The sequence below is a fragment of the Panthera onca genome, chromosome A1 (assembly GCF_046562875.1).
Source record: "Panthera onca isolate mPanOnc1 chromosome A1, mPanOnc1 haplotype 2, whole genome shotgun sequence".
Lineage (NCBI taxonomy): Eukaryota > Metazoa > Chordata > Mammalia > Carnivora > Felidae > Panthera > Panthera onca.
The window spans coordinates 230,514,983-230,658,386 of record NC_138339.1 but is presented as its reverse complement, the minus strand read 5'-3'; the positions used below and the strand labels follow the sequence as shown (position 1 = coordinate 230,658,386).

Sequence of the window (143,404 nt, the reverse complement as noted above, 5' to 3'; positions counted from 1 at the left end):
ACTTTCCTGTGGAGGGGGTGGGGTGGGGTGTGGGGGGGTGTTGAGAGGAAATCGGCACAGAAGGGAGGTTGTGCCCCATTAAAATGGAAGTTAAACCAGAAGCTAATGGGTTAGTAATTGAATAGGTCAGCCTTTCCAGTAATATTTTTCGTTTTTAAAAGAGGCAAGTTATTCCAAAGAAATTAGATTCTGCTGGCTGCAATGTAAGAATCCAGGCAGGCGGTAAGTGACTCCTCCTCCAATCTTACCTGCTGGTTCCCGTCCTACCTCCGTCACCAGTATTTGTTGGGAAACAGCCTAGGTGATCACGATTTTAAAGACTGCTAGAATCACTTTCCTAGCCAAGGTCTAAAAGATTTGGGTTCAGGCTCCATTTGAAGACACCCGGGTTGTACGTCCCCCCAGCATTTAGGGTGTGATGGTTTCTGCTTATCTAAAGTGCTCACATGGCAAATATGAGCAGCGGAGCTGGGGATTTAAATTCCGTCTTGATGGGAATTTGAACTGAAATGCTCTGCCCACTGCCACTTTATAAGCCGGGAATCAGCAAGCTAGCTACAAATACCTCGAGGGGTCCTTGCAGTTTGCTCAACATAAATCAGCAAAATGACAGGCAATTGACTTTGAAGACAGCTCTCACATGGCTGGAGCCACTGGAAGCAGATGAAGGCATTTTCCTGTAAACATGATTGTGATTAGCACCAGAGTAAACAGCCGATCGGGCTCTATCTGTCAGACTCCAGCCTGCTCTGGATTTTTCATGAGGCGGAAATCAACAGGCGACTCCGTCGCGACGGAGAAGTGAGTTTGAGAAGTGACTTTGTATTTCTACACCTGGGAAGCGCTTCTGATCTCCTCAGAAGGTTGGGCGGGAAGACAGCTTGATCCGGCTCTGTTTTCGTGGAGACGGTGGGCGTCGGGCCCTCCCAGCACAGAAGCGGGTCAGCTTGCCGTGTGTGCTCCAGTGCTGTCTAACAAAGTTTGGCACGGCCCAGATTTTGGCTACGTGGCCAGGTGCACATTGGCAAGGCCGACCTTACCCGTGTCATCTGAGGTCGTCACCCCCGCATGCTAACGAGGCCAGGAAGGTAACACCAGTAGCTAAGCTGGCCGGGGCGTGCGGGCCCTGTCCAAGGAGACAAGCTGGCCTTGCTCCACCAGGGGCTGATGCCAACTGGGACAGAGAGCCCAGGGTTGTCATACCAACTGATCTTTCTGGAGAAGCCAGAGATTGGGATTTTCATGAAACACTACGCGTGCCAAATCAAATACGTGTGTGGGCCAAAAGCAACGGCGGGGACACAGCAGCAGCGTGACCCTTGTTTTGGATTCTTCCAAACTCATTCCACCTATCCTTGGTCTCCGAGCCACTGGCAGGGATTTCCCGAAACAGTGAGGGAGAGCTTTCGTGGACACCCTCAGCAAGGGAGTGCAGAGTCTACTGGCTCTCCAGATCTGGAAGGGACTTTTCAATACCTAGCTTAGATCTTTCATGCGGCAGCTTGGACCACTTCTTTTTATTCGCAGTCAGCGGGGACTCAGAGGGACTGTTCGTCATCGCCGGAATAATCTTCCCACAAGAATTATAAACTCGGGTAGCATTTGGCGGAAGAAAGCGTCGCCGAAGGCTCTGGAATCCCATTCCCTCAAAGGCTCGAGGGGTGTCGCTCTGGTGAGCCCGGGCCTGGTCTCCGAATGGCTTTGAACCTCAGTTTTCTCCCTTACGGAATGGCTTCTTTTTTCCTCACGGGTCCTCGACTGTGCACGGCAGCCTGTGGCTGAGTCGGGGAGGCGTGTGCCTCTCTTCCGGGTTCAGCTCATCTGAGTGTGGTTCTCAAGGCCACCACTCACCGCTTGTGGGATTTGGGGCCCGTTGGGTAGTCTTTCGGACCCTTGCCGCTCTCATCGTTAAGATAGGGGTTAAACGAGTGTTTCCTCTAGAGTGTGGTGGGGATGTTCTGTGTGCCCAGCTCAGGGCCTGGCATGTGGTAGTTTGGAAGGTGCAATTCGGGGGCCGGGCCGGGCACAGTGATGATGATGGGAAGGAGGGTCCGGAGTGACTCCAGGTGTCTGGGTGACTGGGTGCACGGGGGCCCAGTTCAAGACAGGTGATCCCAGGCAAAGAACAGGGTACTCGTAAAGACAGGTGCTCTGTTTCATTCGCTACATACCGAATTTCAGTCGCCTTAAAACTTTGAGGTCCGGAGGTCCAGCCGGAAGTCGCTGTGGGTATTTGGATTCCTGGCCAGAGAGTCTCTGCCCGGAAGCGGTAACTGAACGTGGGTGAGGTTGCCCAGAGGGAGGGTAGTGTCAGGGGAGAAGGGACCACAAGAGGGCTGCGACCCGAACCCGGAGGTTCAGCGGTGAGATGGGCCAGGGAGAAAAGTGAGGTGACGCATCAAGAGAGGCGGAGGGAGGAACCCGCAGAACGGGGAGGGTGCCGTTAGGCTAGGCGCTGCTCGAGGCTGTGGACAAGAACACCGTACGAAGTCACATCGGGGAAATCCTTAGGGAGCAGGGAACAGTGACAGCGGAGGACTGGCGAATCCACACGGCGCATGCCCCCGGGAGCTGGTGGGGCTCTGTGGAGTCGGGGGCTTGCCTTTTGTCTCTGGCTAGCGCACTCCAGGCTGGCGTCTGCCCGCTCGCTGCTGAGGTTCTGGTGCCTTCGACGGGGAGGAAAGCGCCAGGCTGCTGTCTCCCAGGGGGGCAGTGGCTCGTCTCTGCCTGTTTCGTGCCAACAGCACAGGCTACAGAGAGTGGGGAAGAGGGAGTGGGGGAAGCCCCCAGTACCGGGAGGAGAGCCACAGTCTTGGCATCACGGCATGGTGCTCCTTGAAAGTGAGGGGACCAGAGAAGGGGCCCAGGAGGCAGAAGCATGGTGGGTGACCCTGGCAGATGGATGGAGGGAAATGAGACAGGAAATCCTGGAAAATGAAGACAGAGATGTATCAGAGGGGAAACATCACTGTGTCCTAGGGGCCTGAAAGGGAAGGGCACCCCCAGGTAGCGCTGGGGGGCGCAGGTGGTCACCGAAGGCTGGCGAGCACGTGCCTGGAGCCCTGAGCCTGCTCTCGGCCATGCCCTTCCTCCCTGGGGAAGCAGTCAGCAGGCATCCCACTGTCCCCCAAACCCTGGTGCCTGTTTGTGGGCCCTGAGCACAGGGATGGGGACATGGGGCACGGCCACGTGGTAGGACCCATCGGCGCCAGGGACAGCCAGGCCCACGGAGGCCTCCGCCAGACAGCCCTGTCCTTCCCAGGCCGCAGGGAGGCCCCAGCCAGGGATGCATCTGCTTCTCACTCCCCGCGGCTCCCTTTGAACTGCAACCCTGCAAAGCACAGGCAGCAATAAAACAGCAAAGGAAGCAGGGGCCGTGGCCAAGGGCAGGGGACAGGCCTGTGGCTCTTCTTCCCAGGCTGGCCTGGGACCTCGGGAGCTGCCGCCTGTGTTTTACGCCTTCGGTCTCCCTTTTCCCACATAAAACTGCTCAAGACCCACGTCAGTTCCAAGTTCCAGCACGGAAAATATAGCAGCACACAATATGTTGTTTTGGCAGAAAGCTATGAATTTTAGTATGGAATGTCTGTCACGGGGGCCCATCCAATTAACTCACTTGTCGAGAAATCAGAATAAATAGTTGAGAGGAGACGTCTGCGGCTTCTGCTCAGACCTTTATTTCTTATTTGTTTTCCTGCCTAAGCAGGTCTGCAGTCACCAGCATGTAGATTTAGGGTTGAGGAGGAAGGAAGACACAGCTTCCAGGGAAGAAAGGGGGTCGTTTCCCTGCATTTTGGACTCGAATTCTGGTCGCAGGAAAGTGTTGTGGAGGCAAACCTGGCATGTTCCCTTCGAGTCTCAGACTCGGTGCTTTTGTTCAGTCTGAGACAAGGCTCAGCCCCAGAAGCTTCTCTCCATCCTTAGGCTTTTCCACTGCGCTGGCGGGCGTGGCTGCGTCCATCCATCCAGTGGACAGCCCAGCCTGACATGGCTGTCCCCAGAGCCAGCCTCGATGCCTCAGGCAAGCCCTGTGACAAGGGAGGGCCACGGCATGAGTGGCAACCCCCCCCCCCAAGTTGGGGCGCTGACATGGGCCCTGGAACAAGAGGACCCTGCGGCATCAGTGAGGCCCTTAAGAAAGACGCATCCCCGGGGACACCTGGGTGGCTCAGTCGGTTGAGCATCCGACTTCGGCTCAGGTCATGATCTCGCGATTTGTGGGTTCGAGCCCCACGTCGGGCTCTGTGGTGACAGCTCAGAGCCTGGAGCCTGCTTCCGACTCTCTGTCTCCCCCTCTCTCTGCCCCTCCCCCACTCATGCTCTGTCTCTCTCTCTCTCTCTCTCTCTCTCAAAAATAAATAAACGTTAAAAAAAATTAACAAAGAAAGAAAGACGCACCCTGAATGTGTGGCAAGGGAGTTTCCTCAGGAAGATCCTGGTCATGCCCACGTTTCTCCTGCCCAGATTCCCCGGGGGAGGCACAGGCCGCTGCTCTGGGCAGGGCACTTTCCCAGGACCCCTGATTCCCCGGGCTGCTCTCAGGGGTGCTCAGCAGATAAAACTCTGGGCAGAGGACGAGTCCCTATTTTGAGTTTTTTTCTGTGGCTCTCTGCCTTTACATCCTTGGTCAGGTGGCAGGGGTGGGGCCCCAGGCCGGCTTCCCTGGGGCCTGCATTCATGAGTTCTGCAGGAGCCCAGTGTGAGAGCTCACACAGCCGGAGGGACTGTTGGGGGGGTGGGGGGTGGCGGGCAGTAAGCTCCAGACGCCCAGGAAAACACCTGGCCCATAGCACCTGCCTACCCGCACACGTTCCCCAGCCCTGTGCTTCTGGAAGCCTCCTTCCCCAGCCTCTGAGACCCAGCCCTCCCCACTCCCAGCCCCCCCCCCCGCCCCCCCCCCCCCCCCCCCCGGCAACCTGGACAACCTCTCCTTTCCAGCCTTTGCACTCCCAGGGGGGGTTGACATCAAAATCTCAACAGCAGTGGTGGGAGAGCCCGCTCCAAAGCCAAAGTGTTTTCCGACCTTTGCTCTCTGGAGCAAGTGTCCCTAATAACAAGGACCTGGAAGGAGGAAAGGCCATTCTGGGGGCCCTGCCACAGCCCAGATTCCACATCCCGGGGCCTTCAGTCAGGAGTCAAAGGCTCATTCTTCAAGGGCTGCAGTCTAACTTTGTCTTTGTGCTGGGGTGCTGCTTCCATTTCAAAGGCTTCGCCAGCGAATCGCGTGAGTCATTCCTGGAACCTTCAGGAGTCTCCATGGTGACGGGCTTGAGTGGGCCGGAGGGAAGCCAGCATTCACTCCAGTTTGCAACAAGTTCCTCTCTTCTGATTTTTTTTTTTTCCCCTTTTCAATAGAGACTAGGGCTGAGGCTTTAGCTTTTTTGTTTTTTAAGCAAATCACAAAATGGAAACTCCCTAAGCTCCTTTTCTATTTTATCAAAACAACATTCTGTATAAATATATCGTCTAGCCTTTACCTGTCTCTGTTGAGACCATGAAAACAAAGCAAGACGAAAACTATGCATTTGGGGTTTTTGTTTTTTGGGTTTTTTTGTTTTTTTGTTTTTTGTTTTTTGGTTTTTTTTTTGGCAAGTGTTTGGAGAAGAGATCCTATTTTCTTGTTTACCTCGGTGAAAAGGCTCCGGGTTGTCATCTGGAACAGAGATGCTCACGGCATCAGCCCAGGAGGGTAGAAGGCCTCACTAGCCTACCATCACACGCAGCAGAAGTCTACCAGGAGTCTGAAAATATCGTGCGGTCATGATCCATGGAGACGCGAGTGTTCTTATCACCCCCAGGGCGCTCCCCATGCACAGAGAGGTTCTTCACTGTGTAATGATCAGGGAACTGCACAGTCCTCTGGGCACGTCACGCAATGAGCGTTACCACGTCCCTTTTGGTCACGAGAATCCGCGTAGGAATCTAGCAGGAGGTTTTCAAGTGGGACTAAATCTTAAAATCTGTCACCAGCGTGATGAGCATCGACGGACATAAGTACATTTGTATGTGATCTTTTGAGGGTACCGATCCTGTGTCATAGTCATGTGGCACCCAAACGTTCCCATGTCTGGGGGAGGAAATGAGTTTAGAAAACATTATGACCTGAGTTCTGCTGGACTCTGCGATCCCCTCGGGCTGCAGCAGGATGTTTAGCCTCCTGAACCTTTACCTGCAGATTTCTGGGTGTCTGCAGGGGCATGTCGTGAGTGCTCTGCTCTGCAGGGGTCAGCCATTCTCCACTGGTGGCTATGAACCCGCTCAGTGTTCCAACCCTTTGCGGGGTGCTGGGCGGAGGGATGGGGAATGCCTTTCTCTGCTGCGTTAGTCCCTCCTGGGACCCCCAAAGCAAGGCTATATGGTGTACCAGCCTTTCGATTGCTGCTCACGTCTTCTGTCATTGTCTCAGACCTAGCCTTGGCCACCACCACCCCTCCCCCCAGGTAAAAGCCACACCTTTGTACCCGGAAAGGTTATTCTTCTCTGACAACGGAGGCTTTTCCAGTGGGTCCTGCTCTTCCTCTGGGTTCTTAGGACACAAGTTCTAACTTCGGGGGGCGGGGGGGGGGCAGTCACAGAGCCTTTGGAAAAGGTGATAAAAGCCTGGAAACCTCTCACGGCAAACTACATGCACACACGCCAGCATTTCAGAGACAAACTCAGAAGCTTATGGACCTTGGAAGCCGATGCCTGGGCCTCTGGGTAAGAATCCTGCTGGACATGGACTTTCTTGCAAGAATTTTCCTAGTACTGCTTTCTCAACACTTTGATCCGGTCCAACTCGCCAATGTGTCAGACATTCCCGGTCAAGGCTGAAGCCCCTCAGGGGGTACAGCCCATGCCCACCCCAGCATGCACATTACTCATCAAATCCTTCAACCCACTAATACAGATGGTGTGTGTATTAGTTTCCTGTGGCTGCTGTAACAGGTTGCCACAAACTCGGTCGCTTAAAACAACAGAAATTTCTTCTCCCACAGTTGTGGAGGCCAGAGATCCAAAATGAAGGTGTTGGCAGGGTCCTGTCTCCCTCTGAAGGCTTCAGGGGAGAAGCCTTCCTTGCTTCTTCCAGCATCTGGTGGTTTCAGATAATCCTCGACCTGTGGTTGGACCACCTCCGTCTCTGCCTCTACCTTTCCGTCTTCCTCTTCTCCCTGTGCGTCTCTTATAAAGACACTTGTCATTGAATTTAGGGACCACACAGCTAATCCAGGATGAACTCATCTAAAAGATCCTTCATTTTATTACATCTGGCAAGACGCTTTTTCCCAATAAAATCATAATCGCAGTTTCCAGGGATTAGGCTGTGGACGTATCTTTCGGGGGACTATCACCTCAGCCCACTACAGTATTTCTCATTTACGTCTCAGGAGCTAATAGTACCTACCACACAGTCAGAGTTCAGCAGACATTCGTGTATTTTTGTTTGAGGGTTTGGAACAGAGGCTTGCACCCAGGCGCTCTGTCCACTCGATTCTGAATAAAGGCGGTATGTGTTTGCAATAAACTCAATGTCTTCAGCATTCCTCCGCTATGAAAGTAGCTCCCCCGCTAATTAGAGTCAATAGTTTCTTGCTTTCCCTCAGGAATTTGTTACGGTAGTTTATGCCGTTTTTCAACTTATCACATTTTAAGTATGCAAGAGTTCTCCAAGAGTGAAGCAAGTATGTTTGAAGGCTTCTTCTTTCAACCCCACAGTGAGGTCTTTTCAGACCGTCAGCATCTGCAAATGACTTGGATTTTATTTGTGAGATAACCTTTTAGGTAGATGTGTCATAATATTTATCAGGATAAAAAGATGTGCATTTATGAGTACAACCGTATATTTTTATGTAGGCGATCTTATTTCTGTCGTATGGCATTTCACTGACACCTGATACTCACTTTCAAATGTTCATTTATACTATACGTGTACAAAGGAAATGCCATGCTTTTTCTCTCTTTAAAAATATAGCTGGATGTGACGCCCCTAATAGAAAGTAAATGAATATAATCAGATTTTCCCCCACTCTGGAGTGCAGATTTTGAGCTTTCATATTAAAACGTACCATGAAGTCTCTCCAACCTCCCTATCTGGAATGATTTTATTTGACAAGGTTAAAAGTGGCAATGAGAAGTCTGGCTTTGCCAGCAGGAACTTTTTAAAACAACCTCTCCCTGTGTATATAATTCACACGGTACATACCTTGCAATTTCATGCAGCTAGTCATATTTTATTTATGAAATGTTTGGAAGCTGGAATCCAAAATTAGGGAAGGTCCAAACTCCTTATTCCCTATTCATAGTGTAAATTAGTTCAAGTTGCTTTATTTTCATTGTTTTCTTTCCATATTCTTAAAAAAAATTTTTTTTCATGTTTATTCATTTTTTGCGAGAGAGAAACAGAGCGTGAGTGGGAGAGGGGCAGAGAAAGCGGGAGACACAGAATCAGAAGCAGGCTCCAGGCTCCAGGCTCCAGGCTCCGGGCTACAGGTTCCAGTCTCCAGGCTCTGAGCTGTCATCACAGAGCCCGACACGGGGCTCAAACTCATGAACCAGGAGATCATGACCTGGCCAAGTTCGGACGCTTAATCGACTGAGCCACTCCGACGCCCCATCTTTCCATATTCTTTTACATGTAAGGTTTCGGCAGGGGAGGGTAGGACACTTTATTAATAATATTTATCATTATTTGTCCATTTTCCAACGAACAAAACCCACCGAACGATCCCAAGAGAGCCAGAGAAAAAGCGGGCTCGCCCTGTCAATGCTCAGCACATACCTGGCACGTTGGGGAAAGGCGGAAACACACAAGCTGAACATGTAGCCAAATTCGCTGACCAAACCCAGGCAAGTTTAAATGGGAGCGCGCAGAGCCAGACTTGAAGTCAGAGATGCGTTAACATCAGGCCTTTCAACTTCACCCAGTAATAAAAGCCAGCAACAACACAGCATCAATCAAGTAAATAAGACTTCCCTAAAAGAGTCTGCACTCGCCCCTGGGGGAGCCCTGCAGACAGATTCCACTTCCAAGTTGAAAGGAGGGCTAGAAGGGCTGTATCCCCCACCCTACCTCCCTGCACTCAGAGCTCTCTGTTCTGCAAACACTTTGCAATTTACTCTCTTTCCTGAAAGTATGTTAGCCCATGGATACAAATAGGCTGATTCCTCCCCAGAAACTCGCTGGCTGGTCTACCGGGGAGCTAGTCAGTCTCATTTCAAAGTCCGATGTGTTTGATTTTCAAACTCCCTGACAACTCGATCTGGTTTTAATTAAGTGCTTTGAATTCAGTTATTTTAAACTCAAAAGTGTGCCTGGATAAAGATTAGGATGATCAGTTTGTGTCGGAGTGTGTTTTCAACCTGTGGTAAGCTTTCTCCTTGCTAGAAATGGCTGTGGATAGAGGGTTTTTATTTGTTTGTTTTGTTTTGTGTTTAATCAAAGGGGCTGGCTTTTCCTGCATATCTTTGTGATAGACACCGGCTGGGGTTATTCTGTGAAAAATTGGGCCCGGACCAAGTGGGGGGGGGGGGGTGGCGGGGAGGAACAAGTGATTCTGGCTTTCAAAACTCACTGTGCTTGCAAATTGTTTGCAAGCACAAATGTCCGTGATCCCACCTTCCGCATAAGCCTTAGCTAGCATTGAGATGCAGGCTTTTAAAGACGTAACTTCTTAAGCATTTTCAATACACCTAAGTGCTGGGCCCTCCCTGTTGGTTCTTTCAATTGGCCAGGTATAGGGTAGCTGCATCATTTACTGTCCATGCAAGGACCCTCTTGAGGGTGGACAGAGGTACTAAGTGGATGGGATGCTAGGACAGCAGGTATAAACCAGGACGTCCTGCCGAACAGGCACCTAGGTTCCCCCAGACAGATGGAGTTCTTCTGCCCTCTGGGCCAATTACCAAGGGTTTTTCAGTGACCCTGAGTATGCTGGAAATGTCGCCAGCTTCACCTGCCGATGGTTCTCATAAATCCTGGCATCTTTTCTTTTGGAATCATCCCTTCTTTGTCCTTGGGACACCAATCCCAGTAACTCACTATTTCTGGACCCTAGAGCACTTTTGTCACAAAGTTGTTGTTTTTTTTTTTTTCTGCCTGCGATGCTCCTGTCTTTCCCACGTCCGTCCATGGAGATCCTAGTGATTATACAAGACCCAGTTCAATGGTGCCTCTTCTGTGAAGAAGGAGCGGGGGGGGGGGGGGGGGAGCCTTTTTGTCACCTAAGCTCGCACAGGGCTGTGTTTGTGTCCTTCTTGGGGCACTTGCTTCTTTGTATTTTGTGACACTTTTATGTGCAGCATCATGTTCATTGCTGAACTGAGAGGAGGGACCAGGCCCAAAGCCTGGACTCCACAGCACTCCTTGGTCTTGAGCCCTTGGTTTAAGTACTTCTCACGTCTTATTTGAATTTTGGTGTTTTGGGTGGGTTCTCTTCTAAAGTGTGATGAGAAACAAAGATTGAAAGCTTTGCTGCATCTGGCATTTGCAGGGAACAGGCTCACACTATTGTTGGATTTGAATGCTGGCCTCTCCACTTAAAAGCTGTGCAATCTCGGGTGCCTGCGTGGCTCAGTCGCTTAAGCATCTGACTTCGGCTCAGGTCGTGATCTCATGGTTCATGAGTTTGAGCCCCGTGTCGGGCTCTGTGCTGACAGCTCAGAGCCTGGAGCCTGCTTCGGATTCTGTGTCTCCCTCTCTCTCTGCCCCTCCCCTGCTTGCGATCCGTCTCTCAAAAATAAATAAAACATTAAAAAAAAAAAAAAGAGCTGTGCACTCTTGCGCAAGTCGCTTAACTTCTCTGTGCCTAGAAAATGGGGATAATAATAGTCCCTATTTCCTAGGGTTGTTATGAAGACCGGGTCCTCACTGAACACAGCACAGTAATAGTACATACTCAGTATCTTAGCCTTTGTCATTCTTCGGGCTGCCCTCCCTGTTTCTGGAGCCTTTATTTGCATTTTTGAACTGCGCTGTAACCAAAAGAAAACCAAGAGCTATCGGTGCGTGTAACGTGGTGAGGCCTAATGTCCACCTACGCGTCAGGCGGTGCCAGCGATGTCTCCTGGAAGGCCACTGCCTCGATGAACCCCAAGGACACTTGACAGACAGAAGGATGAAAATGAGCATTGGTCACTGCAACGCAGTGAAAATCCCTCTTGAACATGAAGAACAGATGGGCTGCCCCTGCCCCCTCAACATGAGAGATCAGGGTCTCCACACATCTGCGTCCTCATCTGTGAAACAGGAATCCTAATGGCACCCACCTCGTGTGGCCGAAGCAAAGATCAAATGAGCTCATACATGGAGAGCATTTCGCCAATTCCTGGGTATAGATTTCCTGTTCTCCCGGAGCACGAGTTGAGTGTTGTTGAGGGAGGCGTGTTGGGAGTCCTGGGGATGGTCCCCTCGTATTTCCTTCAGCTGCGGGAAATCTTGTGGTTAGCTCCACCAGCGGAAATTCAACAACAACCTGAGAACACAGGGGCCCCTCTTTTTACTAGAAACCCTGGTGGGGAGACCCCGCTCCCCCCTGTCTGTGAGCTTCTGGTGCAGGAAGGCCAACACCAACAGCTGGAAGAACAATTAGGCTGATACAGACACCAGAGTGACCATTAGCAACAGAAATGGTGGCAAATTAAGGCCATTAAGTCACAAGCTGGAAAGAGACCAGAAATCTTTATTAATCGCCAAGAAGAGGACATGACTTCCCAGAGACCCTGACAGGAGAAAGGAGGTCAGAACACCCACGGTCTTTCTGGGTGGAGGCCAGTGGGTTTGCATGAGTGCATGAGCATGATGATTGCATCCTGCATTCTAGAATGACTCACCCTGGCCAGGGGGGGCGGCATGAGAACTAAGGCTTACACACAGCAGACTTCACAGCCCCGGGGAAAGAAGTTCGTTCATTTCCAGGAGCATTTGCACCTAGCTCGCACATCTGGTTTGTTCGGGGACTCCACAAGGAAAGTCATTCCACAAAATTTTCTTGCCATTTTGCACCAATAATTAGCATTTTTTTAATGTTTATTTATTTGGCGGGGAGGGGAGAAGAGAGAGAGGGAGAGGGAGAATCCCTAGCAGGCTCTGCCTGACGTGGGGCTCCATCCCATGAAACGTAAGATCGTGACCTGAGCAGAAATCAAGAGTCGGTCGGGACGCTCAGCCGACTGAGCCACTCAGGTGCCCCAGCATTTTTTCTTTAGCTTTATCCTTATTCATGCCTACTCTTTCCTCGGCGCCGCTCATGGAAGGGGCGCGAAGGTGGTTTGCATTCTGATACAGCGCACACATTCTCAGAGTCCGCATGGCAGAGCTATCCTCAGTTAATTTTCACTCAGATCTTAACCTTCTCAGCTTGCTTCACTCGGACTCTGGATTTTAAGCAGAAATAATGGTTTGTGACTTTAAGCAAGGCACCGGCTGCTTCCCCACCCTTTCCCCTGTGGTTTCGTGAACCACACAGTCCCATTCTGCAATATCCTTATTTCTGAATTTCCAACTTCGTTCCCATCAGGGAGATGACTAATGCTAAAAGCCATGTATTACAGCGAGGTTTACTAGGAACGCCAAATGCTCATTTGAGACATCCTTTCAAATGGTAACAGCTGTCCTTGCAGCCAAGGTGACATTTATTAAAAAAAAAAAAAAAAAAAAGAAGTCCCAGCTTGGCCCCCACCTCTCTTCAGTTCTGTCCCCTATACCTCCCTGAGGTTGTAATGAGAAAGATTTCAGAAACGAGCACAGTGGTGCAGAACCACCCAGTGGTGCTCCGGGGGAGGCATGCCCTTGGGGTGGGCTTACGATAAACCCCTCTGTGGCAGGAACTGTCCCCATCACCATTTTTCAGGCTGGGAAAAGTTGATTCCAAAAGGCAGCGTAGGGAGGGGCTGCCGTGGCGGTGGGGAGGGGGTGAGGAGCAATTTCTTTAGCATTCTCCAGATCTTTCCAACCAGGCTTTCCTTGGTGCCGCCACTTCCTCTGGACATCCTGGCGGGAGCTCAGGCTTTGGGTGGCTCGGAGGAGGCCAAGGAACGGAAGCTCTGAAGGCTGGTTAAAGAGTGTACCCAGTGTTCCCAGCCCCCACCCAGCCACCCACTTGTGCAGGAACAGTGTTCCCAGCCCCCATCCACCCACTCGGCCCACCAGACACTCCCGTGAGAGCCAAGCCCAGTCACTGCCCGTGCCCTCCTCCAAAGAGTGAGAAACCTAGTGGGGTAGACACTTGGTCCAGCTACAGGAATAAACACTGGAGGGAGAGGAGAGGAAAGAGGCAAGGGGGCTGGGTGTTTGGACGAGCTTCGGGTACAGTCGTGGGGTGAGAAGCTGTGGGGTGGGCGGAAATACATCAGGATACTTCCCTGAGGTATGCTGTGGATGATGCCCATGGGTCCCCTTTGGTTTTTAGGAAAATGAGTACAAGATCGGAGTCATTTTGAAATTGCTTTGGGTTGCGGGTCCAGGCTGGGTGAAGATCGCACGTGGGGGCAGATGGCAGAACTGCTCGTCTCAGTAGGACAAGCCTGGGGAAGATTTTCTATTTCCTGGGCACTGGAGTATGAGAATACCCACGGAAGAAGAGCCGAAGGCTGAGGGTGACCCCCCAGGTTCGGGGTGAACAGCGATGGAGCTAGTGAGGGGCGGCATTGGTTTATGTGCAGACATATTTGCCGTGAACTTCCCATTCTTCTGCAAGGGGAGCTGGGGGCCTGGTCACCTGGCCAGCGGGCTGTGGGGTGGGTCCTTTCAGTGCCCTGTGTCCTCTGGTTGTGTCTGCTGCTGGCATTTGGAGGTGATAGAGGACAATGAAGAGAAGGCTAAGGTTGCATGTCCTTTTTATAACCAACGTTTGTTGCTGGCACCTTCCTTTTGGAAAAAAGACACTGATTCATGACTGAACAATCCCTCTGCGCAGAGAAAAAAAAAAACACCCTTGGAGTCTCTTAGTGGATTTCTGTTTAAAGTAATGGATGGCTTCCATAGGCTATTCAGAAAATGGCTGAGAGAAATCAGAGCAACAGAGTTGATGTTTTTATTTCTGTCTCTTTCTCCCCGCAGATGAGTTTGAAATTCTTGCTCTGGGCCATATGGAGTGGATATTCCAGAAGGAAATTATATACTGCTCTCTGTTTCTACTCAACTGCTTTCCACTTTGTCAAGTGGACCCTTTGAAGCAGCCCTCTCCTTACCTCACATTCTGACATGAATAATTGTTTAATTGCCTCTCAGTCTACACAAGATAAGGAACCGTGTCTCGAAATTGTGTAATTCTCTTAACTAAACAATAGCGGAACCACCCAGAGCAGTTTTCAAAGACAGAAAAGAATTTCTTACATATGTTAAGCATTTTATTATTTTCGAAGTGCGTTGCTCTGCAGTATTTTTTAAATTGGATAATGCAGACGAAGCCCTGTGTAAATTGTATCATATAACAAACGAGTAAGATTTACAACAATTATTGATTTGATTTTCCATGCACGAAACTGAGGCTCAGGGCGGGGAGGGGTAGCCCCGAATCATGACAGTTGCTCGGGGCCCAGACAGCTGTCTGTCTCCTTATTCCCCTGTGCTCTCTCTTCTGTGTCAGGTGGCCTTACCCAGAGAAGGCCAAGGATGACCTTGGACCCAAACCAGAGGCTTCCCAGAGGGGGTGGGGCCTAGAGTGGAGCCCGCGGGTGTGTTTCCTGACCTGGGTTACCTCACGCTGTCCCCCCTGTCTCCCTCACAGGCTTCGGGCACACACTTGCCTTGTTCTCTTGTTCAGCTGCTGCCAATCACTCTTCAGCAGAGCCTTTCCCTCAGGCTGGGACCCAGGAGTTGTTACATTCCCTTGGGTTTTCAAAAATACGGGTTGCTTTTTCTTTAAAAAAAAAAAAGTGTCCCTAAAATAAGCTCACAACCCATTTCCATGTTTTAAAAAAGCTGTTAGCAATTCCTGATGGTAGGCTCTTATCTTGATCTTTAAGTGTGTGGGCAGCTGGCCTGGGGCAGCCCTGCTGGGGGGCTGAAATCACAGCCAGTAGAGCTGAAGCACCCATCGTTCTCCCACCCACCACCAAGATGGAGCCCAGGAAGCCCCAACACCAGCTAACCGGGTGGGGGGTGCGGGGTAGCCTGGGCGAAGGGGCTCCGTGCAGGTGGTGGGGGCGACCAGAGAGGGTTTCCTGTGCATCGGAGGACGCAATCCAAAGAGTGCCAAGGTAACCGTTGGACTCTGAGACGATATCTGCAAAGAATATGGCTACGAAGGGATTTATAACCAGGATATGTGAAGAACTTTTACAACTCAACAGCAACAAAAGAAAACCTCCATAAAAAATGGGCAAAGGACTTGAACAGACATTTCTCCAGAAAAGACATACATACAGGTGGCCAACATGCATGTAAAAAGGGACTCAACCTCACTAATCAGGGAAACGCAAATCAAAACCACAGTGAGATCGCACTCCACACCCGTTCATGTGGCTATCATAAAAAAACACCCCACCCCTCCCAATAAGCCAGAGCATAACAAGTGTTGGGGAGGATAAGGAGAAACTGGAGTCTTTGTGCGCTGCTGGTGGGACTGGAAAATGGTCCAGCTGCTATGGAAAACAAGATGGCGGTTCCTCAAACAATTAAACAGTTACCACATGATCCAGCAACTCTATTTCTGAGTATATACGCAAAAGGATTGAAAGCAGGAACTCGAACCAATATTTGGATACCGACGTTCTCAGTAGCATGATTCACAGTAGCTAAAAGGTGGAGACAACCCAAATGCCCATTGATGATGAATGGGTAAATAAAATGTGGTACATCCCTCCAATGGAATAATACCTAGCTTTGAAAAGGAAGGAACTTCTGTCCTGTGCTACAACATAGATTAACCTTATAAACATCTAGCAAGTGAAATCAGCCAGACGCAAAAAGGCAAATGCTGTGTGGTTTCACTCATATGAGGTATCTCAAGGAGTCAAATTAATAGAGACAGAAAGTAATCCCTGTTGCCAGGGATTTGGCAGGGGGGGGGGGTGGGGGGGGTGGGAGGGTGGGGAGGGATGGGGAGTTGTGTTTAATGGGAACAGAGTTTCAGTTCGGGATGGTGGAAAAGTTCTGGAGATGGATGGTGGTGATGGCGACACACGAGCACGAATGTACCGAAGGCCACTGAATCGCACACTTAAAAATGGTTACGTGGTCAATTTTATGTTATGGTTGTTTTCCCCAAATTAAAAACTCACAAAGACTGGTAATGGCTAAAATGGAAGTTGTATGTTCTGTATATTTCACTGCAGCTTTGTAAAAGTTGTTAAAAAGTTAACAGAGAGAGAGAACGAGACAGAGAAAGAGGATTTCCGGGTAAAGGTTGAGTCGAGAACTGGTGGGGAGAGAGGGAGGCAATGAGGTGTTGTCCATCGAGGAGAGTTCACCTCTGCAGTGTGTGAGGACGCCTTGAGGACCCTTCCCAGCAGATGCTTGGTCTGAAGAGGTCAAAGGAGCAGGTGTCTGGCCCCTTCCCCGTGACCATCTGTCCGATGGATGATCTCTTCTGCCTCATCATGGATGGCAGAGAGGACAGACAGTGCCTATTAGGGGATGGTCAGGGCCACTCCCTAGACTGACTTTGCTCAGCAGAGGGTAAGTGAAGACACACGCTGTGGACAGAGAGTTGGCCGCGGGGACATTGGCCAGAGGTAACATAGAGCAGAAGCTTGCCCCCCATCCCTTTTTCTTTTTAACAACTCCTGGTTGATTTTTCTTCTGGTTGGACCACATCTTCGGGTAATTCTTTCAGGTAAGTCTGTGGGTAGGACACTTTCTCAGCTCTCATACGTCCCCAAATTTCTTAGTTTCGCCCTCACACTGGAAAGATAGCTTGATAGGTTGGTTGCATAGAGAATTCTAGAACAAGGTCACTTTTCCTCAGCATTTCATGAAGTTACTACCCCATTGTATTCTTGTTCTGGGTGCTGCTGATGAAGTGTGATGTCAGACTGTTTCACATTCTGAAGCACATGATCTGCTTTTTCTCTGGAAGATTCTAGCAGTTTTTCTTTATGCTTAATATTCTGACGTTTTACTCCAATGTCAAAAGGGGTGGATTTGTTTCATTTTGTTTTTAAGTCTATCCTGTTTTCGGGTACCTGGGTGGTGGCTCAGTCAGTTGAGCATCCGACTCCTGATTTCAGCTCAGGTCATGATCCCAGGGTCGTGGGATCAAACCCCAAGTCTGGCTCCGCACTGAATGTGGAGTCTGCTTAAGATTCTCTCTCTCTCCCCTTCTGCCCCTCTCCTCACTCATGCTCTATAAATAAATAATTTAAATTTATTATTTAAATATATGAATGAATAAATAAATAAATAAATAAGCCCTGTTATGTCCTTCCAGATACATTCATTTTGAGGACTTAAGTTTTAGGAAATTCTTTTCTCTCATTTCTTTAATCTAACCATTTAAAAATGTTTTTAATGTTTATTTACTTTTGAGAGAGGGACAGAGAGTGAGCAGGTAAGGGCAGAGAGAGAGAGAGGGAGACACAGAGTCTGAAGAAGGCTCCAGGCTTTGAGCTGTCAGCACAGAGCCTGACACGGGGCTCGAACTCAGGAACTGTGAGATCATGACCTGAGTTAAAGTCAGACGCTTGACCAACTGAGCTACCCAGGCGCCCCTCCCTCATTTCTTTAAATGTCACTTCTGCTCCCTTCTCTCAGTTTTTTTCCTCCTGGAACTGTTAAAGATCCCCAGGGTTTATAACGTGTATTTCTCACTTGTCCTTTCTTACGTTCCGTTTCTTGATCCCTATGTGCTGCTCTCTGGAGGACTTTCCTCCTTCACTCACCTGCATCTGTTTGGGTATTTGGTTCACCCACTGGGTTTTATTTATTAACAGGATGTACCCGATCACTGCCCAGACTGCTGACAGGAAGAGGCCGCTCTACTCTGCTCACAGAGACGGTGGGGAGAAATGGGTCCAGCCGGGCTCTGGTCTTCCTTCCCCATAAGCACCACACCCTTGTGTCTAAACCATCCCGGCTCCTTGCTTCCACCCACCAGGTGAGACACATACTCACTGCTGTACCTCTGTTGCAGGCTCCTCTTGTCCTGCAACACATCTTAGGCTGTTCCTTTTCCCTTGCATGTGGTCTTTTCCATCTTTGAGGGATTTTCAGTTTCTGGGTCACTAAACCCCCCCCTTCTGAGTTTTCTGAGTGTTGTTACATCACATCCATTTTCTATCATCTCTGAAAACCTGATCCTAGAGGGGAGGCAGTTGTACGTGTTTTGGCCACCATCTTGAAAAAGCAAGGCTTCGAGTCAAATCTTGACGAAGTTCGAGATGTAAAAGATAAAATGAAGCCCTGTGATTGAAGAAAGGGCGGGGACTCCGGAATCTGCTTCCCTTCTCCCTCACGCCTGGGAGGAGGCTGCAGGGAACACTCTGTGGAGTGTGGTGTGAAAACCACTCACCAACATTTATGTCATGGCTATGGCAGTTGCCTTGACGGTTGGTACCACAATCCCAATAGCCTGTTCCCTCAAATAGTGACAGATCACTTTTCTCCCACTGAGAAACCTGGAACCCCCTTGGGACCTCCCTTGGAATGTCTGCGTTTGGTCTTAAGAGAAAGGATCTTGGCTCGTTGGCGAAGAACTGACATTTTCTGAGCTCGGCAAGGCATTGATGCCATTAGTGGGTCTGTTTAGCAAGCCCACCTGCTTCCCTGAGTTCTCTCTGATGACTTAGTCAGGTGGGTGTCACATCTCAAGCATGTAGCGAATATAATGGCTGTAAGTTCCACGATGAAGAGATGTTTCGTAACCACTTGATGTGGATCTCTCCTGCCGCTGGATGTGACCCAGATGCAAGAGGCATATGGGGTGAGGAACCCCATTTGTCTCCTGCCCATTTGGCGGGGAATGGTCGACTACGAAGAATTGTTCGTTTGGATGTGTTGCTGTGTGTAGGGCCTCCCTTAGGGCCTCTGCGATACCTTCAGCGAAGATTCCTATCACTTCACAGGTTTTACAGGTTTAGACTTCCTTTTCTTTTGTGTATACGTATAAGGCTGACCTAGGGGTTGGCAAAACCGTATCCAGATAAATCATTCGGAGGTGAAATGTATTTTATCTCTTTAAGGAAATGAGCAATCTGACTGTATTAAACTGACTAACTGACTTTATATCTCACTAACTAGTGATTTGAATAAGAGATTTAAACAGGAAAATCTTTTTAAAAAGATCCTCGAAAGTTATCTATTACCAGACGTACAGGCCCTTATTTTTTTCTAATAATTTTAATAAATGTCAAAAAGTCCCTTAAACTATACGGCCACTATTAAGAGTAAAATAGTGGGTTATGTAAATGATTCTCTTTATTATCTTACTTTTCAGAGCATATATATGTCAATAACATTTATGCACATTATAGTACATCTCTTCATGTCTCCAATTTTTCCAAAGATTGAGGTTTTTTTCAGTTTACCTGGGACCATAAAATGGATTTCCAGCATTATAACTGGCTCTTTTTTCAAATGCAGCTAATTGGTCAGTTCGTTGGTCACATATTTATTGTCTATTCTCTTCGACCCTCACTCTCTTACCAGCAGCCAACCAGTTTCCCCTGGGGGGGGTCCATGAGGTTCCAGGACCTGGTTTCACCCCCATCTCCAGGGATAGGGCGTATAGTGTAAGCTAAGCCAATAAGTGCCTTCCATTTTTCTGGATGTAGACATTGGTTGCAGAGTGGACATGTGACCTAAGGGGGCCCAATCAGAATGAATCTTCAGGTTTTTCTTGGAAGGCCTGGGCAGGGGTGCTCTCTTCCCTTCTGGACGAGAATGAGGAAATACCAGCTCTGAGAGCTACTGGATGCCATAGGGGGCCTTAGGGAGTAAGCCTGAGAATTTGACACCAAAAAGGGCAAAGTGAAGAACTGGAAAGATTCTTGGTTGACATTGTTGTGGTACTGGATCAAGCCTTACCTGAAGCCATTTTTGGTCACTTGAGCTACTCAATTCACTTAATGGTTTAAACCATTTTGAGGGAGGCTTTCTGTTACTTGCATTCTACCTGATATAGTTTATAGATGATGTATTAGTATACAACTTAATAGTTTACAAATCACATTATGTTACTTCATTTTCACAACATCCCCACAGGGATATTCAGGAAGGCTGTTGTTCCTCTCATTTTACATGAAGAAAGGGACTGTGAAGGCATCGCCCTAGGTTACACAGATGGTTAAGTAGAAAAGTTACATAAGGATAGGAATTACATACATATTTTAAAGTTGTATTCTCAGTGCCTTTGATGTGCTTGTCAAGTGGGTATAATGTTTGTTGAATAAATAATAAATTGAAGAACAGAGCTGAATAGTAAAAAAGTAATAAGCTTTGTTTTAATTATTTTAATTATGGCTTTAATTATTCACTTTTCCAGCAAATATCTACCAAATGTTTACCACATAGACATGAAACTAAGTGTTCAAATTAAACATTCTTTGTATTTAGGGGTGTCTGCGTGGCTTTGTTGGTTAAGCGTCCAACTCTTGATTTCAGCTCAGGTCACGCTCTCGCGGTTTGTGGGTTCAAGCCCTGTGTCGGGCCCTGCGTCAGGCTCTGTGCTGACAGCTCAGAGCCGGCTTGAGAGTCTCTCCTTTCTCTGCCCCTCCACCGCTCATGCTGTCTCTCTAAAAATAAACTTTAAAAATAAATAAATGAATAAATAAATACTCTTTGTATTTGTGTTTGTGCCAGCACCTCTAGTGCAAAAGAAAAAAAGAAAAGAAAAATTGTTGCTGTTTTTAATATAACATTGTTTATATATATATATATTTATTATTATATATTTTATATTTATTTATGTTATATATTATATATTATATTTTTATATATTTATTTATATACTTTATTTATTTATATATTATATTTATATATAACATTTAATATAACATTTAATAGAAGATTGTTACACTCTTTTAAAAGTTTCAAACAGTTAAAAGATTATGTATATTTAAAGTCCTGCAATGATTTGCTAGGGAGGATCCCTGTGTTTTAAAATCTCTTTTCTGGGGTTGCCTGGGTGGCTCAGTCAGTTGAGCGATGGACTTCAGCTCGGGTCACGATCTCGCCTTTGTGAGTTGGAGCCCCGTGTCGGGCTCTCTGCTATCAGCCCGGAGCCTTGTTGGGATCCTCTGTCCATCCCCCCACCTGCCGCCCCCCGCCACCCCTCCCCTGCTTGCGTGTGTGTGATCTCTCTCTCAAAAATAAAATTTTAAAAGGTTAGAAAAATAAATAAAACCTCTTTTCTGTTGCACGTATGCATGGTTTCTGCCTGGTTTACCTTGAGAATGGACTTCTCAGGTGGAAAGCCATGTCAACAGTTGTTAAGTGCTTGATGCAGTCTGAATACTTCACAGATACTGAATTATATACTCTTCTTAATGTTAAGTCTCTCTCTGGCAGTATGTGAAGGTGTCCACTCATTCGAATCTCTGGGGGACCATTAAGGATGAATTTTACTATTTTAGTTTGTATCATAGTAGATCAAAAATCCATACTTCACGGGCAAAGGCAACATACAGATTTGAGACTCTGTGTCAGAGTTTAGAGTGACAAGAAAGTAGAAGGAAGATCACCCTGTGGGGATGAGGCACTAGTCAGGTAGTTAGGAAAATAGCCTGAATTGTAATTCCCCAGGGACGGAATGCAGAATGGAAGGAAGTCACGACCAAGCATGGCAACTCCTGAGATCTCATAGAAACCTCAAAGAATTAAATGCACAGAATCAATGGCTGAAAATGTTTTCGAGATTTAAAAACTCAGCAAGGGTCTGTTTCCTTTCTTCGTGTCCCGAATAAGAGGAGAGAAAAAGAGGGAAAGGTCTGTTGGCTGCATTTTGAAGGTCAAGTTTGGGAAAATCAGCCCTGGGTAGTGGAGAAAGGAAAAGCTCTGGACTGAGACTGAGCGGGACTCAAATCTCACCTCTGACCCTTCAGGCAGGTTATTTAGTTCTTCTGAGGTTCCTTTCCTCACCTGGAAAGATGGACCTTATCAGACTGTTACAGCAATTGGATACATGTGTCAAGGGCCTGGCATATACCAGCCACAAATGGCGGCTGTTACTTTGTACTTTTTATATAAGTAGGACAAACTTGGACTCGTTAAAAAAGTGTTGTCACGCTTATTTCTTGCTTTTCTTGAAAGAACGAAAGAAAAAAAAAAAAAAAAAAGACGTATCTTCAGAAGTGTCCAATAGCACAGAAAGGAAAAAGCACGAAAGGAAAGAACACATGGTACTTTCCGGAGAATCAACATTTCTTCCTCAAATTCAATCACGGCTGCATAATGAGGGTGGAACAGTGCCCTCTTGTATCTCTTATGGCTAAATTTACTCACGTTCATCTGAAAGAATGAGGGAGGCTTTAGTTCGCATCCTTGAATACCATTCGCAATGTCTCATGTTTCTGATAATGTCCTGCAGGGCCTTGAGCAAACTAACAATAAAAGAAATGAATGAATGTGGATTATTCAGCAGGTTCCCGGCATCCTTTCAGAGACTTTTAAAAGCGGTGCCTGAACTGTTCGCTCATAAACTTGCTGCTGTTTCCCCTTAAGGAATGTCTCTCATCTTTGAAATTGAGTCCATGACAGCTGTCACTGGCACGATTTATCCCTGGTAAAGGACCAAAGGAGGAAGCAAAATGGTGGGTGGTTGTTGGTTCTTGCCGTTTGCCCCCTGGGGTGATGGATTCCGAGCACAGAGAAAGTGTGCAAGGCTAGGGTGTGGGTGGAGGCAGCTCTGAGCAGAGCCCACAACCTCAAGGGCAGTGAAGCAGCTTGGCTGACCTATTCCTAGCTGCATTATTCTGCTTAGAGAAAATAACAAGGTGAAAGTTTGCTAATATCCTGCAAAGACGTGTCAGTCTTGCACGATACCAGTATATTTGGGGCTAGGTTTATGGAGGATCAAAGCAATTTAGGAAATACAAGTCTTTTTCCGCTGAAACGTGTGATAATTATCCACTTCTAATTTTTAAGTTATACAATTTTGTGCTTTATTTTTGATCGTATATGAAGTCAATTCTGTGATATTCTATAGGTATGAAGTGTCATCGACATGTTTACACAATCCCAAATGCCTCCCCGGACCCAGCTTAGGAAACCTGAGTGAGCTTAGGAGTCATTCAGAATCAGGGAAACAGATAGCTGAAATTCTCACTTCTCGTCAAGGTCTTAGAAGAAATTCTCAAACCTTGCACATCTATGTCTCACTCCTTTCACATCCTAAAGTTGAATTTGGCAATAATTATATACACTGCTATATCACTTAATACTTTTCAAACACATGTTTGTTTACAACATAACAAGCAGAAGAGGTTTCCTATTTTTCACTTTTTGGAGGAAAATATTGATGTTCAAAGAAATTAACCAATTTGGATGATGATCAGCTTATAGAATCATTGAGTCTGGAGGTGAAACCACACATATTAGATACAAATTGAAAAATAAGTTTGATATAAACCCAATTTTTAAATGTCAAAATGAAATTATAAATATTTTTGAAGAAAATGAAAAGAATATTGTTATTATTTGAGGGGTGGTGGTAGAGAAGGACTTTGTGACCCCCCAGGATGAAAGTTATGATGGAAAAGTGTTGCTAGGCTTGAGTACTTAAAAACACACATGTGTGAAATTTCTGAATGGTGAAAAATATACCCTGATATGCATTGTAATTTAACAAACTTAAGGAAATAATGAAATAGAAAAAGTAAAGAACATCTTTAATATATAAAGAGCTCTTACAAACCAATAAAGAAAACATGAATCCATATGCTAACAATGGGACACAAACAGCAAATTCCCTGTGGAAAAAAATTTAAATGGCCAATAAACCTAAACAAAAATTTTTAACTTTCCTCATAACAAAATAAATAAAAACAAAAACAATAAAAGTCTCTAATGATGGGGAGAAAAGAGGAATAAAATAAAGAATATCCATTGTTGGCAGGGATTTGGGGAAATAGACACCTTCATGCCGTGCTGTTGGGAACTTAAAGTGGTACACCTCGCGGCACCCGGGTGGCTCAGGCGGCTGAGCATCCGACTTCGGCCCAGATCACGATCTTGCGGTTCGTGAGTTCGAGCCCTACATCTGGATCGCTGCTGTCAGCCTGTCAGCTTGTCAGCACAGGGATCCTGCTTCAGATCCTCTGTTCCCCTCTCTCTGCCCCTTCCCTGCTTGTGCTCTCCCCCAAATAAATAAATATTTTAAAAATAACTTAAAAATTTTAATAGTGAAAAATAAGAAACATCTTAAAATACTTACAATATAGAGTCATACATATTATAATTAACCCATTAAAAGAAAGGTTACCAAATACCATGAATAGCTTGATGTAATTTTATTTTTAAAAATGTGTGTATTAATAAATACATGTACAGCACAGAACACACACACACACACACACACACAGAACAATGCTAGCCACTCTTCTCAGTACTTTACTTATAATTCACTTAATCCTCATTACAACCTTGGGGAGTGGGTGCCATAAAGAACCCAATTTCACAAATGACGACAATGAGGCAGAAAGAGGGAAGCGCTTACCCAAAAAGTCACACAGCTGGCAAGGCAGAGCTGGGATTCAAAGCCAGGTCCCGAGGCTCCAGATCGCAGAGCCTTAACGACTAACCCGGCTACACTAGGTGCAAAAGTGTGCTTTGTGTGCTCACTTTACGTGGTAAAGGAAAGACTTGGGGGGTGCACATTGACCAGCCCTCAGTGCTTACCTCTGGATGGGAGGATGCTGGGGACAAGCTTCTGTTTATTAATTAAAAAAAGTAAACCCAATATATTCTGATTTTTCTACCCTTAACACCTATCACTGGGTGGTAAGGAAATGCAAGCTTTTCAAAGTTGCAAAATTGTCATAAGTGGTGAGCAGGTACTCATTCGTCCCCTTGTTCCGCTGCTTTAGTAATTTACCGACCAAAACAGGATTAAGGAGGACCAGCTCAGCTTTCCTAACCCTGGGCTCTGCTAAGCCCTTCACTGTAAGGCCTCACAAAGGCAAAAATGTGTTTTTGTGTGTCTTTTTTTTTTTTTTTTTTAATTTTATTTCTTTCTGAACATTCTGTGCCTGTCGTTTTTTTCTTCTGAAAGGATTACTGAGCTGGGCCCAGCATTCCAAAGTCCTGACGTTCAGACCAGGATTTCGGCCCCTCTTCCTGCTGCTGTCAGCCCAGCATTGCCAAGATCCTGGTTATTTCTGCTCTGTGTTTTCTCACAATCCCAGAGGATCTTGGTGACAGGAAAAGTCTCTCTCTCTTTTTTTTTTTTCTGATTCAAATCATTTTGGCTCTTGAGATCGTGACAAATATCAAGAGGCCTAGAGATAATACAGTGGTTCCCGGTATGAAATCTGTAAAAAAAAAGAGAGAACACGTCAGAGGTGGCTTTTTCTAAATCTGTGTCAGCTTTACCAACTCGGAGGTAGGCCTGATGAGATTCTTCAAAAACATGGGTAATGATGGTGACTCTGAGGGTGGATACAGTTCTCTGGGGCTGGGTCGATGCCCCTCCCTGTGCCAAGTGCTTTGCCCACCACCCCTAACAGAAATGGGAGGGAGGTGAAAATATCCGCCCTTCTTGCAGGGTTTGGGGCCTTCGTCCCTTGTGTGCAGTCAGAGCTCAGAAGTGGGATTGGGGCGCCTGGGTGGCGCAGTCGGTTAAGCGTCCGACTTCAGCCAGGTCACGATCTCACGGTCCGTGAGTTCGAGCCCCGCGTCGGGCTCTGGGCTGATGGCTCGGAGCCTGGAGCCTGTTTCCGATTCTGTGTCTCCCTCTCTCTCTGTCCCTCCCCCGTTCATGCTCTGTCTCTCTCTGTCCCAAAAATAAAAAAATAAAAAAAAACGTTGAAAAAAAAAAAAAATTAAAAAAAAAAAAAAAAAAGAAGTGGGAGAACCAGGATCTTAACACTGGCCTGTCCAAGTTCAAAGTCGGTGCCTGACCGTCAAGGTCAGGGTCTAAGACTAGAGGAAACTGTTGACTATGTGAGATTGTGGGTCCACTTCCCATTCCTTCACCCACCCTAGAAAGCACCAAGGCCACAGGGCTCAGCCAACGTGGAATGAATGGATGATTGGGAGAATGAACGCATGAACTGAGCCACCGCCATCTTGCCAGAGAATGTGAACAATGGCCATTAAGTCTAGTACCTTGTTTTAATTGTTATTATTTGAGAGGGCCTAGGGGGATTGAGGGTCTGGGTTTGGGGATGGCTTTTGTTCTCTTGTGATCCAGAGTCTCTTACATGGGGGCGGAGGGTACTCTAAGCTCTGGAGAGGTCTAGGTGCCAGACTGGACCACAGAGCAGGGACGGACACTTTTTCTCAGTAAAGGGCCAGACGGTAAATATTTTAGGTTTGAGGGCCAGACAGTCTCGGTTGCAACTGTCCAATTCTGCCACCGTAGCACACATGAAGCGATATGTCAACAAATGAGTGTGGCTGTGTTCAATAAACCTTCATTTACAGACACTGAACTTTGAACCTCATGTAATTTGTACGTGTCACGAAGCATTTCTTTTCTTATGGTTTTTGCCAACTATTAAAAAAATATTCTTACTCACAACTGTACAGAAACAGGTGGCAGGCAGGACTTGGCCTGTGGATGGGAGTTTGCCCACCCTGCTCTGGAGTCAAGGCCAATGGGAGGAGTGACCCTTTCCATCCAGGATGTGAGCTCGGCCACCTGGGGTAGAACGGGGCTTATGAAAAGTGCTTCTCTGTTGGACCACCTGTATACCTTTGGGCGTATTGCTGGAGTTCTTTATGTGCCTCTGTTTCTCCTTCCATAAAGTATGAATATGGAATATGAGTATGAATAGTCCCTAGCTGGGAGGATTAAATGAGATAATCCTCTGAAGGCGCTTAGAGCAGAGAAGTCCTCGCTGACTGTCAGCCATCGTCACGATGGTTACTGTCATGGCTGATGCTGTTACAGACGCAGGAGGAGGCAAAATCCCAACAACGGTCTGGCACATTTGCTTCCTCCAGGGAGCAGTGATCTGGAGGGTATTATGGATGGAGTTCCCTGGGTCCATCTCCTGGCCCTCCCCGTCTGCTCACCTTAGAGTAGAAGCCTTTAGAGTGGGGTGGGCTATCTCAGGCCTTCTAATGCAACCTCCCGTCCAAGGTGGGAATCGTCTCCACCACCATTACAGAGTCAGTCCCCTCAAATGAGATTAAAATTGCATGGAACCCCCTTTCAAAGTTCTGGAGATGCCCTTGGTTGCCTCCTGTGACTAGCCAACCCTTCTGTTCCTGGGCTGCAAGACTCTCCCTCCTGACACTGCCTCCCATATCTGGCTGCCCTCATGTCCCCCTTCTTCCTTCTCTGTGTCTTCTTCCTTCTCCAACAGTTACTGAACACTTGTAGCCGGCTTGATTTGAGGTCCTTGGAGACAAGGAACAGGTTTTCAGCATCTTCTCACCCCAGGCACCCGGGCCACCCAAGCACCCGACCAGACGTAGAATGGCATTGCTCCTTTGTTCTCCTATGGGGTTCTCCAGTCATTTGGACTAAACTCTCCATGTGCTAGAGGTTTCCAGCTGCTACAACATCCTAACCCACATTCTCCTCCGTGCCCTGCCAGCAAAGAGGTTTAACCAAAGTGCCAAAGAACGTAGCAGGACTGGCCTGGGCAGGCTTCCACATGAACTCTGCTACCAAGAGGGAGTGTTTATTTGGGCAGACAGGAAGCAGTGAACTCAGAGAATAACACGGCCAGGGCCCAATGAGGTAAGCACAGAGGGAAAGAAGTAAAATTTTCCATTCTAGTTTAGCCATGACTAAAGTTGTCAGGAATCGGTACAATAACGACGAATTTGAACTGATTTGCATGGGTAAATCTCTCTGCAAATCTGGGCTTTTATTTTCCCATATGTTCCTACTTTAGCTTTCGTAAGACTTCAACAGATATCATCGCAAAAAAAAAACTGATCTGAAGCATGTTCAGTGTATTTTTGTTCATTTATTTAACAAACACTCAATAGTACGTATTATGTGTCAGGTACCATTCTAAGAACTTTATATATAACCACAACACGATGCTGCCTTTCATTCATTTATTCATTCTTCAATAAAAATAAATTGGATATATTCTGCGGGACCACATTGCACTAGGAATAAAAAGACACAAGACACAGTGTGGTTTTTTTTCCCCCCTCTTGGTTTTAGTGGGAGAGACAAACAAGTAAATCAGTAGCACAGGGCCCATGATAAGGGCATGCACAGTATATATCATTTGTCCTGGGGACTGGGAGCAAGGGCGTGTCACTTAGCTCCGAGTGGATGATGTCCAAACTGTGTCTTCAAGAGCGACCGAGGGCCTGCGAAACGAGGAGGGGGCTGTGAAGTGGAAACAGCCTGTGCACAGCCTTGAGGGAAGTCAGTCTGCATCTTTAGGGAGCCATGGGCCGTATTCCATAAGCTTGGAGCAAAGTATCTGAGGACAAGGGGTATCTGGGGGGTCTCGGTCTGCTCAGGCTGCCATAACAAAACACCACAGACTGGAGGCTTGAATAGAAATGTATTTTCTCACAGCCCCGGAGGCTGGAAGCCCAAGAGCAAGGCGTCAGCAGTTTAAGTTTCTCCTGAGGCTTATAGATGGCTGTCTTCTAGCCACGTGCCCACATGGTCGTCCTTTTGTGTAAGCGTGTCTGGTGTCTCCCCTTCTACTTATAGGGACACCGGTCGTATTGGATAAGGGCCCACGCCGATGGCCTCCATTTTAACTTACTCACCTCTTTAAAGGTCCTGTCTCCAAACACAGTCACCTTCTGTGGTGCTTGGAGGGCAGGGGAGGCAGAATTCATCCACCGGCCATGAGGAGGAGGGACTGCGGGGGCCGAGGCTGGGACGGCGGCTGCTGAAATGGTCTGGGGGTAAAGCGAGGGAGGGCGAAGTGGACAACGGCCGTGAGGATGGGAAGAGAACGACAGGTTCGTGAGGAAGGTTCCCCTGTACCTGGATGTGCCAGCTGGCTGGGGCGGAGGGCAGTGGAGGAGGGCCCGGGTGGAGGCAGGAAGCGAGGGGATGAGTCTAGGACGACGTCACAACTCTGAACAGAAGGACGGCGATGCCTCCCTGGAATGAGGAACGTGGGAAGGGGGGCACATCTGGAGGCCAGAGCAAGATCGTGAGTTAAAGGTGCCAGTGGAAAATCACAGGGAGAGGTCAGCAGGCTGTCGGGCATGTTGGTGTAAGAATCTGAAAAGAGGCCCGGCCTGGAGCTAGAGATCTGAGGTCATGGGAGCCAAGGATTTAAACGAAGCCACCCAGGGAAAGGGAAAGTAGTTAAGGACATAGCTCTGGGACTCGGGTGGGGGGGGGGCGGCGGGGGAGACCAGGAGAAGATAGGGAGCTGGCACTGATTTAATAAGGGCCCATGGACCAGGGGTCATTCTACTCTTGCAGAAGTCCCCTGATGTAGGCATAAAGCAGAAACTGAAATAGCGCTTACGATGTGCCAGGCACTGCTCGGAGTATTCTGTAATAGTTCATTCAATCCTCGCAAAGCCCTGCTGTTTATACACAGGAAGACTGGAGCACGGAGGAGTGATGTGCTCGAGATCCCAGAGCAGACTGGCCCTTGGACCCGGGTGATAAGGGACCCAAGTCTGAGCGCCCAACCGAGGAGCTATTCTGCCTCACTCGGTCCCGAACTGATTTCAGAGATGAGAAAGCAAAGGGTCGGAGAGGTTCAGAAATTTGCTCAAGATGACATCGCGAGAAAGCGTCCGAGTTTTAAACTAAAGCTTTTGCACTTTCTGCTACACCGTGCGCCTTGCTCACAAACTAAGGGAATAGGGAATTGCAGGGACAAGTGTTATCTAGTGAGAATGGAACAGAAGGTGTCTTACATTTGGCCACGAGGAGGCACTGGGGACTTAGTAAGGTCAGTGTCGTGATGGGGCAGAAGTCGGGTTTGTAAAGTCTTGAAGAGCGAATGACAGGCAAGGAATTTAGATGATTCTTTCAGGGACGATAGAGATAAGAAGGGAGATGGGAAGGCAGCTAAAAAGAAAAATGGGATGTAAAAATGTTAAAAATTTGTGTTTTTTTAATCAAGAGGGAGAAACCTGCAGATGTTTGTATGCTGACAGGAAATTCAAGAACAGGGGCAGGGGTGGTGGGGCTTTGGTTTTCAGTCTGCTGTGAGTTTGGTTAATTTGAATCAAGGTCTCTAACTTTGAACTTCCACTGAGGAACTGAGCCTACAAGCTGGTGACATTGCCAAAGAGCAGTCACCCCAGTGGGGGCACACGGGGATGGCCCCCAACTTTATTTTGCCTAGTTCTAACTGTGGACATAGCCACAGACTCATCAATGGGTAATTGTTCCAATATAAACAGTGTCCCAAGCTGAAGAGTAACATCACAGCTAAACTGTTAGTTTCACTGGTAATCTAAGACACACGACTGTCAATAGCCAGGGGGTACCATACACCCACTACCAAAAAATTTAGCCATGAGAATTCCCTGCTCCTGAAAAGACAAATTGGTGTTCTTTTGGTAAACAATGGTGTGTGTTTCAACAACATTTCGCATGGTGGTATCATTTATCTCAATAATTCCGTGTCTGCGGGTTTGGATACAGAAAGGAGCCGAAGTACAAAGATGTCCATTGCAGCATTGTTTACAATAAGGAAAAACCGGCAACAATTTGAGTCCTCCTGAGTAAAGGCATGTCTACACCAGCAGTGGAGAATCCTCTTGATGGGAAATAATGCAGTGGCTTCAGATACTACTTACAGAGATAATTTTTGATACTTGTCATGCATACAATGTTAAGTGAGAAAAGCAGAAAAACAATTCCACAGTATGAACACAACGGTGTAAACAAGCCAACAGTATAAAACAGACCGGAAATATCTTCTCTTGAGGTGATTATGTTTGCTTGGTTGGTTCTTTGGCAATGAAAAAGATACTAACCAGGAGAAGATCTCTCTAGGTCTCCACTGATTAGCAGTGGCTGGCATTACAGCAAACGCAATTGTTTTTGTTTTTTTTTTCAGTTCACTTTTTCATACCGTTCTCTGGCATTTTGGTAGTGCATAAATTATCCATAAAAAATGCAGGTGTGTTACTGAAAATGCATCAAATGAAACCTCTAGATAACACACCAGGAAAGCATCTTTTTAGCATGTTTTTTATTGTGCTTAGCACCATTTTTCTGCGCAAAACAGTATACACCCATTTGGAAAATGTAGAAAAATTGTAAATCAGAGAACTATGGAGAAGCAAAGAAAAATTTCCTTTAATCCTATTCAGACAACAAATGTTGATATTTTACTGCAAAGGAAACAGATTTTGGTGGGAGAGATTGCTATACCCATCTTAACCAATTGCATATAACTTAAATCTTTTATGCTACACTGTATCCCTCAACGAAGTCAAATCACCCATAGTGTAGGTTTAAGGGTGATCAACAATGTTGAGCTCAGTCTAGCGGGGCTGGGTGGGCCTCTGCAGTGGGCCTGCCCCTGTTGATCTTCCTAACTGGGAAAGCAACATTTGTAGCTGTTGCTGTTGCCGTTGCTGAGGAGATCAGAGGCCTGCTATAAGCAAATATAGCTAGACTTCATCAATAAGTCTGGACGCGATGCCAGAAGACTGGCTGTGCTGATCCCTGCCTTCTTCCCTGTTTCTTGACGACAGGACCAGCCTCTTGTAAACCTTAACAATTAAGCCTCCAAGGTTATCAAGCAGCAAATGAGTTTATTCTGGAATAGCAGAGGAATTGCAACTAGGGAAATGCAAACGGTGGCAAACCGCGGGCTAGCACAGACAGCAAAGGAGAGAGACTTGTGTCTATAGAGGAAAGGAGGAAGTTGGGAGGGGTGGTTTTGAATGAAAGTTCATTGGAGGAGCGTAAGAGTTTGGGGTTGTGGTGGCTTCTCATTGGTTGAGTTGTGGCAGTTTCTCATTGGCTGAGTTTGGAAGCTTCTCATTGGCTGGGTTTGTTGCTGGGCGAGAAGAAAATCTTCCTTCCTCCTGCCAGAGTATGGAAAGTAAGCATGTTCCTGATAGGGAATGTAAAGTAATGAGTGGGATGAGGGGTGCCTGTGTGACAGCACCCCCACCCTTCCAGCCTTTCTGACCCCGTTTTGAATGCGGTTTTCCTTTACTCCTTTTCATGGTCTATTCACCTCTTAATCTTCAGCGAACCAGTGGTCCTAGAATATAGCAGTGCTCAATAAACATGATGGAAGCAAACTACAGGCTTAGGCTCAAATTCCCACCCGACCGCTGATCAGCTAGATGCTCCCATCCATTTCTTTGGTTTTTACCACTGTCTTTGAGCTAGCCACTTTCAAATTTCAATGATTAATCCTGTCTTTTCTCCAAAACTCCAGACCCACCTAATTAGCCGCCTCCTGCACTTTTCCACTTGGCTGTTCCTTAAGTGGCTCAAAATCTACACCATCTGTGTAGGTACCCCAGTGAGAGTCTAAATGTCTTTCTCTACTCCTTTGTCTTTCTCTTCCCGCTTCCATTTATTTGCTCATAAAATCCTGCTGAATCCTGGTTCAAAAATGCCCCAAATTCATCCTGTCATCTCCATTCCCACAGCTGCTGTGTGAACTAGCAGAAGACTCTCATTATATCTTACCTGGATTGTTACATCGGTCTCCTTTCTAGTCTCTTTGCCTTCAGTCTCCCAGTTTTAAAACATCTTCTACATGACCATAACCAAAGGTGTCTATCCAAGCTCAGACATAATTATATCACTTCCTTCCTTCAAAACATTCAAAGGCATCCCATTGCCTCAAGAATCTAAATTCTCAGACGATTCAGAGAGCTTATCATAATTTGGCTCCAACTTCTCTTTCTGGCCTCATCTCTTATAAAACTCACCCCTCTCACCCTAAACAGACCTTGTCTGTTTTAGCCATACAGAATTCCCATTCTTCCCCCAATAGAGCATACTTTCTCTCTTTGCATGAGTTATTCCAGCATCTTCTCTCCCAACTTCTCATCCATGGTGCTTCTGCACCTGGGAGCTCCTATCTTGTATTCAAAGTCCAGCCCACTCATCACCTCTTCTGAGAACTCTTCCTGGGGCCTCCCAGGTAGAACCAACCACCCCTTTGACCCTGATCTCAGAGTACTGAGTCAATACATCTATTATAGCACTCATCGTGATCTCTTTTGGGGCAAGAATGAATGTCCCAGTAGGGTGCGATGGGTATATACCTGGTGCCACATCCCTCCCTGTGAACACAAGCCCAGCCTCTGGGTATTGCCTACAACCAGCCCACTCCACACCTATTCTCTGTGCAATGTTCCTCAGGCTTCACTTTGTGAAAGAATCCCCCTGGCTGCTTGTTTCACAGGCGGATTCCCCCTTCCTCCCCACGAAAGCTTGATTCAGTCAGTAGTGGCCAATGGATCGGGTGAATTAGATTTGTTCAGAGAGACTCAGCAATGGGGATTGATCCTGGGGCAAAAGGACCCATGTGTGGAGAAAGGAGTGAATGGCGTTCATTTATATTCTGGGATTGCAATGAGATGTGAGCGAAAGGCCCTTCATTCGACTTGATTTAAACCTATGCAGGGGTCCATGCTGGGTTGCACACAAAGACAAACTAAAAATATTCTCTAAGTTCTAGTCAGCTTTTAAAAAGATCCAGTTTAGTGTTCTAAATTATCTACTTCAGGAAGCCTCCCCAGCTCCTCAAAACGGGGCTGAATTGTTCCCCCCCCCATAATTCCAGGTTTACCCTCAGCCGCGCGTTTTATTCAGTGCAACGCAGCTGTTGAAATGCTTGCCTACCCTCTGTAACCACACGGACAGCTAGGCAAGCGCAGGGCTGGTGCTAACACATCCTCTTCTGCTCAGAATTGACCTATTGTCGGGCTCCTAGTGGGTATTTCGGAAACAGTTGTTTAATTAAAGTGAATGAGATAGTCCTTTCATACTTCAGGTCAAGCACATTCATTATGGCTACAGAATGAGCACATAGCTGGCACTCCACTATCTATAGACTGACTCAACATATAAATAGGTTCCGGGACTCAGAGAGCTTAGCCTACTACGGACGGACACGGACGCTGGGGAGGAGGCAGGACTGCTAGGTCCTGTCCATCCCCACTACCCCGCGCGCCGAGAGGCCTGTGGGCCGCGTGCATGAGAAGCAAGCCGAAGCAAAGCGATGAACTAACTCCAAGGCGGACTCAAGAAGGCTTTGTGGAAAAGTGATCATCACATGATGATCAGTGGAGTTTCCACGTGGTGGGGGCCCAGGGGGAGGAATCAGGGAGAGGAGCGGAGATGCCGGGTATGATGTGCTGGGGAAAAGGGCAGCAAACAGGCTGGGAGACAGTGATTGGTAACTGACTCCAACTCGGGGCCCGACCTGGGAGCGGAGGGCGGAGGGCGGGCGGATCCCCGGACCCCAGGCGGGGAGAGCCGGGGAGAGCCAGGAGAGCGCCACGCCTCCCTCCCACCCGTCCGCAGGGGCGCGGGGTCCCGCGGGCGGATGGATGCTCCCCTCTCCCCCGAGGCCCGAGGCCCGACCCGCACCGCGGGCCGCCTGTCGCCACCCCCCCGCCCCCGGCCGTGTCGGCCAGGCGGGGGCGGGCCCGGCCGCGGGTGTGGAGCGGCGGACCCGAGGGGGATGAGTAACCCCCGGCGGCGAGCAGGCGCGGCCGGGAGCGTGTGCCAAGTTCCAACACGACGCGCGCTCGGCCCGGAGCGTCCGGGGTCGTGCCCGGGGCCCGGGAGGGGCGGGCGGCCGCGCCCGGGGCGGATAAAAGGGCGGCGCGGCGCGGGGCCCGCTTTCTCCGCGCCGGGCCCGCAGAGCGCCGCTCGCCGGCCGGCACCCGACGCCGGAGCCGGGCGCGGGAGGCACCGCCGGGCAGCGGCATGGCGGGGGTGGCGTGCGCGCCGGCCAGGCCGAGCCTGACCTCCATCTCGTCGGGGGAGCTGCGCAGCCTGTGGACGTGCGACTGCGAGCTGGCCCTGCTGCCGCTGGCACAGCTGCTGCGCCTGCAGCCCGGCGCCTTCCAGCTGCGCGGCGACCAGCTCGTGGTGCCCGGCCCCGGGGGGCCCGCGGCGGCGGCGGCGGCGGCGGGGGCGGCGCGCGGGGGCTTCAACGTCTTCGGCGACGGCCGCGTGCGCCTCGACGGGCAGCCCTACCGCCTCAGCAGCTACATCAAGAGGTGGGTGGCCCCGCCGGGTCCCCGCAGAGGCCTCCACCCCGCTGCGGTGCCGGGAGCCCCGGCCGGCCCGGCTTGCCGCCAACCCCGTCCCCACCAGGACTCCCCCCTCTTTCGTGCCACTTGTGCGATCGCCTCACTACTAACGTCACCTGGAGGTGCACCTTACCCCCCCGCCCCACCCCGCCTTTTCCGCCCCTAGTGATGACATTTTTCAGCTGCCACTTGAAGCCGCCCACGAGGGCATCAGGGCAGGCGCGTGGCGTAGGGCTGGGTGGAGAGCGCATAACTGGAGGGTGATTTTTCTTTCTGGCTCCTTAACTGGGTCATATGAGCTCAAATGGAGGCACGCCCTTCAGGGATGTTTGCGGAGGACAGACTCAGGCCCTGGCTTTGCATTTGTGGGGAGGGGAGAGGATGCTCCATTCTGTGTATTTACTGGCTTTAGCCGGTGAGGAGACCCAGTGGAAAAGGTGCAGAAGTTCAGAGTTTCCCATCTTTGGCCTGCCTCGGTTTTCAAAAAATACAGAAGCGCGGCCGAGAAAGGAACAAAGCCCTGTGAAGTGCAAACGAGGGCCCAGTGGGCTGTGGTGTGCGCAGGTAGGTTCTGGGAAAATCGATGCAATGCCTAGAGCTTCCAGGATCCCGGGGCAGAGCTGGGCCCAAACCTAACTTGGTGGAGGGGGCCCGGGATGCCTCACTGTGGTGGCGAAAGTGTCTGAAGCGCTTCTTAGCAAACTTGCAGCCAGAAGGCTGTAGTCTGTCCGAAGCGGGCTTTGATCATCATGGGGTAAAGGAGGAGGGAGCGTCATGCTTGATTCTACATGGCTTCATGCCTTCCAGAGGTCACCCTGTGCTTGTGTGTGTGGGGGGGTGTCTTATATTTGGGGTGTGGAACTGAGTGTCGGGAAGCAGGCAGTGCAGTCTAGAGTTTGAATCAGAGATGAGTAAGCTGGCCACCTATTAAGATTCAAAGCGTTTGCTATTGGGAAAGACAGGAGCACCATGGTACCTTGTAAGTGGGATCCAGCCAAGAAGGGCAAGCAAACAAAATGAGATGTTTAAAATACTGGCTTCAAAGCTGCTGGGGAAAATGTTGCTTTTCCACACAAAGAGAGTGGGGGCTTTGAATGCCTGAAAAGCCATTCTGCAGCAAGAATTTCACCCTTTCTTTTTGCACCAAAAAAAAAAAAAAAAAAACAAAAACAAAAAAAACCTCTCTTTCTGATAAATGGAGAATTCCCACCCATACGCAGGGGTCTATGGAGGAACTGAGTTAGAAATTATATTTACAAAGATTATTTTAAAAAGGTAACCATTGTATCTGAGAATAGAGTATGAAAAATTAAAATGTGCAGAATTAATTGAAGCTAGACATTAGCATTTTGACATAGCCAGCTTCCTCAGTCTTAGCAAACAGTACGGCAAAATTTAAAACGACGTCAAAGTGTGCACTCTTGCTTTGAGCACCTCCCACACAAAAGACTCTTAAAGGGCAGTGCTCCCCTGGAGTATAGAGTCCAAAGTAAACAATGGCCAGGTGACACAGACCAGAGTGCCGTCAGGATGCAACTACAGGGTTCTCATTGTCAAAGCATTTGAGTGAGGGCCTTTGAACCCTGGGAAATAGTAAGGAGCATCTGAGAATAATCTGGGTGATAGAATGAACAATCTATCTTCCTCTCAGGGGACATATCTATGGCAGGGGAGATAGGCTTTTATAGGCGGGTGTGCGGTCCTGAAGGATGAACCTGATCTGGATGGAGATCCAGATCCTTCTAGAAAGGGAGGGAAGACTGAGTTGTGGGCAGCAGTGAGAAGTTTTGTCTTCATGGACTACAAAGTGGGCAGATAGTCCGAATGGAGACATCCGAAGTTGTCTCCTCAGATCTGCCAAATTCACCCAGTTGTCTTTGGTTTTGGGGATCACATAGAGCTTCCTCTCTCAGAATATTTATCACTCCAAAGCAGTGATTCATTTCCTCCATCCGTCTCTCCCTTCTCTTCTTCCTTCCTCCCTTCCTTCCTCCCTTCCTTCCTTCCTTCCGTAAGCTTTGGCCCATTGTACTAAAGACAAACAGCATGATTTACTTTTAAACAGCCCATTACAGCACAATTCTAAAGATCACAGACTCATCTGGATCAATGATAGCTAGCGTGCATTATTTATTATCTGCATGGCATACCCAAGTCAACATTATTGCCACTGTCGTGTTGGACAGCGGCCTTGGCCAGCGTGGTACAGTGCTCTACATCAGACTTCCTCGAGTTGCTGGCGAGGATGTCCAGTCTGACTTTGCTTTGTCAGCCATCTTCACAGTAGGCTTGTACCCCAGCACATACTTCCTCCTTTTCATGACCAGTTAAGACCTAGAGTTGATGGAATCCAACAACTTTTTCATCTTTCCTGCGGCCACCATATTCCTCCCTCAGATGCAGGATGGCCCCCAACCAAGAGGAGCCCCCAAAATGGCCAGGGAACGAAAAAGCCAAGCGACGGTTATGAATCATTTCAGACTATTGGGTTTTCGAGAATTTGTGTAGACCATCTCCCCAGATGTGTATATATACACTAACATTGCTGACCGTCCAGGTAATTTATGAGCTACTTGGATCCAAGTTAAGAATCCTTGCTCTATCAATGAATTCAGTTATTTTTGTCATTCAACAACTATTTTTGGTGTGGGTCGGCTTACCGCGTAAGCAGGATTTCCTTGTTGAGGCCTCGGAAACGTGTGCTGTGTCTTTTACGAAAACACTTAGGGCTACTGACCCTGACATTCATATGAGTCACTCATTCAGACAAGAGGATGATTTGGTGGCCCAACTTACTGGGGTGTGTTTTTTGATACTTGAACGTTTTTCCAAATCTATGCCTACTAAATAAGCCGAAGGGAACTCGGGGTGGAGGGGAGGTTGAGGGATGGCCACCAGGGCAGCAGAAGTCCTGAGAGCCTTCTTTAAAAATTTGTCCTAATTTGGGAGATTCATGGCAAGCTCTTTCCTGTTATTTTTTTCTTTCAAGCTCAGAATTTCCAGCCGTAGTATACACACAACCTGCTCAGGATTCCAGGTGAAAGTAACCATTAACTTTCACGCACACTCGCACACACGCACGTGTGCACGCACACATGCACACACGTTTTTCCTGTAATTAGATGCAGCCCCTTAGTGAGATGTAGTGGCATGCAAATAGGAGCTCCAGCCTCCTTTTCGTAGGTTCCCTAGCATCAAAGAGGCTATTCGGGTAATAAAAATAAGTATGACAATAATTACGGGTGGCTGCTAATGTTTACTTGAGTACCAGGAGTGGTGCAAAGTATTTTACAGCCGTTACTTCGCAAGAGACTTCAAAGTCGGCTCTGTTGGTATTTCCCTTTTTTTACAGATGAGGAAATTAGGACGCAGAGATTAAATAACCTGCCTAAGTAAGGTGCTGGTGAGTCGTGGCACGAGGGCTTCTGTGTAGCATTGTCTGTCAGCCTCCGCTCTCAGCCAGCTGCCTGGAAGCCAGAAGAATTCTGGCTTGCTGTAGACGGCAGCAGCTTTCCCAGAGGTCTCCCGAATCCACAAGGAAGTAACTGGACTTCTATCAGACAGGACGCACTGTAGATAATCAGCCTAGAAGAGCAGGTAAATCCAGCGGCCTTGAGGAAGCCACTAAAAGCAGAGATGCAAGCTGCTCCCGCCCATATGGGACCAGCTGTTAGATGGTGACAGTCACACCCACCTCGAGGTCAGCGACCTGGGGGCAGAGGGTGCAGGGGGCAGCCGGGAGACAGGTGGGTGAGGTGAGGGTGGAGTCAGGGCTGGAGCCTAGGTACATTTTCAGGGGCAAGTCTCACCTCCACCTGCCGTGGGAAGCGTTGGGCTCTGTCTGCTGGCCCCGGGCCCACCTCCCTGGAGGAACCCCAATGGGAGGCAGAGGCGTAGACGCGATTGCAGCATTGCGGCCCCCGTCAGTCAGTGTGGGTCCTCAGCTTTGGTCCCCGTGTCTGAGTCTCGGATATGGTGACATCGGATATGGTGACATATTGACCACTTGACAAATGCTCGCAGCCCCGTAAGCCAAGTGCCTCACACGCAATATTTAATCTGTTAGCCGCCTCATGGGGGTCCTTTTGGTTAGCCAGGGTTTACAGGTGAGGAAATTAATCTCATCGAAGCTAAAATAACCTTGCTGAGGTCGCCGAGACAGAAATCAACCCCAGATCTGATGATTCAAAAGCTTCGTGCCATTGCTGCCTTCTTTCCTCAGGAGCCTTGCTGTGGGCTTCCGGCCACACTCCGGGCTGCTTCCTGCTCTCAGCTCACCTGGTCCTTGCCAGACGCCCGCCTGCAGGCCTGAGCACAGCCACCCCACAGTCCCCAAGGCTTGGCTAACCTGCGATTCCTGCTGGGGACACCTCCCTGCCACTCTGGCCCACCCAGTGGTGGCGCGTCTCGTCCCTCTTGTCTGTCTCAGCTCAGTCCACGGTTCTAACTCCAGACCCCTCCTGCTTTGCTCTTTCTTATTTAAATACCTAGAGCGTAAGCCAGTGGAGGTTGGACACACGAAGGCAGAGAGCTATGCATTTCTCTGGCATTTGCGTGTTTGAGTCATCACATTCGTTTGTGAGCCTCTCGATGGCAGGGACCATGTCTTCGGTCCGGTGCTTCTCAAACTGTAATAAACCTGCAGGCCTCCTGGGGGTCTTATTAAAACACAGTTGTTTAGGTTGAACAAAACTGGGGAGGAGCCCAGGACTCTGCAGTTTTACGAGCTCGTAGGTGATGCCGGTGCTGATGGTCCAGCGGCCATGCGTTAAGCAACACGGCTTTACCTGTCTATCGTTTGACATCGAAGTGGTGCATTTTCTTATGCCTTCCTAGCAGACTAGATGCTTCTTGCGAGCCAGACTATTTCCTTTTGCTTCTTTGTGCCCCTGCCGCGCAGCGCATGTGCTCAGTACGTATTTGTTGCACGAATAAATGGATGTACGAATGCGTCCTTCTCTGTGCCATGACAGCACTTCGCGTGAACTGAGCATCAGGAATGAATGAATGAATGAGTAGACGAACATGTGCATTCTTGATTCGAATCAGCAGACAGCGGAGTGATAAATCTGAAGCCATTGCTTAATTTCCCTAGAGTTGGGGCAGAAGGAGGGGAGGAAGTGAAAGAGAAGAAGCTGTCTGACAGCTTAGGCTGAGGCCTCACATAAAGCTGTCAAGTTAACACTGGAAACACGGCAGGGCCATCCTGCTTGCTCCCAAGGGCAGAACGCTTGAGCTTAGTGTGGTAGCAAAGGATTATGAAAGCTATAAGCAACTTCTGGGACTTCTACACAAGGCCTGTTTTCCATATGTGTTCCTCTTTTTCTGCGCTCCACTCTCCATATTTTTTTAAATGAGCACATGCAGGGACACACACGCACACCCCCCCACCCCTCCTCAGATGGAAAAGCCATAGGGTTGAGTTCTTATTCGCCTTTGAGCACTCAATTCCTGGAGCCAAGGGAAATTTGGGGCAGCTTTTCAGATTGTGCTAGAAATGATGTAACGCCTGAAGGAATCCCCAGAGAAAGGTAGGCAGCTCAGAGGGGAGTGATCTTTCGGCCACTCCTGATTTGCTAGGAGCAAAAATACAGTGTTCTTTCTTGGTCTCATCTTTCTGGCATTGCCTTCATTAAGCTTTAGCTTTAGCTTCCAGACTGAAAAACCGAGGAAAGAAATTGGAGCAAAGAAGGAGAAACTCTTGCTCACTTGTTTCTCAGATGCTTGCGTTGTCCTTTTTCCCGGTCACTCAGATGAACACAGCCTTGATTGTGTGGCACAAGTTTATAGAACTTCACCCTTTGGCCAGCAGAGTTGGCTCAGGTTAAAGATACTGACAGTGTTTGTTGAGCATCTATTATGGGCCCAAGTGCATACACCTATGTTACTTGCACTGCATTGAATCCTCGCCCAGAAAGAAATACTGTTCTATCCCTTTTATAGATGAGGGCACAGGTTCAGATGGGTTAAGTAACTCACCCAAGGTCACAGTGAGATGTGGCTCTGCAGCTGAGTTCACACTGCCTGTCAATTAGGGCATGACTTCGATCTTCTCATTTCGAATCACTGTGCATTCGAAAGGCCGTCACATTGGTCTGCCTTTCAATCTTTGGATTGAAGCCAGGCATAGAAAGTTTCAGCCTAGAAGCATTTTGGGGCCAGGGTAAAAGCCAGGAAGAAATAAAGAGTTTAAAGAGAGCTATCTTAAACCATTTGCTTTTCATCCTTAATAATTTCAGCAAATACAACAAGCATCCAGTACCCAAGAAACAACGTTTGCATCAGTAATTCAGAAATATGCACGATTAAAGATGAAATCACTATTCCCTAATGTAGTCTGGTAAGGCTCATCTTAAAATAAAGCCAGTGATTGAATGCCAGATACTTAAATACCTGTGAGACTTCACAGCCAGGTCCTCAATCTTTTCGTATTTTAGTGGCTTACATATCCAAATTTTGTAACAGTGGATTCCAAAGGAGTGCTCACATTTATTAATTTCTCTGGAATTTCAAGGTGTTTAACAATTGTACCGTACCTGGGAGGCTGGGAATGATGAATTAAGGAGGTATTTCTTATTTGTGACCTGGTTTAAATAGAGAGTTCATTAAGCAGGGATCTTGCTACAATCTCTTGTCTGTAAATTCTGTTACAGAGCTCTCATATAAATAGCAGCATTTTCACACATCTGTGGCATAGTGATAACTGACATGCTCTGTGGTGATGTTTACAGCCCCGTTAAGATCCTAAAAGTGCCTCTAAATCATCAAAGGAAAATTAAATTATGTTGAGCATAGTTTTATTATTCAGGGCATCTTATGAAATTCAGACTCCAGAAAGGGTGACACATGTATAGGTTATGCGTTAAACTCAGTGAGCGTGCGACTATCCGGAAGCCCCCACCACTCCCTGCCCGGTCCCCCTTCTCTGATCATGACAGACAACAGCTCTTTGAGCCCCCTCGCATTCCAAAAAAACCTTCCAGAGAACTGGGGGGAAAACTGATTATGTTCCCAACCAGTGATCATTTCTAAGTTGAGATTTTCATCTTTTTCCTATACGCCGCGGATTCATCGGAATAAAATCGAGGGTCCCTTCGACTGGATGTTGATGGGTCTCGCGCAGAGGCGAGCGTTGCACTGTTAACGTGCAACATCAGAATAGTAATCGGGACGGCAGATTTTCCAGACGCGTTGTACACAAATGCTGTGCTCACGCCCTAGAGAACGACACTCAGACCACGGGTATTGAGAGAGCAGAGGAGTCACCTTGAGAAAAATATGAAATGCTTAAGTGACTGTAAATTAGCTCCATGGCAAACAAGGCAGGAGAATATGAAAATCTGCCTTGGATGGGTCACAAGTGACATCCGACTCTGCCCCAGCTTCACGCATCCGCCTTGTTGATGTTTACTCCAATTGGACTTGTCCTTTCCTTTCCATGACGACAGATAAGAGTTTTCTTCCTTTCTTCTTCCTCTGCGCCTCTCCCCACGCCCCCTACGACTACAGACCTTACACAGCCTCTCCCAGGCCACTCTTGTCTGGTCGTCCCGGGTCCTGGACAGTTAAGAGATGATGGCAGAGGGGCTGGGAGGGCACCCGCGTACTGCCACCCTCTATCCCAGCTCCACCTCGCAGGCCCTGAGCCCCTCAGGTGTGATAAGGCACGTGCGATGCCTGCCTGGTGCCCAGCACCCAGTCGGCGCCCAGTGAATGCTGTTGAATGAATGAATGAGAGCAAATGAACTCAGCAAATTGCGGTTCCCTTTCTCCCTTCTCTTCTGCTTCCTTTCTTCAGTGCCTTTTGGCAGTTGGCCAATTGGGACAAAAAGGAACAGGAACGTTCTCTCCTTGCTGATTATGGGACACAAGGGCCACTCCCCCTCAGTCCCCCGCCTCCCCTTTCCCCATTCTCACTGGGCACTGTGCTGCTCAGGTGAGGATAAGGGCAGGAGAGGGATGACAGAAGAACCATACAAAATCCCTGGGCTGCATTATCTTCCGCAGTCTGTTCCCTTGTTATTCCCCCTGGCCCCCCACCCCTTCTCCCCTACTCCTACCCTCCCCACCCCACCCCTGAATGTCAACACCTGTCCCCGCTTCCCTTCCCCGGAATACACCAGCCCTGTTGCCCCTTCCCCACCCCTGGACAAGCCCCCTGACCACCCAGTGTCCCTGGAGTGGGAAGCAGAGACTACATTAAAAGCCTGATGAAATACAAGGCAGGAAGCATTTTAGAGACTCCATCAGGGGTCAGGTTTTAAAAGCTCTCGAAATCAGGTCTGACAATCCCCAGAAAAGAGAGAATGATACAGATTTCTAAGAAACCAAGCTGGGAGACAGACAAGCCAAAGCTGTGTTTTTCTGCCTTGGGGGTAGATATTCTCCCACGTGTTCCCAACCCACGCCCAGGTCTGGGTCTCGTGCGCTGGCCCCCCCTAAGTGGGTTATGGGAAGTGGGGTGGGGCGGGAGGCTAATAGGGCTGGGTGGTCACAGCTCCCTGCAGTGGGGCTCTCTCCAAGGCTGTGATTTTCACATCAGGCACTGGACGGACAACAAGCCAGAAAGAACACTCGAGCTGTCTCTGCCAGCGACTAGATGTAGGAAGCAAACACATCACAGCATAGCACAATCGGCCTGTGCTGTCAGCCAGGGCGGCCATTCATTCCATGCACATGCACACAGCTGGGCCAGTCAATGGGGAACCAGTTCTGTGTTGAAGAGGGACGGTGGCAGACACATCCTCCAGCCTGTTGGATGCCATTCAGCCTGCCTGTGCCCATGTGGCATCTGAGTTGAGGTATGGATAGAAAATTAGCCATCGTCTTGAGGGAAGCCAATTTGCACTTCGATCTGTCTTTCGATCAACAATACAGGTAGAGACATAGAAACTACCTGGAAAATCTGTAGTATAGGGGGAGAAAGCTGACATCTTGGATGACAGAGTCAACGTGTGAAGAACTTCCCAGGCTGGGGTAATGAATGAAAATCAAAGAGGCTAGTCTGAATAGGGTCACGGGCAAAAGTCCAACATTAGTGGTATTTTTTTTTTTTTCTTCATTGCACAAAGCTCAGGATCGGGGACACATGAATTAGTTCATATGACTCTTGGTTGATTGCATAATCTATAGGGGGGCTGGGATCTAGGGATCAGAGAAGGCAAGACAGGAGGAGAAGAGGGAAATTTCAGACCCACTCTAGCTTATCCCACTAATTGGGTGTAATTCATTCTCAGTCCGGAGAGACAGAGCACTTCTAGCTTCCAGTGAACTCTTAAGAGCCCAAAAGTTAGATGGTGTTGGCCATCACATAGCGAAGGCTGCCTCTGAGAGCCCAGGATTGGTGCCAGGCCACGCCAAAGACCAGGGCCACCTTCAGGTTGTGCCCTGATGTCTCAGCTGACTAGGGAGGGGATTTATTTATATCGTACAAAAGATGACTGCCTCCAGAGGACACACGTTAGGCTATTTCCCTCACAAGTTCTGTGGATGTGGCAGGCGCCCGTCCAGAACATCCCCTTCCTGACCTAGATGGAAGGGTATATTACGTTCGCAATTATCTCTGCTTTTTTCGTAGGTATGTGGAACTGACCAACTACTGCGATTATAAAGACTACAGGGAAACTATATTGAGCAAGCCAATGCTGTTCTTTGTTAATGTACAGACCAAAAAAGACACCTCAAAAGGTAGGTATATAAATATTTTGGGTTTGATGCTGCTTCCTGGGGCTGTGGACTGTGGCATGCTAATGAGGTACAAGTTGTTCACGGAGTAGGCAGGGTAGATGTCAGCTTGTGACAACGCTGGGGGGCAAGGAGCCTGGTGCGTTAGACCCTCTGAAGCACAGCACCAGCCTGCAGAACCTCTACATGATCCTAGGGCAGAAGCCATCTGTCTCTGGGCTTTTGTCTTGTACTTCCTGTCTAGGCAGGAAGTGCTATCAGGTTCTGAGTCTACGAGGGTTGCAAAAATGACTGGAACGCTGCTGATGATATATAATACTGTCTGCCACATTCCAGACACTCACGTGTGTGAGGCATAGGCTCATGTCCTTGATGGACGCAACAGCCCCATACGACTTTCATGCAAACGGGAACGTTTTCGAGCATGAAAGTAGGTCCTGTTAATAATTATGCTGGGACCAAGGTCTAACCCAGGGGGACTAGGATGTATAGTCATCCTACCTATGAGGTGCTTATACCCACTTAACAGATAAGAAAACTAAGGTAAAGAAAGAGCTGTTGTAGAGGCTTTTATGTTTCATGCTGTCGCCTTCAAATCTCGACTGGAGGGATATCTCTTTACCGTTTCTTCCAAGAAATCAGATTTACTGATAACAACTCCATTAACTTCCTGTTCCAATAGGAAAATATCTCCATCTTCCCTGCTTCCTGCACAGTGTTATGTGGGGAAAGCCATGGGCATAATGCTCGGTGATAGAGGCAGAATTTCTTAATCCTACTTCTCAATAGCGTTCTTAAAATGCGCCCAAAGTAGTAAGAAGTGATCTGCAAATTCCAAATAGACTCTCTCAAACATTCATTCTCATTCAGATTCGTGGAGCTGCTGCTCTGTTCATTTCCTTCAGAATCATTCAGATTCTCCGCTGGCTTGACAATTCAGCCACAATGCTCTCTCGGCAGGAGGGGCCAGGAACGGAACACGAGGTAGCAAGTAGCACTTGTTAGAGCATCTGAGCCCCTGATGTTATTTGGCTTGATGATGACCAGAAAGCTGGAGAGTTCTCCGGGAATGTAATTCACAGGCGTATCAAGTACACCTCCTGCGTCGATCTCTCAGGAGGAATCTTAAGAAAGAATAAGAGACCTCTCCATTTTTACATTTTAATGAAAGTAGCAGGGAGTGGTGCAGGAAATGTTTGTGGATTTGCGGGTGGCCTGTAAAAGCTATACGGTTGTGTGACAACTGTCCTGGAAGGAGGTACAGAAACCCAGTGCTGTGCGATTGTAAGGAAAGCCATGAAAAAAAGGGCTTCTGTGATACAGAAGCTTGAGATGGTCAAGTTTAAATTATGAAAGTTATAAGTAAGGTAACACGTCTAACCTTGGTGCTAAGCTGCACTTTTGTGCAAACTAGAAAAAGCCACCAGTAACTCAACATCATTTACTAATCCTTTCCAGAAGTTTGTCATAATAACTGTACAAATAGACAATGTCTATGAATGTGAATGGCACCCTCTAGAGTGGTGCAGTGCACAACCTGCCCAGCCAGCATGACAGTGGAGTGCGGTAGCCCTTAGTGTCTAAGGAACCTAAAGATCTTAGTTTGGTTTGTGTGAAAGTTAGTTCAAGGTCTCAAATAGCTTGCTTGCTTTCTTTATCTCTTGTCTCAAAGAGGATATAAGGTCATTTATATTTAATGTGCCCCCCAGGATGGCAATTTGGGAGAAAGGAAACAGGGGTAAAAAAAAAAATAAGATGAACAAAGTTAGTGCAAAAGTTAGCTCAAATGATATTCCTGAGGGATGTAAGACTAATTATTGAGGGACTGTAGGTTTGACTCCCAAAGCCAATGCAAAATACTCAGTTCTCAAACTCACATAATGACTGGTCCGTGGCCTTTAACAGAGAGTGGGAATCCATGTAACGTGTCTGTCTAGAAAACAACACTTGACTGTTAAGGCCAAGGAGCTTGATTCTGGGGACTGGAAAAGTTACGAGATCATTGGTTCATAATATTTCAAATTTCCTAATGAAGAAACAACTTTCTCTTTGCTTAGATTGTGTAGGATTGGGCAGAAGTGGACATAAGGAATTAAAAAAGAAAGAAAGAAAGAAAGAAAGAAAGAAAGAAAGAAAGAAAGAACCCCAAAACAAACCAGCACCACACCACCAAGGATACAACTGCCGGGGGCAGAGACATCGTATTATTTAAACAGTGGGAGGGATTTTCCTCCTAGTGACGTTAGCTCCCCATGCCGGACGCACACAGTGGGAGCCAGTTCTCATCTGTGATAATCGGGGAATAGGACTTATTTTTTGTATTTTTTATTTTTTTGAGACAAGAGTGACAGTAGACTTGGAGCTGATTTTTCTAACTGGCTTTTACAGTTGCCCAGAGCTTCCTTTGCATCCCCAAGGTTCTCAGGAATAACATTTCTAGAAATCTGGTTAGGCCTTACAGTGAGGGTCTGAGGGAGCTGCAGAGGAGGCTATAAATGAACAAAGTCTCCAAATAAGGTGGGAGTCACTGCTTTATCAAATGCTGAGAAGTATGTTGATGTCGCACGTACGCACCTCAATCTGAATCGTGCCTCCTAATTCCTAGAAAGAACGTACGCGTTTCTCGTGAACACAAGGCACCCCAAGATAAGAAGACAGATAGAGCATGGGATGGACATGGTCATTTCCTCAGTGATCGGGGAGAGCTACCGGCTTCAGGTAAGCTTGCGTCAGTCGGATTCCAGGGCTGCTAACCACATAGAGAGGGGTCGGTGGCATTTCACGCGAGGCTGAGTCCCTAGAGCTGAGACATACGTTTTCTGTGGTTTCATTATCACTACCAATAAAATGAGGTTGGTTTCGAGCAACCGATTAGAAACAGGGTAATAATAAAGGTCAATGTGACCAAGCGGTTCAAGGGCTTCAGATGGATAAGGTATAAGTGTGAAGGTCTGTTTTAAAAAACAGAAGTCAACCGTTGAAAAATATGTCAGAATGAAAAAGAAAGAAGATAGGTGATATTTTGGATATTTGGGCAGTCGTTAGTTCAATAATAGAATTCTATAGTAATATACGGTTCTGTAATATAACATTGTAGCCATGACATTAATTAAACGCTTCTCTCTCTCTTTCAGTTTGATTTTCAAGAGGCAGTACAAAATTTTTTCCCTCCAGGAAACAAGGTGGTTAATGGAGAACATTTGAGCTTTGCGTATGAATTCAAAGCTGATGCATTATTTGATTTCTTCTATTGGTTTGGGCTCAGCAATTCTACTGTAAAGGTGGAAGGAAAAGTTCTGAATTTGTCAAGCACAAGTCCAGAAAAGAAGGAGACAATTAAATTATTTCTGGAAAAAATGAGTGAACCTTTAATCCGAAGGAGCAGTTTCTCTGACCGAAAATTCAGTGTAACTTCCAGAGGTATGTTACAAATTCGCAAGTACCTGAGGAAGGTAGTTAAATAAGAGGGTAGAATAATATCATGGGAGTGGACAATTAATTGGAAAAAAAAAAAGGCTTCAGGGCACTTGGGCGGCTCAGTCGGTTAACAGTCGGACTTCGGCTCAGGTCATGATCTCCTGGTTCATGGGTCCGAGCCCCGCGTTGGGCTCTGTGCTGACAGCTCGGAGCCTGGAGCCTGCTTTGAATTCTGTATCTCCCTCTCTGCCCCTTCTCCCTTGTGCATTGTCTCTGTCTCTCTCTCTCTCTCAAAAGATAAATAAACATTTAAAAAAAGGAAGAAAGAAAAAGGCCTCTTGCTAAAAGGGAAACATAACATCACGGACTTCAGAAAGTAAGAAGTGAGTGGGCGCCTGCGTGGCTCAGTCGGTTAAGCAGCGACTTTGGCTCAGGTCACGATCTTGCGGTCCGTGGGTTCGAGCCCTGCATCGGGCTCTGTGCTGACAGCTTGGAGCCCGGAGCCTGTTTCGGATTCTGTGTCTCCCTCTCTCTGACCCTCCCCCATTCATGCTCTGTCTCTCTCTGTCTCAAAAATAAATAAACGTCAAAAAAAAAAAAATTAAAAAAAAAAAAAAGAAAGTAAGAAGTGAGAAATGTTTACTACCAAGAAAAAAATGCGGTGGCTCTTCTTTTTAGGCTCCTTAACGTTTTCTGACGTAGCAGTTATAGTGTGCAGCATGCCCAGAATACAATTTTTAAATACATTGTTCATGTAAGTCCATCTTACTGCTCATTTAAATATTAACAACAATTTAAATGTTATGAAAGAGTGATGCTTTCCTGATGTGCATATTCAAGGCAACAGAATGTTAACAGGAGTTAACAGAATGTTAACCAGGAGCAGCTGGGGGAAGACTAACCATGGGCGATATGTATCTTTAAAAACTTTTGAAAGGGTTTGTAAGACCACGAAAGAATAGCTTTGGAGAAGGCTTCACCTACCAGATTTTATTTTATTTTTTTTTAACGTTTATTTATTTTTGAGACAGAGAGAGACAAAGCATGAACGGGGGAGGGGCAGAGAAAGAGGGAGACACAGAATCGGAAGCAGGCTCCAGGCTCTGAGCCATCAGCCCAGAGCCCGACGCGGGGCTCGAACTCACGGACCGCAAGATCGTGACCTGAGCTGAAGTCGGACGCTTAACCGACTGAGCCACCCAGGCGCCCCTACTAGATTTTAATCTAGATCCTAGTATCCAGTGCTTCCCCCTCAGGAGCTGGTGCGACTTTTCAGTCTGGTTGTGGCTCAGGCAGAGGACATCCGTCCAGTCTCGTCTGGGTTTGTCTTCTGCTGAGCCCATTCTCCGGTCCCATGTGAGTCTGGGCCCGAAGGCAACTTCCTCGAACCAGGACTCTTGCTGCTAATTGCAAGAAGAAAGACCCCGAACACAAACACACGAAAAAACACCAATCTCTATGAACCTGCAGTTTAAAAAATACTCAGATATAAAAAAACAAGAGTCTCAATTATATTTAATGAGGGTTGCTTTCTTCCGATGTTTATAGCAAAAATGCTTACTCCTGAGGATTTCTTGTCTTGGTGATAGCCCCTCCCCTCCCGTGTGCGCGAGAGAGCTCTCTCTCTCTCTCTCTCTCACTCTCCTCCTCCTCCTTCCTCTTTCCTTGCTTCCCCCTGCCCTGATCTCTCCCTCTTCCTCCTCCCTTTGTCCTCCCCCACCTTTCTCCCTTTCCCTCTCTTTCTCCCCCTAACTCCCTCCCTCCCTCCACATTGCTTTAGCTTTCTCTATCTGGGTGTTCCTTACAAAATCACTTTGTGCTTCGCTCCCTTGCAGCCCTGTGGGGGATCATACACGGATTCTTGGGGAGAAGGATTAACTTACCCGGTGGTGGCTGCAGTCCCAGGTGCCTGGTCCCTCCTGTGACATCTCTCCAGCCCCACCCACTGGCCTTGGCGCACGTGAGTGCGGCTGCCTGGGATGACCATTGCCATCCAAGGGACACCAAGGGGCTTGTGAAGTTGGCCAGTGCCTCCTTGCAAGTTGACTAGGAGTCAAGCTGGGGCCACTTCCAGGACAGAGCAGTGGGGAGGGACTCTTGGAGCCCCGCCTGAGGCCTGAGCCATCATTATGCACGGCAGGTCGCCTAGCCAGAGATGTATCAGCTGCCTGCAACCCCCTGCAGGCAGGCCAGCCTGGCCTCTACTGGCTCTGCCCTGGTGAATCAACCTAGTGCCGTCCCCTTCTCGCCTTTGCAAAAACTGACCTTTGTCATGGGCATCTATTCGCCAACTGGGGGCCTTTTGTCACAAGTGGGAAAACTCTGCACATCTATTCTGGCCCTTGGAAAAGCGAATGATCCATATCCTACTGGTAGACAAACAACCATAAAAAGCTGCTTGGGTTTTTGAGTTCTTCTGAGGAAGTCAAGGTTCTCTGCTAATTATTGAAATGGTTACATTGTATGTTGTATGAGTTTTAAGGCACTGTTGGGTTTTTTAATAACGTGCCTTGTTACTTTTCTCAGGTTCAATAGATGACGTTTTCAACTGCAGTCTGTCACCCAGATCATCTCTGACGGAGGTTCTTTTGGCAGAATTGCCATTTCCAAGTGTTCTGGAATCGGAAGAGACACCCAATCAATTTATCTGATTGGATTGAACACTTTGTGGTCCCTGCTACCTGCCAGGCCTGTGCCAAGACAGAAGGCTGGAGGGAGGCAAGAGGTGGTGGGAGGCGGGCACTTCCCCCTGCTTGTCCCTACCTGTGCTCCCACGGGAGGCTCCTGTCTTCCGTTTCCCTGGTGGCCGGCCCGATGCAGCTGACTCCAGGAAGGGCGGGCTTTGGCCCAGTGGCCCGGAGGGGTATCTTCTCCTTTGAACACTTCTCCAAAGAGGCAGAGGGAGCACCCTGAATGCTTTGCTTAGAACCCTAGCATCCTGGGAGCTCCCCAGGCAGCCTTTGAGGGGCCAGTCTGACTTGGGCATTGACTGTGGATACTGCATAAATCAGCGGTCCTCTGCTCGGGATCTCCTCCTCGTCTGAACCCAACCCCAGTGAGTGGATGGTTAGCAGTGCTATTTTCTTGCAAACGTGGCTGGACAAAAAGCCTAGGACACCTTTCACTGGAAGACAAGTATGTTTCCCATCCTTAGGAGAAACATTCTGGGGAGGGGTCACTGGAGGATTGGCCAGGTCGAGAGGACGGTAACCTGCCACCCACTGCCTGAAACTTGAGCTCCCTTGGCCTCTCTCTCTCATCAAAATGACCTGTGTAGAAAAAGGCTGGATAACGCGCAACCAAATAGTGACGGGGGAAGGATAACGTACTTGGCAGTGTCCTCTGGTGAAAGCGGGTTATGTCAGTTGGGTGTTTTAAATAAGCTTTTAGCAATCCTAACACTAAAAGCAAAAAAGAAGGAAGCTATAACATTACCATAATACATTGTTACATCAGTACATTTTTCATCTCATAGCTGCAATGGAGTTCTTCAAAAAGAAAAAAATTCCTATGTACATATAAAACCTGCATTGAAGGAATCGCTACATATGCTTATAAAGAGGAAGATTTATGGGTCCTTAGTATAATTTTTCTATTCTTTTTAAACAACTTCCTGTATTATACATTTTGATAGCGCTCCTGATTGTCCCTTCATTTATATTTGATATGTTGGGTACTCTGTGCAATTAAAACTTTTCTTAGCATTCAACATGGAATTGATTAAATTTGTGACCATGTGTGTGTGTGTGTGTGTGTGTGTGTGTATGTGTGTGTGCGTGTGATATTTCCATCATGCTTTGCAGGTGGTAGATTTGCCTTATAACTTACCAAATTACAATAAGAATTGTGGATTTCACAGCTACTTTCTCAAGAAGAGCTTTTTGAGGAACAGGTCTATGAAGTATTTGGAGAATAGAAACAATATGATAACCGATCTTCCAGAAAAGAAAAAAATGTTCCTTAATAACAGAAGAGGCTAAACATTTGTTATTCAACTCAGTACAAGATGAAGAGTGTTCACAGTAAAATGTCAGTGCAAACAAACCTTAGGCAGATATCAAATATTAAATGTTTCCCGAAGGAAATAGAAACTCTAATTCACAAAAATTGACAAAGATTTTTTTTTTTTTTTAAGTAGCTGAATTGAGAAAAACCATCAGTAATCACTCCAGGAATGGACTAGAAATCTAGAAGGTTTCTTTTATAATTAAAAACAATGTTTTCATTGAATTAAAAGCGGTTTTTATTGGATGCATTCACTCAGTCCTTATTCACTCAGCAAAGTTTCATGAACTGCTTCTAAGGGGATATACACTGTGCTAATGTATTTATTAGCAAGTGTCGCAACGAAGTAATGTCGGGCAGCCTTTAAATTGGTGAAAAGTGTATTGGAACAGATCTTTCTGGGCAAAAGAGGCTTCACTCTGGGTATAAGTGCAGCCTTATTCAGATATTTTAACAGTTTAAGATCGATCCTAGTCTATAGGACAACAACGATCTAAGCAATTCATCCATTCATTCAGTCATCCATTCATTCAGTTCATGCATGCAACACATATGATCGAGTGCCTACTCTGCGGTGCACTGAGGTGGGTGCTGGTATATAAAGTTCAGCCCTTGCTTTCAAGGAGCGTCCAGTCTTATAAAAGAAGACAGGTGTGTGGGGCGCTTGGGTGGCTCAGTGGATTAAACGTCTGACTTCGGCTCAGGTCATGATCTCACAGTTCACGGGTTAGAGCCCCTCATCAGGCTCTGTGCTGACAGCTCAGAGCCTGCAGCCTGCTTCGGATTCTGTGTCTCCCTCTCTCTGCCCCTCCATCCCTCACTCTCTCTCTCTCTCAAAAATAAAATTAAAAGAACAAAAATTTTTTTTAAAAAGACGGGTGTGCAAACTAAGAAGAATAATAAAATGAGTGCTATGAGAGACGTTCAAAAAAAAAGGGAATGTCTAAAACACTTAGAATCCAGTTTCCGGAGTGAAACTAATGACTTAAAACTGTAGAATCTAGTTTTAAAATAAATATGTGAGGATTGATTTATCCAAGTGATTGATTTGTTGAAGCTCTCAGAACAAGAGTCACCGTGGAGGCTATTAATTTATTCCAACAAGAATGCAAATCCAGACATTATCTACAGAAGGAGGGAGGTTTTTTTTCTCATTACCTCATGGTTATAGTTGATTTTTGGCTAAAGGATAATATTGCCCAACTTGATTGCCTACCTTAATTATCAGCTCAAATGTGAATGTCTTTTTACTGTTTCAAATCCCAATCTATCTTCAAAGAGCCAAGTTATGCCCCTATTTAAGAAATTCAAAAGAATATTGCATCTAGTTCTGAAGGGAGTTTCTAAAGAATTTCAAAAATGCTTTAAGCAATGGCAGTGTCATTAGAATGAATTATGACTTTGAAGAAGAGAACATTCATTTGGATGGTTAAATGCTGGTATAACAGATTTAAAAGGAGTGTTCATACTTGATATTCACTACTTGAATACACTTGAAAGGACTGACAGTGTGGAGCATTAGTAATTACCCAATGACTGGCCTGGCCCACTTAACCTCTGAAGAGTTCAGAGGAGAGGAAAACACAAGAATCAGGGACAGCAGAGCTGGCCCAGGAGGGAGGTGACGTCCGTACTGGATTGACAAGGTTTTGATAGAATCAACAGTCTGAACTTGCTGCTCTGGCTCTATGTGAATAAAATGTCAGTACGTTTGTTGAGTGGCACATTAGAAGCAGAGTTTAGAATCTGCTCCATTAGGTTGGACTGTCTTAATAAAATCGAGAACATTATAGAATTTTCTTTTCTGGATCTTCCAATAAAGTGATAGCAATCATTCTCGACTGCTTAACAACACCCCCTCTGAGTGACAGATATGAATTAAGTAGACTTCAGAAAGATCTCGGTCAGTGAGGCCTAATTTTATGTGTCAGTTTGGCTGGGCCATGGTGTCCAGATACTTGGTCTGAACATTATTCTGGATATTTCTAGTTAAGTATTTTCGATGAGACTAACATTGAAATCGGTGGACTTTAAGTAAAGCAGAATGCCCTCTACAATGTCAGTGGGGCTCTCCCATCAGTGGAAGTCCTGAGTGGAACAAAAGACTGACCTCCCTTGAGCAAGAGAGGGGTCTGCACAGGTGGCCTTCGAACTTGAATGGCAACATGGGCTCTGCCCTGGGCCACCCACCTGCCAGCTTCCTTTGCAGATTTTGGACTTGTTAGGCTGCACAGCTCTGTGAGCCAATTCCTTAAAATAAATCTCTTTCTCTATCCACACGCGCGCGCGCGCGCGCGCGCGCACGCACACACACACACACACACACACACACACACACACACATACCTTCTATTGGTTTTTTTATATTGAGAACCCGAATCATATAGACTCCATCACAGACATTGAGAAAATGTTTTACGAGTTAATCGATAAGCTAAAACAAAGGAGCAAAAGCAATATTCTTTTTTTTAAAAGTTTACTTATTTATTTTGAGAGAGAAAGAGAGCACAAGTGAAGGAGGGGTAGAGAGAGAGAGAGAGGGAGAGAGAGAATCTCAAGTAGGCTGTCAGTGCAGAGCCCAACTCGGGGCTCAAACTCATGAACCATGAGATCATGACCTGAGCTGAAATCAAGGGTCAAACATTTAACCCACTGAGCTACTCAGCCACTTTAGTCTCTTTCTTTCTTTCTTTCTTTCTTTCTTTCTTTCTTTCTTTCTTTTTTTAACATGAAGACCCTTGACTAAAAGCATTGCATACTACATAACGGAAAGACTCTTGCCCAAATATATCAACCCGGGGGAGGAACTTCACTCAGTGTATCCATATCCAAAGTACTTGGGTAACACTGGAGAGCATCTGTGACCTCTCCTGGGCTTTTGGAAGCAGCCCCCTGTCAAATCTTTTACACATCCTTTGTTGGCTTGCTCTTTGAATTCTCCCATCAACTATTTCCCATCGTCTTTCTTGTTCAGGAGACACCGCTGTGACCGCTGTCACGTTTCCTGGAGCAGAGCTTCTCAAACTTGAATGTGCCTGGGAATCTCTTGGAGGTCTTGTCAAGCTGTGGACTCATTCAGGAGGTCTACGTGTTTTAATTTCTTTTTTTTTTTTTTAAGTTTATATATTTATCTTGAGAGAGAGAGAGAGAGAAGCTCATGTGCACTGGACATGCTGATGATTGTGGGGGGTGGGGGAGCTAGGGGCAAGGGGAGAGGGCGAGAATCCCAAGCAGGCTCCCAACTATGAGCATGGAGCCCAACTCAGGGCTCTGTCTCACAGACCCATGAGATCATGACCTGAGCTGAAACCAAGAGTCGGAAGGAAGCTTAACCAACTGAGCCACCCCGGCGCCCTGGTCTGCATTTGTAACAAGCTCCTGGTGATGCAGAGTCTGCTGGGTTTAGGACTCGGCTCTAGCTCTGCCCATCTCAAACTTTATGAATCATCCGGGGGTCTCGTTAGAAAAGCAGAACCTCAGGCCCCGCCCGACTGACTTACTCAGAATCCGTGTCCTCGCAAGATGCCCAGCTGTAGGTGGGCACGCTCAGTCCGAGGAGGGGCATACACATCTTCTCCAGGTCTGAGCCCCATGCGCTCTCTCCACAGCGGCAAGTGCCATCTCTCTCCCTGCTTCTTACCCACGGCCCGTGAACTTGGTTTCTCATCTCTCGTTGGAACATTAACTGTCCACCTGACACACTCCCTCTCCTCCAGCTGGAGACTTCCGTCTCCCTCACAGCCCAAAGCTGGGTGTTCTATACTTGCTGTCCCCTCCCTCTGCCACCCACCCGTTTCTCCACTGCTTTAACAGCAGGTTCCTCTGTGTGTGTGTGTGTGTGTGTGTGTGTGTGTGTGCGCTCGTGCGTGCACAGAAAGAAATTCATTATAATAATTTGAATTGGAAACAACCGTGTAACATTTAACCCATTCAATATAACTACTGTCTATTGTTTTAGATCAATTTGAAACTCTGTAAAAGGCATATTAGTAACCTGGATGTCTTAATTTCTGAATGATGAACTTATTCTGGTAGGTGATATGGATAATCTTCCCTCTTCTTCAGGATGTATGTAAACTTCTGACCTGATCTCTTCACCCTGCTGCTTTAACTTAACTCCAGTGAATCCTTCTCATGTTTCGGGGGGTGGGAGGGGGGATGCCCAAGCACAGCCCTTGCCTTCTTTCTTTTTCTTTTTTTAAATTTTTAAAAAATGTTTATTTTTGAGAGACAGAACAAAAGCGGGGGAGGGGCAGAGAGAGAGGGAGACACAGAATCCCAAGCAGGTTCCAGGCTCCCAGCACTGATCCTGATGCCAGGCTTGAACTCACAAACCGTCAGACGTTTAACCGACTGAGCCACCCAGGCACTCCCGAAGCCCTTGCTTTCAAGGGGCATCCAGTTTTATAAAAGAAGACAGGTGTGCAAGCTAAGAAGAACAATAAATTCATGACGGAAAACTGTAAAAGGCCTGCAGGGCCTTGTGCTCTGGTGTCTCTTAGCTCTCCCTTCACTCTTGACTGTGTGACAATCCCACGCTGTCCCCTGCCTCCTGGGCCCCTTCTCCCCCTTGTGACAGCTCTCCCTCTCCCGTCTCCTGTCTCCCATTGAGCTGAGAACCCAGCTCAGGCATTTCCTGTTCTAGGACAAGCTCCCTAAGCTCCCATGGTATCCAGGGCCCCTTAATGTCACCCTCCAGCTCATTTTCAGTGCACAGTCCGTGTTTGTGAAGGGAAAGAGGCCAAGGAAAAAAGAATCAACTTAATCACTGAAAGGGGTTACCTCAAGCAACCCGAATTCAAGGGCAGGAATACTGCTATACTGCTCGCGATAAAATGGACTTGTACCAAAAATCCATTCTGAAGCAGAAATGCAAGACCAAAAAAGAAGGACGCTCAGAATAGCAGTGAGACAAAACAGCAGTACCTTAGGTTTACACGGCTTTATAACTTATAAATTATTGTTGGAGTTACTAATCTTTACATCCCGGTGAGGTAGGTACTGCTATACTCCATTTTACAGATAAACTGGGGCTCAGAGAAGAATCTGCTCGATCCCAAAGCCCCCCAGGTAGAAAGTGCAAAGATTTCTTCCAGCTCTTGATTCGGTGCGTAGGCCACAATTTCACAGCTTGCCTAAGATGAGACAAATGTAAGATATTAATACAAATTCACTTTCGAAATTCTATAGACTCCCTGCTCTGTTTAAAAAAGTATATTTTTCTTAAATTATGCTATGCTAATTAACTCTGCCATTTTCAGACAGTAATCTGTTATTGGGTGTTATTTTCTTCATTTAGATGCCACTACTAAATCCCAATTTAGACTCATTCCTTTTAATAACATCGACAGAACTCTATACCTTCTATGTGTTCCCACCGCCATTCATTGATGTAAAATTTGAAAGTGTAAAATGCATTAGGAATGTAAAATGGATAGGAATCCTCTCAGAAAATTCTTCTTGGGATCTTGATTTTTAAGCAATACCTCGCATATGCACTTGGGATGCTTACTTTGATGTTTTTTCTGTGTCCTGTGATAATTTCCCTTTTTGTAGATATCACCGCCAACAGAGGTCTGACTTTTGAATAACCCCTTTGCAGAGAAGGGATTGTTGTAGATTGCCTTCTAAATATGTTGCCAACAGTCTCCAATGTGCACTTCCTGTCTTTTCTTTGCAGCCAGGTGGCTAATAGCTGTGTCCTAGCCTGGAGGCATTCACTTTCACTAAGCCCCTACTATGTGTCAAACTACCAAGGTGGTTGCCAAGAATATGAGGATAAAAATCCCTCCACATTCTGGGAAAACTCTGGGGTGAGAGACACTGTTTTGTCTTGTGGGGATAGAAGGACAATTAAGTTGACAATCACAAAGTGCAAAGGTTTGTGCCAGGAACCCCAGTGAGGAGAAAGGTGTCAGCTCACATCCTTCCCCACTCTTGTTTCCTACCTAATGCAAAGATCTGACAATTTTGCCCACAGTCACTTAAGTTGAAAGTTATGTGTGGATGAAAATTTGCAATTGGGGCGCCTGGGTGGCTCAGTTGGTTGAGCAGCAGACTTGGGCACAGGTCGTGATCTCCCAGTTCATGGGTTCAAGCCCCGTGTCGGGCGGGCTCTGGGCTGAAGCTCAGAGCCTGGAGCCTGCTTCGGATTCTGTGTCTCCCTCTCTCTCTGCCCCTCCCCCGCTCATGCTCTGTCTCTGTCTCTCTCTCAAAAATAAATAAGTTAACAAAAAATTAAAAACTTAAAAAAAGAAAATTTGCAGTTGAAAATCTTCAGCTTACTCCTCTTTTTTGCTCCTCTCCCCAAATAAGACCATGCTCAGGAAAGCTCATTGCAAGAACTATACAAATACACAAAAGTCAGTAGCCATATTACTGGAAACACATCTCCTTGCTTTCCCCACCCGTCCCCTGGCCCTCCTGATTAAGAGCCCAGCCTCCCTCCAGCACCTGTCGGCCCCCAGCTGAGCTGCAGGAAGTGACCCATGTCTCCATGGCGACGCGTCACAATGCAGCCGCGCTCCACCCACAGCACCCAGTCCAGCTGGAGCAGAGGGCATCGAGGTGGCCTCTTTCCAGCAAGAATGGCACCGCCTGGGCTGGAGGCTGCGTGCCCCTTTCAAGGAGGCCACCAGATTCAGCCAAGTAAGGCTGCGGACCCTGCCGGCAGGGGAGGGGGGGGCGAGGCTTTTCCCTGGGAATGGGGTACACCGAGCAAAGGCTGCTTTGGTCTCCAGGGGTGTTTGCCTCCCTCTTACGGGTGGGACTTACTTCATGGAGAGTCTGGGAGTCAGAGAGAATGAGATGTTCATGATCTTGCCCTTTTACAGCCCTTGGTCCCGTTTCTGCCAAACCTCTCCCTAAATCTCTCAGGTGCTTTCAAACACCCCCCCCCCCCCTCCACGAAGTGCCTAGGAGGGGAGAGCAAAAAGGAAGGAATAGTGCCTTTCCAGGATCCCAAAGTCAAAGACAAAGAAGGAATGGAGGTCGGATGCTCTGAAGACAGCGGACCCAGCGGAGACCTGACCCCCGTGCAGGATCTGGGGAAGTGCACAGAACGCGGGGAGGTGCCCCAAGGCAGGGAAAGGACCCCGCAAGTAGATGTGCAGAGGCACCTTACCCCTACGTGGTCATAGCCAGGCTGGCACCTAGGCGTTTAGCTGCCACTTCTCCGCGACCTTTGCTGATTTTTCTTTCAAAGCGATTCTGCATTGAACTCGGGTAGAGCTTTTAATGCTAATTGTGCAAATGCAGCAGGTTTACAAAGTCCGCCTCTGGGTCAGTGGAGGGAGAGTGATTCCCAGGTACTCAGCCGCATCCTGGCCTTTTTCACGGCAATAATAACCCACCGCAGCCGCCTCGCTGGGTAATTACGGTTCCACAGTGGCTACAGAGCAGTGGGAACTGTTCAAAGGCGCATTCCCTGGAATCGTAGACCCACCAGAATGAATGAAATGCGTATTTTCATTCCATTCCATTCATCCCTTTGTAAATTAAGGACAGAAAATGAAAATACTTAACCTGTAAAAAACATATTGAAAACATTCTGTTTCTATATGATGACAAGGCAAAAAAAAAAAAAAAAAAAAAGAGAGAGAGTGAGAGACAGGAACCGCATTCCTTTTGAATCTCTCTTTCTAGTCACTCCTCTTGGTTTCTTTCGCTGTCTCCCCTCCCCCTTCCAGTCTGGGGAATGTGGGAATCCTCCAAGATTCTCTCCTCCTTGGTTCACATCCTCTGTCGTGGCCGTGTCCTGCCAAGGGCTTCAAGTCTACGGAAATGCCCCACCGGCTTTCTAATCTTACCTCTCACTCCAGTGTTCCCCCTAATTTCCAAACCAAAGTATGCAACTGTCTACCGGATAGTTCATTTGGGTGTCACAGAAGGGCCTTGATCTAACACGTAGAAAATGACACTCCTTGTCCACTCGACTTTGCAGGCTCGGTTAGGAGGGTGCCAGCTGCCCACGGTACATGGGAGGGCTGCTTGGCTGACACCTCAGTTTGATCACCGGGGCTCATTGATTCTGCCCCCCAAGTTCCCCTTCCTGTGGGTGAGTTTCATTCTTCACGCCCAGTCTTGGGGCTCTAACAGGCACTCTGTGCCACTCGATCTTCCACTGCTAAAAGTGTCACGCTCCAAAAGGTGGGGGACTGATGTGTCACACTGCCTGGCTTTGGTCCAAAAATAAGATGAGAGGTTGACAATGACTGCCACGGACTACTTGCTGTTGAACTATTACTCTATGTGGGCTTGTAAGTGCTGCATCACTTTGAGGGACTGCCATAAATAACCAGGAACTGGTGGCTTGAAACCAAGGAGATTTATTCTGGAGGCCCGAAGCCCCAAATCAAGGGCTGTGCTGCACCGGTAGCTCTGGGGCAGAAGACTTCCTTGCTTCTTGTGTTTTCTGGAAGCTGTTGGCATTCTCGACTCGTGGCCTCATCACCGCGGCGTGCGCCTCCACGGTCACATCCCCGCCTCTTCCGGGTCGAGTCTCCCTCTGCCTCCCATAAGGATGATGAAATTGCACTCGGGGCCCACTGATAATCCAGCACGATCTCCTCATCCCAAGATCCTTAACTGCACCTGCAAAGGCCCTTTACCCTTATGTGGTACCACTCGCGGGTTCTGGGGGTTAGGACGTGGACCTATCTTTTGGGTCTCTGTTCAGCCTACGTTAAATGCTTGAATTTACCCTCCCCTTTAATCCTCCCGACAACTAGGAAAACGTTGAATCACCAGGTACTGTTCATACTTGCCCACCCAGCAGGCTATGGTATGGATGAAACAAGATTCCACCCGTGGAAACACTTTGTAAAGCGTAACAGTATACGCACATGTTCGTTACTGTTTTATGCTATTTTCAAAACCTCCTAATACATTTTCGTAATTGTGAATACCTCCAGGGGTGGTGAGTTCAAGGGGGCAGCAAGGCAAACAAGGCCTCGCTGGCCTGGCGTTGACCATTTCTTCCCCTGCTTCACTCACATCGGGCCACTTGAGACTTTTCATACCTCGCGCTGCTTTCTCTGAAGAATGCTTCCCTCCACGTCCTCCTGTAATCGCTGTCAAACTCCTGCTTTAAGTCCCGGCTCAGATGCCACCTGTTCTATGAAGTCCCTCCTGGATCCACCCTCGATGCCCCTTCTCTCATCCAACCAGAAAGAACTGAGCCTTCCTGGGGGCCCATGGCACACAGCACAGCACCCCACTTAAAGTGCTCGTTGGCTATTTTCTCTTTCTTCTCCTCACCTGTGAGCTCCCCAAGGCCAGGAAAGGGTCTCTATGGCCTCGGGCCTGTGGTCTCTATGGTCCATGGGAGGGGCTCAAGCCTTGCCTCTAGGATGAACAGAAAATGAGAGAGGTAGAAAGAGGAAGACAGAATCATGGGACGGGTGGACACAGAGTTAGAGGGAAAGACACTGGGATACTTAGCGAGAATAAACGTAAAAGAAAGCAGTGGCACATGGCTTGCAAAGACGTTTTTAGAATATTCGGATTATAGATTTTTAAGTTACTGCTGCTGTTAACGAAGAGGGTTAATTCTAATAGCATTTTATTTGCAGGAGCTTTGTCAATGGAAATAAAAAGCGTAGACGCAGACCTGACCTAGAGACTTTTAGTAAGAAAAACCGTTAGACAAAAAGAAGAAAGATGTCCTGGAAATTGAGTGCACATCTCGTCATGTTGGTCATCCAGGCGGATTAGCATTAGGGAGTGGGGGGTCCGCTCGGTCTCAGGTCCTAGAGGCAGCCAGGCATGACCTCTCCTGCACCCGATGCCTTCCAGAATAGGATCTTGGCAACAGAAGGCGGCCAGCACCCAGCCTGTCCTCAGAAGGAGGAAAGGCCTCAGGCAGCGGCAGCCAGAGGTGTTCCTGGCTTGCCCATGTGATCAGTTGGGAGATGTTACCCCGGCGCTGTGTTGCCAGGGTGTTTGAGGTATATTTGGGCTTAACAGGAAATTGGTCTGGCCTGGGTCAGTGTTGTTTGCTTTAGGAAAAAGAGGGGGAAATGGTGCGTGGGCTCTGTGCAGAGAGGATCCTTCCTGAGCCCTGCAAACGTCACACTCCGAGGTTCAAATCAGGTTCCACGGAGGTTTCTTTTAAGAGCCACACTGCCTCCCAATTTCTTCCCACTTACTTGTCCATACTTGGAACTCTCTGAACAAAGAACATTTAATGCCGCAGTTGGAACAAAATGCTTCGAAGCATGAAGTGACTCCCACTAACGAGCCGGTGTCAGAGCATGACGTCATTTCTCGGAGGCGCGTGGGCTCGGGGCGCGCACGCCCGCAGCGTGTGTGTAAACGGAGGCACAGAGCGTAGCCTGCGGGGCTCTGGCTTTTGTGAGACCCGGGGGAGCGGGCGGAGGGGAGTCTCAACCCGTGGGAGGGCAGTGGGGAAACAGTCACGGAGGAGCGGGTCCAGCTGCCTGGCTCCCCCAAAGGGCCTGTTAAATGAGAAACAAGACCTGCCTGGGAGATGGGAGAGGAAACAGAAGTATAGAGGCAGCACGAATGAAATGTTCCGTCAGGGCCCTACAGGCCAGGCGGGGCATATAGATTGTAAAGCTATTTGGAAACTGCAGACGTATTTGAGAAAAGTATAGCGATTGTTTTCAGGATACAGGAGTGGGAAGATACACAGGCAGTTAGGTGGCTACAGGGTTCCTGCGGTGAGGCCCTAGACCCCGGACAGCGGGTTATTCAAATAGTAAAGGGGACCCTTTGGACCCAGGTTCTAGTGAGATGTAACCAGGTTAATTGCCTAGATAGGAAGAATGAGAAAATGTCGGAGTTAAATTTAAAATCTGTATTCCCAAGAAAGGGACTTTCTTGGTGCTTTGTGGACAGTGGGAGGCTGGGGCAGCTCAAAGCCTGTTGTTGCTAGCAGGTGCCTGATGGTTAATTCTCTATCCTCAGTCGTCTGGACCCAGCCTGGCAGCAGTTGCCACGGGCGATCCCTCCCCCACCACCTAGTGGAAAGCCCTCCTTCCTGTGGCCCCTGATGTCCTCTGCCCTTGCTGACTGCTTTTCTCAGTCTTCCCCAACCTCTTGACATTGGCGTGCCCCAGGCGTTATTTAGCCTTTGGGCTGGTCTCCTCCAGCTATGCTCCCTCTCTTGTTGAATCCACCTGCTTGTACAGATTGAAATATCACGCATGCTGCAGAATCCTGCACAGTCGCGGCAGAGAACGCATCAGAGCTGCCCCAGATGACACTGTTCAGTGACAGACAGAAGAAAAGGACACTTTGTGTATTATGAGCCCAGTTTGGTAAAACAAGATGGCGGAAACTAAAACCCAATATGTCAACGTCCTTATATATGCATATATAAATCTCTGTATCATCGTATCAGCAGACGTAAAAGCGTGGAAAGAAACCAGCACAATTGTTAACATGGTCTGGGAGGAGGGCTGAGGAGGAGGAGGGAGCACGGGGAAGGTGCCCAGAATAAAACCGGAGGTGAGCCCCTTTGTGCAAAATCATTTCATGTGCATATAGGTTTATCTAATAGGGTTCATGAGAAGTTGGTCACTAAAGTCACAGTGGGCATCTTAAGGGGATAGAACTTCAATCGAACTTTCTGTTTTATATTTTTACGCATTGCTTAAATTCTTCACAATAGCATGTAGGAATCCTCAGGAAAAACAATGGACCTACTTTTATATAGGGAGGAACTCAGATAATTCAATTGAGCCTCCCCTCTTTCCTGAAAGAGGCCACAAGTTGGCATTTATTCCTTTAGACTTTAATTTTTTTTAACATTTACTTATTTTTGAGACAGGGAGAGACAGCATGAAAGGGGGAGGGTCAGAGAGAGAGGGAGACACAGAATCTGAAGCAGGCTCCAGGCTCTGAGCTGTCAGCACAGAGCCCGACGCGGGGCTCGAACTCACGGACCGTGAGATCATGACCTGAGCTGAAGTCGGCCGCTTGACCGACTGAGCCACCCAGGCGCCCCTATTCCTTTAGACTTTAAATTACTATCCCCAATTTTTTTCTCCTGAAAAATTATTTTAATTATGAAGACGACACATGATGGAAGTATTCTGGTTTGCCACATTTCAAACCGTTTTGTCATCCTTTTGCCAGGCGAGGCCACCTGGGATTCCTACGCGACCACAATGAGGACTGCATTCACGCCCAAGACGGGAGCGGTGCCTGCTTTAATTCGGTAGATCCCGATTTGTGTCAGGTCGATGGACTCACCTTCGTCTGTTCACCTGTGTTCTATTATTCGGAGTCCCAAACCAACAGAAAGCAGTCATCAGAGAAGGTTTAGAAAAGTGCACTCGGGTAGAACCTGTTGCGTGCACAGTGCTCCTCCAAGCACCAGACAGGCTTTCCCCCCTCCGGACCCTATCCAGACCTCCTACAGGAAAACTAAGGAAAGAAACACATGGATCCTTCATAAAGTCACTGCGGGTCAGGGCAATAGAGCCAGTATGTAGGTTAACAGAATTGTGCTACTCAAAAACATGGAGCAGGCATTGCATTCACTACCTGGTATGTAGTAGGCAGACAATGACGATTCAGTAACTGGATGAATGAAGAATTGTTAGCACTTGATCATCAACACTCATCTTGGAAGCTGGAGGGCCATGACCCACTCACCCTTACCTTCACTCCTCCACTCACTGCTTCCTAAGTGGCCTCTCAGCGTCTCCCATTTCCACCTGAAATGTGCGGGGTGGGAATTTCTGTCCGTCAGCTGCCTCTTTAAACTCATTGGCGGGTGAGCGGGATCGGGAAAGCCTCGTTACTGTTCATTGCATCACGGGTGGATGGGAAACCAGCATGGAGACGCTTCACCGGCCTGTGTTTACTCTGTGAATTGTTTCCAATAAAGAGGATCCTGGCACCTTAAAAGTTCAAGCTGCTGAGAAGTCAAATGGATCGTGGGCAACACCACGGCTGAGGAGTCGGGCAGAAATGGGCTCTGACCTCCGCTCTTTGCTCTGCCCCTTCTTATCTCTGCTACCTTCGGCAGGTGACAAGCTGTGGCTCAGTTTTATGGTTGGCAAAGTAGGAATAATGATTCCTGCCTCAGGTGGTGGTTCTGATGACAGAAGAAAACACTAGTACAGTGACCAGCATGGAGAAGTAACTCAAAATTTTTCATTAATTCCCGCCCCCCAGGGTAATCTCTGATAGACTTTCACAAACTACAGGGCTGTAAGACTCCTCAGTGGCTATCCCACTGAGTTACATTATGTCCCCTAACTGGGAGATTTATCATCTGACGGTAATGATCATGCCAGCTTCCCAGACAGTAACAGTTGTCTGAAGAAGAAACATTTGGGATAAGAGCCAAAAAACAAATGGGTACTAATGGAGTCTAGGTCAGTGGTCTTCAAATTCGCATATTTTTAAAGTTCACAGGAAAGTTTTCATCGTAAATTAAAATAATTGCAGAAGATAAAATGTATAGCCCATCCTAGATATTGACACTTTAAGATAAAACTATTAAGTCATTAAAAATATAGCCAATGGGTAATCTAAACACCTTAGCAAATTGATACTATGATCTTTTTAAAAAATACACCAGACAGTAGACAATTTATTTCATTCCTTTTGCTTCTCGAACTTTTATTCCTCTCCACTTCCTCCGTAGAATTTTACCCTGCTATCATATATTTTGTGTTTGAAAGCAATTTATTGATCGCCCCATTATGCTTCTTTGAAACTATTTTAGTATATTAATTGAAATTAATTTTTAAACATATTATGTGACCCTAAGTACTGAGTTATAACAATTATTTTTAGTACACGATTGCTCAAAGCAATAAATACTTTACCAATGTGAATAGTCACTAAACACAAGAAGGAAATTTTTTGGAATTGTATCTTAACGAGATAAATGTGACTGTTCTGTTTGCAATTAGTTTATGTATCCTGTTTGAAGTGTTACTATTTTGGGAGTGAGACTGCATTCAGCGTCCATTTTTTTTCTGCTTCTGCTGTTTATTTTTCAATTTATAGATGCTAATGTTAACCAGTCTTGTTCACGTGAATAAGTAGCCGTGAATGAAAGGAGTTGGGTGTGGCACTGCCATTCAAGACTTTGAACTCTCTCTGAGTTAAGTGCCAGAAATGACAAGGTGATTTTTGTTAACGATTGAGCAGCTGACAACCTGGCTGGGAACTCCTTGGATTTTATTGAAAGCAAATAATTAGATGATATGTCTTCCAGTTATTGAGTTTTTTCCCATCTCATTTTCCAAGTATCCTGAAAGTCTGTGTCTTAACAAATGGCTATTAAATCACATCAGTTACTCTTTCACATGGAAGGAACTTGTTTAATATTTTTTCCAGTTCTATTGAGGAATAATTAACACACATCACTGTATAAATTGAACCCGTGCGGCACACCACGGGTGATGGCTTGGCTTCCATACATTGTGAAATGATCGCCACAATAGATTCAGCTAACACCCGTCTTCTCCTATAGATACAAATCAAACATCCACTATGCATTTAATGAAGGAGAAAGTTCTATATGCTGAAAATTAATTGGTCTGGCCAGCCAGCCTATATTTCCGTGTATCGTTAAATATTTTACAATGTAGAATGAGATGAGGACTGGCTGGACTGGATTAAATATTTCATCGTATGTTTGGCTAAAAAAAAAAAAAGACTTGAGTACCTTATTGAATGATGGAAATCTGAAGGAAAACGTGACAACATTTTTATGTGCCAGCGTTACCCAGTGAATCCTTAAAAATTTGGTAGTCTCAGAAAAGATTCCAGTTGTGTTTAAAAGAATCAAGCATCACCACCCTGTCCTGCTTCCCCTGCTCAGAGATGCTTTTCTTTCTAGCTAATGACATGTCTTCGGGATTTTTTTTTAAAAAACCTGAAAAAAAAAATGTTTAAATAGGTGGGGAGAAGAACCATTCAAAGCATTCTATATTCTCTGCTCTCTCCTCAGAGGCTTCTCCCCAAAGAGGGACGAACGTTTTGTAATTATTAGGAAATGAGAAGCTAGACACTGCTCTTGGCCAAAGCAGGGCACAATGTACCTAAAACCAGAACACCCTCTCCCAGAGCATTTGCCCTCGTTAGAGCACCCCCAACCTCCACCCCTTCAGAAATCCTCGTGAGCCCAAGGTAAGGGCATGGAACTTGGATTACAAGATGGCTTCCTTGGAACCACACCCCTCTCACTGTTGGAGGCTTAGACCCAGAGGCGTACTGCACCTTCCTAAGATCCTGCCATGACCTAGGGGAGAGAGAAAGGTGTGGGACAGAAGCACTTGGGTAGCGACGCGGGTTTGCTTTCAGGCAGAGACACGTTAAGGAAGATTACACTGGGAGATGGAGATCTGAACATCAACTCCTTTCAAGCCGATTGTGCTGTGTTGCCTTTGGAAAATCGTCATGTGCCTTTGATTACTTCAGTTTGATTTAGGACCACAGTCCTACCTGAGCCCACACATCTGAATAACAAGTAAACTGGTTCATCATCCAGATGTATCCCACTTCCCAGATGTTTGGTTTCTTATAGATAGTACCTGAATCTAACCCAGTCTTCTTTTTTTAAAAAGCCAATATGAAACATTTTAGACGTACACAAAAGAACATACAACGAATCCCCAGCCAGTATCCAGCTACAATAATCAATACCCAGACAATACCTTCCACCCCGCCTTCCCACTGGATAATGTTGAAGCAAATTCCAGGCATTCTATCATTTTAATTCTAAGTATTATTCTTATGTATCTCCAAAAGATAAGGACTCTTTAAAAGTATGCTACGATATAGGGGCGCCGGGGTGGGTCAGTCAGTTAACTTCTGACTTCGGCTCAGGTCGTGATCTCATGGTCCATGGGTTCGAGCCCCGCGTTGGGCTCTGTGCTGACAGCTCGGAGCCTGGAGTCTGCTTCAGATTCTGTGTCTCCCTCTCTCTCTGCCCCTCCCCCGCTTTCTCTCTCTCTCTCAAAAATAAAATAAAACATTACAAAATAATAATAAAATCATATGCTACAATACCATTGTGTCGGCTAAAAAATAATTCCTTAATATCAAATGGCCAATCAGCAATCAAATTTCCCCCTGATGTCTCACAATTAAGAAAAAAATAACAAGTTGGTTAGAAATTAAATTCAAAGAAGTTCTACACATTGCACTTGGTTATTATGTTTTTTGCCTCATTTAATCTATAGGTTCCCTTTCTTTTTTTTTTTCTGAGAATTTCATTTTTTTCCCCTGAGAATGCTGGATTTTTCTGATTTCATCTCCACTGTGTTATTTAAAATATTCCTCTTTTTATGCATTTCCTATAATCTAACATGCCAAAGACTTCATCTAATTCAAGCTGGGTATTTCGGCAAAAATATTTAATAGGTGTTGTGTATGTCCATCTAGGGAACATGATAGCTGGTGGACCCTCTTCTTGAACTGTGAGTACAAATGCTGATTGTTGCCTGGATGCTTGGTTTCATTACAGCCTTGCAGACCAGTGATGTCCTGTTCTTACCTACCTTCCTTTTATTAACCAGAAGGAATACATGCATAGAGAGAAACATTTCTTCAACAAGTATTTGATTACATTGAAGTGTTATTTATACAGGAGAGTACCTAGCTCTTTAAGAAGTATTTTTAATTAAAAAAATTAATGAATTTTAGATTGTTGTTCTTTTAAATTCCATTTTAGGCCTCCAGTACTTTTGTGAAGAGCCGTCCTAAGATATGGGATTGTTTCCTTTCAAGGGAATCTGGAAATTAAATTCTTTCTGACACCAAGTCTTGCTTGAGCCAATCTTTAAAAAGAAAAAAATGTAATAAAGAAAATTATTTGACCTGTGTGTTGCTGTGTGATTTGGCATTTAATCCCTTATTCTGATTTTCGCTATCTTTTCTTGTAGTCGAAAGGGTATCAGAAGACTAGGATATACCTATTCACTTAGTGACCCTATTCCCAATCAGACACAGTACAACGATGAGTATGTTTGGAAATCATATTCTAAAGAAGACTGGATCAAAACCGGGACTTCAAGAGGAGTCAGGAGCCAAATATCTCGCCCCAGTCAAGTAAGATGATATCTACATATCTGTTGAATTTAATGCTGTATCAGTAGTCCATAAGAACAAGAGTTTGAATATTTCCAAAGATCCTCATCTACAGTTATGGTCCTTCTTATACTATTTTTTCCCCCACCTTCTCTCATTTATAACTACTTCTCCCTTAACTCTCCAAGTTTTCAAAACATTTTTTAAAATTTAGGGATGTCTGGGTGGCTTAGTTGGTTGAGCGTCTGACTTTAGCTCAGGTCATGATCTTACTGTTCATGAGTTTGAGCCCCACGTCAGGCTCTGTGCTGACAGCTCAGAGCCTGGAGCCTGCTTCAGACCCTGTGTCTTCCTCCCTTTCTGCCCCTCTACTTCTTGCACTCTGTTTCTTTCTGTCTCTCAAAGATGAATAAACCTCGAAAAAAAATTGTTTTAATTAAAAAAATTTTTTTTTAAATTGAAACGAAATTCACAGGGCATAACATTAACTATGTAAAAATGAACAATTCATTGACAATTAATACATTCATAATGTTCTGCAACTACCACCTTTATCTTATTCCAAAACATTTTCATCATCTCAAAAGGAAACCCCCTACCCTTTAAGAAATTGATTCCTGGGGTTCCTGGGTGGCTAGGTCGGTTAAGCGTCTGGTTCTTGATTTCGGGTCAGGTCATGATCTTACAGTTTGTGAGATCAAGCCCTGTTATCTGACTCTGCGCTGGCAGTCTGGAGCCTGCTTGGGATTCTCTCTGCCCCCCATCTCTCTCTCTCTCTCTGCCCCTCTCCTGCTTGTGCTCTTTCTCTCTCTTAAAATACATAAACATTAAAAACAAATAAAATTACTTCCTGTTTCCCTCTTCCCTAGCCTCTGGTAAGTAACAATCTACTTTCTATCTCTGTGGATGATGTATTCTGGATACTTTTTATTGGGAATCAGAGAACACGTGACCTTTCACATCTGGCTTCTTCATTTCGTGTAATGCTTTCAAGGTTCATCCGCATTGTAGCATCTATCGGTACTTCATTCCTTTTTATGGTTCCCTTTTATGGTTGAATAGTATTCTATTGTATGTGTATACCACAGTTTCTTCATTCATTTAGCCATTGCTGGACATTGGGCTGTTTCCACCTTTTGCCTATTGTCAATAGTGTTATCGACTGGCACTCGCAAACATTTGTGTTCAGTATTATGCGTCCTCAAACTGCCAGATCTTTTGTCATTTGTTTACTCTACCTAGAATCCCTTCTCCTGTCCACCAAGGACATTCATACATTCACCAAGGCTCAGCTTAAAGAGAGCTATCTCTAATTCCCTTCTCCTATAGGTGGAAGTAACTGACCCTCCCTCTGTCTCCTGGGCACTGGGTACCCTTCTCCCACCATAAAAGGCACTGCTCAGTTGTAGTAAAGAGTTTCATTTATTTGGACGCCCCCCGGAATGGTACCCACCGGGATGTATTCATTAGGTAATAAGGTGGTGGAAAGGGTAGGATTTGATGACTAAAAGAATATAAATGGCAAGGAAGGGGAAAGAATGAAGGATGATGTTTCTGGTTTTGAGTTGCATGGCTGAGTGGACACTCCTGCTGTTTACTGAGCAGGCATGGGTGAGGACCAGGTTGGGTGGGAAAGGGCATAGGGGAAATGTGAACTCAGTTGAAGACACGTTGGTTGAAAATATGTCCAACAGGCAGTTGAATATCTCGGTCTGGAGTTTGTGTGGAAGAGGTGAGCTATAGATGTAGACTTGGGAGTCATCAGGACATACACACATATCCCATTTAACACCCCATTGCCTCCTGGAACTCATTCATTATAATGAATTTACCTCTTAAATATTTGCCTTAAGATTTTAAAATTAATGTAAAGCAGTTACAATATTATACTGTGTATGTATACATATATACACACACAAAGCATTTGTTTTCTTTAGGTGTTATTGAAGGCTCCCAGCCAATGAGAGCTAGAGCGGTAGGTGGTCCTGGGCACTCGTAGCCAATGAGCAGTAGCGGGGGCGACTGCCCTGTACGCTTTCAACCAATGAGGTTTCACACCGGGCGTAGCCCCTCCAGCCATCAAGGCTCTTCCAATCGACCTGAGTGAGGGTGTGCTGCATTATTTACTCTGCCGAGGCCTCTCTATCTGCCATTTGTTTGTTTCTGTTGAACAGTTACGACTGTGGCTCAGGACCTGAACTAGGATGAGACTGGCAAGGTGCTCCCTCTCTGCCAACAGAGAGGATCTGCCGCAAAAGCGATTGCCCTGGGAGTGAAAATACAGACTGGTGGGTTGGAGCTCCTTCAAGGAAACCGTGGTGGGAAACAGGGGCCTGATGATATATTGGCAGCAATTGTGACGCATCCGGGTGTGGGCAGTCAGGCAGAACACGGGCTGGAGGTGGGTCAGGGCTTGTCTAGTGATCACAGGACCCTGCAGCCGTTTCTGTCGGCTGGCCCCTTTTGCGGTCAAGCCTTGCATGTGTATAGTGATGCCTCAGAGTGACTAGTATTACGAGGACGAACGTGTGGACCATAAAGATACCTCCGGCTGATGAAGCCCTGGGGAATCCCCAGGTTTGAGGTGCAGGTCAAAGAAAGAAGCCATAAATGGAGACCAAGGAGCAGCCCCAGAGGAAAGCCTGAAAGAGGCTTATCATAAATGCCTGGGAAAGAGATACAAGAGAGATCTATCACCGTGTAAATCATCTCTGCTATCCATGGAGTGTCCCACCGGAGGTCAAGGGTGACTGCAGTTCCCATTCAGGATATTGGAAAAAACCAGTTTACCTGGGTTTAGCAATGACCGGCAGGGCAAAGACCTCAGGCAGTGGATGGTTATATGGGCCACCTTTTATTCATTCATTTAAGCAACGAATATTTCCCGAGTGCCTCATATGTCAGGCACTCTTCCAGGTCTGGGATGTAGCAGTGAAGAAAATGAGAAAAAAACCCTGTCTTCACAGAGCTTACACTTTAGTAGGGGGAGACGGACAGCTGATGATAAATATAACACTCAGGCAAACTGTAATGCACCATAAAAGTTTAGAAAGTGATAATTCTATGGGGAAAAAAATTGGTCAGGGTAAGGCGGATCCAGAGTGGAGTGGTGGGGGAAGGGTTTGCAATTTTACGTGGGGGTAATTTAGGGAGGTGTCATTTAGATGGTGACAGGCGAATTGAGATTTGAGGGAGGTGAGAGAAAAAGTCATGCTGAAATCTCGGGTGAGAACCTCTCACCCTTTCAAAGGCAAAGCCTTGAGGCAGGAGCGTGGCTGATGTTTCAGGAATTGCAAGGCAATCCAGGCAGCTGGAGAGAAGAAGGAAGTGAGGACAGAAAACAAAGGGGAGGTGCGTTGGAAGGAGGTGAGGGGTAGGTGTGTGAGGGGGGCGTTGTAAATTGTGTAGAGTCCTATAGGCCATTGCAGAGTATAACTATTACTCTGAAATAAGGAGGAGCCACTGCTGAGTTTTGAGAAGAGGGGGTCACATGATTATGCTTTAACGGGTCGCCCTGGCCAAGAGTAGACTATAAGAGCGTAAAGGTGGAAGCCGAGATACTGGCTAAGAGGCTACTGCAATAATCCAGGAGATAAACGATGATGGCTCAGACTAGGGTGTTATGTGTGATTGGAAGAACTGGTCTGCTTCTAAATATATTTCATAGGTAAATAAGGTTTCCTGATGCAAAGAATGTGGGGTGGGAAGCGAAGAGATGCGCCAAGAATGACTCCAGGGATTTAGATTGAAACAGTGGCAAGGATAGAGTGGCCATTAACTGAAAGGTAGAATATTCAAGACTCAGGGGGACGCTCAGGGGTTCGGTTGTGGGAATGTGAAATTAGAAGTGTCCTAGCAAGCTTCCAACTGGAGATCGACAGAAGAAGGACATTGGGCCGTAGGGATCTGTGTTGAGGGAGAGGGTCTAAGCCAAAGATAAATGGGAGTCATCCTATGTATTTGAAACAAATGAGACTGGATGAGATGATCAAGCTAGAAAAGACAAGAGGTTCAAGGACTGAGTCTTGGGGCATTTCACTAACAAGCGGCCAGTGGAAGAAGCAGCAAAATGGACTGAGAAGGGGCAGTCAGTTGTGAAGGAGAAAGCCCAACAGAGCGTGTTGTGCTGAAAACCAAGTGAAGAAAATGAAGGAAAAAGGACCGATCACTGTCAAGGTCAAGGAAGTCGAGGATAGACTTGGCCGTTGGCATGCATGGAATGGAGTTCATGGGTTGCCTTGACAGGAGTAGTTGTGGTTAGAAGAATGCTTGATCAGTGTGAGACAGAGGGCTCCTGGGAGAACTGGCCGAGTCCAGATCTGGGATGGGAAATGTGCAAGATGAGTCTGGAACTACATAGAAAGAAAAAAAAAAAAAAAAAGACTAGAGCTATATCAAAATTAAAGAGGTGCCCACAGGCTCAAAGGTAATTTGAGCTTCAATAAGGATAACATATGCAATAGATTGAGACACCTCAAATATGCTCAAATCTGTGAGTTCTGTTAAAAAAAAAATGGGACCACTTTCAGAGGATGATAAGAAACCAATTCATTATCTTAGAAACTGATGGAAGGAAAACGATCAAGCTCCCACCCCCACTCCCCCCCTGGTAAACTAAACGGTAGATGAGGGAAAATGTCTCTTTATAAACATATTCTAGCTTACACATGATAAAGAACTGATAGACTATCACCCCCTTTCATCCATTAATCTAGGCATTGAGCATCAACAGCTGGTAACCTCACACAAAGAGAAACAACTATATGTTGTAATCTTCCTTGTCACATACCACTTGCAGTCTTGTCAGAGGGATCTATCCTGAGAGGAGGTCAGTCTCTGCCAATTGTAGGAAATACAGGGAACAGAGGAACTTGCTAAACTACACAATGAGTATGCATTCAACAAAATCCAGAGCGTGGGAACCTCTCCACATCCAATGGCTTGGTTTCTTCAATAGATTATAAGGGAAAGAAGGGGATGGAGAGGGACCCTGAAGATTAAAAGACACATAAAAGACAAATTCGGGGGCGGTCAATGTATGTAACTATTTTGGGGGGTTTCCTGCGAAGGGAAATTGGGAAATATCTAAGTAACTAGAGGGGAAGTAGAGTGAAGGGGGCGTTTTTAAGATAGGAGAAATGAAGGCAAGCTTGGACAGCCATGTCCCCAAAGAGAGGGAGAAATGGAAGTTGCAAGAGACAAGTGAGAATGGGGGGGGGAGGGGGGGGTCATGTGCCAGAGTAGGCTAAACACAGTGGTCTCCCATCACAGCGTAACGAGTGCAGATGTGGTGACGTGCCGGGCGGTGTTTGGAGGTTCTCATCAGATGGCTTCAGTTTTCTCAAGGAAATAGGAAGCAAGGTCGTGAGAGTGGGTAGATGGAAAGAGGTGCTGGAGGCTTCAAGTTTCATAATCGTAAAATCTCTTTGGGGGCAAAGAGGAGAGAGCGCCTGCCCTCCCCCTCTTACAGGCTGCTTCTGAGAACTCTGCATGGGAGGCAGGGTGTCTCTTGAAGCCTGAGACTGTCTGCTCCTTGGGCATTTAAAGCCAGGTCAAGAACTCACGTGGGTCTTCTTCTCTGGTCTCAGCTGGAGATTTCTGGTTGGAGGCACACTCTTTGGACTCTGCAGACACTGCAGTGTGGTAAGTGGGTGTAGAGGACCCAGAAGAATATGTACCCACAAACACACATAATCTTCATCCCATTAGGTGAACCTATATCGATTTTCTTGAAAACTGTGTTTGTATTAACAGGATTTCTTTCTCTGGACGTTGCCTCAGGGCCAATCAACAGCATCAATAAAGAGCCACCTCCCTTGGAAAATCGCTGCTACAAAGGAAGAGGTTAGGAAGGCGATAGCAAATCAGTTTATTTCTAGAACTAGAAGAGACTTTGTGGACACAGCAAAAGGTAAACACGTTCATTTTCTCTCTGCTTATATGTTGTGCCCTGGAGTTGCAGTGGGGAACAGCATAGATGCAGTCTCTTTCCTTAAGGAACTCACAATACAGACACAGAAAGAGGCAATCTAGCAAACAAAAGGTCACATATGAAAAGGTGTACCATACGGGAAATTCTGGGTGCCGTGGGTGCACACAGTGGGACATCTAGCCTGAAGTTGGGAAGGGGAAGCCAGGAAAGGCTTTCTGGGCCTGGAAAATGAGGATGAAACAGCCCTGCAAAGATGAAGAGGTCAAGTTCAACATGCCATTTCCAATTATTGCTATTTTGAAAAATTAAAACTTTTATTAAACTAATGTATGCGTACATCTAAATCAAATAGTAACCTAATGGCTTATTACAAAGTTATAGCAGTTCTTTGACCCTACTCCCCATTGGTGATCAATTCAATCCTTTCAGTGGTTCTTATGTGATATTCCATATTTTAAAATAATATGCATATACCTTTACCTTTGGTTCATCAATTTTAGATATTGTTGTTGACTTCCTGTTATAGTGGTTGAGGATTTGGCTCTCCTGTAACTCTTCCATCCATTCTCTCTATAATTATATTACAAATTCTTGTTTGATTCAATTGCTAATGTTTATATTGTGATACTGATATGATATATTATGATTATGTAAACATTCATTGCTGAGCTACGTGGTATTTTATAATTGTGTCCTTTCCTTTTTGTTTTCTTTTTTTTTTTTTTTTTACCAGAGTTAATAATTGACTTTTTATTCATATGCTTAGTTTTCTATGGGCCTGTCACTAATTTTTGCCAAATTCTTTATCACATACATTTCAAGACTTTTTTCCAAACACAGTTTCAAACACTCTATCACTTCTGTTTTTCCCAGAGATCTTCTGCTTGACACCCTTCATCATCCTCTTCTAATCCAGACTGGTTGTTCTGTAGTTTTGCTGCCCCACCTTGCACTGCGACTTCCTTTCTCATCATTCTAAGAATGACTTTGGCCTCTGCCTGCATTGAATCTTGTTTCCTCTTCCTCTTTCTTATCCCTTCTCCCTAGTTTTGCTGAAGGACATCTTTCAGTACGTTCCTAAGAAAGAGTGCACGGGAGGAAGTTTTTTGAGTGCGTTCTGCCCTATTTGGAAATGTCCTTTTTAATTCCTTAAACTTGTCTGATAGTTTGGCTGGATATAAAATTTTAGGTTGATAATCATTTTCCCTCAGAAAGCATTCCTCCAAATATCTTCTAGCATCCAGGATTTCTTTGTACAAAACTGATGCCATTTTGATTCCTGACCCTCTCATATATATTTTTTTTCCTGGCAGCTCTTAAGATCTTTTCTTTATTCCTGACATTATGAATTTCACAACTGTATGCATTAGTGAGAATCTTTTGTCATTGATTATATTGGACAATTAGGGGCCCTAGAAGCTAGAGTCATGTCCTTCAATTCTGGACATTGTTTCCTGCATGTCCCTTCCCACATTTCTCCCATCTCTTTTCTCTGTTCTCTTCTTGAACTCCTATTAGTTGGACTGATCCTCCAATTTTCTCATCTTTTCTCTCCTAGTATCTTTCTCTTTGTATTTTTGTTTGCTAACTTGAAAATTTCTTTAGCTTTTAATCTAGCTCTTCTATTGGATTTTTATTAATTTACTAGCTTTCTTCCTCCCTTTGATTTTTTATTTGAATAGTAAAATTAATAAGTTTTATTTACTGCAATATATAGACCTCTGATTATTATGGTCTATTATGGTCTGATTATTATGATTATTTTTTAAAACAGCATTCTGTTCTTGTTTTATATATGTAGTAATTCTCTTATAAATTTTAGGATGTTTATGATACACTTAATTTTCAACATTTTCATCTATTCCTTGCATTGTCTCTATTTTCTGAGTGTTTTAATGGTCTAATGAAAATTTGGTTTTCTGTTCATACTTACAAGAGGGCAGAGGCAGATTTACTATGATGCTAATAAAACTTCTTTTAATTCTTTGGACTCTCTTTTTAAGTGAGTGTAGGCAAAACCTTAATCTCTAAGGTTCGCAAAACCTACAAGGGAGACACACAAATCTGATTGCAAACTACATACAGAGATGGGGCTTATTAGCTGGTACTTGATTTAGGTGGTTAGGTGATAAGCTCTCTTTCTGTTGGGAAACCCCCAAATACCCATATTTATAGGTCAGTTTCTCCAAAGAGAGAAACCCTTGGCTGTTGGCCTTCTGAGAGCAGGATTGGGGAGGAAACTGGGATCTTCCTGCTTCCCATGCAACACTTACTGAGCCCTTCTTTTTCCTGTTCATCTCACTACCCCACCTTCTACTGTGCCTCGTGTCCTGGAATCTCCTGAGCTTCTCTCATTCAGTTTTACACCTAATAAATTTCTGGTTAGGAAAGGATCACCAAATGACTGCATGAGGTTAAGAAGATTGTGCAGGAACTCAACCATGCTGTATACAAGCTTTCACCCAAGCTGCTTGTTTTCAGCCTGAGCCTCAGTACCTGCCTTACCATGTTCTTGTTACAGAAGCCTATTGGGGGTCTACAATGTGGATTAGCTCAGTGATTTGTTATTCCTTTCGGCAACCACTTAGTTTTAGCTTCCTCTACTTTGCTAATTCAGTTGCCACATCTGTATTTGGTCTCCAGCTTCTAAAAATGTGGTAACCTCTAATCTACTATCATGCTGGTGAAGTTTGGGGAGGGAGGAGTCCAGTATGATATATGATAATTTTTATGAATCTAAATTGGATCATATTATTCCACTGCTTTATTTCACTGGCTTTGCATTGTATTTTGTTTTGATTTTGTTTTTGAGAGAGAGAGAGAGAGAGGGCACAAGTGAGTGAGGGGCAGAGAGAGAGGGAGACAGGGAGAGAGAGAAAGAGAGAAACAGGACTCACCTGAAGTGGGCTCATGTTCACGGGAAGTGGGCTTGTGTTCACCCAAAGTGGGGCTCGTGTTCACCCAAAGCAGGGCTGGAGCTCACGAGAAGTGGGGCATGAGTTCACTTGATGTGGGACTTGAACTCCCATCCAAGTACTAACCAGGCCCAACCCTGCTTAGCTTCTGAGATCAGACGAGATCGGGCGCGTTCAGGGTGGTAGGGACTTGAACTCATGAACCGTGAGATCATGACCTGCACTGAAGTCAGATGCTTAACCCACTGAGCCACCCAGGCTCCCTGCATTGCACTTGGAATGAAATCCAAGTTTCAGTTCCTTCTCTTTGCTCACAAGGTCCTGCAAGACTGCCATAGCCCTTGCTTACCTCCTCACTGTTCCTCCTCCCTCCATCCCCTCGTTCATCAGGCTCCAGCCACATGGGCCTTTTTAAAATTCCTATAGGATACTGTTTCCCCCTACCCCCAACCTTCAACCAGTGCACAGGCTGTCCCCTTTGCCTTCATTGTTCTTCTCCCAGCTCTTTCTGTGATTTTACTGTGTCATTCTGTAGACTCCAGAATGTCCCCTTGCCTGTGAGACCTTTCCTTACTGTTTTAGCTGAAGAAGTGTGCCACCATCTCATTTGTTGCCTTCTAGCACCTGGCATTTTGCAGTCATTTGTTTACTGATTCTTGTTTTTTGTTGTTTTTGCTTTATTCTTTCTTCCACTATTCGGCAGGTGCCCCCAAGGCCTTTATTCACTCAGAATCTAGCATGGTCGGTATAGTCTAGTCTGGGTATGGGAGGTGCTCTGTAAATATTTGTGGAATGACGGAAAAAATATACGGGAAGTACACTTTTTGAAATTAGATGAGTATAGAATCAAAAGACCTCCCTACTTCAGGTAAATATTAAGGGTGATGGGAAAAGATTTGAAATGTCAGCCTTCTTAAAAGATGTCTTCGAGCTTCTAAGCAAAGGCCTTTCTGCATGTACAAATTACCATCTCCCTATGTGTAGATAAATACCCAAGACCTGCCAAGAGTCTCTCCTAAATCTCTTAGCTCCGTCTGTTCCTCTTCCTCCCCAAAGCCACGGCTGCCCATGTCTCCCCCTTGGATGACCTCTAATCCAGCTCTCTTTTCCAGTTTTGTCGCTTCCGATCCATCACCAGGACCATCACCATAGTTTCCAGATGTGCGAATTGATGTCACCTTCCAGCTGAAAACCTTTCAGTGACTCCCCAGTGTCCTCAGGGGACACTAAGCTAAATGCCTTAAATGCGAGGCTATACAATCTGGTCCCTACCTGCCACGCCAGCATGCTCCCTCACCAGCCCCCACACTCTCCCCGAGACCATCTGCCTTCCTTCCTCCAGACCCACCGCGCCCCAGGCGGCCTTGTGCCTTGAGCACACACTGCCCCCCTCCCATGGGCCACCAGCCGCTCCCTTTTTGCAGCCTATGTCTGTCCATAAATGAAGTCCAAAGACAGGCTTCGTGTCTCTCCTGGGAGTCTTCTCTGATCCCCCACGTTTGGATTGCTGGCCTTCCCATATGTTTTTATAGATCTTATTCTTATCTTTCCCACATTATTTATCACCCAATATTGTCATTCTCTCTTTTTTGTTCTGTTTCTCTGGTATTTGAAGCTTCTAAAGCACAGGGGCCATGTCTTATCTTTGTATCTTCATCATTGTATTAAGGCCAATGAGTGAGAAGCAGGAAAAGGTGCTTGTTTACACATTGAGGCCTGGGGAACTTGGCTTCAATGAATTAGAACAGCAGACAGAGACAGCAGAACTGGTTCTTGCTTGGCTGTAGATGATGCGCATGGTCCCAGTGGTTTTGAACAGTCCTTGCTGTAGATGCACGTTTGACTGGGACTTTCTGCAAGTGCCATGCTAATCTTAAATGGGCCAGTTTCTCTCCTTGGGCTATAGGTACACTAGTGCGGCGTCAACTGTTCTCAAGTGAAAAAGAAAGAGTGGGAGCTGAGCTCCTGAGGAGCAGGGATGGCTCCCCGTGAGGAGTCCAGGGCTTGGAGGTGTGGTTACCATTGGGTCACGTTAGCTCTGAGTCATGGTTATCCCGTCAGGGCAAACTTCAGTTCCACTACGGGGACTTCAGGCATAAGTTGGGTCCCTTGGGATCAAGAACTTCTCTTCTTGATGATACTGAAGGAACTCATTAACTGAAATTTTGTAAAGACAATAAAAGCGTGCGTTGAGAAGAACGAGGTCGATTACTGTGATAATGGCTAAGGATCAATGAAGAGTAAGACTTAATCTTTATCTTCAAAGGAACGCAGACTAAGTCTAGGCTCTAACTTTGTCTTTTCTGGGTCTTCACGTCCAATTGCTCCACTACGCTGCTTGATCCTGGTCTACACGGACCAGCCCCTCAAAACCCTTCACAACCTGGTTTCTAACTTACCTCTCCTGATTCACCCTCAGCTACTCCCTGCCCTGCATACCTCACACTCTTGCCAGCGAGATCATACTTAATGAACACAGTGCACAACTTTTGCTGCCCTGTTGACCCATCACCGAAGCACATCCTTCGCTGTGTCTGCCATTTAACTCTTGTCTTCCTTCCCTTCCCCTAACAGAGCTCATTATGCCCTCTCTGGGCTTCTATAGCACCCGTTGAAGGCTCTGAGTCAGTGATTCTTAAGCCTAGGGGAAGCTTGTTTACAATGTAAGTGCCTGGGGCCCCACTTCTAGAGATTCTCCATGTCTGGGATGAGGTTCAGCAACTGTGTTTTGGAAGAAGCTTCCTAGGTAAGTGTGATGTATTATCTCCATGTGAGAACCACGGTTCCAAGGGTTACGGTTACAAGATGTCACATTCCGTATCTGTTTGCCGTGTGTACATCTTTCTAATCACGCTAGTTTGAGGTCGTGCAAGGTAGAACGATGACTAAGTTATTTTTAGCTTTGGCACAGAGCACTTCAAGGACTTCACCAAGAATTTATTTTCCTCCTATAAAGCTACTAGTGATATACAAAAACCAAGGTATAGATGGTGCTTACTAGGAACCATACCAGATGGTTTCCCAAAACATCTTCAGGGATATCCTGTTTTTAAGCCCTTGAGTTGCATCTTCTCTATAACTTTGTCTTCTCCTTGGACAGGTTATGAGGTCATTATGAGGGCCATTGAGTACCCACATCCTCTCTTCCTGACTCATCTAAATGAAGAGGCAGCACGTAGTGAAGCTTTCTCTCACTGTGCTGGTCTAGACGTAAATCATTTCTAAACAGATCATTAAAATGCTCTTGGGTGCCAGTAGATGCCATCACATATTGTTGGATGTACCTTTGAATTAAATATCCATAAAAACTACGGAAAAATGAATTCAGCACAAGACTCGAGTTTAGTTTCAAAAGATCGTGGCATCATTCGGATATTGCTCAAGATGGCCATGTTAACATTCTTGTCCTGAATAAAATTGGTGTTGTGTGACGTGCCTCTGAACCACCTTGGTAGCCAGAATTAGGGATGGACTCCCTCTAAGTGAGGTAGCTTGTGCCTCCTCTGTGATCTGGTAGCGCTTGTGGAAGCTGGCGTTTAGTCAGTGCCTCGTAGGTATTTACTGATTATTTATCATCACGTCATCGATATTTGATGAATATTCGTTAGCAGAGTTATTACAACGAAACAATGGCGCCGTTGTCCGCCGGTGACAACGATGTTACCTAACCCTCCATCAGAAAGGGATGAGCTTCAGGTGGTTCTTTCCCAGGTGATGGGGATGGTATGCACTTCTAGGGTTGCCAGATTTAACAAATGAAAATACAGGATGCCCTGTTATGTTAGAATAACAGTATTGAGTAGATAAGCAAGTATTTTACAAAAATTCTTCGTTATTTATCTGAAATTCAAAGTTAACTGGCATCTTATGTCTTACATGTCAACCGTAGCCTTACCTGAGATCTCTCTCTCCACTCCCCACCTGCCCCAGGGACGAGGCATCCCTACTGGAATGAGGGATGCCTTCTGTGTCCATTGAGCAGAACGGAAGAGAGTTCTAAACTGACATACAATATATTCATTAAAATCCACTTCTAATCATTGGAGCATATACTTCCCATGCCTGATAAAGCAGAAAATTATTTCTTGGTTGAAATATCCATAAAAACGACATTGATTGTACCTCTAAATATGAGAAGAGTGGGTTTACTGTGATAAAATTGGAAGCTACTGCCGGAAGTAAAAAGGGAATGAAAATATGATGCTATTTTAAGTAGCTTACAAGGGGTTACTGCCTTGTGTCTGTGCCTCCATTCCAGCTCAGGAGATTCAGGAAAGTTCTCAGATGTCGCTGGGACAGAAAAAGTTACTTCCTCGACCTGCGGACACTGAGTTTCGACGGAATTACCAAGTTCCAGCTAAAATTCCTGAGCTTCAGGACTTTAGCTTCAGATATGGATGCCACTCAAGCCTCCCAGTTGCTTCTCAGGGTCTAGGTAAGTACACCTTTAGCTTTTAAAGCAACTTTATAGATTCTGTCCTTGTTCCAAGATTCTTCAGCACATTGGGCCCTGGCAGGTAATCTTGGTGACAGTCACAAAGAATGCCAGTGATCCCTGTAAGCCTCCAAGGGATCAAAACTAGGCCTAGCTTCAAACCCAGGGAATGAGTAAGTCCTGGGAAAGAACTGATTCCTTTTGCTGTGAAATGAGTGCACGCTCTGCCTGGGGGCAGCGGTGGGGATTGAGGGACACTTCCTCCTTGTAAAACAAAAGGAAGAATTTAGTTACTCTAAAATGACTAAAAAAAGAGACTGAGTGGGACTGAACTTAGATTTGTCAATCATCCACTGGAAGCTTGACCGTATGGTATGTCCATCAAGTATCTTCAGATTCAGCAACCATTCCATTCACGTATTCTTTTACGATCCTGATTCCTACTGTTTTCAACAGAAAAGCTCTTAAAAGTTCCATGATCAAGCCACCTCCAAGCTACTGGTTAAGAGGATAATTTGCTGTCAGTCTGAGACGGTGATATATTCCTGGTGTGGAGGTGGGACCGAGTAGTACTCTAGACAAAAATCACAGGATAGAAGCTTAGCCTCTCGGGATTAGAAGACAGCGTAGAAGTTACCTCATCTGGATCTCACACCCTGTGGGAATCCCCTCTACCCCGTCCTTGCCAAGGGCTGATGTTTTCACTCTTTGGAGGATACCCCCCACCCCCAAGGCAACTCTTTCATTCTCAGATACTCCAACTCTCGGAAAGTTCTCAATGGCTGGAACCTTCCTTGCTACACTTTGGCTTTGGTTCTACGTCTTCCTACAGAGGTTAACTAGTGTGAGTTATTCTATGAAAACCTTCCTTTATACCTTCCACGCTCTCTACCGAAAGCATTTCCAGACCCTCCAAATGCTCTTCTTAGGATGTAGCATGAAAGTGCCCTCTTCCTCCCCCTGCTTCCTTCCCCTGGCCAGTGGTCCCTGTAAAGGGACGAGCTGGAACTGAAAGCAGTATTTAATGTGTCCTTAAGATTCAAAGATTGGGCATGCTGTAGAAGTTAGGTTCTCACCTCATGTTTTCATTGCTTTTTTTTTTTTTCTGTGATAATTCCATGACCATCGGAACCCACATTAAATGAGCAAATATTCAGAATCAAACGTAAGTGATTTTGGTTTTGCTTGCACCTGATGCCTTTATTAGTCTGAACGTGCAATGAGTGCCAGCTGGAGATGTCATCACCGCTCACCTGAACACACCTGGGTCCCTGAGGGACTCCTCTTAGTGTGTCAGCCCATGTCTGCACAGGGGATGGCACAAAAGGGAAAGAAGCTTCCGTGAAGGCAGTGGTTTACTAAGGAGGTAGTGGATGCTACCATCCCAACACGCTGAGCAGCAGAAGAGTCGATTTCAGGGAGCATTTTTCTGAAAACAGAGGTCAAACTTGAGTCTCCGGCCATCAGCCCCAGTCACCACCACTGCCAACAGCAACGGTCCTGAGTCGGAGCAGCTCTGCTCAGCCCGAGTCCCGGGAGGAGTCACTCATGTACAGCTCCTCCCTTTCCAGCACCTTAAGGGTGATGATTAAGCTCCAAGTTGGGTTCAGGGCTGTTGGGGGCTTGCTAGACAAATAAGGGCAGGAATTCTTTCCTCAGTGACAGCCTCCATGTCTTTCCCTCCCGTATGTCCCTCTAGTCCCTTCCGTGCTGTACAGCCACATGAGGAATCAAGAACGCACAAAGAAGCAGACTACGTACCAAAGCGATTATGGGAAAACCTACCTGGATTTCTTAGTGATTTTAAACTCATTTACTCCCTCTCAAATCACAGAGTACCTTCAGAGTCTTTCCTATAAAGGTAAGAGGAGGTCTTGAGTTACTGTTTAATGGATTTACAGATCATAATACACTGCTTTATGCAAATAGAAACTGTTGCAACTTTCAGCCACTGGAGTTAAATGTTCACGAAAAGATAGGTATTGCCTCATAGAAATCCCATAGTTTTGGGTAAGCCTCAGCCCATTGAAAATAACGTTTTCTTTTTCTTTTTCTTTTTTGTTTTTGTTTTTTTTTTTTTATAAAGTTTATTTATTTTTGAGACAGAGAGAGACAGAGCATGAACGGGGGAGGGTCAGAGAGAGGGAGACACAGAATCTGACACAGGCTCCAGGCTCTGAGCTGTCAGCACAGAGCCCGACGCGGGGCTCGAACTCACGGACCGCGAGATCATGACCTGAGCCGAAGTCGGATGCTTAACCGACTGAGCCACCCAGGCGCCCCTCTTTTTTGTTTTTAACTTTTTAGTGTTTATTTTTATTTTTGAGAGAGGGAGAGAGACAGAGTGTGAGCGGGGGACGGGGCAGAGAGAGAGGGAGATGCAGAATCTGAAGCAGGCTCCAGACTGAGCTGTCAGCAAGGAGCCCGATATGGGCCTCGAACCGTGAGATATTGACCTGAGCTGAAGTCGGATGCTTAATCGACTGAGCCACCCAGGTGCCCTGGAAAAAAAGCTTTCTTAAAAGAGGCCCCAGTGACTGTAGCCCCACTTATTACAAAAGAAACACCTAGCTTTTCACTCATTCCTGATCTCGCTCATTTCACTCATTCAGCCCGTGGTTGAATTGCTCCCATATGACTTCTGTTTTTATTACAGTTAAGTGATTTCTTCTGTGGGTGTTTATACTGTCTCACGATTTCGTTTTATCTTATGTGATCTTTATTTCCTGTTTGGTGGTACTTTTTGTGACAGCCTTTTAGAGTACATGAGAATCTCTGTGTATAATGCCCTCAAAAAGAGCGAAGGCCGTGCTCAGGACAGTGTTAGTTCATTCTGCATGACAAAGACATCCCGGCTCAGGGCCTGGGGACTGGAATCTCCTTGAGAGCATCTCAGGGGCCGCTGGTCATTCTGTGCCTGTGTAAAATGTCAACTCAGAGCAGTTGGAGAGAAGGAAACTCAACTCCTTCAACAGCTGTGCTCGACACCCACTGCTAGTGACTGCCCTGTCACTTCTCATCTTTGAGCACATGCCCCAGTGCAGACATTTATTTTTATGAAGTATATTCATACGCCACTAAACTAACGTATTAGGTAAGTTATAAAACACACTAAATGCTAAAGGAAGAAGTGCTTCGGGCTGTGTGGGGGTCACTGCCTTGTTTTGTGCCCTGTGCTCGAGCGTAAGCTTAGGTCTTCCGCCAGCTCCTCAGTAATCCTCCTACTGCTCCCTGTCGCCTACCTGCCTTGGTCCCCAATCTCTGTCCTTTGCCTGTCCCCAGCTATGATCGGAATAGCTTGATCTTCTGAAATCTTCACTGAAACCCTTTTATCCTGAGATCTCCTACCCCACACAAAACTGAAACCCTACTGTGGGCAAGACAGAAAAGGGAGTGTGTGTGTGTGTGTGTGTGTGTGTGTGTGTAGGGGGGAAAAGAGGATACTTCCCATGATTGCAGACTGAGGGCTGATGGCCCAAAGGCCTTTAAAAAAGCTTAAATGTTGGGTTTTAAGAGGTACAAGAAGCAGGTGTTTTGCCTCACTCTAAGGCAGAAGCAGAAGTCTGTATTTTCCATCGGGAGCCTCATTCCTCTCAGCAGGTGCCTCTCGGCCCGTTTGGCACGTCAAAAGGAAACCAAGAGGCTCTTTGAGGTCGGCTGGTCAGATCTTCCAGGGAGTCATCCCATCAAGCTCAAGCCTGCTTTCTGTTCCTTTTCCCAGCTTGGTTCACATATATAAAACTGTGGTTAGCATCCTGTAAGGTGCTCTTTTCACCTTGGAGCCACATCTGTTTGACCCTATAGAGTGCTCCCAAAGCAGATGCTCCCATCTGCCCAGGGACTTGAAATACAGTTGCAGCTGTCGCTTCTCTGCCTGCGTGGAAAAACCGTGGTGGACGCTGGCACTTCTGTCCTTGGTTGTCTGTGTGTGTGATTTGTAATCGAGCCTTAGTGGCGCCCCCCAGGGGTGAACTGAGGACTCTTTAGATGCTTTGCAGCCTCTGCTCCACTCAGATGTACCTTCTCCAGGATTCCTAGCATAAGCTGATTCCGTTGGACTTCTCCAGTTGGGCTTTTCTCTCCAGACAAGTGAGACATGGCCTATTAGTTAACAAAGTAGCTTTGGGGCCAAGCTAGGCTTCGGTAGCTTTTCAGATCTCCTCTGTTCCTGGTGCCCTCAGGATGGGTGCTGGGGCAGGTACAAGATGCTTGTGCCCCAGAGCCTTGCCATTTTGCACGGACTCGGTGGCTTGTAGGATCTGCTTGCTATGGGGTCTTGGTTTCTCTTCCCTAGTTTTGCTTTAGAATGACCTACCCATCAGCCAGCTATGCTACAGGCTGACAAGCAAGTAGGAGGTTCCCTTTGAATTCTTATGCCCAAAACCTGCTGTCATTTTCTAGTATCTGGGACGACGCTTATGCTTTTTGGATGGCGAGTGTCTCAGCAGAGCTCATTTGTGGTAGGGCTGAGCCAGTATGCAAGAGAATAACAATCTTGGCAGATATATTAGGCTGAATGAATGATTACCACCTCAGGTTAAAGTATTTTACTGGATTATCCCTCTTAGACAGTCTCAGAGCCCAGAGCAGGTACATTTTGAAAGAGAGAGGGGAAGGGGAGGGATGAAGGATATGGCCCAGGGCAGGGGCTAGGGAGGTGGTGGGGGGAGATAGGATAGAGAAGACTCCAGGAAGACACAAAATGAAGCTGGGGAAGAAGAAACGGGGAGCAGCTGAAGGCAAATCTTTTGTTTCCAACAATTCTGAGGATCGCTACTTGGTATTGAGTTTCTCTATGAGAACTTGAGGGGTTTGAACTAGATGTCTTTAGTGGCCATTCTGTTTTCAAAATTGTTTTAATCTCTGAGTGATTCAGACCACCAACAGCTCTGACTCTTGGGGCCTCTGTTATCTATTGATAAGGACTGTCATCTCCCCAGGTAGTCCCCCCTCGAACGACAAAATTACCTGAAATCTGGCTTCAGATGCTTTCAACTATTACTCCCTCTCTATCTCTTCCAATCAACACTCCCAGGAATATTCCTTCCTAGGGTGTGGATTCAATGTTGTGGCGAATATATTCACGGACTCGAAAAACTTCACCGATTGAATACCTATAATGCCTACTTGATAAATACCAAGATAAATAAAAAACAAATCCTTCTTTTTTCAAGGAACTCATCGTCAGGTGTGGGAGACAGGCACACAGTGGTAATGTCATGAGCTGTGTAATCGAAGTAGTCTTTGGGTCTGTTCCAACCCTGTGGATTGACATTGCCTGAGGGAAGGCTGCTTCTGGGAGGGAGGCTTCCTTTGAAGGTTAAGGATGAATCACCCTGACAAGAACCAGGGCCTTTCAGAGGGAGCAGAGGGAGGAGCATAAATGAAATCACGGAGACATGAGTCTGAATCTGTACGTAATAAATACAGTAGCATCTGGATTACAACTGGTAGCCTGTCTGACATTAATTTATTTAAATTGATATTAAATTGGACACAATCTCATCTTTTTTTATTAATTCACGCCAAATTTGATTCACCTCTGTTTACCTTTGGTATAAGAATGATTTTTGGTTCATTTGCTTGCTTATTTAAAATGACCTCTTTGCTGTAAGGTTTAAAATGGAGCCATTTGGGGCTTGCAATGACAAGGACTCAAACTAGCAAATGTTGAGAGTAGGGAGCAAAAAGTTGCTGGTGGGTATATCGAATAGTAGGATCACTGTAACACTTGTAACAGATCTGGCAGTTTCCCACAAAGTTAAACCAAATCTACTCCATGACCCAGAAATTCTACTTCGGGGTATTCACCCAAGAGACAAGAAAACACATGCCCGTGGAAGGACTTGTGCAAAAATGTTCACGGCCATTTTATTCTTAATAGTCCCACACCGGATACAACCCAAATTACCACCAATAGCAGAAGGTAAACAGACTGGTATGGTCACAAAATACTACTAGATCTTAAAAAGCCCCAGTGATTGGTGTATTCAACGACAAGAACTTCCAAAACATTATGCCGAGTGAGAGGAGCCAGACACAAAATCATACGTTTTGTATGTGGGCCTTTCTTCAAAGGGCTACAACAGGCAACATTTATCTGTGATGAAGGAAATCAGAAGAGTGAGTGTCTTGAGGGAGGAGGTGTTGACGGGGAAGGAGCCTGACAAGCCTTTCTGGAGTGGTGGCAGCGATCTCTATTATATGGGTATGGGTTACATACACCCAAGTGTCAACCCATCGAACTGCACGCGAAGGATCAGCGCGTTTCACTTCATGAAAAATATACCAAAATTCAAAAAACGCTGAGGTCAGAAAAGATATGGAGCAGGGTGGGGATGGCTTACAATTAAATGTTAGGTCATAAAAGCAAAGAACCACAGAGAATTGGAGAGTAAACCTGGTGCACACACGTGCACTCCTGATCTTTAGACCTGGGCTGACATTTGTAACATGGGCACTGAACTTGATGACATGGTACCACTTGCATTTTTCCTTTCTTTTGGTCTTTGCTACATAGATGACAATTGCTGGGAGTAAGAAAAATTTTACAGCTCCTCTCTGATGTATATAATACACACACGCGCGTGCGCACACGTATATGTAATGACGATTAGGGAACCATGGATGTTCTGACTCAGACAAGGCTCCTTTACTTTCCAGATGAGGAAATGGAGGCCAGAATGTTGAAGGGCCCTCTCATGGTCAGTTATTACTCAAAGATAGCAAAGCGTACCAAGGTTTGTTGGCAGAAGAAATAGCCCTGGCTTCAAGAAGCTCTTGAACAGTAGCCTCTATGGTTTTATGTCATCACGGTTTATTACTGTGTTCTCAGTAGTAAAGGACAAGGCTATCCTATTTATTGTCTTTTATGGACCAGGCCCTGCCCAGGTGCTTCTCACATAGCATTCCTAACCCAGTCCAGCAAAGGTGCAAGGTAAGCGCTATTATATATATTCAAAGACAAGGAAGTGAAGAGATGGAGAGGCCATGTGACTTGCCAAAGCTCGCGAGCATGGAAACAAAACTTAAGTCAGTTTCATTCCAAACTCCATGCCCTTTCCAGGAAGACTTGCTGATCCTTTGAATATGAAGTGTACTCTTTTTAATCCATACTTATACAATTGTGCCTTTCTAGGTATTAGACATATGCCCTTTGATATTTTGGTCCCATCAAATTTGTATATAGAGCGCTATTCTCAGATATTTTTCCTCCTTCCTAGAATTTCTCTATTTAGTGCTTAAGTAGTTAAATGGAAGATTTCATCCTGTTTTTCTTCATAATTTTCAGACAGACAAATTCTTGATCGCTTTATTCGCTCTCACTGTGGCGTTGACATGGGACAGGAAAATAACGGAAACGGTTCAAATGAAGAAAATTGAAAATCAATGAAAGCACCGGGTCAGAGGGCCTACTGAGTCATTTTTTCAATAATGAAAAAATAATAAGATCCAAATTGTTCTAAATAATTTATTCGTGATGCTGTGTAATTTTGTTTTTTTTGTTTTTAAACAATAAAATCATTTAAGGTCATAAATCCTTCCCACCACCATAGCTTTAAGTGTATCTAATAGATTTTGCTGTAATGTTTTGTCCTATTATCTTTTGGATACTTAATTTGTGGTTTCAGTTTTGATATCCTCTTAGACCCAGAAATTATGCCAAAGAGGTTTCTTAATTTTCCAATAATTAGAGGATTTTAAAAAAACGTGTAATTGTTGATTGCCTGTTTGAAAGTTAAAAATATATATATTTGCTTTGAAAAATACACCAAAGTTTTCTTTCGTTGTGCATATGATTAATTTGTAAATTACATGAATATAAGAGGAGAAAAAAATGTGTAGGTTATTGTGTTTCTCACGTCGTGTCTATCTTTGCTTGTATACTTGAACTGTCAAATTCTGAAAGAATAATATTAAAAACAGCCCACAGTAAAAATGTTTTCATTAATGTCTCCTTGGATTTCATATATTTATATTTATATATGTAAATATATAATATATAGCTGCTATGTTGTTTGTCAATGTTCATGACTCATAGAGCTTTTTCAGTGATTAGTTTCCTACTCATTACATGCTCTTCCTCTTTGACCTCATTAATAATTTTGGCCATGAATTACCTTGAAGCTGATATTAGTGTTGCCATCCATGTTGGGCTTGCTTTTCTTTGCCTTTTCTTGGTATATCTTTGCCTTCCCTTAATTTCCAATCTTTCCTTGTAGCATTGCTTCAATATGCTTCCAGAAATACCTTATGCCTGGATTTTATATCGTAACTAATGAGAGTCTTTATCTTTTGCCAGGAGAATTTAGTCAGTAATTATGATGTTTGACATACTTGCTTTTATGATTGCCATATTAGTTTTTGTTATTCTTTATTGTTCTTTTTAGATTTACTTTTAAATTTTTTCTTTATTTTTTTCTTAAGCCATTAATTTTTATTATTTTTAATGTTTATTTATTTATTTTGAGAGAGAGAGAGAGAGAGAGAGAGCACGAGTGGGGGAGAGGCAAAGAGAGAGAGAGGGAGAGAGAGAATCCCAAGTAGGGCCTATGCTGTCGGTGCGGAACCTGACAGAGGCCTCGATCTCACAAACCGTGACATCATGACCTGAGCTGGAATCAAGAGTCAGATGCTTAACTGACTGGGCCATCCAGGTGCCCCTGATTTTTAAATTATACTATTTTTTGAATTAAAAGCAGTTTTTGAAACGTCATACATGGCCATTGCTGAATTTGGGGTTCTCTATTAAAATAAAAAATTACACAATTCCTTTGCTTCCAGTGCCTTTTCCTTCACAACTCCTCCCTTCCCCACTTACTGATGGGAGATATTTTATTTCCCCATCTCGTAGTGTACTTCCTGTCCCATCCCCACACGCACATGTACACACACGCTCACACACACTTCACTGCTGAGGGAGTTTGGAATTTTTGCTTCAAGCGCTTCTTAAGGATTTCCTTGCAATTTCCTTTCCTATTTAAAGAAGATGTAAGGCATATAATTTTCAGTCACATCATCAGTATCATCCACTTATATTTAACTATCACTGGTTCCTCCATTCTTTTGTCTTCCTAAATGATGAGATCCGTGCTCTGACTTACTTTTATCTGGTTAGAATAGTTTCTATGGATTTTCTCAGATGGGTTCCCAGGATGGTAACGCACTGAACCTTACTTATCCCACAAGGTCATTCTTTTGACCTTTTGTCTTAATTAAATGGTATCTTGTCTGGGTGTAGAATTCTTGGAACTAACTTTGATTTTCTCAATTGCTCACAGGTATTCTACTGTCTTGGTTGAGAGTACAGTTTATAAGTCAGATACTGGTCTAGTTCAATTACTGCCATACGTGATCTGGGTTTTGTGAGTGTGTGTGTGTGTGTGTGTGTGCACGTGTGTGTGCTTCCTGGAAGTTTATAAGATTCTCTCGTTATCTTTAGACTATTTCGGTAACTTTTTGAAACTATGTTCAGTTTCATTTGGAATTTTTCTTTAACTTCAGGTAATTTCTTTTATTTCACCTTTTGTTATTATGGCCTTTCTCTATAGAACACTCTATGCTACCTTTTCTCCTTCTGAATATAATAATATTTGCAGCAGAGGCCTCCTGGATCTGTCCTTTTAGTCTTTTGCCTTTTTGTTTATAGTTGTCATTTTTAAAAATGGTTTTAACTTCTGTTGTATGTTTCTTCCTTTTGCTCACTCAAAACATCAGTTTGGTTCTTAGCAATGATCCTTCTGTTTGCCACATTTTATTTATTTATTAAAAAAAATTGTTTTTAACATTTATTCATTTTTGAGACAGAGAGAGAGAGAGAGCATGAACAGGGGAGGGTCAGAGAAAGAGGGAGACACAGAATCTGAAACAGGCTCCAGGCTCTGAGCTGTCAGCACAGAGCCCGACGCAGGGCCTGAACCCACGGACCGCGAGATCATGACCTGAGCCGAAGTCGGACGCTTAACCAACTGAGCCACCCAGGCGCCCCGTGTTTGCCACATTTTAAAATCCAGGCATCAAATTTTATTTTAGCTTTAGTTTTAGAAAGTGGTTTTTTTCACTCTATGATTGAATCTCCTTGAGAGTTTACTTCTCTTTTGTTAAACTTATCCTTACCTTCTTCGTTGACTCTGCCTCAATTGGAGCCACCTTTTCTAATTATTGGGTCTGGTCTTTTCCCTCAATGTATAGAGTACTCATAAAGGATATCATAGGTTGTCTGCCCTCAGGCTAGGTCAGTCCCCTGGGGCCTCTGAGCCAAGAAAAAATGAGCCTTAGGGGAAGGCCGGTCAGTATTTGTTTACCAGCTGAGCAGTGAAGGGCTTGGCTAATAGAGGGGCCCTTGCTACTGAAGGGCAGGGGAGAGTCCCATGCTCCCTCTGGCTCCTCCAAGAAGGGGATGAACAACTCTTTCTCAACTGCACAGACTGGGAAGAGTGTTGCAAACCCCTCCAGGTTTTGTATGGTCATCGGGCTTGGACAGGTTGTCTCGGAACCACAAGCGACAAGGGGGCAGGTGTAGCGCTTCTGGAAGGTATATTCCCACATCTGCCCATTGGGGCCCATCAGAGAACCTTGAAACGTAGATCCTTGCTCTGGGCTTCTCCCATGGCTCGGTGCCTACTGCTCTACCATGGCACAAAGATTCGAGGGGAATAAAGATCTGTACCTACTCTGAATTTCTGACGAATCTGTGACTTCACACAAGGCCCGGGCCCCGCTCAGTAATGTGCAGTTTGGTCGTTGTGAGGTATTGGAGTGCATCGGAAGCTCTTTAAAGATAAGGCTTCTCAGCCTCACTCTCTCTACTTCCCCAGAAGCTGTGTGGGGGCATTCTCTCCTCTGCTCCCTGCCCTGAATAACGATTACCGGCAAGATTTGCGTGGGGAGGCAGCTTGACCACACAGCGTTTTATGGATCTCTTGTTTGCACCTGTCCTACTTTCCATTTCCATTTTGTATGAAAGCAACAATATCCCAATGGTGTCTCGTTAAGATGGGTAATTTTCTACCTATAAGCTGGTGTTTGCCCCGCTTGGGCCAGCACTCGAACATCAAGCTGCTGTTGATGTCTTTCTTGGAGTTCTAGGGATTTCGCTGTGGCCAGCCAGTAATTTCACATGGATTCACTCTTAGTTTAGTGTGTGTAGTGTGGGGCTTCCTGACTGTCCTTACAACACTCACTCCAAAGCACGGTCCACACACCACTGGGATCCTGTGACAAATACGAAACAACGAGTAGCCACTTCAGTCGATATTTATTGAACACCTACTTAGTCTGCAGTATTTTGTTACAGCAGCCCAAATAGACTCATACACCTACCCCAGCTGACCTGCCCCACTGACCCACAAATTGTGAGTGAAAAATAAATGGTTTGCGTTGCATGCCGCTGAGATTAATGTAACCATAGCTAACCGATTCACGCACAGTATTTATTTAGATGAGACATTTCGGGGAAACCTCAAAACAAAATGAAAGGCTTGGTACAATCAGTTCTCCCTCTTAAAAATATTAAGTCTGAACACCACTAAAAACTGGGTAGTGTTTAAAAAGTGGTTGTCTTTTAACATAGGAGAGGGCGGTTGTGTTTCCTTTGTGTTTTAAAGCCTGCCAAATGGTGAAGGCATTGGAAACATTGAAAACTTCAAAGGTTCTCCTGAGGCCAGTAGCCACTGGTTATTTTAACGTGGCAAAGGATGTGAATGATTGCTTTGCTATGGTTCCTTCTCAGAGCATATTGTCAAGACCAGATCAGTCAATGCATCCGACGTGAATTAATTATGTGGTCCTAGTATCTCTATTACCATATTTCAAAGAGAGTTGCATTTCAACACAGATAATGATTCTGAACTTGTTTCTCTTGTGGAATCCCCTGATGGTTTTCTTTTTTTTGATTCCCTTTCCACTCTCTTGCAAAACTCACCCCCGCACACACACCCAATCAAAAAAAAAAAAAAAAAAATACATACATCACAGATTTTTATACTTTCCAGAAACATCTGTTCTTTGTTTTTAACCTCTTGAGGAAACTGCGATATAAATATGTTTAAATTTGTTCTGTTTTGTTTAAAAAATGCTTTCGCGAACGGAAGAGTCGAAAAGTAACATCACTTTAAATTAAAGACTGCAGTAATTTATTTTAAAAAAATAAGAGAAAAAGAGAAAAATCACCATGGTGCATATGTAGTGGAATTTTCATTATGTGCTAAGAACCTCTCTGTACAGCAAGTATAGGACAGAGCGGTGCTTCTCAACCTTGGCTGCACAACAGAATGGCCTAGAGAGATTTTGATGCGGGGCTCGATCTCATGAACCACGAGATCATGACCTGAGCTGAAAATAAGAGTCAGGCATTCAACCAACTGAGCCACCCAGGTGCCCCTGTCTCCATTTAAAGTGGGCTTCCTTGTGTGTGTATATACCACATCTTTTTCTATTCATCAGTCAATGGGCATTTGGGCTGTTTCCATAATTTGGCTATTGCAGATAATGCTGAAATATCAGGGTGTGTGTATCCCTTTGAATTAGTATTTTGTGGGTGGGGGGATGGTTTAAATAGGTGATGGGGATTAAGGAGTGCACTTGTTGTGTTGAGCATGGGGTATCCTATGGAAGTGTTGAATCGCTATATTGTACGTTGTATGTTAACCGACCGGAATTTAAATAAAAACTTAAAAAATGGGGGTGCCCGGATGGCTCAGTGGGTTGAGCAGCTGACTTTTGATTTTGGCTCAGGTCATGCATGATATCAAGGTTTGTGGATTCGAGCCCCGCCTTGGGCTCTGTGCTGACAGTGTGAAGTTTCCTTGGAATTAATTCTCTCTCTCCCCCTCTCTCTCTGCTCCTTCCCCACCCTCTCCTGCTTGCTCTCCCTCTCTCAAAATAAATAAGTAAATAAAAGAAAGAAAGAAAGAAAGAAAGAAAGAAATCTTTAAAAAACTTTAAAAAATGAAAATTAAAAAAATAAAGTAGGTTTCTTGTAGATAGCAAATAATTAGACTTGCTTTTATTTTCAATCTGATAATCTCTCTCTCAATTAGTGAGCTCATGCCATTCACCTTTAATGTGATTATCGGTACGACTGGATTAAAATGTTTCATTTTGATATCTGTTTTCCATTTTATTTCATATCTTCTTTTTTCCCTCTTTTTCTATCTTCTCGTGGATTGATATCAGATATTTTTTGAATCAGTTGGATTGATCCAGATTATTTTTATTATTCCGTCTTTGTCTCCCTATTATTATGTATGCTGTTTTCCAAATATTTTCTAGTGCTTGCCTTAGTTTCTCCAATATACATCTTGAAGTAGTATGCATCCTCTATCAAATATTTTACTGCCTCCTATGAGTTTAAAGACCTCATAATTTTATATGCCTAATTCCCTCCTTCTTTCTTTTATGCTATTGTTATCATACATTTTCTTTTCACCTATGTTATAAATATGCAACAGACTACTATTCTTTTTAGATAGCTTTCTTTTAGAAAAATCAAATTTGATGTTATCTTTGTTGTATCTCCAGCACTCTCCATTTCTTTGTGTAGGTCTGAGTTTCTGTCTAATGCCATATTCTTTAACATTCCCAAAGCTTTTCCTTCTAGTAGACTTTTGCGTGAGGATTAAGGTTAATCTTATCAGGAGCTGGGCTGAGTTTGAGGTTACTTGTTGCTAGGATTACCCTCGGTACAACAAAACCAACAAATTTTTCTCAGTTTCTGTTTGAGAATGTCTCTATTTCGCTTTCAGTTATGGAAGACATTTTTTGAGCTATAGAATTTTTGCTTGACAGATTTCTTTTCTTTCAACTATAATGCCCGAGGTTGCGAAACCCCCCACAAGAGACCACCAGAGTCGTAAGTCAAAGCCAAGCGGCAAGGGTCGTTTATTGCAGGTTCGAACCTGAACCTCCGCGCACTCGCTGCCAGTGACGCTAAGAGGCCCCGATCAGGGTTGGTACAGCGTTTTTATAGACAGAGACAATTAGCATAGGGGAGGTTTCAGGTTATGAGGGGCCTGATTGGTTGATTTTAAAGTAAAGACATTTGTTGTTCTCTGATTGGGCGTCCTTTGTCTGTCCTTTGGTGGGAAGGCTTTGTCCGTTACTTGTGGCGGGAGAAAAAGGGGGAAGGGGGAAGGGGAAGAATGTGTTAAGCAAGCAAGATTACAGAAGCGAGAAAATGCTGGTTAGTAAGTATTTCCGTGATCTTAGGGTATAGCAAACTAAGTCTAGAAAAATTTAACGGTGCTCACATCGAACAATAGGCAAGACATACAAAATTTTAAATTCATTCTTTACAATTTCTTTTCTTTCAACATTTTAATGGTGTTCTTCCTTTGCCTTATTGCTTGTGTCATTTCTAACAAGGGGCGCCCTAATTCTTATCTTTATTCCTCTGTAATATGTCTTTCTTTGGTGACTGCCTTCAAAATTTTGTTTCTTTTTTTTTCCAAGGAGTTTGACTATAATATTAAGGTTTTTGTTTATCCTTTTGTTTGGCTTTGGTATTTACCCTGCTTGATGTTCTCTGAGCTTCTTAAATCTATGGTTTGGTTTCTGTCATTGATTTGGGGAAATTCTTAGCCATTATTCCTTCAGAGAGTTCTTCTGCCCTGTTCTCTTGTCTTCTGCTTCTATGATGCTAAGCACACGTATATTACTTGGCATTGTCACTCAGCTCTGAAATATTCTGTTTTGTTCTTTTTTTTTTTTTTTTTTCTGCTCTATTTTCTCTTTGTGTTTCAGTTTCGCTAATGTCTATCGGCCAGTCATCAAGTTCACTGATTCTTTTCTTGATTGTGTCACGTCTACTGATCAGCCCATCAAAGGGGGGGGCTCTTCATCTCGATGTCTACATTCTTCATTTCTGGCATTTCCATTTGATTCTTTCTTGTGGTTTGCATCTCTGTGCTGACCTTACCTGTTTGGTATTGCATACTGTCTACATTTCCATTAGACTTTAATATATTCATGGTAGTTGTTTAAAACTTCCCATTACATAGTTCCAACATCGGTGCCATAGCTGAGTCTTGTTCTGTTGATGGCTTTGTCTCTTGACAGTGTACTGGTTTTTTTTTTTTTTAAATTGTCCTCACATGTGCCTCATAACTTTTTTGCTGGAAGCTGAACATCTTGCGTACGACAGTAGAATCTGGAGTGAACAGTTCTCATGACTGGGTACTGTTATGCTTTGTCTTCTAGTAGACCTTTGGTGTGGGAGTTAGCATTCCTTCCGTCAGGTTTGTTGTTGCTATGGTTACCCTGGGTGCACCACAGGTTTCAGATTCCTCTAACGATACCTTGTAGTGGAACAGTACCTTGTACCATAGCAGCTGGCTTTCCAGAGACTTTCAATTCCTGCTCCTTCCCCAGCGTTAGGTGTCTCCTGTACGATGCACCTCATTGTGGGTGTATTTCCACACTTGTAGCTCTGCTGGCAGTATTCTACTGTTACTTGTCACTAAGCTTGTTAGCGTCGTGGTGGGGATGTTCTCTGGTGCACTGGCTAAGCCTTATTCTTAGGCTGATACTAGGTTCCCGGGTCTTGGGATGTGGCCTTCTCAGGACTCCTGCCTCCCCTCTAACTATAGTTCTGAGCCCAGTCCTTGTGCCCGTCCCTTTCCCATGAATAGAGGATACTTTCATTTCCCTTCCCTCAGCAGCAGTGGGTTTTCCCCTAGGCCCTAGAGGCAGTATTATTTTCTCCCCCCTTATAGAATAAAGCTTTTATTCCATAGGAGAGATAAGGAAAGGGATCGGGGCTTCCTGCTCCTCCTGTGGTAGCTACTCTCCCTAAAGCCTGCACCATATTTTCCCTGGAGAGTCACAAGTCCCTCCCATGAACTCCCGGTGGGGTCCATGGAGAAGTCTGCAAGGGGGTGGGAGATCCCCCAAGTCCCGCGGCCTCAACGGGCTCCACACTCTACTGCCAGCCCGTATTTAGTTTCTATCAAATCACCAACTGTTCTTGCAGAATTCTTTCTGGCGTCCAGCTGCTTCTGTCCTAGGTTAAGCAAATATCAGTTCCCATCTCGCCGCGCAGGTGCCCGTGTCTCCTTAGATTTGGGGCTAGTTGGTTTGCCCTGTGACCCCAACTCTGTGACAGGCACAAAAAAAGTTGCAAACTTGCAGTTTGTCCAGGTTTCCGTGGTGGTTGTTCTTATCGGGGTGGGAATTATACCTTTTCCTCCTCTCCAGAGCCCTGAGAGGAAGCTGAAAGTCAGAAATAGGGTTTTTAGTTGAAGTTTTCTGTCTTTTAACAGTTTCTAACTTCCACTTATAAATAAGTCCCGAGGATGCAATGTACAGCATGAAGACGATGATTTGCTATATTGTATATTTGGAAGCTGCTAAGACAATGGATCTTAAACGTTCTCATCACAAGAAAAAAATGTGTCACTATATAAAATGATGGATATTAATTAAATTTATTGTGGTGATCATTTCACAATACCAACATGTATCAAGTCATTGGATTGTGTGCCTTAAATTTATACAATGTTATATATCGATTATATCTCAATAAAACTAAAAAGATGTGACTTTTTTTGCATGTTACAGATATCTCACTAAAAAATCATACAGTGTTTTTAAAATCGTGTTGACTAGGGGTGCCTGGGTGAGTCAGTCAATTGGGCGTCCGACTTTGACTCAGGTCATGATCTCGCGGTCTGTGGGTTTGAGCCCCGCATCAGGCTCTGTTCTGACAGCTGGGAGCCTGGAGCCTGCTTCAGATTCTGTGTCTCCTTCTCTCTCTGCCCCCCGCCCCCAATTGTGCTCTGCCTCTGTCTCTCAAGAATAAATAAATGTAAAAAAATTTTAAAAAAATCGTGTTGACTGTTTTTAAGCAATTGATGGATATAATTAATCAGTAGTCAGTTATTAATTAATTTTACTAGTTTTTAAGTTTTATTTTATTAGCTTAATGTTTCTTGTTTTTATAGTAATTATAAAATACTTTGGGTAACATTTAATCAGAAACGTACAGGACCCATATGAAGAAAACTCATAAAATTCTCTAAGGAACATGAAGTAAGTCTTGAGGAAATAAAGAGGGGGTGCAGTTTCATACAGAAGATTCAATATTGCACAAATGTCACTTTTTCTTAAATCGACTTATAAATTTAATACCAATAGAATTTTTAAGTGTAGCTTCATGAGTGTATATAACTTGACAAAAAATTCCAAAGCTCGCTTGGAAAGAATAAATGTCAAGAATAACCAGGAAATTTTTAATCCAGAAGATAATTGGAGAAAATAATTAGGAGAAAATTTCCCTTATAAATATTAAAATGTGTCATAAAGTTGCCATACTACACTCTGTCATAGGTGGAGGGAAAATGAACAGATTAACGAAAAAAAATAGGCAAGGAAAAGACTAAAACATATATGGGAATGTGGTATTTAATCAAGATGCCAGTACAAAACTGTAGGAAGGAAATGGCTTATCAAATAAATGCCACTGAAAGCCAACCATGGAGGCAAAAAGACGTATCTATACATCATTCCCTTAATAAATGGCAGAACGGATTAAATAAACAAATGTAAAATGTTTAAAACATGAAATCTTCCAGGCACCAGAATTTTTTGTTTTCCTAGTGAGGGTAAAAACCACAGATTCTTAAATAAAGAGACTATAAAATCTGTCCACCTCCCCAACTCCAAAACAACCTTGACCGTAAGAAAATGAGAGACAACTGAAAAAGTATTCACATCACCTATAACAAAGTAGCAATAGTATATTCAGACCATTTTTACAAATCAACCAGAAATTAACAAACACCTTGATGGAAACATGGGCAAAGGCTTGCCATGTTGGCAAAGATGAACCAAACAGCGTTGGCAAGGGTGGGAAAGGATGTCCTCATGCGTGGTTATGATGTGTATTACTTTGTAACAAGTGACCAGGAACTGGGCGGCCTGAAAGCAACAAAAATTATTGTCTCACCGTTTGGGAGGCGAGAAATTGGAAATCAAGGGGGAAACTGGCAGGGTCATGCTCCCTCCAAAGCCTCTAGGGGAGAATCCTATGATTCTTCCAGCTTCTGGTAAACCTAGGTGTTTCCTGATTTGTAGAAGCATCAATTCAACCTCTGCCTCCAATGTCACATGGCATTCTTTCTGTGTCTTTGTGTCTTCACAAGACCATCTCACCTCTGTGTCTCTGTCCAAATTTCCCTCTTCTTATAAGGACACTGATCACCTCAGACAAGGGCCCACCCTAATCCAGTCTGATCTCAGTTTGGCAACATGTTTCAGAGTCCCTTTCACGAATTTACCACAATAAGATCTTTGGATAAATGGGAGAAGTTACATGTGCAGTTTATTTTTTAAATCAAAGATCTATGAAACTGGAGAAAAGTGTCAATGACTATTATGTCCATTCATAGGGGAATGTTGAGGCACCTGGGTGGTTCAGTCAGCTGGGCGTCCAACTTCAGCTCAGGTCATGATCTCATGGTTTGTGAGTTCAAGCCCCGCATAGGGCTCTGTGCTGACAGTTCAGAGCCTGGAGCCTGTTTCACATTCTGTGTCTCCCTCTCTCTGTCCCTCCCCCATTTGCGCTCTGTCTGTCTGTCTCTCTCTCTCTTAAAAAGTAAACATTATTATTTTTTTTTTTAAAAGGGGAATGTTAAGTAAATTCAGAACGTAACACCATGCACACAGTTAGGTCTCTATTTTTTTAATGTTTGTTTATTTTTGAGAGAGAGAGACACAGAGCACAAGCAGGGGAGGAATAGAGAGAGAGGGAGACACAGAATCCAAAGCAGACTCCAGGCTCTGAGCTGTCAGCACAGAGCCTGATGCGGGGCTCGAACCCACAAATCATGAGATCATGACCTGAGCCAAAGTCAGATGCTTCACCGACTGAGCCACCCAGGCCCCCCTACATCTCTACTTATTGACAAAGAAACCCAGTCTAGACATCTTGCTAAGTGAAAAAAAGTGACACGATGTCATTTCTATAAAATTACACAACTTCACATTAACGTAAAATAAAAAAAGGAATACACCGATGTCCACCATAGTATGCTTTATCTCGAGGAATGCATATCAGAGTGCTACCAGAGGATATCTCACAGGTAGTGCATAAAGTCAGAGCATTTCCACACTTTGTGTAAAACATCAGGAGAGACGAAAGGGGACGCAGCTGTAGTGAAGTTCAGGGGACCCCACACTTGAGGACAGAGAGCCAAGCTGGCACATCTCAAAGCAGAAATCTCAGATGGGTCCCATCCGAGCTGGGCTGCTTTCTTCACGTGTAAACCCCACACTTCAGGGGGTTGACCCAGAGAATAAGCAGATGAAGTTTTGGGACCGACGGGCAAACCGAGAAGTGCCATTCATTCTCGCTTCTCCTATTCCAGACATAGTTCTAGCCTCTGGGGATTCAGCTGGAAAAGAGATCAATTTATATCCATGGAGCTTATGTTCTTGAAGGTAGAAAATTGATAACTAATAAATGCATGATACAATGACAGTTCCAGTAGGGTGAAGGAAACGTACATATAATACAAATATGTATTTCACATGTAATACACCAGTGTCGAATTCAGGAGTATGAAGGAAAATACAGCAGACTAACCACAGAGAGACATGAGGGGTTGCTATTTTAGGTGGGGTGGTCAGGAAGGCCTAAGGTGGCCTTGAGCTCATTCCGAGCCGACAGAAGCCACGGAAGAAGGCAGAATCTCGCGGATATCTAGAGGCAGGGCCTTCCAGGTAGGGGAACAGCGGCAGAAGCCCTGCGTGTACTAAGAGAAGGTCAGTGTGGTCCTAGATAACCCAGCAGGGAATGGTAGGAGGAGATAAGGTCAGGAAGAGAGAAAGGCAGGCAGATCACAGGAGCCTCTGACGCTATGGATTTTGCATTGCATTTCGCTTGAACGAGATGAGAGTCATGGCAGGGTTTTGAACAGAGGATTGACATTATCCAACTTCTGTTTTTAAAAGATGGCTCTCTACACAGCATATAGAGCAGGGAGGCAGAAATGGAAACAGGGAGACCGACCGGAGGCTCGTGGCAATGGCCAGGCAAGAGATGTGGGTCGCTTGGACCAAGGGGAGGTGTTGGTGGAGAAAGCAAGGAATGGTTGGACTCTGAAGGGATTTCAAAGGTAGAACCTATAGAATTTGTCGGTGGACTGAACGTGCGTTTGCGAGGGAAAGAGGACGAGATGACCTCAAGGATTTTTCCACCAAGCAACTGGAAAAATGGAGTTGCTGTCTGAGTCTGGGAAGATGGGAGAGTGGGGTTGGGTAATCAAGGGTTCAGCTTTGGACAGTGAGTGGCATTCAAATGTAATTATTATGAATTGTGCCTTGGCAGGGCAAAGTGACAAAAGAATACTTTCATTTTTTAATTTTTATTTTGAGAGAGAGAGAGAGAAGGAGAGGGACAGAAGGAGACAGACCGAGAGAGAGAGAATCTTAAGCAGGCTCCATACTCAGCGTGGAGCCTGACGCAGGGCTCGATCCCATAACCCTGGGCTCATGACCTGAGCTGAAATCAAGAGTCACTCAACTGACTGAGCCACCCAGATGCCCCAAGACAGCGCTTTTAAGACCAGAGTTATTTTTCCTCTTTGGTCCCTCCCTGGCATCTCCGCCCCACCCCACCACCAACTTCACGTTAGCATCAGTTACCTTCTCCAGTGATGGGATTAATGTGCCTTAAGGTACATGAGTCGGGGGGGCGGGGAGCAGAGAGAGGAGGTACCCTGGTACTCCAGTCACAGACCTTGGCAGCGAGAGGCAAGCAGCCACTCTGGGCAGAGCTCATCAGCACTGGTTGCTCCCAGCGAGAAAGCAGCAAGATTTTCTTCTGCTGGCATCTCTCTGATCATTAGTAATTGCCCTAGGGCACCTAGTGGACACAGTTCTTATCAGTAAAGCAGCACCTGGCAGGTTTTGCTGTCTGAGACCATGAACCAGAGAGGAAGAAGAACAGACGCTGCTTTGGGAAGGTGAGAAACATCTCACGTTAACAGGTAAGAAAAGTTATCTTCATTCCTTGCCTTTTTTTTTTTTTAAGTCTCATAGAATTTTCTCGAATTCTGCTTGGGTACAGACAGCTGTTTGCTGTAACAGTGAGTATTCTGAGGTGACTGTTTACCTTGTCAAGGAAGCAGGTTTTGCTCCTCAGGAGGAAGGTAAAGAGAAATTTGTCACATTCACTGTGGAGCCTGACCATACCCCACATGGACCGGCATGAACATCAGTGCATTACGGTGGATTGTGCTCAGTGTCCTTAACTGGCTGTTGCTATGGAATTTTGTCTCCGTAATCAGAGCCTCTGCCTTGATAATTTGATTGCACTTAAAAAAAAAAACAACAAAAAAAAACCCTTGAATTGGTGTAAATCCTGATAACATCACGAGAGGGCTTTTGATTAATGCAAAATTAAAGCTCTTTCAGAAGCATTAATTGAATAAAAAGAACACTATTCAAAGAGCTTTAAGGACATCCCAAACCATTTGAAGATAACAGACTCTACAGCCGTTATCTTAAAATCTGGTTAATTAAAGTACTAAGTGTCATCAAATATTTTGACTTCGGGGTACTTTATTTATATTTGTTTCTAATTTTCTTGTTGTCCTGGCCATTAAGTATCTGTTCTTCTTTTCTCACACTGCCCAGTCACGTTAGCAGGAAAAGAAACCCTAGAGTATTTCCAGCTCAGTCTTTCAACCCATCCTTCTTCCTGGCCAAGTGTTGATGAAGTATCGTAATTAAAAGTGACCCATTTCGGGGCGCGTGGGTGGCTCAGCCAGTTAAGCAACTGACTCTCGCTTTCCGCTCAGGTCACGATCTCTCGGTTTGTGAGATCAAGCCCTGTGTTGGATTCTGTGCTGACAGTTGTGGAGCCTGCTTGGGATTTCCTCTCTCCCCCTCTCTCTGCCTCTATCTTTCTCTCAAAATAAAAAAATAAACATTTAAAAAGGTGATCCATATTTTCTGAGGTGGCTAAGGTACAATGTGCCTTTAGCTCGGCAGAAGGATGTGACAGAAACAAACCGTGAACATAGTATTAAATTAGTATCTATATTGACAAACAATACGCTTAAAATTTGCTGCACAGGTACCATCTAGGAGGCTTAGTGTCATAGCTCGTAGGAGACCCACATTGCCTAGACATTTAGAAAGCTCATTACCTTACAACGTCCATTTGCTGGTAGGGAGTGCTCCGAAGCTGGTTAAATCAACAACTCAAAAGCGTCATTTAACACAAAATATCCTTTCCAACCTCCTTGTTCGGGCTTTGGGCCTCACATTTATCTGGGTTGCGTGTGGTTACGGCATCTCCAACCAGAGTCCCCACGTCTGAGGCAAAGGAAAACCTCGGTGTCCCCCTTTTCTTCACTTTTTAAATTTCTTCTTCTTTTTTAAAATTTATTTTGAGCAAGAGAGAGAGAGAGAGAGAGAGAGCCAGCGCATGAGTGGGGAAGAGGGAGAGGGGGAGACAGAATCCCAAGCGGGCTCCACGCTGTCAGCCAAGAGCCTGACGTGGGGCTCGAAGTCACCGTCGAAGTCGCCAACGGTGAGATCATGACCTGAGCCAAACTCGAGTGTGGGATGCTTCACTCACTGAGCCACTCAGGCACCCCTCTTCACTTTCTAAATGCATGAGACCTTTCCCAAAAGCCACCCAGTGCACTTACACTCACATCTGATTGGCCAAGTTGTGTCACGTGCCTGTGACTAAGCCCAAACCAGCAAGGACAAAGGCGGTTACCTTTGTCCTCTTGCATCTCTGGATTCCCCCCCCCCCCCCCTACTGAGATGAGGGAGGAGCCCTGCCTTTCATGAAGGGCACGCCCCCTGGACACCCACCGCAAAGGCAGAGTTCTGTCATTAAAGAAAGGGTGGGGACAGAGGGCTGCTGGGGGGAAACGCATGGGCACTCTCTGGATTTCTTCCCATCTTTTTAGCTGCTCATCTGTAGTCCTTTTCCTTACTTCTCTTCCTCTGCCTGTCCTTGAAATATCGGGATTCCTCAGGGCTCAGCTGGGCCCTCTTCCCTTCTCTGTGTGCCCTCTCTGCTTAGAAAATCCTATCCAGTCCTGTGGTGTGAATTGCCGTTTACACGCTGGCAACCCTCCAGACTGCTATCGTCAGCCCATACCTCTCCTCTGAGCTCCACATTTGGCATCCAACTCCCCACTCAACAGCTCTACTTCTGTGCCTCAGAAGCATCTCAGACAGGTACGTCCCAAACTGAACTTTTAATTTTCCCCCAACCAGCCCCTCTGCAGGCCTTCGCATCCTAGAAAACAGCACCTCCCCCTACCCAGTGTTTCAGAACAGATGCCTGGGAGTCAGTCTTGACGCTTACCTTCCCTAACTACCCATCACAGCTACTTTTCTTTTGCTCAACATGGCAGCTAGCACGGGCCCAAGGGTTCAGCCCACAGTGGGCGCTCAACAAACATTTGCTGCAAATTGATTGGATGTGCTAATGCAGCACACGCCTTGATTGGAGAATGGAAATGTGAAGGTTAGAAAGGGCTTGGGGGTAATAACGGGTGGCATTCTGATAAAAGATGTTCATTCTGGGGTAAATTGAAAGGAACCTTCACAGTGCCTTCTGACAGGTGTGATGGCGTCTTCCTCCCCAATTCAAACAGAATGCCACCAATCTTTCTTTTTTTATGTTTATTTATTTATTTTGAGAAAGAGAGATAGAGAGCAAGCAGGGAAGGGACAGAGAGAGAGGGCGACAGAGAATCCCAAGCAGAGATGCGGGGCTCGGACTCATGAACGGTGAGGTCGCGACCTGAGCTGAAATCAAGAGCTGGACCCTTAACCGACTGAGCCAGCCAGGTGCCCCCCACCAAGGTTTTCGACAGGACTTGCATGAGCGCTAAAGGAGTGGTGGCCGTGGAATCTTCTAATTTACTCGGATTTCTCTCAGAAGCATTGGCCTCCTTCGTGCTCCTGGTAGCAAAACCATGTTTGATGGTGAATGCGCAACGAGGGCCCCATGTGAGGTGCAATTGTGACGAAACCTGCATTTTCTCTCAAGAAGCCTTGGGTCAGTGACTAATGAACTGTTCAGCTGAGGGATGTTATTCTTGTCTTTGCCGTCATTAATGATGCTGATACACCGTGATGTTGAACAGATGGAGAATTACACCAGTCAGCTACTGCTGCATAACAAGCACCTGTGACATCTTGGCAAGCACTTACTTCCCACACATCGTCCGCTTGGCCGGAGTGGCTCATCTAGGTTGGGCATTGCTGGGATAGTTCTTGACGCCGTCACTCTAGCTGGGTGCGACAGGGATGACTCCGTTCCACTTGTATTTATCCCGGGTCCCAACTGAAGGGGCAGCAGTTGTCAAAGGAAGTTCTTTTCACGGTGATGGCAACAAAGGCACAACAGGGAAAATGGAAACATTTGAAGCCCCTTAAGTCGTGGGCTCAGAACTGGCACACTGCCACTTTGGCCAACGAGGCAAAGCGAGCCACAAGACCCAGAGCGGTACGTGACGCCTTTTGCGGAAAGATCTACTGGGTTACAGGGCAGACAGCATGGATGTGGGGGAGGGGTGATGAATCAGAACAATGTTTCAATCTGCCTGAGTGTATACTACACATCAAAGAAAACAGAAGAGAAATCGCGGGTTCAGCTTGAACTAATCAAGCCCGGGGTAGGGCTGAATTTCCTCTGTTCCCATCTGCTTGTCACTGTAATTCAAGCTACACCTTACGGTCCCTTTGTAGTAGGCTATCCAATATAATATCCATCTCTCCCAAAGCCATTCCGTTAGTTATCTATTCAGGAATGCCCAGACAACTTCCCAGGCTGGTGCCCTGGATGTTGGTTCCTCTGGTACGGTTGTTATGGGAAACATTTCATTTCACATCTGCTGACACGATTTGCTGTCTCTCTAATTTTTTTTTAAAGGAGAAAGAGAGAGACTCATATTCTGATGGCTGTAAAGGATAATGAGTAATTTATTCAGAGCTATATACAAATCAGACTATCATCTTCCAGACAGAATCAATAATATAATTTTAAGCCCACACACATTTACAAATGCTAACGCTCCAGCGCAGCTGGGTTGCCATGGGCAACCAGGGCATGCCAGCTCGAGATCTGAGACGGGCCCATGTCTCCCAGCCTGGTAAGCACATTCTGCAGACAGAATCCAAGGGAGCCAAGGATGTTAGTGTTGGCTCTGATCTGGCCGCCGCACAAATGCACCCCTGTGATGGTTTGGATTAGTTCTTGATTGAACTGCTCAGCTTTTTTAAAGCTCCTATTTGCACAGGACTTCTTCAGTACCTCTTCTGTGTCCGTGTTTAAGCAGGTTGGGGGATGGAGTGGGGAGCGTGGAAGGAGCTGTGTGGGGTAGAGCAGGTGACGAGAAGCTCTGCCATGGCTGCTGAAGGTCAGGACAGCGAAGGGCGGCACTCAGGTCAGAGGCGAGGGAGCAGGCTGGCTAGTCAACTGGAAAAGCGGGCCCCGTGGGTCTTCTCCAAAAGAGGGCCTGATCAGATGTTGGGAGCTGACCTATGTTGGCTGGGAAGACAAGAGCGAGAAACGAAAAGTCGTGAAGGGAAAGGAGAAGGTGGTCGAGCACAGGCAAATAGTGGGAATGTGGTGAGAGGCAGGCAGGCCCCACTAAAAGGGCTGCAGGAAGGGAGGGCACACAGGAATGGTCCACGATGGTTCCATTCAAACGTGTCAGCACAGGGGTGCCTGGGTGGCTCAGTCTTTTGAGTGTCTAACTCTTGATTTCTGCTCAAGTCATGATCCCAGGGTCGATCCCAGGGATCGAGCCCCACGCCAGGCTCCATGCTAAGCGTGGAGCCTGCTTAAGAGTCTCTCTCTCCTTCTGCCCTTCTCCCCCACTCATGCTCTCTCTCCCCTTCTCAAAATAATTTTTAAAATGTCAACACAAACCGAAATTCACTGCCAAAGGGGTCTGAGTTAGCTCGGGCAGCCACAACAGAATACCACAGACCGGGTGGCTTAAACAGCAGGTACGGATTTCTCATGCTTCTGGAGGTTGGAAGCCCCAAGCATCAGGGTCCTGGCATGGTGGGCACCGTGGGATTCTTGCTGAGGCATCTCTTCCCGGTTTATAAACAGTCAACTTCCCGGGTACTCACATCACGGAAAAACCCATCATCCCTCTTGTGTTTCTTTTTAGAAGAGCACGAATCCACTCACCGATGTTCTACCCTCATGACCTTGTTACCTCCCAAGGGTCCAGTCTCCAAGTACTACCACACCGGGGATCAGGACTTCAGCACGCGTATTGGGTGTTCCCAGTTAGGGGATGTTCCCGGCGAGAGAGCCACTGATGTTCACAAAAATCATGAAAACATTTAGAATTAGGTGGTGTTTTATGATGTTATGACATGACTTGTCCCCCGTCACTGGCCCTAATCTTGGTCAGAATCGAAGAAGAACAAGCTGACAGAGAGACCTGGGCTGTATCCCACCCCCACCACTGGACAGCAGCATTCCTGGACTTGTTCTACCTCAGTTTATACACCTGCGACACTGAAGAGGCGCCTCAGGTGACAACCACATGAGCAGAAGGTCTTTGAGGAGACGAGCACTGTGCATCCTGCGGCTGGGGAGGAGACCTGTAAGCCAGAGGGTTTGTGTGAGTTGGTGTGGAAACCCATCAGGACATTCTTTTCTTCCCCCCCACCCCCACCCCTACCTTTCTTTAAGTGAGAACATTTAGGTTCTACTCTCTCAACAAATTTCAATTATACAATACAATGTCATCAACTGTCGTCACCACGTTACACATTAGATCCTCAGACCTTGTAACTGAAAGTTGGTATCCTTTTACCAAGCTCTCCCTGTTTTCCCCACCTCCATCTCCTGACAACCACTGCTGTCTCCTCTATTTCTACGAGTTTGACTTTTTTTTTTTATTTTTTTTTTTAGATTCCACATTTAATTGGTACCCGGCAGTATTTGTCTTTCTCTGTCTGGCTTATTTCACGGAGCATGATGCTCTCCAGGTTCATCTGTGTTATTGCCAAAGACAGGATTTCCTTTTTTGTTTCTTTTTTCTTTTGGAGAAACATCCAGAAGTGGGATTGCTGGATCATATGATATTTTTATTTTTAATTTCTTGAGGAACCTCCATACCGTTTTCCATAGTGGTTGTGTCAGTTTATATTCCCACCAGTGGGGCACGAGGGTCCCTTTTCTTCACATCCTTGTCCACATTTGTCATCTCTTATCTCTTTATAACAAGACATCCTAACAGGTCTGAGGTGATGGGAATCTTTAAAATGCAGCAGAGAAATCACAAAAAGTCCTTGGGACACCAGCTGATCCGAGAAAGACAGACAAGAAAATTAAGGTCACAGAAGTTACATAATTTGCCCGTGGGCGGAAAACCAGAGAGTGGCAGGTGGGCAGCTCCGTAGGGCAGTGGGGAGCTTCGAGCAGAGGGTGGCGTGAGGAAAGGGTCTGCAGGAAAGTGGATCTGGGCTCGAGAAGAATCAGGGATGGGAGCTTCAAAAGTCAGGGAGACCCAGAAACCACCAGGTTGGGGGGGATGGGAACAGAGAATAACAGGATTGGATGACTTGGTGGGTCGGTCAAGAGGACAGATGGCCAGAAAGGGGGCACAAGATGACTACCCTCCCGCGTTTGGGCGGCTATTCAAACGGTGGTTCTGCTTCCAGGAAAGTGAGAAGGAAGAATTAAAAAGGTCTCAGACTCGGGGACCGGGCAGCTGGTTCAACGGTGGGGCCATCCCAGGGAAATGAGACTAGAACAGCTCTCAGCATGCTGGGATCCAGGAGCCATAAGGATGGAAGCCATCTCTCCAAAAGGAGAGACCCTGCAGCCCGGGAAGTGAAGGCTGCCCGGGATTCTGGGAACAGTGGAACCCCCACCTCCACCTCCCAAACTTCGTGCTCCAATGTCTCTGGCTCCAGGCTTTGCCTCTGGCTCTTCTCTCCCTTGTGCTCAAGTCTTCAGGCTTCCGATCGCCCAAGATCTGTCCCCCAAACCTGATCCTTTTTTATTAACGTGTGTGCATTAGCTCCTCTGAATTGCCGACCTTGAGCATCACCATTAGGGGCTTGGCTCCCTGGGCACGCGATCAACAGTGACGCTGACATTTCTGAGTGAGAACAAGACACTCTCCACACAGCCTTCCCTGCCTCCACTCACGCTGCAGTGACCACCGTGGGGTGGTGTCCCAGGCGGGTCTCCAGCGCTCCAAACCTCTACTTCTGATCGTCTGGTGGAGCTCTGTTCCTGGCTATCTCAACAGGAGCTTTGATTCAGTGTGATCTTGAGCGGCACGTCTTTTTCCTTTGGCCATGGTTTTCTAATAGCCTCTCCCCACGTATCTCGTCCAAAACCCGGAGCCATCCTTCACCTGCCCCACAACAAAGTCACGGAAGTCTGTTACTTCAGACATCTACCATCATCTCCACTCCCGCTACTGCTGTGGTTCAGGCCCTCTACAGTTTTCTGTGGACTCCTGCAAACACGTTCTGTCCCTTCTAATCTCTCCTCTTGCTACAGAGAGAAGGGTCTTTCTAAAATATCTTGCTGGCATTGGCTCTCCGTTGTTTGAGGATGAAATCTCCTTAGTGTGGCATACACGCTCCTTCAGGATCTGACCCCCACTAATTTTTTTGCCCTTGTATCTTTCATCTCCCTGCTCAACTGCTTGGAGCTCCCTGACGACATCCAGCATCCAGCTCGCTCTGGCCTCTGCACTGGTCTACTTGCTCTGGCTCTTCCTGGAAGGCACTGCCCTTCTGGTCTTCCTGGAACGAATACTTCTCTCTCCCATGGCTTCTCCTTTGGGAAGCACCTCCCCACCCGGACCTGTCCAGCCAGAGTTAAGTGCTTCCTCTCTGTTGTTATAGTGCTGCCCCGCAACATGGCATTTATTGCAGTGTTCAAATTATTGGCTCACCTGTCTGTAATCTCTTTTGTCTTTATAGCGCCAAGATCTGACACAATGTCCGGTGTCGGTCATGCGCTCAACAAATGCTGGTCTCAGTAAGAGAATGAATGAAGAAATGAACAGAGTTTCAGCGACGCTGTGCCACCCACACCCACCCTCATTCTGAAGGGTCACTGCTTCCAGAACTCAGGAGCTGGTGGACGAGCTGCAGGTTTGGGGAGTATAGATTCTGCTAAGCTGGATAATAAGTAGATTAACAATAATGTTTAGAACCCAAACGGAACCTAGAGATTCCTTAGCCCACTTTCTCATTTTAGGGGACATGACTGGATAATGATGGGCTGCTGGACATCTTTTCTACCTCACCCAACCAGCCGTGGGCAAGAGGGTCGGGGGCCCTTGGTCCATCTCATGTAGGATAGGAGGGGGTAGGGCAAGCCTTAATAACAATAATAACGCAATAATAACAATAGCTAATATGAGCAGAGCACCAACTCTACGTCTTGCACTGCTCTAAATACTTGACATACACTTTTCCATCTCACGTTTACTTTTTACCCAGGGGGTTAGGTGCTATGATTATGATCATTTCACAGTTGGGGAAATTAAGCTTCGTAAGCCATGTAGCTGTATCTCTAAACTCTATCATCCTTTAAAAAAAAAAAGGATTATACTTTTGCAATGTTTCCATATCCTGGCCTACTCTCTTCCCTTTGGCCTCTTCCTGCAGAGGTCCAGTGCCCTCACTTCAGTTGTCCAAGGTACTTCATTTAAATGCCCATGTTCCCATAGCATCCCTACTCCTTCTCCCCTCCACTACTCATCCAAATCCTACTCAACTCAGTTCGCCTCTGGCTGTCTTTCCCCTCCCCTCTTCATATCCGGGAAAAGCCTGGTTTGGCTGTTTGTGGTGTAAGACCCACCATTGTCAGGGAGGTTTTGTTCCAGGACAGACTCTATGTCCTTTGGGTCACATGAAATAAAATTCCAGGGCACCAAGAGTCAGAGACTCTACTCAGAGGTTTTCACAGGCTCTGTAGATTCAGTTTCTACATCCAGCATTCGAGTAATAATATCCAGGATGCTCTGAAAGATGCCCTCTTAATCACTCAATAATCCTGAACCTTCAGGAGGACCCACAGTCTACCCTATAGCTTACAGCTGAGCCTCTGAGCAGCATAACTGGTCTACCTGTTTGTTCCTTTCCCGAGAGCCCAGATTATGAGCCCGATAACATGAAATGAGATTACAAACTTCTTTTGCCTGACTTGGCAGCCAAAGAGATGAGTTTCTTCTGAGTCTCTATATTTCAAAAAAATCCCAGTGAGCAAGAAATTTAGGCAAGGGACTAGCAAGTGTTACTCTCTCTGAGCACAAATACAAAAGGGCACGTACCTATGAAAAAAGTCTAGGATCTATTATTGCCTCTGTTTCTTTAAGATGGAAATACTTACGTCGAAAAAGCAGCAATCTCAGGCACCTTTGGGGATTTTCCCGAGCAGCCCCCATAACACTCTTGTAAAATTAATAGTAATTAGGATTATTGCTTAAACAACTTGTCATTTATATCTAATTACCATGCACTACAATAAAAATTATGACAGATTCACTTTGGTGTAGCCCTTATTTAATTACAATCCTTAACTTCTGTGGATTTTGTCTTAATAGTTTCCTGCTTACTTGTTACATTGTCTGTCCAGAACTGAAAAATATTTGAGAAATTAGTAGTTCTAGGCTTATATTGGGGTGTCTTTTTCTTCCTTTATCCTTTTTTCCTTAAAGCAGGGCGGGAAGAGCTCAGCTTGCTGTCTTTCGTCTTGGTCAGTGAAGGCAGAGATCCTGCCCCCACACACCCCCACCCCAAAGTCCTTTCCTACTTCTGGTGTCACTTCTGAGAAGGCGGCTGCTTAGTCTGCTCCCAAGGGAGTTGCATGTGGGCTCGAGGGCAATGGCGGTGGAGTGGGACCCGGTCTTCTAACTGAGACCCCTAACGTGACCATGTTCCGGGCTGGGATCTGGACAGCATCCTGGACGCCGCAGCCATCCTGGAAGAGCCGGTAACGCTCAGAGCCCAGACTTGCCCCACTGGACCTCAGCCTGCAGGGGAGTAGGGGCTGCTGAGAGCCAACCCCCCCCCCCCCCCGCCCCCGGCCTGGCTGCTTCGGGCCTGCTTTGCCAGGCAGAGGGTGCGCAGCCACTCCATCGGGATGGAGGGTCTGGCTCAGGGGAAGACGCCACCGCACCCCGCGGGCCTGGCTTGGAGCCTGAGGGCGGAAAAGGTAAAGGGGCAGGAAGCGGGACCACAACGTCCTGGGCTATGCGGTCTCTTGGGCAGAGCTCTGGGGCTTGGCTGGAATCCCCTAGGGTCCAGGCCCAATAACCCAATTTAAAGCCAGAGATCCTACTGGGTGCGCGGTAGTCTCCTCCCGCGTAAGGTCCTCCCTGTCCTTGCTGCTCCTTAACCACCTCTCCCCTAAGGCACGCACCTCCCAGACCCTTCCGTCTAACCCACGTGGCCAGCTTCGCCATGCTTCTTGTTCTCCCTCCTTTCCATGTCTTGCAACCTTTTTTTTTACACGGCCGGCTGCTTTCCAGTATCATTCTTTGCTTTTCAAGGTCACAATTGCCTCCTCACATAAATCAGATTCATGCTAACGTGTCAAGGGTGTGAATACGTTCCAATTAATCTGTTTTATTTGATTTCAATTCAGCAAACATTTATGGGGCAATACCGTGTACGGAGCCCCAGAGAAAACTCAAACTTAAGTAAAATATAGTCTCTCGAGACTTTATACAACTAGCACGGCTTTTCCTCACAGGACATGGTAGTAGGCTGAGATTTTTAAAATTTTAGTAACAGTGGTGTATTCAGGTAAATGTGTGCTAGAACTCTAGCAAGTACATCAAAGCCTTGATTTCATAATTACTATTATTTAGGATGAGGCTAAAGAAGGTAGCATGTAAAACAAACGAGTCTATTTAAAGAAACATAGTAAGTAAATAACAGAAATGACAAGCTGGGCAGGGGATGACGGATTCGTGGCTGCTTTTCAGAGGAGGAGCTCCCTAAAAGAGGAAGATTTGCAGATCAAAGACATGCTCCTAATGAAGAGACGGGGAGGGGGCAAGAAAGGCTTCATGGAGGACGTGGCATTAGAGACGGGTCTCCAAGGATGAGTAGGAGTTTTTCCAAGACTGTGTGCAGTAGAGGCCATCCACATGGAGGAAACAGCACACGCCAAGTCAAGCGATTGAGGCACACAGGGCCTGAGGGGCCGATATACGATGACTGCGGGACAATGAGGTTAGAAGTGGGTCATGAGGAGCGAAGAACTGGGCTTTGTTCTTTTCGCCGTTGTGACCCACGCGACCCATCTATCAAAAGGAGCTTTCCTGGGGACAGGATCTGCACACTGTGGGTGAGATCAACTAATGGAAAGTGATTTCCCGGACTATGATTGGCATCTAAAGGAAAGACGGACGGTCGTTAACACCAGAGTTCGTCCAGAAGACGCGCAAGTGGTGTTTGGCGAAGGCTTTATTTTCTGAGTGGGCACTGCGTCATGATGGAAAGTGGGTGGCGGCTCTAAAAGTCTGAAACCAGTGGCTCCGTGTGGGGAGCCTTTGCTTTACCCATTAGATTCTTGTTCGCTCGCCCACGATTGAAGGAAGCTTCCACCATCGTCAGAGGATGGCCGAGCTACGGGGGGGCATTTTGTAGTTGAGGGTGAGTTTTTAGCTGCTTGTGGCCAGCCTGGGGTCTGATCCTTTGTTAATGGCACTTGCCCTGGCCACACGGTGACTGGGCTGTGCCTGGCAGGGGGCTCCCCGTTGCCGTCCCGAATAGTGACAGGATCTGGATCTCCTGGCACGAAGCGGGTGTGGGATGGTGCGGAATCCAGGCGGTGCAGGAGGCTGTGGGTTGAAGGCACTTCAAAGCAAAAGGGCTGGCCTGTGTGGCACATATTTAAGTCAGCTGTGGGGAAACAGGCACACAGCAGTTATTTTTAGTTTGTATTAGAAACTGGAAGAGGCAGAGTTGCTCATAGAGTACTGGCTTTGGATGTAGGAGAAGAAGACTTTTTCAGCTCTACCCTAACTTCTGTGCCCACAGCCAGGGGGAAGGAGCCGAGGAAAGACAGCAGACAGCACAGTCAGCCCATTGTGGGCTCGTTCGAGTTTATCATCACCGTCTCCAGACTTATTCCATCGAGGGCTCCAGCCTTCCTCCGGTTCCACCTGCTCCTTCACAGAATACCCCTCCCTCTCTGAATGCCCTCCCAAGGCAAGACCCAGAAGTTTCTTTCTTTTGGGGGTGTACAAGACTGATAATAGCTTGAATTGACCCTTGCAGAAGATTTTGTACTTCAGCGAGGCTGGGTACCTTAATGTGAAGAAGAAAGCTCTAGCTGGACTCTGACATTGGTCACTGAGCAGAGCATCTGTCGGGGACGTGGGGTCCTTCTTGACACAGTTAAAGCACAGTATGTAGGTAGTTTCTCATCCCACGTGTGCATACACTCAAATTTGGCTGGCACCACGTACAGCTTGGCTTTTAAGGCTGGAAAGAACCGGACCAAACGTCCTGTCTTTTCTGTAAAGAAACCAAGACCCAGAGGATTGAAGTAAGCTAAGTTCAACTGTATAGGTATTTTTTGAGCACCTACTCTGTGCTGGACATCATGCTCGACGCAGGGAAGCAATGGTTAACGTGATCCAGTTCCTACCTTCATCTCTCCACCATCATACACCCACCTGCGCAGACTCAGAGTGGGATTGTCACTTCTGCGGCTGGTCTGTCACTGAGAGTGGACAGATAGGGCACCAGATTCTTTGCCCGGATGGAGCTGTGTGTGAACAGTGACTCATAAATGGTTTCTGTCGAGTCTAGGAACGGAGCTGGGGGAAGAGTAATTGTCGTGACTCTGAAGTCTTGGGAGATAAGGGAAGATCCAGCAGGCAGGGATTCAAAATGCAAACTGACTATAAGCTTCTCTTAATTCAACCGAATTCAACAAATATTTGTTGAGTGACTGTTTGTGCCCGTGACCGACAAGGATACCGAGAACGCAAAAATGAATGAGGCCCGTTTGCTAACGTGAGAAAGTCTGTGACACGGTCTGCTGTGGTTTTCAAACCGCAGGTCCCGGCCCGCCAGCGGGTCATGAAATCGGCCTAGCGGATGATAATAAGCACGACTCAGGGGGAGAAAAAAAAAAAAGGAAATAAAAGAGAATAGAATAAGAAGGAGCGTGCATCAAATACATTAAAGGGAAATAGCATTTCACAAAATCAGGACTTTCAAACTTTCTTTTATATCAAAATCCTCCCTGAGAACGTGTTAAACACACACATGTATGCATGCTATAAATCATATGTGTGCATGAGTATATATATATATATATATATATATATATACATGCTCACAATGTTTTCTGAGCTTGTGTATGTGTATTTACACATATGTAATTTATAGCATGCATGCATGTATATGTTTAACAGATTCTCACCGAGGATTGTGATGTAAAAGAGAGTTTAGAAGTCGTGGTTCACAGTACCTAACATTGCAAAGGCTGATATTTCAGGCATATGTGCCAGTGGTGGGACCCCAGCCAATCCGTGAGCGACGGCGTGGCAGTTATCCAGTGCCACAGTGACCCTGCCTAACAAACAGCACAAAACCTCAGTGGCATACAACACTCCCTGCTGGTTTCTCACGTGCCCGCGGAGTCAGCTGCGCTCATCACGCCTGGCTGGCTTACGTGTGGAAACCAGCAGGTTGTCAGCTGATCTAAGACCTGAGTGGCCGGGACGCCTGGGACAATCTGAGATGAGTGTCCCTCATCTTCTAGCAGGCTAGACCTGGCGTGTCCTTATGCCAGTTGTGCAAACACTTTTTACGCCTCTGTTTGCGGCACGTTTTCTAATTTTCCATTGACCAAAGCAACAAGTTTCCACGCCAAATCCAGAAACAAGGTGGGAAGACATTGTAACCTGGCAGGTAACAAGGGCCATTTTCACAGTTTGCCACAACAATGAGCAATGAACTTGGATTTGCTTTGATTGATTCTGTCCCCAGGCTATTGGTCTTCCCTTCTCTGATCCTGACTTTCAACAGCTGGTGCCTAGAATTCTGGAAGGCAGGACAGGAGCCTCTCTTCCCTTTGCAGGAACATCCTTGTCCCTCTAACTCTGCATTTGGTTCCAGGGGAAAGTTCCAGTCAACCATTCCAGCAAGGGGAAGGCTTCATCCCATTTCTGTTGTGGAAGGAAACCAGATGTGATCTTACTGTGACCTTGGGCAAGTTACTTATCTTCTTTGGTCCTCAGTTTCCCCACGGTAAAGGAAGGGGGGGTGACCATATGGGTCCTAAGATCACTTCCAGCTCAGTCTTTCTCTGGCTCTTTCCCTGGTTGCCTTGCTCGTGGTACAGATCTGTTGTTCCTGTACTCACTCGTCCCTCCAGTGCTCATGGCAGAGCAAATCCACCCTGGCCTTTTTCTGCCAAGAGTGAATATTGCCTCAGAATTCTCCTTGACATAGTACTTGATCACTACTGTTGATCAGAATACACATGCAAGGTCAGCTTTGTCCTACTTATTTGGTGAGGCTGGAGGAAGCATCTCTCTCTCTCTCTCTCTCTCTCTCTCTCTCTCTCTTTCTCTCTTTAAACCACTAGGAGGCCATGGAATCTACCCAAGCAGCTGGAAAAGCAGCAATGTATTCATTTTAGACTAATTTAGAGAAGCAAGCTGGGAAATGCTTGGGCTGCTCCTTGCAACGAATTTGGATCCTCTTAAGAGCTTACACAAGCTGTAAAATCTCCCTGTGGTGGGAAGTCTTGAATACTCGCTGAGGAAAGGGAGAGGATTTGCCTCTTCCAATGTCACCACACTTTTAACCACACAACATATGACCATAACCAAAATAAGAAAGTAAGAATACCTCCAAGTAAAGGGGAATTTGAAGGCCACCTTTAGGGTACCAGTCACCTGAGCTAAAACAATCCACTCTGATTTTTAGACTGTCCAGAGGAGGGACGGGAGTGATAGTGAACAGTATAGATCTTGAAGTCCATATATCTCCACAGTCTATTCGTCTGTCTGTGTTCCCCTGGGAGCTGGCCCAGGACCTCGGGCAGAGGCTGGGCACCAAAACATTGAGCTGGGCGATCAATGACCTGGTCAGCGGCACAGACAGCCTGTGTGGGGATCCTGGTTCAGTAGTTAGTAGTTGTGTGAATTGTGCGAAGCTGGGAAAGTTCATTGGCCTCTCTGTGCCTCAGTTTCCCTATATTTATTTGCTTGTTTGTTTGTTTGTTTAGAGGGGAGAGGGGAGAGAGACAATCCCAAGCAGGCTCAGTGCTGTCAGCATGGAGCCCGACATAGGGCTCGATCCCGGCAACCGTGAGATCACGACCCGAACCGAAATCAAGCGTCGGACGCTTGCCTGACCGAGACGGTCAGGCACCCCTGTTTCCTGACATCTAAAATAGGGAACATAATCTCCTTTACAGAGTTGTGAAGGTTGATGGAAACATGCAGATAAAGTGCCCAGTGGCCAGCTCACGGTACACTCGATCAAGGTTAGAGGGTGTGGCAGTGTTGCATTAGGCTGCAGTCATTATTTCAAAACTGAAGCTACTCTTTTGATCTTCGTGCTCCGAACATGGCTAAGACGACCGTCTTTCTTTAGAGCCGTGGCTGATGGTAGCTTTGAGAGTTCCCGGAACAGTCACCCAGAATACCCCCCCTCTCCCCTTTTTTTTTTTTCATCTTCTTCCCTAGGTTATGCTATGATCTTTTGGCACACAGATGCTTTCACCATGTAGGTTCATTGCACAACTCCCTGCAGCCTGCCTCTTTCCCTCTTCATCGGGACGATCTGCCACGGAATCTCCTAAATTTCAACCCGTAGAACTCCCCAAACCCTCTGGAGTTATTTTCTCTTTGAGAACCTTAAGACCACAGGATCATATCTATTTTCTGAAGCTATAGAGACAGCCGCTCAAGGAACAGATTTTCAAAAGGATACTTTATTCGATTAATTAGTCAATTCCCTTGTCGGAGATGTGAAATTACCCCTAAACCATCCTGACTGAGGAGACTCTTACAGTGAGCAGCACGGAGATGTTGGGTTGTAACAATAGGAGAGCTCATTTGCAATGCAAATGAGCAACCAGCAGGCAAATGAATCCTTATGGGAAAACCACTCTAATCATAAAAACCACTTGCTTTGGGGAGACTGCAGTGTAAGGACAAGCAGAATCATAGCTCCATGAATTCCCCTCTAATATAGGATATTAGAGAATTATCCAGGTAATTTTCTATGAAATTGCATTTGAGTAAAGCAAAATGCATTGCCGGGCAATAGATAATATCTTTAAAATGTGACTCCACAATTGTAGTCTGAATTATTTATGGTTGTCACTATAGCTATGATAGTTTGGAAATAAAATAGTCAGGCTTTTCTCCCTGTTTTTATTTGTAGGAAAACAAGTCATTCAAGCTTTTTAGTGATACAATGTGACTTGCTGTCGATGGCAGTTACGAATTTTCAAGCTCTGCCAAGCACAGGAGTACCCAGAAGGGACATATGTTTTCTCTGCTTTGTGTTCCAAATTTGCCTTAAAAAACATGCAATTATGTGAAGGCCTGATTTATATTTTCAAGGAAAAGCACAATAATGGCTCTGTTTTGTAGCCGTGTTTCTCCAAAACGGATTTATATTGCTGCCTTTTCAAAAGAAGTTGGCTAATGATCATTGGATTTTCGATTTCTGTCATGACATATGAAAATTTGATGAGGTCTGAGAGATTTAAGAACTGTTTTCTTAAGTGCAGTGGAAATTTAGTTAACAGCGTTTTGTACTGCAAGCCTGAAAAATACTTACCTTTCATCCATTTCATTATTATTATTATTGTTATTGTTATTATTATTTTTTTTTTTGGTGGAAGGTGGGGGAAGGGGATGCAGGAAAAATTGTTTTTGTAGCCAGGATGGAACAGAATGATTAGGATAACAAAGAGTGAACCCTGGAAGATTGGAAGGCTGTGGGAGTGTCATGAATGTAGGAGGAAGCAGGGACGGATAGGATATTTCCTGGGGATGGAGAGATGGCTCTGGGGAGGAAATGAGGCTTTTTGGTTACATTTATACTTTAATGAAGATTCCTGTAAAGCCCCTTATACATCATATAATCACACCGGCTGTAGATTTCGTGCCCTTCATTACTACTATTTATGATGGCGTTCACACTCCTCTTTCAGCAGCATTTCTAGTAAATTTATTGAGAGAAGATGAGTTAGTCTCTTTCTGGATTGGGGAGCCCCCTCCTGGGAGGTAGGGCAATTTTTTTGTTGTTTATTCTCTTCCAGTAATGGAAATAGAGCAAGGTCAAAGGCCAATTTCACATTATCAGGGAGTTAGTGGACAAATAATTGCACAGCGTAAAATTTCAGGAAGTTTTGAAGTTAAGAGGAAGGGGCGCCTGGGTGGCGCAGTCGGTTAAGTGTCCGACTTCAGCCAGGTCACGATCTCGCGGTCCGTGAGTTCGAGCCCCGCGTCAGGCTCTGGGCTGATGGCTCGGAGCCTGGAGCCTGTTTCCGATTCTGTGTCTCCCTCTCTCTCTGCCCCTCCCCCGTTCATGCTCTGTCTCTCTCTGTCCCAAAAATAAATAAAAAACGTTGAAAAAAAAAAAAAAATTTTAAAAAAAAAATAAATAAAAAAAAAATAAAAAAAGAAGTTAAGAGGAAAGAAAAGGTATCGGGGCAGTGAAAAGACAGAAGGAAGGATAGCATACATGCGACATGTTTTTATTGCCTGGTACAAACCTAGAGTCGCGTTGTGAGTTTAGGAATACATGTCTTATGTAACATATAGGCCCGTAAAGTATGTTGTATGTTTAAAATCATAAAGACACAGAAAGATACGATGTAAAACAATTGGAATGATAGCATGTCTTCCCCATCATTTTTCAATCTTAAGGGAAATAATTTTCAAATTCTTTCAACAATTGTTTTACCCCCTGGAATTCACATCTAGGGTGCAGGGTGAGAAGTCATATGCTCTGAGAGGTGCCATGTCGGTAGACCTCAGATTCACGTACTTTTTTCTGTATGTGTTGCATGTAAGCCTCGTAAACTCTCATCTGCTTTTTTTGGATCTAGAGAGGTTTGGTCCAAGGAATTTTTCATTCGGTGGTAATAGGTCTTGTTGGGTAAGGGAAGTGGTCCCTCAGTGGGATGGAATCTTCTTTGATACTATGGAGATGATTCCCCCAGTCAGCTTTTTAATACTACCTTTTGAGTTCAGGCCTTACCAGAAAAGCTCTACAGGGAAATTTTAACTAGAAACTTCGGGTGGAGTGTTTTCCCTTCTGGAGCCGGGTTTCCAATTTGGTTCCTTGATGAAAGCAAATTAAAAAAGTAATTATGGGATCATTCAAGATAGAATTTGAAAGGTACTTCAATTTTATGAAATGATGTGTCTCTCAATAGCTTGGGTGTCGGTCTGAGTTTTATGGTAAAGGCTACCACCTTGGAAGCTTGGAGGCTGGACGTAGTGATCTCAGAGGATGATTCTATTGGGGAAATAGCCACTTTCACCCCTTGGTATCTTCCTCAAGTCTCGTGACATGGTGCAAGGACACCGGAGCTTAACTTGGCTTTACTCACTGGGCACGGTTTATTCATTCATTCTAAGCCGGAAGTTTAGACATTTTCATTTATAAAAGCCAAATCGTTGAGATAGTAGCTCAGAGGCTGGGGGTGAGAGGAGGCAAACGCTGGTGGTCTGTTTATGGAACTAAGGACAGATGACCAAAAGACAGCTGGTTTCCCTCACACCCAGTGTACCAAGGGCCCTCTAGCCATAGCTTCAGAAAATGTTTCCGGGTCACTTCTCCCAAGACTTCCTCTTGGTTCAGCCTGGGTTGAGATGGAACTGGGGCCAGAGGATGCGGCAGAAGGCAGGACAGGACTACTACTGAACAGGACTTCTGACAGGAAAGAAAGAGAGTCTCTGTAATATGATGTAGCAAAACATTTTCAGTCTCCCTTTTCCCATTTCCGTCTAGGTCCTGACAGGTCTTCAACTGGCCTCTCCTCTCCTCCTCCTACCTCGCTACTTCTTCCGTCCTTCCAAGCCCATCCAGCCAATCTTCCCCCAGAACTGGGAACTAAGAGGTCAGTTGAATTGGAATAGAGGCTAGAAAAATGAGGGTTGGGCTATCCTAAGTGTTATTCGGAGGCTTAGCTGTCTCATTGGCTTCTCATAAAGGGAGAAATTGTGGGTTTCCAGAAGTTGCATTTTATGGGCATTACCATTAGTATTATATGTTTTTAACTTTTTTTCTGTTTTGATGAGATTGAACATCTAATGACTCTAGAAGGGCTACAGAACATAAAGGCACTCTTTCAGGTAAGACTTGACCAGGTAAGCTTTCTAGATATTCATTGGGTAACTTGATTCTCTCTTCCATGGTTAATTTTTCGGTGAAAAGTACAATCTTTTTAAATTCCTATAAAATAACAATGAAAAAGAAATTCTCCTTAGTTGTCATTTCTTAATGGAATTAGAAACAAATTGCAAATGCATGAGAGAAATGAACAAGGGGGGATAGAATCTTAGAAGTTGACAAGGTTTAGGTAAGTCTAATTAGACATTCGATCCTTTGGGTTCTTGCTCCTAGACTAAACAAAAATGCAACTATGTTCATCACTAATTATTCTTTTTCCCTTCTAAGAAGTATGAAAAGAGAGGAAGACAGCTGCTGGACATGGAAACATTCAAATGCATAATGAAGCAGAGTATGAGGTCACAGAGTAAAGTAAATGGATTTTATAAATGTTGGGTTATGGAAATCACAGTTAAAACTTCACCTGTATGAACTAATTAGGCTTGATGTTCCATCTGTAAGATCACTCTCAACTCTAAACTGTGATTTCTGGGGGCGCCTGGGTGGCTCGGTCGGTTAAGTGTCTGACTTCGGCTCAGGTCATGATCTCACGGTCTGTGAGTTCAAGCCCCGCGTCGGGCTCTGTGCTGACAGCTCGGAGCCTGGAGCCTGTTTCGGATTCTCTGTCTCCCTCTCTCTCTGCCCCTCCCCTGTTCACGCTCTGTCTCTCTCTGTCTCAAAAATAAATAAACGTTAAAAAAGAATTTGTTTCTTAAACTGTGATTTCTGCTAGTATCTACCTGATTCACAGAACAGTTTATTTGGGAAAATATTAAAAAATTTTTTTTCTTTAACATTTATTCATTTTTGAGAGACAGAGAGAGACAGAACATGAGCGGGGAAGGGGCAGAAGGAGGGAAACAGAATCTGAAGCAGGCTCCATAGGCTCTGAGCTGTCAGCACAGAGCCCGACGTGGGCCTTGAACTCACGAACTGCAAGATCATGACCTGAGCCGAAGTCGGATGCTCAACCGATTGAGCCACCCGGGCGCCCCGGGGAAAATATTTTTAAATTATTTAAAAAATACTAGACCAACAAGGTATTTAGAGATTTTTATTGAAAAGAAGGGAAAGGCTCTTGTTGGATCACTAATTATGTCTGTAGACGGTCCCCGACAGATGATAGTTTGACTCTAAGATGTATGTGAAAGTCATATACAGTCAGTAGAAGCCATATTTTGAATTTTTATTTTTTCTCCAGAGTTAGCGATGTGGTCTGATCCTCTCTTGCAACGCTGGGCACAGCCACAGTGCCTAGTCAACCACGCGTTCATGAGGGTCAAGCTGACAATACAATGACAACCATTCTGTACCCAGACAACCGTCAGTATAGTATTCAATGCTTTATTATAAAAGAGACTTTGTGTTAGATAATTTTGCCCAACTGGAGGCTAATGTAAGTGCTCTGATCACGTTTAAGGTAGGCTAGGCTAAGCTATGATGTTTGATAGGTTAGGTATATTAAATGCATTTTCCACTTAAAATATTTTCAATTTACAGTAGGATTATCAGGACCTACCCTGATACTCCTAAGTGGTGGAAGATCTATCTGTTGTTTCCAAAGAGTGTGGACATCAATTCTACCCCCAATCTGCTGGAATTAAAAAGTTTAAACATTCCCTCTGCCATCTTGGTTAGCTCAGTTGTTAGCTCAGAATATGAAATCTTGGGGCGCCTGGGTGGCTCAGTCGGTTGAGCGTCTGACTTCAGCTCGGGTCATGATGTCGCGGTTCATGGGTTCCAGCCCCAAGTCAGGCTCTGTGCTAACAGCTTGGAGCCTGGAGCCTGCTTCGGATTCTGTGTCTCCCTCTCTCTCTCCCCTTCCCTGCCCCTGCTCACACTCTCTCCTCTCCGTCGCTCTCTCTCTCAAAAAGAAAAAAAAAGAAAAAAAGAATATGAAATCTTAATGAATGGCCATTCAGGCTCCTTTAGCAAATTACCACGACCTGGGTGGCTTATAAATAACCAACATTTATTCTCCACAGTTCTAGAGGTTGGAAGTCTGAGATCCGTGTCAGGTGAGGGCTATCTTCCAGGTTGTAGACTTCTCCTTATGTCCTCATGTGGCAGAAGGGACTTGGGAGCTGTGTGGGGTCTCTTTCATAAAAGCACAAATATCATTCATAAAGGCTCCCTCCTCATGACCTAAGCACCTCCCAAAGGCCCCACCTCCTAATACCATCACATCAGGCTTTAGGATTTCAACATATGAATTTGGGGGTGGGGTCAGGACACAAACATTCAGTCCATAGCAATAGATAATTATATTTATATAATTATTATGTATATATAATCATATTATGATAGAAGGGGCTCTTTAAGCTCTAGTGACTGAGGTTTCCTGATTACATCATAAATCATATATAAAAGCAAATTCAAGGTAAAGCTCTTTGATCTTGTCCTTGGAATTTGAGCAAAAACATGCCCCTTCTAAGTATAAGTCCACAGTTTTAATGGCTACAGTAGAAGTTTAGGTGTGTCTAAAATTTCTCCTACAATGAGAAATGATCATTAAATGGAACCTATTTTTAAACAATCTCTCCTCTATTTGTGCAATACTATACAAAGAACTTCTGTTTGGAGGAGAGAGTGTTTTAAATGGATAAATTATTGGGTGATTTACCAACATTCCAGATCTTTTTAACCAAAGCAGTCTAATTACTTATATTCTAAGAATGCCTGGTCGCCTAGTCAGCCATTCCCTCCCTTATCCTCTCATTCATTCATTCACTATATATTTAGTGGGCCAGTATTTACTTACTGAATATTTACTAAGGCTTTGTTTTAGTCCCTGTGGCACACAGTCAGTCAAGATATAGTCTCCGCCTTCAGAGAGATCAGAGCCACTCTAAAATTCAGGGGTGCTTGGTGGCTCAGTCTGTTAAGCATCTGACTTCGGCTTGGGTCATGATCTCACAGTTTGTGGGCTTGAGCCCCATGTCAGGCTCTGTGCTGACAGCTCAGAGCCTGGAGCCTGCCTCAGATTCTGTGTCTCCCTCTCTCTCTGCCCCTCCCCTGTTCGCACTCTGTCTGTCTGTCTCTCTCAAAAATAAATAAACACTAAAAAAAATTTTTTTTTTTTAATTCAGCATGGGGGCCATGGGGGCATATCATCCAGACCAGGCAGTTGGGCCTGGAGGAGACAAACCTTGGGCTAAGTTTTGAGGGATGAAGGGAATTGCTTCATGAAGGAGGGACAGACAGGCAAGGTCTTCCAGAAGAGGGAACAGCATTTCCAGAAGCACATAGGCAAGAGCCAGCATGCTGCTGTTACACCTCTAGGGGAATCTGGGCAACAAAATGTAGGACAAGGATCAGATTATTTGGGGCCATTTGTACTAAGGTTAATTTTATCCAGTCTATCACTGAGGAGCCATGAAACTGTGTTTTTCTTATTTAATCAAACAATTAATTGATTTTTGACCGTGTGACCATACCGTCTTAGAATCTTTACATATTTCATTTCATTTGTCTCTGAACAGCAGAATAGCTTTGTCGGAAAGCATTCCTATTCTTATTTTGTAGCTGAAAAGACAGAGGGTTGGAGAATCTGAGTAAGTTACCTGAAGCCCCTCAGCTACTCAGGAAAGCCTTCGGGATTCAAACTCTGGTCTGAAACTAATGCTCAATATATCGGTTAAGATTACGTTCACCTACAGGGTGACAGAAAATGCTAAGCCACCAAGACAGAAGCAAGATAAAAATTCTTTCCTCTCTCACGTAAAAAGTCAGGCAGTCAAGGGGCTTCATGAAGTCATCAGGGCGAGCCTGTCCTGCTTTGCTGCTCTCCCACCTTCCGCACGTGGGCTCCTCTTCATGGCTCACGATGGCTGCTCAGACTCTAGCGGACATGCTCTCATTCCAGGCGGCAGGCAGAGAGAAGGGGCAAAAAAGGATGCACTCCTTTCCTTTAAGGACAGTTCCCAGAAGCTGCCTGTGACGTTTTTAACTTTTCCATCAGAAATGAATCACGTGTCATATATAGCTGCAAAGGAGGCGGGTAAAAGTCATCTTTTTTCCGAGGAAGCATGTATCCTGTTAAAAGTTGTGCGTTCTCTTAGTAAGGAAGGATGGCTAACACCCCCACGTCCTCTCCACTGTTCTAGGGTTTCATAGTCTAGTCCCTGCTAAAAACCAGGAAGTATCTCCTTCGCTCTTTCTAGGAAATGTTGACTTAGTCAAAATTTAATGCCAGAAAAGGGCAAGGGCACTGAAGAATAACATTTAGGGAGGGCACAGTGCACAGGGTGAGAATTTCAGACGTAGGTGGCATCTGTAGGAACGGGAGTCTTAGTTCCAAAGTCCACCAAGCCCTTGGGTTTTGGGGGAGTAGAGGAGGTGATACCCTATTTTCTTATTTCTATTATCTTTGCATGCACTGTTCCCTTTGCCTACAATGCTCTCTTCCCATTTTTTGCTTAAGAAATGACTCTCTGAATTCTGATTTTTTTTTTAACGTTTTATTTATTTTTCAGACAGAGAGAGAGAGAGAGAGAGAGAGAGAGAATCAATGGGGGAGGGGCAGAGAGAGAGGGAGACACAGAATCTGAAACAGGCTCCAGGCTCTGAGCTGTCAGCACAGAGCCCGACGCGGGGCTCGAACTCACGGACCGTGAGATCATGACCTGAGCCGAAGTCGGACGCTCAACCGACTGAGCCACCCAGGCCCCCCATGATTTTTTTTTTTTAATATTCTTAGAATCTAGTACCATGTGCATGACACGTGCAGGTGCCAAATAAATGTTGTTGAATGAATGGATGACATGAAGGCAGTGTGGCCACCGTGGACTTGAAGGGGTCTGTCCTAGCTTTCCTAGAAATTAAGAGGTCCTTCTTTTAACCTGACGGCGGTCTATGGTTACCTGGAGCGGAGAACTAATCATTTTGCATCACCTCATTTGCTTGTTTGTGACCCCACTAAACAGCGAATGCTGTGAGGGCAAGGTAACATACCTTTCAGCTCTTGAGGCCTCAGCATCTGGCACCGCCCTTGGTATACCACTGGTGCTCAACCTGTGTTTCTTCTATGCGTGAGTCAACGTGTGGAGGAAGCAGGCAAGTGTCTGTCAGAATCCCGCATAATCACACTGAGAAGGCAGAGCCTTGGGCAAAATCCATATGCATAGACATATCCCCACCCCAGCTCTGGACTGGAAGAGAGAGACCATCTGATGGCCCACGTCCTGCCCGAGGGCCAGCTCCTGCCGGGGCTTGCGATGATGCGTGACCCTTGCCGGATACACCTTGTCTGGAGCTCCAAGATGCCCCGGTGTACCCACAGCTCTCCTCCACTCTGCCTTGTGGTGACAAGGTGGTCGAGGTGGGCAGCCTGAGCCCAGGCAGCGATTTCTCCCATCCTGAGCTTTTCTGTTTCCAGTTCCATCTCTGGCCCTAGGCTCTTCTTGAGTCCATCCCTCTGGGTGTTTTGGTTTGTTTGGACATCCATTTCAAAAACACTTGTTCCATATTATGTGCATGGTATTGTCTAGTTGCCATGGTGAAGTCTGCACTGTCAGCCGCATCCGGGAGGACGATACGTCTCCATTGGAGCATGACTTAGAAGGAACTGGGGCCGCGCTGAGTTCCACAACCAGGGTCTTTGCTCACAACCTCTACACTGGCACTGAGTGTTGATTCACCATGGGGCAATGCCTTGGTGTCTTGAACACCCAGGCATTATCTTATTTTTACCCTTTTACTGCCATTACTACACAAAGGCAAACACACCCGGGACTTGTAAGAGAAAAGGCAGCATCTCACTCCCCCAGATAGACGTATAACCTTTCCATTTCTGTTGAAGCTACCTTCTGCATACATTCCTGAAATTACAGAAGCTTGGGGTTTGAAACGACTTTAGAGGTTACCGAGTATATAACCCCTTCCATGCTCAAATTTTCTTCTCTGAGAAGCCATGAGTCAGCATATGCCTGAATACCTTCAGCTAAAGAAAACACAGTGCTTTACAAGGCAGCCCATTTCAAGGTTAGAGAGCTCTGACCTTAGGAACTTTTTCCCCTTTATGAACTGAAATCGGTCTTTCTTGACATTTTACCCATTAGCTCAGTTCTTTTGAGCCACCATAACAAATTACTACAAACTTAGAAGTTTAAAACAATATTTATTTATTTATTTATTTATTTATTTATTTATTTATTTTAAGAGGGGGTGGGGAGGAGAAAGGACAGAGAGAAAGGGAGAGAGAGAATCCCAAGCAGGCTCTGTGCTGTGGGCTCAGTCTCACGAACCGTGAGATCATGCCCTGAGCCAAAGTCGAGAGTCGGACATTTGACGGATGGAGCCACCCAGGTGCCCCCAACAATCCATATTTATTATCTCACATTTTTTGTGAGTTAGGAATCTAGTCATGGCTTAGCTGGGTTCTCTGCGGTAGGGCATCCCATGAGCGTCTCATGAGGCTGCAATCAAGGTGGTAGTTCTGATCGGCGTCTCATCTGAAAGCTTGACTGGGGAAGGATCCACTTCCGAGGACACATGGTTGTTGCCAGGCTTCATTTCCTTGCTGGCTGTTGCCCAGAGGCTGCCTTCAGTTCCTTGCCATGTGGGCCTCTCATTAGGGCAGCTGACAACAGAGCAGCTGGCCTCATCAAAGCTAGCCAGGAAGAGAGCCTGTGAGCAAGGCCCAAGTTACGTTCTCATGTAATCTAATCACAGAAATGACATTACCCTCTACATTAAGGTATTCTATTGGCCACAAGCCAGCTGCTCAAGGGGAGGAGATCACATAGGCCATGAATACCAAGATAGAAGTTCTAGGAGCCCCAGTATTTCATGGGGAGAGTTTTAGGGTCAGCACACTGAACTCCAACTAACCACCCTATTCATGTTTTGGAGCAGGCATTCCAGAGATCTTTGAGTATGGTGCATTTTAATATGAAATTTATAAATTGGAAAAATTAAGATTTCCTCTCCTTCATCCTCTCCCCCAACAACCTAATAAAGTGTTTACTTATAAACTTATAAACGGGTTTTTTTTTTTCCTTCCTTTCCAGAGGATTGAACAAATAGAACAGCTTTTCATGAAAATAGACTGTGAATCAGTGGGCAGAACTGAATGGGTAAGTTGGGTTATGCTTTATAGTCAAATTGAAGATTAGTAAGGAAAACACAAAAACTGTTGGTGCCGAGTATGATACGTCCCTCAGTGCCTTCATCTACTTGAAACTGACCTGAGAGGATATACTTGTTCACAATTTTCAAATTTCATAATGTCAGGTTAAACTCGGGATAGTTTAACTGGGGATTTCAGTAGCTAAAGCAAGTTTCAAGAAGAGTGTCCTAAAACCGGAGAATAAAGGATACATTTGTCACCTTACCCCACAGCAAAAGTGAAACATCTGAGCAAGAAATTCTGTGACGTAATTGGATCAGTTAATACATGTCAAGTGTTTAGAACAGGGACAGTCGCAAAGTAAATTCTCAACAAATATTATCATCATCATTATTATTAATGTTACCTAATTTTGATTGTATAAGAATAAGGAGCTGAGACATCTGCTTTAAACATTCTCTGCCTTTGTGTCTGCCAGTGCCCTTCTATTGTTCCAGGATGAATTAAGTTCTAAAATGACTCCTCTATTCAGACCTGGGGCCAATTCTCCAGCCAAATCAATACAAGTGTTTACATTGTCATCTGATTTGAATAGGAAATCAGGCTTCCAGAGAAGAGAAAGCTCTAGCGCAGTGGGGCTTTGGGGGCAGTGGAGAGAAAAGAGATGTTCCCAGGCCCTACAGGTCCCCCCGCCCTGTGCCTATGACCCTAGTTCTTTCCCCTAGGTATACTGCTGAGATTCTAAATGCGGCATATATCCTGGTGGGTGGGAACTGGGCAGTGAGATCAGTACAGACTCGAGTCTCTGGCCAGCCACTTACTAGTCGTTTGATCTTAGGCAAGCTATGTAGCTTTTCAAAGCTTGGGTTTCCAAATTTGTAAATGGGAAGAACAGTGGTACCTATCTCATACAGTTATCATGAGAATTGTGAGGAAGGTCTAGTTTGCGTGGGACATTGCATACTTTCAATCACCACCGCCACCATCTTCTTTAGAGAGACAGAGAAAGAGACTGGAGGTGGGGAAGGGAGCCCAAGCTGGGTGACAGACCTCCAGCCCCAGCTGAACAGGCACACCCAATTATCACTCTTGAGTTTTTGGCATACAAATGAACTAGTCTCTACAAATAATTAGGTCGTGTCCAAGAAAGGAATTATCCATACCCTGATGGTAAAGAGAACTTTCGAAAGGAAGAAGCGTAGTAGATGTTTAATGAACCTCCTTTTACCCTCCAGGATGGCTTCTGCACATATCTGCAGCTCGAGTATTCAGAGCAAGCGGATGCTTTGGCCCGACAGAAAGAGGTTTCCTTCCATCTGCCTGCTGTGCTGCTGAAGTTGAAAAGAAGAAAGAGAGTTTCTGTATGCGATTTTCATTTGATAAGGATGCTGAGTGCTCCAGTTTGATTTTATTTGCTATTTTAAACTGCTCTTCAAGTGGCATGATTACAGAAATTGTGTCCTTGAATGTAATATATTCACGTTGTCTTTTGCTAGTCTATAGAATGCAAATAAAATATGATCTCTATATGTAGTACAAGATAATGCTTCATTTTGCTTCTAAAATCAGATGGAGTAATGAATTACACATGATTCCATCATGGAATTTGTCGTATGTCTTAATGAATGACAAGTGGGAAAGAATTTTCCTTCTTTTTTTTTTTTTTTTTTTTTTCCTGTTAAATGATTATTTCAGTTTAGGTAGCTAGCTATCCTGGGGTTTGTCTTCAGAGAACTTATTGAATCACAGAATCAGAAATTCAGAAGGCAAAAAGCATCTGGGAAGTAGACTTAGGATAGGAATAAAAATGCCTGACCTATTTCAGAATATATGCTCTCTTTAAAGTCTTTATTATTATTGTTATCTCATTCAACAAATAGTTGAGTCTCCGACATAGCCTAGGCTCTCTGCTGGGTGCTGGGGGTATAGAAACTCACCTTTGCCCTCTGGAAACTTATCATCTACACTAGAAGTTCCTTGCGATCTTAAACCCCTTAGGCTGTGAAATAAGCCCGCCCTAGAGAGAGGGAATAAAGGTGGCTCTTTGAATCTATGTAGTAAGTTCTTTCTACATGAAGGAGAACATCAAATTTTTAAAAACTATCATTTTTTTAAAAGTTTTATTTATTTTTGAGACAGAGAGAGACAGAGCATGAGCAGGGGAGGGGCAGAAAGAGAGGGAGACACCGAATCGAAAGCAGGCTCCGGGCTCCGAGCTGTCAGCAGCTCGGGGCTCGACGCGGGGCTTGAACTCATGGACTGTGAGATCATGACCTGTGCTGAAGTCGGACGTTTAACCAACTGAGTCACCCAGGTGCCCCTAAAAAACTTTAATTTTATTAAATTTTTTTTTTTAACGTTTATTTATTTTTGAGACAGAGAGAGACACAGCATGAACGGGGGAGGGGCAGAGAGAGAGGGAGACACAGAATCGGAAGCAAGCTCCAGGCTCTGAGCCATCAGCCCAGAGCCCGACGCGGGGCTCGAACTCACGGACCACGAGATCGCGACCTGAGCTGAAGTCAGACGCTTAACCGACTGAGCCACCCAGGCGCCCCAAAAACTTTAATTTTAAGCACACCTACTGTCTTATGAAATTGTCCTATTTAAAAAGGCATATTTTTGTTTATTTCCACTCTTCCGCACATTAGGATAAGTCCATCAGCCGGAAGCCCAGGTGAGTGACAGATGTCAGCAGCATGCCACAGTACAACAAACTGATCATAGCGACTGGGTGAGTGTCTGCAGCTCTTCAGTTGGAAGGAAACAGTTGTGGTATGACATCCATTTCCATGTGTGTTTACACAGCCACATACACATTTGTGGTATTTAAAAGTCCTGAAGCCCTTTTTATTTATTTATTTATTTTTAAAATTTTTTTTTTTTAACCTTTATTTATTTTTGAGACAGAGAGAGACAGAGCATGAATGGGGGAGGGTCAGAGAGAGGGAGATACAGAATCTGAAACAGGCTCCAGGCTCTGAGCTGTCAGCACAGAGCCTGACGCGGGGCTTGAACTCACGGACTGCGAGATCATGACCTGAGTCGAAGTCGGACGCTTAACCGACTGAGCCACCCAGGCGCCCCCTGAAGCCCTTTTTAAAAAATGCTGGCACTCATAATATCAATCAAAGCTACTTTGCAAAGTTATGGCCTTGGGTGGCCCATTGCAATGATGTCATTGCCTCAAACACGGGCAAGAGGCCCTCTTTTGGAATACTTCCAGAGTGAAAGTATGGGCCAGATGGGGAAATATCAGTCTTGTGACCTTTTAGCACATCTTATTTGAGATTCAACATAATATTCCTATTTTATTATCCACCAAAATTCAGTCCAAAGTGCTCTGGACAGATTCAAAAAAGTCATATCCCCAGTAAAAAATGATGCTCGTTGCTGAAGAGCCTCAGAAGAATGGGGCTGGGGCTGGGAAGGAAGATCCCGAAGGTTTTGCTCATGGCAATGTAAGGAAAATGAATGGGCACCACCCTGGGCTGCTTGGTTAACCTCAGTCATGGCCTGGGCGAAGGGGGTGTGGCCTGGTGGGAAGGAAATTGGGAAAATTCCAAATCAACGGGGAAACAAAAGCAAGTTCAACAGGAGGGTTAGGGGTACAGGGTCGGGGATGGGAAATGTGATCCAGGGCGGAGAGACCGAGGCCTCTGGCTCTGGGGCAAGACTAAGGGAAGGGGTGGAGCTTGAAAGGAATTCCCACAGCCCCGCCTACTGGGACTCCCCCTGACTCCCGGCAAGCTGGGGGTTTTCTCTTCTCCATCTGATCTCCTCCAGAGGCCTCTGGTTTCCTAGGCTTCAACCATTTTAATGAACAAACAGTTAATCCAACCTCAGATCATCGAGGCTGCTAAATACAATTAAATTTATTAATAATGAAAATATATTTGTTAATATATTAAAATGTATTCATATAATTAATATTAACTACTAAAAAACAATAAACCTGGGTGTATACTTTCATCCGTCCCAGTTTGATTTTAAAAGCCACGCTTGATAATGTAATTATCATGTGTTTTGCACACGTAGCAGTTCAGAGATAGCAGTCACCTACTAGAGATTCTGAGCTGACAATTCAGAAGATGAGGCAAGGCTTATGACAGCAGGAAGCCACTTGAGCTGCAGAGCAGGTGAAAAGGAGGTGGAAAAAAGGACATTTCACGCGGAGGGAAAGACAAGGCTTTGGAATTTAGAGAGTGACCCCTGTTTGTTCCATGCCAACAGGTCAAAGCAGTAAGTTGTTTTTCTAACACCCACAGTCAGCTCCAAAGTAGACAGGCTAACAGAGGAAGGAAGGGGTCAAGGGTGCAGGCTGGAAAGGTGGGAAATTAGGGGAGCACCGAGTTAACCCCTTAGTCTACAGAAAGAGGCTTGGCCCTCCAGTTTGCAGATCTTTATTATATGCAGTAAATAACAGCCCACATTTTGAGCCCTTAGGAAATCCCAAGTCCTGGACTAATCACTTTTGCACACGTCCTCCCATTTAACTCTCCGGAAAGACAGGAACTGGTAGGATCCCCATTTTTACAGGTAAGGGGCCGAGTGGTGAGCTGGGATGTAATGCCCCAACTACTGGCCTGTGCCAGCCTCCTGATGGTCAAGGACAGGCCAGGCCGGTTTAGAAGCAGGCAGAAGACATGCCCCCAAACGGTAGGATAGCAGAGGGAGGCCTCAGGTTCAGCTAGAGGGGTTGCTTGGTATGACAGGTGTTTTACTGATCAGGGGTCTCTGTTTTGTGGAATCCATGGAATATAAAATATGTTTTACAAAAGTGAAGTGAGGAGTGTAAGTTTACTCCAGCTGTGCTTGATCTTTGAACAGAAACCGTGAAATCCAGCTCTATGAACTCTCCAACAACCTGGAGCCTTACTGTCACATCGGCGGCCTGGAAGCTGTCCCTCTGAGACTGGACTACTGGTAAGAGCATCTCCAGAGCCAGGCGGGCCTCAAGGGGGCGCTCTCACCTGGTCAGCGGGGCCTTCCCTCCTCTCCCCTTGGGCAGTTATGTTCAGTTGTGTTCAATCAATATTGAATCAGTAAATGTCAGTATCAGTTTCAGTAAATGTCAGGGTTTCCATGCAGCCTGTGGTGACATCACACATCACAGTACTGCCCAGGAAGGAGGGACCTTCTTGCATCTAATAAGGAAAGGGAAGTCTAGAGATGTGAAATGATTCTTAGAGGCATGCAATTATGAATTAATCTGTGTCTTCAATGTGACTGGATTAACTTTCCTGAAACTCGACTCGGACCATGTTAGTCTGCTTTTTAATGGTTGCCAATTCTCTCTCCAAAAATATCCACACCCTTAAGAGAGCATCCAAACCCCCCTCTGCCTTTCCGGCCTTCAGCCCCCCTGAAGCCTCAGGCCTCCCAACCACCAACATAGCTAAATAGAGACCTCTCAAGTTGGGTCAGGCGTTGTCACCACCACGCTGCTCCCAGTGCTTCCCTCTTCCCCAACCACCCATCCCATCATGTTTCTTGAGCACCTACTGCGCATACTCGTTGTTGGATGTAGGACATGTGCGTGAATGAGACGAGATTCCCAGTGTCGCAGAGTGGGTGGTTCCTACTGAAATCCTACCATTCTTCATGGTCCTAACCTTCGTGGATTCCCCTGATTCTCCTCTGTACCCAAAAACCAATGTCCCCTGGAAGCTTCCCCATCCTTCAGATGTGGTGGTCCCGCATGTCGCTGGGGCACAGGTCCCAAGTAACTCTCAAGTGGCACCAGTGCCTTCGTCTGCTGTGTGCTCTCTGACCCCTGCCCAGGGACCGGCAGGCACATAGCAGGTTCCCAAGAAATGTTTGTTGAGTGACCAAGTCAGAAAACTCTTATTTAAGTGGATGAAAGGAGGCTCCAGTTTTATTTTGCCTTTCGCTTCCCCCTCTTTCTTTTTCTTCTTCTTATGAGATAGAAGCCTTTTAGATGCTCAACGATTTCAATAAAATATGTCTTTCATTCAGTTCTCTTCTACCAGTCATTTTGTATTTTGAGAAATAGGGAGAAAACTTGATGGATTAAAAAAAATGTTTTTAATGTTTTATTTATTCTTGAGAGAGAGAGAGAGAGACAGAGACAGAGACAGAGCACAAGCAGGGGAGGGGCAGAGGGAGAGAGGGACACAGAATCTGAAGCAGGCTCCAGGCTCTGAGCTGTCAGCACAGAGCCTGACGCGGGGCTTGAACTCACAAGCCATGAGATCATGACCTGAGCTGAAGTCGGACGCTTTACCGACTGAGCCACCCAGGCACCCCTAAAATGTTGATGGATTTAGAAGAAGTGGTTGGAAAGCAAACTTGTGGCCAGGTGGGTTCTCATAGAACAAAGAAGGGAGAGAAAACCAGACCCGCCTGGCCTCCCTTTTGTGTAAGGCAGAGCCATCCCCCGGAAGGCCACGGAGCCCCAGCTGTTGGACTGCCCTTCTCCATCCTTATCAGAAGCCCCATTCCTGTGCCAAAGGTGGCCTCTGCCCATAGTTCATGATGAGGGCTTGGAGACTTTCCCTGCACTAAGGGGCCCAGATGACCATGGCACCTCATTGAGTTGTGCAGTGATTCATTGCCTTTTACCGAAGACATCACACAGTTTCCTTGAAAATGAAAGCCTGAGTTGTCACTGCTTTCAAGGAAGGACACTTTGATGAGCAAAGAAAGATGACATCTTGAGGGAACTCATTCGTCCAGGCAAAGAGAGTGCAGCTTAGCAGGCTATGCTTGTCTCTTGCTCCCCTGGTCCCCTAACAAGACATCAACGCCCATCAGCCCAGCTCAGGAAGCTGGGCTTCTCCTGGGATGGATTGGGGACCCTGGAGAAGGCAGGACAGGGTGATGGATCCAGAAGTCAGCCCTCTTAGTTATCTCTGGGGACCTGGCCAAGTCATGTGTTCAGTCTTGAGGTCGGGTGGCTCATGTGCAAAACAGAGATGGTAGTTGTGCCTCCGGGCGGTGTGGTGAAGTCAGAAGGGCACACTGCAGATAAAGGCCTTAGCACAGTGCCCAACAGAGCACCTACTCCCTTCTTCTTCTCACCCGATGTGCGATGTGCATGAGCCATGAGAACAATGCTTGATGGCCCCCAGGGCTTCTGTCCCCTTAGAGCTCTTCAGACTCCTCTCATTACACTCTGCACTCTCTCTCAACTCTCAGGCTAGCCTCTCTGGCCTCATTCAGCTCCTCAGCCTTGCTCAATACTTTCCCCCTTCAGGGCCTTTGCACATGCTGTTCCCTTTGCCTGAAAGACCTCCACTCCCACCTTTCCCTTCAGATCTGAATTTAAATCTCATCTCCTCTGACCATCCTTTCCTAATGGCCTTACCAAACTATGTCCCCACTGACCTTGTTCATTTTCTTTATTGCACATATTATGGGCTATGAGTATAGATGGTGAATTCTTTGTCTACTGAAACTAGATTGGGAGAGCAGGACCACGTCTGTCTTGTCCCCCCTGGAAGCCCATGCCTATTGCAGGGTATGATACACGATAGCTGTTCAGTATTTTTTTAAAAAATTGAATAAGCAATCAAAACTTTAGTCTCTTAAATCACATGTTGCTAAGATTCATGTTAGGTTGTCTAAACTCTTTGTGCCTTAGTTTCCATGTCTATAAAATTGGTAAATAAAAGTAATATCCACTTCATTGGGTTTTTGGGAAGATTTCATGAGACAGGACTTGTCAAGTACATGTCTGGCACACAGAAAGGGCTCTTTAAATTCTGGTTTCCATCATTATCATGATTAGATGAACTCTTGACAAGAGAGGGCTAAATGGAGAGCACCCTAAATTAATAAAGACTCTAGTCATGAGGACCTTGTTATGCCTCATCACTCCTGGGGCTTGGAAGTGTGTGTGTGTGTGTGTGTGTGTGTGCATGTGGGAAGGGGGTCCTTTGCTATGGGCTTCAGGAGCTGAACACATAGGACACCTAGCCTCAAGAGGAGTACAGTCCAGTGGATCTGAATATGTTAGTTGGCTTGGGCTGCCATAACAAAATATCAGAGTCAGCAGCTTTGACAACAGAAACTAACTTCCTCACAGTTCTGGATGGAAAATCCAAGATCAAGGTGTGAGCTCGTTCTGTTTCTTGTGAGGGCTCTCCTCCTGACTTGCAGATGGCTACCTTCTCACTGTGTCCTCACATGGCCTTCCCGTGGTGTAGATACATGGGAAAGAGAGAGATGTGTGGTCAAGGCCACTAATCCTGTCATGAGAGTCCTACCTTCATGAGTTCATCTAACCCTAATTGCCTCCCGAAGGCCCCATCCCCAAATACCATCACATTGGGAATTAGGGCTTCACCGTATGAATTCTGGAAACACAAATATGCAGTTCACAACAGGGAAATTGACTGACATGGGTGTGCACTCTAATCATGGCATCTGTCTCCTGCTGAGAGGATGGAGTCAGTGGTATTGGCCACACACAAGTCGCATCAATGAATGGGGCTGTCTGTCGATGATGTCATCCTCTCACAGCCCCTCCTCTGTTGTAGGGCTGTCCCAGGGGACTAGGAGTGAGGTTCCAGATACTTCTCTGCTCCTGTGAGGTGAAGACTAGTTTTTTTTTTTCTTTCATTCTCCCTCTGGTGTTTAGCTTTCAGACACACCCAACAAAAAGCCAATTTGAAACAGCACTTATAACCCATTATAACCCCCACAGACCGGGCATGGGGGTGTGTTGGATGGAGATGACCCTATGTCACCCTAAAACCTCACTTAAGAGTTGCTGGCTTGATTCCTTACTGATTCCTTGCTAAGCAACCAGCACATAAACTTTGTATTTTATCTCCATTTCATCTCACCACCCCCTCACACCCAGACCTAATCACTTAGAGCAATATTAGAACCAACATGGTATTTATCATAATATCCTGGGAGAGTAGGGTTCTGGTAAGTACAATGAGAGCTAGTTACAGGGACTGAATGCTCCAGGGAGCATTAATCATGGTGTCTGAGTGCATTTGTGGGAGCACATTGTAAACTAATTGCCATGTATGGAGCTCACTCTATCATTACCTTTAATATACAATTTCGCATACAATACAACTTCTATTTTGTTGCTTTCACACCACTGTAGACACACTCTAAGGTATGCTTCAGCCTTAAAAAGTTTAGATATAAAAGTAAAGCAGAAAGCCAAGAGAAACATGTTTGATGAATGATAAATGTATGAGCCTAACAGGACCTTTGAATCATAAAAGACATTCAATGACTATTTTTTGACGAAGCAAATAAATACAGGAAAAAAATCAGTATTTTTTAATCCCAGCTTGATCTACTGCTAATTTGTCTGCTAACCTAGGGCAAGACATTGCCCTCCTTACACATAAAAGAAACCAACAACAGGGGTGCCTGGGTGGCTCAGTTAGTTGGGCGTCCGACTTCAGCTCAGGTCACGATCTCGCGGTCCGCGAGTTCGAGCCCCACGTCGGGCTCTGGGCTGATGGCTCAGAGCCTGGAGCTTGCTTCCGATTCTGTGTCTCCCTCTCTCTCTGCCCCTCCCCCGTTCATGCTGTGTCTCTCTCTGTCTCAAAAATAAATAAACGTTAAAAAAAAAAAAAGAAACCAACAACAACAGAAGAAGAAGAAGGGGGAAAAACCCACTTTACTAAGGGATGTAACATCAACTTACCTCAGGAGATTTCTTGGAAGAAAAACTTAAGTTTTTAGAGCCTTTTATTAGAACAACATGTCAGTAAAAGACCAAGTAGAGATTGACTTCACTTCCAAAATTAGAGACATTCCGCTCAGTATATGTAAAAAAAGATGTTTGTATTTTGAATACTACTCACAAAATGAGCCCTGAAATGTAGAATTAAAAAAACACTATTTTTTCATGTTTGCACCCCAGTGAGGGAGGTAGACAAGCCAACCAATCTGTCTTTACAACATGAGAGTTAAGTGCTGGACAGAGACCTGTGTGAGGTGTGAAGGCAGGGGTCCCACCTGTTTGACTGGAAGCCAACAGCAAAGTCTTTGCGGGGGAGTGACCTTTGAACTGGAGAACAAATAGGTCATGGTCGGCCCAGGGACAGAAAGGACATTCCAATCCCTGGCAACAGTATGAGTATAGGTGGGGAGAGGGAGGAGTGAGAGATATTGAAGTTTTTGCAGAAACCAATGTACTTTGGAATGAAAACATCTTTTAAGGAAAGAGGGAAAGAAAACATCAGGAAAGATGAGATTTGCCAATGGAGGGTCATCTCTGCCCTGCTAAGCACTTTGTCTTGCATCATCAATTCTGTGTGGATTTTATCTTAATAAATATTTCATAGCCTCCTTGTATTCAGTCTTAGAAAAGGAAATAGAACATTATATTGTATACTACAGCCAGCAATGTATTTTCATTTGTATAGGTCCAACATGGTCAAATAACGGCAATTTCTTCTAATTCAACTTGTTCTATAAAATACACATGAAGCAGGGTGCTTGGGTGGCTCAGTTGGCTGAGTGTCCAACTTAGGCCCAGGTCATGACCTCACGGTTCATGAGTTCCAGTTACATGTTGGGCTCACTGATGTCAGCTCACAGAGCCCACTTTGGATCCTCTGCCCCCTCTCTCTCTGCCCCTCCCCCAGCTCATGCTCTCTTTCTCAAAAATGATTAAGTATTTTTAAATAAATAAATAAATGAAATACACATGAAGCTCACAAAACAGAATTTTGGTAGATTATAGATTTGGCTGCAAGAAATATATTACCTCAAATATATTTCTGACTTTTTATTTAATGACAACATTGTTTGACTGATTAGAAATACTCTTTGGGGATAATTTGGGTGTCCTTTTTAGAAGGCTTGGATTATATATATATTCTATTCTATTCTATTTTATTGTTATAAGAACACTTAACATGAAATCTACCCTCTTAACAAATTTTTTAAGGTTATTATAGGTGCAATGTTATACAGCAAGATCTCTAGAGCTCTATTCATCTTGCTTAAGTGAAACGCTATAGCCATTGACTAGTAACTCCCCATTTCCCCCTCTCCCTAACTCCTGGCAACCACCATTCCTTTCTCTGATTCTGTGAATTTGACTACTTTAGATGCCTCATATAAGTGGGATCATGCAGTGTCTCTCTGTGCCTGGCTGATTTATCTTAGCATAAAGCTTTTCTTGCCTTTCATTTTGGTATCACATCCATGAAATCTTTGCTAAGATCAAGGGCATGAAGATTTTCTTCTATGTTTTCTTCTAGGAGATTTATAGTTTCAGGTCTTATGTAAGTCTTTAATCTATTTTGGGTGGATTTGTGTATGATGTAAAATAGGGGTTCAGTTTAATTCTTTTGCAGGTGGATATCCAGCTTTACCAACACCAATGAATGGATTACCTTTCCCCTATTGTATAGTCTTGATACTCTGTTTTTGTTTGCTTGTTTTGAGAGAGAGAGAGAGAGAGAGAGAGCACAAGTGAGTGAGGAGCAGAGAGAGAGAGAGAATCCCATGAGGGGCAGAGAGAGGGAGATAGGGAAAGAGAGACAGAGAGAAACCGAGAGAGAGAGAGAGAGAGAGAGAGAGAGAGAGAGAGAGAAGTGAGGCTCACCTGAAGTGGTGCCCATGTTTGTTTTGTTTTGTTTCCCGAAGTAGGGCTCATGCTCATCCAAAGTGGGGCTTGAGATCATCTGATGCGGGACTTGAACTCATGGACTGTGAGATCATGACCTGAGCCAAAGTCAGATGCTTAACTGACTGAGCCACCCAGGGGCCCTTTTTTGAAGATCAGTTGACCATATATGTGTGGACTCATTTCTGGGCTCTCTATTCTGTTCCATTGGTCTTCATGCCGTCTGAAGACATCTCTCTTCATGCCAGTACCATACTGTTTTGATTATTACAGCTTTGTGATATAGTTTAAAATTAAGAAGAGTGATGTCTCCAGCTTTGTTCTTCTTTATTGAGATTTATTTGGTAATTTGTGATTCCATATGAAGTTTTAAATTGTTTTTTCTATTTCTGTAAAAGTGACATTGGGATTTTGATAGGGATTACATTGAATCTGTAGATGGCTTTGGGTGTTAAGCCTTCTAATCCATGCACACAGATATCTTTCCATTTGTTTGTGTCTTGTTCAGTTTCTTTCATCAATGCATTATAGTTTTCAGTATGTAAATCTTTCACCTCCTTATTTAATCTTATTCCTAAGTATTTTATTCTTTTTGGTGCTATTTTTAAATGAGATTGTTTTCCTAATTTCCTTTTCAGATAGTTCATTTTTAGTGTATAGACACACAGCTGATTTCTGCACATTGATTTTGTATCCTGCAACTTTACTGAATTTGCTTATTATTTCTGACTTTCTTCTTTAATGCAGTTTATAGGGCTTACTATATATAAGATCATAATGTCTGCAAACAGGAACAATTTTAATTCTTCTTCTCTGATTTGGATGTCTTTTCTTTCTTTCTTTCTTTCTTTCTTTCTTTCTTTCCTTCTTATTTTTATTGCCTAATTGCTCTGGGCAGGACTTCCAATATTGTGTTGAATAGAAGTGGCAAAAGCAGGCACCCTTGCCTTGTTGCTGATCTTAGAGGAAAACTATTGAGTTTTTCATTGTGAGTATGATGTGTTAGCATCGGGTTCTTCAAATATGACCTTTGTTACATTGAAGTACTTTCTATTTCTAGTTTGTTCAGAGTTCTTAACACGAAAGGATGTTGAATTTTGTCAAATGCCTCTTCTGCATGTATTGAGACAATCGTGTAATTTTTATCCTTTATTCTGTTAATGTGGCATATCACATTAATTGATTTCTGTATGTTAAACCATCACTCCATCCCAGGGATGAATCTCACTTGGTCATGGTGGATGATCCTTTCACTGTGCTGTTGGATTTGGTTTGCTAGTATTTTGTTGAGGATTTTTGTGTCTACATTCATCAGGGATAATACCCTGTAATTTTCCTTTTCTGGTAGTATCTGGCTGCCTGTGATATCAGCGTAATGCTGGCCCTGTAGAAAGAGTGGTAAATCTTCTTTCTTTCTTTCTTTCTTTTTTTTTTTTTTTTTTTTTTTTTTGTTTGTTTGTTTGGTGTTTGGGGTTTGGTAGTATTCACCTTTGAACCTTTGAAGTTATCTGGTGCTGGACTTTTCTTTATGGGAGGTTTTTAATTACTGATTCAACCTCCATACTAGTTATAAGTCTGATGTTCTATTCATCCATGATTTTAGTCCTGGTAGGTTTTGTGTTTGTAGGAATTTGTTCATTTTTTTTTCTAGGTTATCCAGGTTTTTTGGCATGTATTTGTTCATCATAGTCTTTTATGATCCTTTTCATTTCTAGTGTATCGATTGTCATGTCCCTTCTTTCATTTCTAATGTTA

General features: G+C 45.5%; 2 protein-coding genes and 2 long non-coding RNA genes across 4 annotated transcripts in view; 2 read left to right on the top strand and 2 right to left on the bottom strand.

Annotated features, from left to right (window-relative positions):
- Window positions 1–34,660: 34,660 nt before the first annotated feature.
- Window positions 34,661–52,034, top strand: MEDAG (mesenteric estrogen dependent adipogenesis). The gene is made up of 5 exons (XM_060637430.3): window positions 34,661–35,191; window positions 44,802–44,911; window positions 47,514–47,626; window positions 48,043–48,328; window positions 50,852–52,034. The coding sequence occupies exons 1-5, from the start codon at window positions 34,896–34,898 to the stop codon at window positions 50,974–50,976; spliced, it is 930 nt and encodes a 309-aa protein (XP_060493413.1). The 5' UTR covers window positions 34,661–34,895; the 3' UTR covers window positions 50,977–52,034.
- A 4,528-nt stretch (window positions 52,035–56,562) lies between these two features.
- Window positions 56,563–61,979, bottom strand: LOC132682211 (uncharacterized). Its single transcript, XR_009611542.3, has 3 exons — window positions 61,589–61,979; window positions 59,454–59,756; window positions 56,563–57,465 (listed from the first exon to the last, which is right to left on the bottom strand). It is a non-coding gene; the product is annotated as an uncharacterized LOC132682211 (long non-coding RNA).
- Window positions 58,798–90,189, top strand: TEX26 (testis expressed 26). Its single transcript, XM_060637431.3, has 6 exons — window positions 58,798–58,978; window positions 69,208–69,373; window positions 75,107–75,263; window positions 82,458–82,634; window positions 84,334–84,495; window positions 89,926–90,189. Exons 1-6 carry the CDS (start codon window positions 58,827–58,829, stop codon window positions 90,015–90,017), a joined length of 906 nt encoding a protein of 301 aa, XP_060493414.1. The 5' UTR covers window positions 58,798–58,826; the 3' UTR covers window positions 90,018–90,189.
- A 40,010-nt stretch (window positions 90,190–130,199) lies between these two features.
- Window positions 130,200–143,404, bottom strand: part of LOC132682206 (uncharacterized) — a 24,897-nt gene continuing 11,692 nt past the window's right edge. The window contains exon 3 of the long non-coding RNA XR_009611540.3: window positions 130,200–131,402. This is a non-coding gene — a long non-coding RNA (uncharacterized LOC132682206). The remainder of the gene's footprint in view (window positions 131,403–143,404) is intronic.

What these genes read in the sequence shown, in the direction of transcription:
- MEDAG (XM_060637430.3), top strand. Translation starts at nt 34,896, where the DNA reads ATGGCGGGGGTGGCGTGCGCGCCGGCCAGGCCGAGCCTGACCTCCATC. An exon ending in CTCAGCAGCTACATCAAGAG is followed by an intron (nt 35,192 to 44,801) that starts GTGGGTGGCCCC and finishes CTTTTTTCGTAG; the next exon opens with GTATGTGGAACTGACCAACT. An exon ending in ATTCAGTGTAACTTCCAGAG is followed by an intron (nt 48,329 to 50,851) that starts GTATGTTACAAA and finishes TACTTTTCTCAG; the next exon opens with GTTCAATAGATGACGTTTTC.
- TEX26 (XM_060637431.3), top strand. Translation starts at nt 58,827, where the DNA reads ATGGCGACGCGTCACAATGCAGCCGCGCTCCACCCACAGCACCCAGTC. An exon ending in AAATATCTCGCCCCAGTCAA is followed by an intron (nt 69,374 to 75,106) that starts GTAAGATGATAT and finishes TTGTATTAACAG; the next exon opens with GATTTCTTTCTCTGGACGTT. An exon ending in CTTTGTGGACACAGCAAAAG is followed by an intron (nt 75,264 to 82,457) that starts GTAAACACGTTC and finishes CCTCCATTCCAG; the next exon opens with CTCAGGAGATTCAGGAAAGT.